The 144,179-nt window shown below is 33.5% G+C and overlaps 12 protein-coding genes and 1 long non-coding RNA gene across 24 annotated transcripts; 8 read left to right on the forward strand and 5 right to left on the reverse strand.

Annotated features, from left to right (window-relative positions):
* Positions 1-216: 216 nt before the first annotated feature.
* Positions 217-2,250, reverse strand: LOC18607209 (uncharacterized). Its single transcript, XM_018114820.2, has one exon. It carries the CDS (start codon positions 2,248-2,250, stop codon positions 217-219), a length of 2,034 nt encoding a protein of 677 aa, XP_017970309.2.
* A 2,676-nt stretch (positions 2,251-4,926) lies between these two features.
* On the forward strand, positions 4,927-8,937 carry LOC148763903 (uncharacterized). Its single transcript, XM_088803273.1, has 2 exons — positions 4,927-5,578; positions 8,486-8,937. The coding sequence occupies exons 1-2, from the start codon at positions 5,219-5,221 to the stop codon at positions 8,792-8,794; spliced, it is 669 nt and encodes a 222-aa protein (XP_088659399.1). The 5' UTR covers positions 4,927-5,218; the 3' UTR covers positions 8,795-8,937.
* On the forward strand, positions 7,543-8,535 carry LOC148763904 (uncharacterized). Its single transcript, XM_088803229.1, has one exon. It carries the CDS (start codon positions 7,589-7,591, stop codon positions 8,381-8,383), a length of 795 nt encoding a protein of 264 aa, XP_088659355.1. The 5' UTR covers positions 7,543-7,588; the 3' UTR covers positions 8,384-8,535.
* Positions 8,938-11,453: 2,516 nt separating the features above from the next.
* On the reverse strand, positions 11,454-15,931 carry LOC18607214 (ATP phosphoribosyltransferase 2, chloroplastic-like). 3 transcript variants are annotated; one of them, XM_018115703.2, is made up of 11 exons: positions 15,389-15,931; positions 15,224-15,283; positions 15,021-15,134; positions 14,629-14,697; positions 14,437-14,544; positions 14,218-14,301; positions 13,165-13,266; positions 12,921-13,034; positions 12,753-12,833; positions 12,482-12,605; positions 11,454-11,862 (listed from the first exon to the last, which is right to left on the reverse strand). In XM_018115703.2, exons 1-11 carry the CDS (start codon positions 15,617-15,619, stop codon positions 11,852-11,854), a joined length of 1,098 nt encoding a protein of 365 aa, XP_017971192.2. In that variant the 5' UTR covers positions 15,620-15,931; the 3' UTR covers positions 11,454-11,851. The 3 variants fall into 3 exon arrangements, with proteins under 3 accessions (XP_017971192.2, XP_007041314.3, XP_007041316.3); XM_007041252.3 differs by having other exon boundaries at positions 12,486-12,605; positions 14,629-14,694; positions 15,389-15,929; XM_007041254.3 differs by having other exon boundaries at positions 12,486-12,605; positions 15,389-15,929.
* Positions 15,932-17,825: 1,894 nt separating this feature from the next.
* On the forward strand, positions 17,826-22,832 carry LOC18607215 (putative magnesium transporter NIPA4). Of its 2 annotated transcripts, none has more exons than XM_007041257.3 (9): positions 17,826-18,638; positions 19,432-19,488; positions 19,838-19,928; positions 20,009-20,169; positions 20,280-20,407; positions 20,510-20,647; positions 21,110-21,202; positions 21,707-21,812; positions 22,337-22,832. In XM_007041257.3, exons 1-9 carry the CDS (start codon positions 18,488-18,490, stop codon positions 22,444-22,446), a joined length of 1,035 nt encoding a protein of 344 aa, XP_007041319.1. In that variant the 5' UTR covers positions 17,826-18,487; the 3' UTR covers positions 22,447-22,832. The 2 variants fall into 2 exon arrangements, with proteins under 2 accessions (XP_007041319.1, XP_088659267.1); XM_088803141.1 differs by lacking the exon at positions 17,826-18,638 and adding an exon at positions 18,879-18,963.
* Positions 22,833-23,080: 248 nt separating this feature from the next.
* LOC18607217 (Cox19 family protein (CHCH motif)) lies at positions 23,081-24,371 on the reverse strand. Its single transcript, XM_007041266.3, has 2 exons — positions 24,213-24,371; positions 23,081-23,501 (listed from the first exon to the last, which is right to left on the reverse strand). Exons 1-2 carry the CDS (start codon positions 24,296-24,298, stop codon positions 23,396-23,398), a joined length of 192 nt encoding a protein of 63 aa, XP_007041328.1. The 5' UTR covers positions 24,299-24,371; the 3' UTR covers positions 23,081-23,395.
* A 132-nt stretch (positions 24,372-24,503) lies between these two features.
* LOC18607216 (etoposide-induced protein) lies at positions 24,504-28,270 on the forward strand. Of its 6 annotated transcripts, none has more exons than XR_001926828.2 (12): positions 24,504-24,725; positions 24,891-24,956; positions 25,092-25,242; positions 25,996-26,048; positions 26,408-26,542; positions 26,631-26,694; positions 26,899-26,984; positions 27,072-27,154; positions 27,315-27,391; positions 27,497-27,612; positions 27,817-27,937; positions 28,087-28,270. XR_001926828.2 is itself a non-coding variant. In XM_018116504.2 (11 exons), the coding sequence occupies exons 1-11, from the start codon at positions 24,604-24,606 to the stop codon at positions 27,881-27,883; spliced, it is 1,020 nt and encodes a 339-aa protein (XP_017971993.2). In that variant the 5' UTR covers positions 24,504-24,603; the 3' UTR covers positions 27,884-28,043. The 6 variants fall into 6 exon arrangements, 2 of the variants coding, with proteins under 2 accessions (XP_017971993.2, XP_088659268.1); XR_001926829.2 differs by having other exon boundaries at positions 28,109-28,270; XR_016024409.1 differs by having other exon boundaries at positions 27,516-27,612; positions 28,109-28,129.
* Positions 28,271-32,944: 4,674 nt separating this feature from the next.
* TCP8 (TCP family transcription factor) lies at positions 32,945-35,498 on the reverse strand. 2 transcript variants are annotated; one of them, XR_001926802.2, is made up of 2 exons: positions 33,433-35,497; positions 32,945-33,336 (listed from the first exon to the last, which is right to left on the reverse strand). XR_001926802.2 is itself a non-coding variant. In XM_007041267.3 (2 exons), the coding sequence occupies exon 1, from the start codon at positions 35,143-35,145 to the stop codon at positions 33,496-33,498; it is 1,650 nt and encodes a 549-aa protein (XP_007041329.3). In that variant the 5' UTR covers positions 35,146-35,498; the 3' UTR covers positions 32,945-33,336; positions 33,465-33,495. The 2 variants fall into 2 exon arrangements, 1 of the variants encoding a protein (XP_007041329.3); XM_007041267.3 differs by having other exon boundaries at positions 33,465-35,498.
* Positions 35,499-35,568: 70 nt separating this feature from the next.
* On the forward strand, positions 35,569-42,967 carry LOC148763905 (uncharacterized). 2 transcript variants are annotated; one of them, XR_016024657.1, is made up of 4 exons: positions 35,569-35,703; positions 36,083-36,222; positions 36,367-36,454; positions 42,811-42,967. It is a non-coding gene; the product is annotated as an uncharacterized LOC148763905 (long non-coding RNA). The 2 variants fall into 2 exon arrangements; XR_016024658.1 differs by lacking the exons at positions 35,569-35,703; positions 42,811-42,967 and adding an exon at positions 38,391-38,540 and having other exon boundaries at positions 36,030-36,222.
* A 1,641-nt stretch (positions 42,968-44,608) lies between these two features.
* LOC18607220 (Protein kinase superfamily protein) lies at positions 44,609-46,336 on the forward strand. The gene has a single exon (XM_007041269.3). It carries the CDS (start codon positions 44,669-44,671, stop codon positions 45,929-45,931), a length of 1,263 nt encoding a protein of 420 aa, XP_007041331.3. The 5' UTR covers positions 44,609-44,668; the 3' UTR covers positions 45,932-46,336.
* A 1,300-nt stretch (positions 46,337-47,636) lies between these two features.
* On the forward strand, positions 47,637-51,097 carry YY1 (zinc finger (C2H2 type) family protein). 2 transcript variants are annotated; one of them, XM_007041271.3, is made up of 7 exons: positions 47,645-47,893; positions 48,178-48,236; positions 48,651-48,701; positions 48,785-48,984; positions 49,291-49,380; positions 50,027-50,170; positions 50,279-51,097. In XM_007041271.3, exons 1-7 carry the CDS (start codon positions 47,808-47,810, stop codon positions 50,813-50,815), a joined length of 1,167 nt encoding a protein of 388 aa, XP_007041333.2. In that variant the 5' UTR covers positions 47,645-47,807; the 3' UTR covers positions 50,816-51,097. The 2 variants fall into 2 exon arrangements, with proteins under 2 accessions (XP_007041332.1, XP_007041333.2); XM_007041270.3 differs by lacking the exon at positions 48,651-48,701 and having other exon boundaries at positions 47,637-47,893.
* Positions 51,098-53,525: 2,428 nt separating this feature from the next.
* LOC148763906 (uncharacterized) lies at positions 53,526-54,029 on the forward strand. The gene has a single exon (XM_088803275.1). It carries the CDS (start codon positions 53,526-53,528, stop codon positions 54,027-54,029), a length of 504 nt encoding a protein of 167 aa, XP_088659401.1.
* A 471-nt stretch (positions 54,030-54,500) lies between these two features.
* On the reverse strand, positions 54,501-55,205 carry LOC18607224 (zinc-finger homeodomain protein 5-like). The gene has a single exon (XM_007041275.3). The coding sequence runs from the start codon at positions 55,203-55,205 to the stop codon at positions 54,501-54,503; it is 705 nt and encodes a 234-aa protein (XP_007041337.3).
* Positions 55,206-144,179: the final 88,974 nt, after the last annotated feature.

The following is a 144,179-nucleotide window of genomic DNA, read 5'->3' on the forward strand; positions in this document are numbered from 1 at the left end:
ATGCTTGACTGTTGGGGCTTCATTGGTGGCTACCGTATCTTCCTTTAGCTTGCAATACTGTTGAACACCTGTCTCATTTAGATTTGGGGCCAAAACATTAAAGAAAAGGGGTGGGGTTGGCCCGTACAGTCTGCAAAAGGCTTAAAGGACAAAATACTACTACTTGATAGAAAGTTTGTTCGTTTCATTAACTAGCAATATGTACACATTACATTTTTACATAATTTTGTGTATGACAAAACCGAATTTTCTTCGAATCACTTTTTTCCCGAATGAGTTAACAATATTTATCATCAGCCTAAGCCTTCGTGCAACCTCCGTTGCTTGCCTTCTTCCTGGGTAATTTATCACACATCTTAGTGCCGAACCCCGGTATTTAGCTTTAGCTCTCAGGAGGGGCAAAATCCTCCGGGTCTTGAAAGAAGGTTGCGCATGTGAAAATCTCTCTTTACATCTCATCACTATTGGCAATGGTTTGCAATCGCCCGGGAAGGTTTCTTCTGGCTTTTGTGCAAATCCTGTTAGCCGCTTCCACAGTATCTCTGGGCCTTGTCGCAGATAATTGACTGCTTCTTTGCCCTGTTCTACGATGATCTGTGTAATGCTAGCTTTTACTGAACTGTCTAGTTTTTCATGCTTACCGGTTTGATTCGATTTGAGTTTCGATATTGCGTCCGAGACCAATTCTTCTAACTCGGGATGTTTGGCACCAATCGTCTCGAGAGCAGTCAATGCTCCAGCTTCCATCAAAACACTGCCGTTGATGTCGTGCTTCGCGAGGTAGCAGATCAGAGCTAATCCATGATGCTGTGACTCTTTATCGCCATCAAGTAACTTCATTAAAAGTGGGACACCATTGAATTCAACTATCGATTGCGAATGCTCCATGCTAAGGGCATTCTCTGGACATGCATACTTTTGCAGAGCAATAGCAGCTTCCTTTGCTATTTCTTGGTCCGTACTGCCAAGCCGGGAAACCAGAGGACTGATTACCCAACTATCTTTTGCTGAAAAAGTTCTTGCCAATGAACCCATCGATTTGATAGCCGGAATTCTGAATTTTGTGCCATCAAATTGTTTAATCACTCTCAATAGCTGATCAACAACAGCCTTTGCAGCTGGAGAATTAGTCTTAAACGCCGAATGTCTGAATTCTTGATTTGATTCAGCAATAGATGTTATTTCCCTTATGATCATCAAGCAATTGTACCGTAATTCATCTTGTTCCGTTTCAACCAACTTAGCCAAGCAAAGCATTCCCTTTGTCTCCGTTAATGTCCTACAATTCGAAACACTCCCCTTAGCAAGCACCCATAAAGCCTTCGAACAACTGATTTTCAATTCTAGATTAAGTAAATTGGTTTTAGGACCATTTGCAGATGGCTCAGATGACAACAACGTTACCAGCCGCCATATTACATTCTCTCTAACCAAATCGTATTCCTTCACCTCTGGGTTATACTCTGCTATTTTGGCAATCAAATTCGCCGCCTGAATTTGATCCCTCGCCGGCGATGTTCTTGATAAACCATTTACAACTGTAGATATCATTTCCTTCATAATAATTCTCGTCCTTTCCTGCTCATTAGCTAAAAGACAAAGTGCGTTAGCAGCCGTGATCTGAGCTTCCAGAGAGGAGTTCTTTTTCAAAAGCTTTAGTAAAGGAGGTACTCCGCCTTCCTCAAAAATAATGTTTTTGTACTCGTCTTTTTCTTGAGCAAGTAAACCTAGACATATCGCAGCCTGGACGCGATCTTCTAATTGACGCCCCATTTCGACGGTGGCGATGCAAGACCAGACCAACAATGTATCCGACTCATTCTTGGTCGTTGGGCCTGTGACTCCGTTTTGGGGGTCATAGACGGTAACCAGCCATTCCATATCGCTGATAGAAGCATCCAAAAGGTGGGAGAGCCCGCGAAAACGGGTGGCATTACGGATGGTGAAGAGACTGCTGAGTAGGCTCCGGCACTTGCACTTGGATACAGTGGCCAGTGCGAGCTCAAAGTTATCCTTCACCTTGGCAACGATGCAGTTGATTGGGCGCAGGTAAATGGAAGTTTGAGCAGAGGTGATGAAGCGGATCAATGTCTTCAGCATTTGGGAGATTTGCTTCACTCGCTCCCTTACCTCACAGCATTCCTCCTGGAACGACTTGGCCTCTTCAACCTCTAAGCAAAGTCGCTCCTCCAAGAATATCAAATCAAAGAGTTCCTCCACCTGCTTTTTTGCCTCCCAGGGAAGCATCATTGTAGCTACAGTTCAGTTCAAAATGCCAAAGCACTCCTTGCATCGGAATCGTCATATTGTTCGAACTTGCAATATCGATTGTTTAAATTATCTGATAACGAACCGAACAAGAAAGAAAGAAATCGCGCGATACCCTCGCAGAACTGAAGAAAAGAACCATTTTGGCCCCCGATTTGACTTTCCTTTGCTCAGTTTATTACCCAACAAAATGGTTCAAACCATAACGTATTTGGAGTTTGTGAACAATCAAAAGCAACTTGGGCACTAAGAAATAAAAAAAAAAACGTGGTTCCTGCCATCATAATTCTTGACTTTGGACAGTTGCCACGTGGATCAACATGGTCCTAAAAAAGGACAGTGACAATCTAGAAACCGCGCGCTCTCGAGCTGTATCGTCATCCCCATCGCGAATGTCGTTTTCATTTAACCTTTGTGTCTTGAAATGGACATGGCAGCACTCTATTTTTACTCTATTTTTTATTGATTTGCAATCTAGGGGATGGTAAAATTAGGATCGTGCGGTTTGGGCTAAGAGAATCGAACGCACTGACAGGATTTTGAGGCGTGTTGCAAAACACCCAGTTTGGAATAAGAAAAAGAAAAACCGACAACAAATTAACATGGCTTCTGTCTGGCAGAAGAGGATCCAGATATCGGGACATCTTTTCGTTATACTTCGACGCCCCTCCAACAAACACCCACTAAGATTTAACTACTAATTAAGCTATCGTCCGCATTTCACAAGTTAAAAATGATATAAACATTTAAATAATCAATTTTACTTTAATATTTATTTGATGTAAGATTCATGATTTTTTATTGAGACTGTTGCAGTAGATCAAGAGAAACATTTTTGAAACTTACTGTTGTTTCAAATGCTATGATGTAAATGTGAGAACAGAAAAAGAGAAAGAGACAGGTGCGTTTCAATAACTTTAAAAGTTTAAAATAAAATATTTAAATGAGACATTTTCATTGAAATTAAGAAAAAAAATTTTATGTTTTGAATAATTAAATTTATATTTTTAATTTGATATATTCAAATATTTATTATGAAATATCAAAAATATTTAACTATTATAATTATTTTATATTTTTTAAATAGTTAATATAAAATTAATAATTAAGATTTTTAATTCAAATAAATTAACTATCACATAAAATTAAGATAATATAATAATATAATATAAACTTTAAATTAAAATAAAAAAGTATGCAAAGATTAGAACAATAATACTTAACTATTGAATGCTTATTGTAAATTGTAAATGAGGTTCACAATTTTATAAAAATAATAACATAATAAAATTTTTATATTTTTTTTGAATGAAAATTGAAGTTAAAAAAAAAGAGCAAATAAAGAAAGACGAATTCAAAAATGGATATTATAAATTAAAAAAGTTAATTTTATATATATAAATAAAATAATTGTTAAAAATTATTATTTGGTTAGAAATATAAAAAATAAGTGAGAAAAAAATAGTTATTGAAGATGATTTTATTTACAAGAAAGAAAAGAAAAGGGTTAAGGGTCAGATGCTTCGATACCATAAGCAAACATATAGTGAAAATGAGTTGAAGGGTATTTGATTTTGATTGGTATTTCACAACATATACAAGAGAGTTGCTATTGACAACATCACTTGACAGGGTACAAGATAAAAACAGAATTCATGGTTACTGAAATTTACATGACTAACATTCAAAATATATACAGTCACTCCCCAAGCTTACTCCAAATCCTCACACCTGCTTGGATGCATCAAAAAGGTAGCAGGGCATAGCCAATCTGCGCCCGCTGCATCTTGTTACCCCTCTATCTAAGCAAACCCATGGAGAAAGGAACAGCATCGAACTCAATTATTGACTCTGAATGAAATTCCCTGGACCGGTAAACTTTTGCAAAGCATGTGCTTATTGGAAAGCAGCGAGCCTAAAGTACCAATTACTCGAGTCTCGCGGAATGGGGAAATCCTCGCCAGCAAACCAAGGGAGTAGTGATGGCTAGAATTTGCAGTATAGTCACCAATATCAGATTCAGCAGCAGCTGTTATCTCCATTATAGTCGTCAAGCAGTGGTGATTTACAGCGTCAGTTTGCATGAAGAAAGTTAAAAGGAGCTACCCTTTTGGCTTGAACTCGCGACTTTATTGCTTCTTGAATTGAATATTGGAAGAATACTTTCGCTTTCCAATCGCACATTCCCACAACAATGAAAAGAGGCGCATAAGACAAGAAGTGGGCCTCTTTTCGCAACCATCGCGAGTTTAACTTCCTAGAACTGAACAAGATCTCCAAGTCTCGCTAGACACAACATGATTGGTCCATGTGTCGGACCAATTGTCTAATACTTTCCGATTTGCTAAATTCATGGGTTCTGTCGTTTTGTGATCCTCGAGATGTTTGGGGTACTACTTTCTAGATCACCGCTGCTGACAGGACTAAAATTCTCCAAAATTTTGCCGAATAGGAAATTTGCAAAACGTGCACATTAAGATATGTGATACAGTCAAGTCATGGTTGCTTATTGACTTCGGGTGGAAACGCGAGCCAAAATCAGAGACTTGAGCAAAATCGCGCTACTGCCTACTGATAAATCTTTTCCAGGATTTCTCTACTACTTTATACTCAGACTTCCGATCCTAGACAAGATAAACTAGATATCGCGCGATAGAACAGGAAAATTCGAGCGTTACCCCGCATGTATCTTCTCCCAGTTCAGACAATAAGAGTAAAAAAAAAAATCAGGGAAAACCTGAGAATCGGCTGTGACCGCACTATCTATTAAGCATTGGGACACCTTTTCTCTGAAAATCGCCAGATTCGGGTCTATTCATACAATCTGTTTAGGAGTGAAAGATCCTTTACGGAACCTGTTGGGACCATTTTCTTCTCCTTATTTAAAGCCACATCGTTTGTTTAGCCAAGACAGAAAAACCTTGAGCGAACTCTCTCTTCACTTTCATCGATGGCGATAGTCCTAAAGAATCTTAAGAAGACGGATATCGAGAAACGATTGACGATCCCAAGCAAGGCCCTCCGTTCTTTCCCTCCTCTAAGTGACAAGCATATGGTGGATTTTGCGGTTAGAGACGAGGAGAGTGGCCGTGTCTGGAAGTTTCGAATTTACACTCGTAAGAAGAACAACAACAAGTACCTGAAGCCGGTTCTTACCAAAGGATGGCGAGAGTTTGTTTGCAGCAAACAGCTGAGGATTGGTGATAGAGTTGCGTTTTACAAACAAGCTGGCGCTGTTAAGTATCGTGTCAAAGTGGAAAGACCACTTAAAATTTTTGGTGCTTCGGTATTTCCTTCCCAGGAGTCTGTGGTTTGTTAATGTAGCACAGAAGCTTGTCTAATTCGTATGGGTTCAACTGTTGTAGGATTTCTTGTAATTCTGATAAAAAATGCTTTGTAAATATACTGATTAGCAATAAATTTTGTTCTTGTTTAATCGGATCATATTCATGGGCTACTTCTTCTATCATTTTTGCCTATAAAAATAGAATTGAAAACAGAGCACAAACAGAGTAGTTTTATTTTCTGTAACTGGGAATCTCCTCAAGTTACTACTACCAATAATTCTCTTAGTTGCTAATCAAGATGGATTATTTAAAGGGTAGCTAGTATTTCCTCTGCTAAAAAGAATAGAAAGAGAGCTAAAAGCACTTGATTCTCCAATTTATGATCTTTAGCTCGTCCCTGGTCAGTGCAAAGAGAACTACATCTTACAATTTCAGAAGAAAGACAAGGAAGAAAAATGATGAAGATGAAGGAGGAGAACAACAGAGGATGAAACTTTGTCAAATTAGCCAATGATTCAGGGTTCAATAGATGTAGGCAATTTCATCATTTCTAGATAACAATCGAACATCATCACTGCATCAGTCTACTGGGGTTGAGACTTGGGAGACGATCGAAATAAAAACCGTCAGAGTGAGCAGGGAGCCATACCACACTCATTGATAGATCTCTATATTTCTACGTCACCAAATTTGGAGCAAGAGATTAAGATTGACCAATCCTTAATTTTGAAATATCCAGACTCAAATTCGATTAAAATTTAACTACTCGTACTATACTCATATTTGAATAAAAATAAATTACTTAATACTCAAATTGGATTATTAGTACTTACTAAAAAAATCTAAACTTAAACCCAAAATAAAGAATAAATTTTAATATATATTAATAAATATATATAATCATACTCATATACTAAATAAGACATCAAAATAGAAACCATCTGAGTAAGAGAGAGCAATACCACATTCATTGGTAGATTTCTTTATTTCCATGTTATCAAATTTGGGCAACAGAATAGACTGTTTTATTAATTTTAAAATATTTAAACTTGAATCTAATTAAAATTTAATTATTCATATTATATACAGGAATCCAAATAAAAATAAACACTTAATATTTGAATTCAATTATTAATACTTACTAAAAATCTAAACTTCAATTTGAAGTAAAAAATAAATTTTAAAAAGGTTTTATGTATATATTAATAAATATTTATAATCTAATTTGTATAATACATAATTAAATTTTATCCGAATTCGTGACCAATAATAATTTTACGACTCAAACACACGTAAAAGATGTAGGGGCCACCTCTTTCTGTTTTCTTGGAGTTCGTAAAACAAAAAGTGGATTAGAAAAATATTTTTCTTGTTTTCTCCGTGGGGCCAGGGCGGTCATCGTTACTGGTAGTTTTGAGTCGCACTACAAAATGAAAGAAAAACTGCTGGGTGGGCTGATAGTCGAGCAAGCAGCACTCCATCAGTCGACGGCCTTTATCTTTTCTAGAAGACCAATTAATCCTGCTTTAAACGGCTCGTTGAAATCGGGAGGCAACGGAAACAGAACCGACCGAGTGAGCACAAAAATCGAGCGATACCACATCCATGGGCAGATTTCTTTATTACCATGTTCATCAAATTTGGAGCAAGAGAGGAGCATGATTATGCGCTTTAAATTATAAAATAGAGAGTTGATTACGTGGTTCCGATTCGCCCCATATCACTATCAATGTACTGGCTTTTGCACGATAAAGAAGAAGAGAGCGACGCCTCGCGCCCATATCAGCGGAACCGTGCGATACTGATAGGACAATGCGAGCGAAAAAAACACAGTATCATGAAATCAATCTACCCTGTAAACTTGCGGTTGGTGTCTGCATTTGAACATTTTGGTTTTTAAGACAAAAAAGAATTGCGCGATCAGGACCACTAAATCTGATTCGCGCTATATCACAGTACCGATCCTTACCACAGTTTCTCTTTTATATATAGCCCTGTCAAGCTAGCTCTTCATTCCCATTTTGCCTTTCGCAATGGCAGTATTGTCCAAGGTTCTCACAAAGACAGATGTCCAGAAGAGATTGTCCGTTCGGACGGTGAATAAAAAATGTTTCCTGGATTTCGGAAACAAGCATAAGGTGGAGTTTAAGGTCGAAGACAAGAATGGCGACGTCTGGCCATTTGTTTGTTCTACAAGGAAGGGGCAAGATTATCCAAAGCCGGTTCTGAGTAAGGGATGGCTTCGGTTCGTCCGCCGGTGGAAGCTTGCGATTGGTGATAGAGTGGTACTTCACGAAATTCAGGGCAAAGCTGGTACGGGGCTTTACAGAATTGAAGTGATCAAGAGAGCAAAGCAGTCACCTGGGGTTCTTTCGCCTTCCATTCTGAACCATGACGGTGATAGATCCATGGGAAACATCGGCAAGGAGCCAACCGGAACCACCCACAGCACTGATCAAGCCATGGCATACAACCAGACGGACGGGCCTCGCGACCAAACTGTTTCCACTGTAACCTCCCACAGCACTGATCAAGCCATGGCATACAAGCAGACGGAAGGGCTCCGTGACCAACCCGTTTCCGCTGTAACCTTCCACAGCACTGATCAGGCCATGGCATACAACCAGACGGAAAGACTCAATGACCTACCCGTTACCGATAGGGTTGGTTCGACAATGGTAGAATTTATTTGTCTGAAGCCACGTGTGCAAGTTAAAGAACCCAAATTCATCGACTTCTTTGAGTTAGAGTCACAAGACCGAAAAGGAAAAGATATGGTTGAGAGTCCAAGTACGAGCTTGACAACTCGTTTCTTTGAGTTCCTTTGATTGGCTTTCACCTGCTATTCTCCTGTATCTTTTTGTGCTTAGTTAAAATTTGATACCGGAAATGTTTTGTTGTATACTATTTCCTCGAGGATGTAATGCAAATTACCAAGCAAGTCCCTCCGTTCTTTCCCTCCTCTAAGTGACGAGCATATGGTGGATTTTGCGGTTAGAGACGAGGAGAGTGGCCGTGTCTGGAAGTTTCGAATTTACACTCGTAAGAAGAAGAACAACAGCAAGTACCTGAAGCCGGTTCTTATCAAAGGATGGCGAGAGTTTGTTTGCAGCAAACAGCTGAGGGTTGGTGATAGAGTTGCGTTTTACAGTGCGGAAGAACAAGCTGGCGCTGTTAAGTATCGTGTCAAAGTGGAAAGGCCACTTAAAATTTTTGGTGCTTTGGTATTTCCTTCCTAGGAGTCTCTGTTTTGTTAATGTAGCAAAGAAGCTTGTCTATTTCGTATGGTTTCAACTGTTGTAGGGTTTCTTGTAATTCTGACAAAAAATGCTTTGTAAATATACTGATTAGTGATAAATTTTGTTCTTCTTTGATCGGATCATATTCATGGGGCTACTTCTTCTATCATTTTTGCCTATAAAAATAGAATTGAAAACAGAGCACAAACAGAGTAGTTTTATTTTCTGTAACCGGGTATCTCCTCAAGTTACTACTACCGATAATTCTTTTAGTCGCTAATCAAGATGGATTATTTAAAGGGTAGCTAGTATTTCCTCTGCCAAAAAGAATAGAAACAGAGCTAAAAGCACTTGATTCTCTAATTTATGATCTTTAGCTGGTCCCTGGTCAGTGCAAAGAGAACTACATCTTACAATTTCAGAAGAAAGACAAGGAAGAAAAATGATGAAGATGAAGGAGGAGGCCAACAGAGGATGAAACTTGGTCAAATTAGCCAATGATTCAGGGTTCAATAGATGTAGGCAATTTCATCATTTCTAGATAATAATCGAACATCATCACTGCATCAGTCTGCTGGGGTTGAGACTCGGGAGAGGATCGAAGCCATACCACATTCATTGATAGATCTCTATATTTCTATGTCATCAAATTTGGAGCAAGAGATTAAGATTGACGACTCCTTAATTTTGAAATATCCAAACTCAAATTCGATTAAAATTTAATTACTCGTACTATACTCAAATTTGAATAAAAATAAATTACTTAATAGTCAAATTGGATTATTAATATTTACTAAAAAATCTACACTTAAACCCCAAATAAAAATTAAATTTTAATAAATATTTATAATCATACTCATATACTAAAATATTAATTTTAAAATATTTAAACTCAAAACTAATTAAAATTTAATTATTCATATTATATATCCGAATCCAAATTAAAATAAGCACTTAATATTTGAATTCAATTATTAATACTTACAAAAGTCTAAACTTCAATTTGAAATAAAAAATAAATTTTAAAAAAGTTTTATGTACATATTAATAAATATTTATAATCTAATTTGTATAATAAATAATTAAATTTTATCCGAATTCGTGACCAATAATAATTTTACGACTCAAACACACGAAAAAGATAGAGTGGACCACCACTTTCAACTTACTTGGAGTTAGTAAAACAAAAAGTGGATTAGAAAAATATTTTTTTTTGTTTTCTCCACGGGGCCAGGGCGGCGGTCATTGTCACTCGTAGTTTTGACTCGCGCAAAATGAAAGAAAAACTGCAGAGTGGGCTGATAGTCGAGCAAGCATCACTCCATCAGTCGACGGCCTTTATCTTTTCTTGAAGCTCAATTAATCCTACTTTAAACGGCTCGTTGAGAATCGGTAGACGACCGAAACAGAACCGACCGAGTGGGCACAAAAATCGAGCGATACCACATCCAGTGGCACATTGCTCTGTTACTATGTTCATCAGATTTGGGAATAGAGATGAACAATGATTATGCCTTTAAATTATAAAATAAAGGGTTGATTACGTAGTACCCAGGGTGTTTCCTTATTGATATGGTACGTCACTTTCAACCCCATATCACTATCAATGTACTGCATTCACACTTTGAAGAAGAAGAGAGAAACGCCTCGCGCCATATCAGCAGAACCGAGCGATACTAGTGCGAGAGAGTCGACTGTAAACTTGTTGTTGGTGTCAGCATATTATCGCGCATATCTCCTGTTAGCGAGATCAGGAGAAAAAGAAATCTGATTCGTGCTAATACAATACCAACCATTGCCACATTGTCGTCTATAAATGGGCATTTCATTGTTACTCTGGCTAACATAGAAACTCTCATTTTTTGCCTTTAGCAATGGCAGTATTCTCTAAACTGCTTACAGAGACAGATGTCGAGAAGAGATTGTCTGTTCCGACACAGAATAAAAAATGTTTCCTAGATTTCGGAAACCAGCATTAGGTGTTGCTTAAGGTCGTAGACGAGAATGATAAGGTCTGGCGATTTGTTTGTTCTATAAGGAAGCAAGGTCATCCAAAGCAGGTTCTGAGTCAGGGATGGCTTCCGTTCGTCCGCCGGTGGAAGCTTGCGATTGGTGATAGAGTGTTACTTCACAAAATTCAGGACAAAGCAGGTAAGGGGCTCTACAGAATTGAAGTGATCGAGAGAGCAAAGCAGTCACCTGGGGTTCTTTCGCCTTCCATTCTGAACCATGACGGTGATAGTACCATGAGGAACTTCGGCAAGGAGCCAGCCGGTTCCACTGTAACCTCCCACAGCAATGATCAGGCCATGACATACAACCTGACGGAAAGACTCAATGACCTACCTATTACCGATGGGGTTGGTTCGAAGATGGTAGAATTTATTTGTCTGAAGCCACGTGCAAGTTAAAGAACCCAAATTCATCGACTTCTTCGAGTTAGAGTCACGACTGCAGAGGAAAAGATATAGTTGAGAGTCCAAGTACGAGTCTGACAACTCGTTTCTTTGAGTTCCTTTGATTGGCTTTCACCTGCTATTTTCCGGTATCTATTTGTGCTTAGTTAAAATTTGTTACTGGAAATGTTTTGTTGTATTCCTCAAGGATGCAATGAGAATTACCAAGCAGAGAGATTTCATCTGAAGAAAAGCTAACAGACTACATATAAATCCAGTGACTGCATTTCCATAAAACGAATCTCAAACTAGTAATGTTACAGATAACTTCCAGTAGTCATACACAATCAGAAGGAAAATGTGCTTTTCTATATCATCCTTATCATTACAATGGGGAAGAAAAAGAGCAGGTAAAAGAAACAAGGTACAGGAGAAAAAGAAAGCACAACACAAAACTTTGGAGGTCCTAACTCTCGCCAAAGTAGTTTTCAAACCACCTTGGAAACCTAAGTGCTCAAAAATTCTTCAGCATTGATATGAAATGCAAGTAAACCACCCATTCATCCACTGGAAGGACTAGAGGCCAAGCTTTGAAAGAAGTTCTCTCCATCTTGGCGTCTCTTCATCGAAAATGTAGGTCAACGGTGAAATTAGCACCCCACTACCTCCAACCTGCACCAGACAACATTCAAATTTACTAACCTGGAAGAGCAAAAATGAAATCCTTGTTCGTTAACTCCCACCCTTCTTTTGGGTTGGGGATGCTGTTATAGACAGGAAGGTTTTAGGGACAAGTATTTGGACACATAACCAAGTGTAACTATAAGCTTAATAAATAAAAAGGAATCTCTATGCACCTAAAAACCCATCAATTCTCCATAAACCAAACAAATTTTTCTTCCTGTAGAAAGAACTATGTATGCATTCATGGTGCTTATGCTGCCTAAAAATATAGCAGGCATGTTTGATCCACCTACAAACCCATCAATTCTTAATGAACGCATTAAGTAGTTCTTTTTCTTTATTTTGGGACAACGAATTATGCACATAACTAATCTAAAGAAGTACAGTTCATCTTTTCATTATGGCCATAAGCAGCCAGAAAATTTCTCAGAAGCAAGGAAATGCACAAGATGTAGTGGCATGGTCATTTGAATACAAATAAAAACTCAAATTTAAATCCCATAAACAAATAGTATTAGGAATGAACTAGTGCTGAAAACAAAGCAAGCACAAAGCCACAATTTCCATATTAAACAGGTAGCCTTTATTATATCTCATCATAACTTACTTACTGCTCTCAACTGTTGTACAGACTTGTAAAGAGCCTTCTTGGGCACACATATGACTGTGGCATAGCAGTCAGCGACTGCCTTTCCATCACGCTTGGAAAAAACTGGACTTACTGTGGGCCCCTGCAAATACAAACATGAATAATTTTTAAAAGCCTTCTCAAATGTAGCAATAGCATTATGAAGATCTTAACACAACTCAGATTAAAATTGGTATTGATTCCATCCTAAAAGCAACAATCCAGATAGCCAAATCATCTCAAAACTCACCTGCAACCCAGCTAATGATGGCTGGCTCAGTATTCGCTCAGCCACTTCCTCTGCGCTACTACCCCTCATATTTGCAGTTACCTGCCATAGAAAACACATATGAACCATAAGAATACAGGGAGGAAAAGGAAAAGACAACCACATGATTGGAATCATGAATATCTGCACCATGAACTGGCCAATTGCCCTCAAATGAGCCTCAAATCTTTCAAGAATCTCATGTGTTGTGTCCAGTGCACCTTTCCGCTGGATTAATGCTTTTCGGCTTGCAACTAGAACAGCCTGAAGAAAATTGAACTCTAGAGATCAGGCAAGATTTTCTAAAAGCAAATCATTTTCAAATAGCATACTCAAGACTACAAGATCATATCTTGAAAGTTGCATGAACAGGAAAAGACATAGATCTGCTTACTTGGCTTTCCAATACAACACCACCTTCAATTTCTTTCAAGTTGTTCTCCCTCAGTGTTGTCCCACTACTCACAAGGTCCAAAATTGCATCAGCTATTCCCATCTATATTAACAAGAAAGAGAACTGATTTCTATAAACATCACAAAGATAAACAGAAGCATTACATTTCCAGATAGCATCATCCTAATCTACAAATCCTAGCACTCCCTTTTAAATGTCACTTCCTTCAATAAGGCAACAAAATTTTGTTCAGTCAAATATCAACAGGTGAAAACATAAAGGAAAATACAGGGGAACATAGCAAGGTAAATTTCTACATAGTTAACTGAGCTATATCTGAAATCTCATCTGCTATTCATTTTTGACAAAGTGAGCAAGTTTCATCAACTTTAAGAACAGTGCAGAGATGCCTTTAGGGTCAACTACCCAACTAAAAAAGGGGTTTTTCCCCTTTGAATAACAATTCAATATGATGGAATTGTTAGTAAGGAAGCATTTTTTCAGCTACTCACCACCTGGTAAGCTTCTTTCTCTTCTTTCCCCTATTTAGCATCTTAGTTTCTATGCTTGCTAAGTCCCTTTTCATCTTTTTGGCAAATAGACAACCCTGCCCTTCAATCACTACGTTCTTTTTCTCAACTGGCCATTTCATTTGTACAAGCATAACTTAATCATCTAACCCTGGAAAGGTAAAAAACCATTTTTACCATAGTCATGCTCATCACCTATCAAATAATGCTTGCCTACGCAATTTAATCAAAATCACAAAAAGGAAAAGGATTAAAATCCAAAGGAGAGAGAGATCAGCATATATAGTTTATGCATCCAGGAAATAATCTTAAGTTCTTATGCAGTGAAATGATAACGAAGAAATTAGCCAAGATGTATGAGAATCTAAGTGTTGAAGTTTCTGCAAATTCAGTATTCTTCCTTCAGGAAGGCAAATATATGCATAATATTTATAGAACCGTAGAAGGATGAGTAACTCTCTCTTTCAATTTTAAATAATTACAAAGAGAAAACTAAATTGCAGGTACTCAGGTTAATTCTCACCGCAGGAGCTGCCTCTAAGGCCCCATCAGCAGTTGAAAATATCACATGCTTCAATCCGTTTTCTTTCATAAATTTAGGACCAAGCTGTACAGAAAGATGGAAAAGAAATTAAATTCCAATAGAAACATTCTCCAAATAAGCTAACCAAAACATATTGTACCAGAAATTAATTCCCAAAAGCAATATAATTTACAAAAATTAGTGAAGCGCATGTCATACATAAGTGAAGCCAGTTGCAACTCTTAGAGGTTTCTCAACAGTCCACTGGGGCATCCGGGCTAGCTCCTTCAGTGAATTGATATTCTCAAAGATCCCATACTTAGGAATCTGAAAAAACAAAATACAAATCATCACTGGCAGGGATATCAGGAAGATGAAGCTGGCTATTTACTTGAAACAAAGAACACTTACTGCAAGGGATAAATGGCAATCTCCATACTCGAGGGCATCATGAACAATGATAAGATCTTCATTACCCTGCTAAAAATTACTGAAACAATTAATTTTTCAATCTGCATTCATTTTTACAAGGTCTACTCTTTTCATTTATCGGCAGAAAAGGATAAGTGCATTATTAGAATAAACCCCATCACATCCAAGGTCAATTCTAGATAACTCAAACAATAACATATAAGAACTAGCTCTAAGCTGACATGGCAAAAATAATCTGCAAGCCTGGAATCTACATATTACAGAATCACTGCATAGAATTAGATATTTTGATTCTGCGTAACATTTTCATAATGACAGAGCACTGGAAAGGATGCCTTTAGTTAGATAGTATTCTATACTTTAATTCTTACCTGCCCATATTCACTGACAGTATCTAGCCCCACGATACCAAGATCTAAATCTCCAGATAACAATTTCCGGACAATGTCTTTGGGCCTCTGAAACCAGACTCCCAAATTGGAAAGCTGGGAAAAAAACAAAATAAAGTTTGAATACCAATCATACATAAACAATACACAGGTGCAAAGTACAATGCAAATTGTGGTACACAAACCTGCGGTATTTGGGCAACATATTGCCGGGGATTGACCTGTTTAACTGACAATTGACAATCCTTTTGCAGAAAATACAGAAGAATTGGAAGGGGTCAGAATATAGGATGTGATAAAGAATAATTGAAATTGCTAGAGGCAAAATTTTAAAACTGTGAAACCATCACCTTAAGTAGATCGAGAGTGTCGGCAGCCATGCGTCCTTTGCTAGGCAAGCCGAGACGAATCTCATCCCTTTCAGCGATTCTACTATCGAGTTTGCCATTAACGACTGCCGTTTGGGACTGCGACGAGCAACAAGAGATGAAGCTTCGTTTAGAGACAGATATGTACAGCGACGGACAAGGACCAGAGACTGAGAAGAGGCATTGTTGGAAATACGGCTGCAACGGAGACATTTCTATGGCTTCCAATGTAAAACCTTAGTTATCCGTTTCTCTCTCTACGAAAATTATTGCAAAAGACAAAAAGGCAAGTTCAAAGGCTGCTAAAGAGAGAAGAGAGGAAGGAAATGAGAGAGATATGAGAGGAAGAAAAAAAGGGAAGGAAAATAAAAGAAAGAGACAAAGTGGGAAGCCGCCGCTGATATAAGGACCGGCGACGGAAACGACGTAGTCGTCGGCGGTGAAAAACTAGATTTGACTTTTGAGGAATGGCGAGCGAAAGCTAGCGGCTAGAATTGGTGAGAGAAGAGAGGAAGGAAAGAGAAAATGATATCTTTTTAGAGATCAGTGAGAAAACTACGTCGTTTTGATAAAAAAAAAAGGAAAGAGAAAAGAAAGAAGGAAAAGAGCAAGGCAGGCCTGATCAACTTCCAAGCCCAGTTTAAATTGGACTTGGGCCCCTAAACTTGGGTCAAACCTATAATAATTGGAGTATATCTTAATCATTCTTTTATTTTTATATTATTTATTCAAACTTTAATTTTGTAGAATGATTAAAATAATGATATTATTTTATAAAATTAAATAATAATAACAATAAATGTATAAAAAATTTTAAATTTCGGGAGTAAATTAATTTTACTTCAAATCCCAAGGTATTCTTTTGTGATTATATTGCTGAATCTAACTATTTTGAAACAAACTTTTTTTATTAAATTCAAAAAAAAAATATTATTATTAAACATCATATAAAAAATAAAATTTTAAATTAATACATAAATTCAATTCCCGTTCAATTTGTATTGTCCCCAAATTTTTAAATCGAATTGTTTTTCATAATTTATTAACTCATACATACCAAAAAAATAACTAAATCGAAACCCAAAACCAAAATTAACATTTGAAATTTTGATAAGAAAAAGTTCAAGAATATATTTAAATTTAAATTAGAAAAAAAAACGAAAATCCAAGTTTACAGCACATGTTGTGATGTCACTTTACTTGACCATACCCAAAAAAATTAAAAAAAGAAAAGAATATCAAATCTGATCGGATCTGCTCCAACTATTCATCCATATTCTTTTTACTAAATTAATAAATTAACTTTACAAATATTTGACAAATGATTACCTAATAGTCAAATCCAATCATTGTAAAGGAACACTCCAAGGTTAAAATTTAAAATTTTTTATTATATAAATATAAGAACGAGAATGAAATTCAAAAAATTAAAAAAAGTTACTTATAAATTACAATTTATAATTCTTGTTTGTATACTAAAAAATTATGTAATATAAAAAACTCCACATAATATGATACAAAAATGATTTTTTTTTTTTTGTTTGAGTATTCGATTAAGTGGTTTTATATATTAAAATTAATTTTATTTTTTCAAATTAAATTTTTTATTGATTTATAAATTTTGTCAAAATAAACAAAAATGCCAATAAATATTTTGTAATTAAATATCTTACACTATTCGACTTGATTAAGTAATATTAAAGTATCTTATAATATGGTCTGAATAGTATCATTACTATCCGTCATGAATTTAAATAGTGGTCCATATTTACTATTTGAATATAATCATAAATAATAATTTTTACTATAAAATATTTTAATTTTTTTAAGTTTCAATTATAACTCTACTAGTAACTATTAATATTTGAAATGAATAACCTGCCATTCATAATTGAAAAAAAAAATATTTTAGATATTTATGTTTACTATTTTTCTATTATGTTTCACTGTTTTCTTTTTTCTTGAATCGGCCAACGTCGCTTAATTATGAAGATCGGGTTTAACTGTTGAATGTCAGATTTTGCACTCCTCGATCGAAGCCAAATTTGACACTCCGGCCATGGGAACGTCAAATGTAGGATGGAGAGAATTATTTTTTTATGAAGAGAAAAAAAATTAAAAATTATAATTTATATAATATGATAATTTTTAAAATAAATAAAAAATAAAATTATTTAAAAAATATTATCATATTATCAAATTAATAAATTAATAATTAGATTTTTATGTCAATATTATTTTAAGATGGACTGTTTTATTTATAGTTAAAACTTTAAAAAATAGGGTATTTCATTCTAATCTTTAATATTAAATTCAAATGGTAAAGATTAGAAACGAGAAAATAATGAAATGAAGTAATTAAGGTGGATAAGGGGGACAAATAAAAGAGAGGAGCGGTGACGATGCAAAAGATAAAGCGTAGCGGTCATAAATCAAACCAGAGTCGGAGGGGAGTCCTTGTTCTGGTAAAAACCCCAAACCCGCCACGCGCCCTTTCGCTCTCTCTCTCTCGCCCTCTCTTCCATTCCAAGAAACCTCTCCCTTCTTCGCAATCGCAGCTCTTCTCGTTCTCACCAACTCAGCAAACTCTCATCTATCTGACCCATCTATCAGCGCCGACTACCCCACACTTGTTCATTTCCCTCTTTGGAGTCGAGATCCACTCGCTTCTTCCCCAACTCACTCCGCTTCTACCGAGTCAAGATTCTTCCCTTGCTTACATTGTAAATATCCTTTTGTAGTTCTTTCTTTTTTGGTCTCATTTCTTTGTGCCGACTGATATTCCACCGTCGCTTTCTTTCTCTCTCTCTCTCTCTGGATATCATCGTTCTCGCTGCTATTTGTCTAATTGGCCAAGATCCGTTTACTCGTGATATTTTGACTCGGGTTCGGCTATAAACCGACTCCAAAATTTGGGTTAATTTGTGTTTTTCTTCGAGATCCATGAACTCGTCTTTGAGACTCAGTGTGAGTTCAGAGCAAATCAAGGATCGGGCCGAGTTGTAGTTGACGTAGAATAGAGGCATCCCCGTGAGAATTAGGGTTTTGAAAAGTTTTTTTTTTTAAGTGTAAGGTTAGAGTATGGCGGCTGCGCGGAGCTGGAGCGAAGGCATGTCCTCGGATAATGTTAAGGGCTTGGTTTTAGCGCTTTCTTCCAGTTTTTTTATTGGGGGAAGTTTCATTGTTAAGAAAAAGGGCTTGAAGAAAGCCGGTGCTTCTGGCATCAGGGCAGGTACTGCAATTGATCAAAGCTTGATATGATTTTTCTTTTTTACTCTTCTTCCTTTTTTGATGATTAGACTTGGGATTTTTGTTTCTTTTTTGCTTTAGTGGAAGATAGGACTAGATTTAAAATGATTTGCACTGTCTTCTGGATTACTGCAGTGTATTGGGATTATGTGAATAATATTTTACTAAATTTAGAATATGAAATTGAGTGAACTGTACATGTTGGAAATCAATTTGCACAGGGAATTTAATTCACCAATGCTGGCATTAATCGATTTGAGCTCTTGTCAATCTAGTGTGGAAATTGTTTTGAGGAAACTAATCTACAGGTTATTTTTTCTCATCATAACTTTTTTATGCATCCTTTGCACTTGGCTTGCTTGACATCTTTGATTTATAATTCTCTTAATTTATTTAGTAGAAATCTGTCCAAGTTTCTTTGATACGAAGCTATGCATAATCTGTGAAAAGTAAAAGTACAAAATGTCTTTATAGGATGCAACTGGAGAAAATGGTATGCTTGGATATTTCCAATTCCAGATGATTGTTGGTTTTGTGTGTATATTGTGTTGCTGTTGGATAAAAAGTTTTTCTGTTCATGACATGACTGTGACTATTGCACAAATTGTTGTGTTGCCTTGCAATTAGCACAATTTTTTTTATCTCAATTATCCATAGAGCTCTCGGGATGCATTTACTGTCATTTAGTGCTTGTTCATTTTCATTCTTTTTGAATTTTGTATTGTTCTTGTGTTCAAGTGGTGCCAATGACATTGGTTTAATTGGTATTGACACAGGAGTTGGAGGGTATTCTTACTTGCTTGAGCCACTTTGGTGGGCCGGCATGATAACAAGTAAGTTTTATGGATTTCTCTTTGATCATTAACTAAAAATCTTAAGGATTTTTCATTGAACCTCTTTCTTTATTTGCCTTTTCTCATTTTCTTATTTTCCAAATATCATTACCAAAAGATGATGTTATAAAAGCTACATTGCAGCTATTAAAAATGGTATGAGATTTTGTTAGTGTTTTATTGTGCATATTTAGAAAGATAATTTTCTTACTTTCATTCCATACATCTTAATGTTTAGGGACCAAACTGTGCAGTCTTTTTAAATATAGTTACTTGTTTGAGTTGCTCATTCTTCAGGATTCTATAAGAAAAAGTGGTTAATTCTAATTGGTAATTGGCTTTGCAACAGTGGTCGTGGGGGAAATTGCTAATTTTGCAGCTTATGCATTTGCACCAGCTATATTGGTCACTCCTCTTGGTGCTCTCAGCATCATTATCAGGCATGGAAATATGTAGCTCAAAATTCTGGTTTATCTTTTAGTGTTAATTGCAAATTTTTATTTTTTATTTTTTCTTGCAGTGCTGCACTTGCGCATATAATTTTACGGGAAAAGTTACATACTTTTGGAATTCTTGGTTGTGTTTTGTGTGTGGTGGGCTCTACAACAATTGTTTTGCATGCTCCCCCAGAACGTCAGATTGAATCTGTAACAGAAGTTTGGGATCTTGCTACAGAGCCAGGTTACATTTTATTAATAATAATGTTTTTAGCTCTGAACATTGTATCATGCTCTAAATGGTTGTGGTGCAATGAAGAAAATGATCTTAATTTCTCTTTGATCTTGTCGCAGGGTTTCTCTTTTACACAGCTTTGGTCTTAACAGCTGTCTTTATACTTATATTCCACATTGTTCCACAATATGGACAAACACACATTATGGTTTACATTGGAGTTTGCTCTCTTGTGGGTTCCATTTCGGTATGCATCAGTTTAAGGCTGTTGGTAACTTAATTCTGTTTGCATTTCCAATGATACTGCATTTTTTTACATATTTTTGTATCTAAGAGTGTTCTTTGACAGGTCATGAGTGTTAAAGCACTTGGTATAGCCTTGAAGTTAACCTTTTCGGGAATGAACCAGCTTATATACCCGCAAACATGGGCCTTTACTTTAGTTGTGGTTACTTGTGTGCTTACCCAAATGAATTATTTAAACAAGGTAATGGTTACCCCTTGTTTTTTCTCCCTTTTGTGTTCTCTCTCTCTCGATATCTACAGTTGCATTTTTCTTTTGAATAATTTTCAAGTGATCCTTCAAACTAAAGAAACAAGAGTGGAGTGTGCGGAATGGGCAGAGAAAAAAGAATGAAACTTTGTCATCTTACTTCAAAGTCGCTCCATCTCAAATTTTGAACAATTTATTGGAAGGGTATTTGGTATTTTCTATTTTTTGGAGACCACTAAGTTAACAAACACATTGGTCTCTAAATTCTATGCATATGGATATACTTGTTCATGGTGTTATTAATCATTAGGTTAAGTCAGTTGAAATTTTTCTATGTGTGCTTTACATAGTCTGAGAATTAATTGGCCCATTACCTTGATTTTGTGTTGCTTATTTTTTCTGATTTAAGAATTCTGTTTCACCCTCCGATTCTTGTTTTTGTCTTCATAATTGCAGGCGCTTGATACTTTCAACACAGCTGTTGTTTCTCCTATATACTATGTTATGTTCACATCACTTACCATTTTGGCTAGTGTAATCATGTTTAAGGTAATTTCCAGTCATTGATGGTGTCAGAATGGTTCAAAAGTCTTCTGAATTTGAACAGTCAAAAAATTTAACTTGATACCATCTATTGTTTTCCTTAGAAGCCTTTTTCAAACATTATCTTAATTCATTTGTCTACAATGTGCTATGAGTTGCTTAATCCTATATATGCTGTTTTCATTTAAAGGAAAAGGGAAATCTATGAGTAGAAGGGTGGATGGTTTGGTCATTCAAGATTTTGTAACTGACCCTTAAGTTGCAATTTCCCTTCTTCAATTTCATATGGTGACCCTGTGACTGTTACCATACGAAACTGAACTTCTATGTGGTTTTCTGGTGGTTTAGTTTGCTATTAACCCCTTTGAGCTGCTTCCCTTATCGTCTTTCTTCCTATATAAAAATTAAAAATTTGACCAATTTGCACAATGATTGCTTCCTAGTTTGCAATTTTCTTTATTTGGATTGACCTTGAAATTACATTATTGAAGTTTAATTTTCCGTTAGCAGGATTGGGATAGGCAGAATCCAACTCAGATTATAACAGAGATGTGTGGATTTGTGACTATCCTTTCAGGAACTTTTCTTCTTCACAAAACCAAGGATATGGTTGATGGTATGTTCTCATGAATCTTAAATTGTGAAATTATTCTCTCAATTAGCTGTTAATTTATTCTCTTGATCCTTCATAATGAGCAATGTCCATCTCTTGTTAGTACAGGAAGCATGTAGCAGCATTACATAGATGAAGCTTTTCTCTTTTTTTTTTCTTTTGAAAGGCAAAATTATATTGAGCATTGTCTCGTAAAAGAGACTTCGAATAGTAGAGCCACTTAAGGCTTAAAGCTACAAAAGGTCCTCCAGATGAGGACTGGCAAAACATCAGAAGTACTTGATGTGCCAATGGAAGAGAAAGGATAAATAAACCAACACAATAACCCCACAAACAATCCTTCAAAAGGTTTGCTCAACATGACAGTCAACCCTATAACCGTTTATAAAAGATCCTCAGGAGGTTCAAAATTTTCATCCCTTTGGTGAAGAACAAAGTAGGCATTGAAATTAGCTTTCATGATGTTAAGAAATATTTATTATGTTACTTTTGGCATTTTAAACATTTGATGAATGATGTTTAATCAGGTCCAAGTTTGACAGCATCTTTGTCCTTGCGGTCGTTAAAGCATGAAGAAGAGGATGGCTTTGGTGAAGGCATCCCTCTTAAACGGCAGGATTCATTGAGAATGCCTTAATTGAAATGTTAGGTCATCATGGCCATTCCTACAAAGCCCAAATAGCTTCTGGGGAGAAACCTCGTCGATGTCAACTTGTATTTTATGACCAACTTATTCCACCCTATTCATTTTTTGGAGGCTGTTAGAGGAGGTGAGATTTCCTGTGGCTCCTTTTTCCCTTCGCTTCATGATGAGACGATAGTTTACAGCTTTTTGCCTTGTATACGCTATCCGCCCCAGTTCATACAGGAAATATGGCCCACGTAATCTTGAGCATGGTGATTATACATAGTGTAATCTTTTGCTTTATTCTGCCAACAATTGGGTGGATTCTCACCATGTGAACTGGGAAAAACTCAAAAGGAATCAAATGCATGCATGTCTATCGCATTTTTCATTTGGTAGATCCACTGTTCTCCAGTCATTTGTTTGAAATGGCAGCTGAAACGCTGACAAAAGACATCCTCTCTCTCTCTCTCTCTCTCACTAAGCTTTATTATGAGAATTAATTTAGCAAAACTTAGAATGATTTCGGTTTAGTAGATTGCATGAAAAATTCGAGATAAGAGAATCATACATTTACCTAGAATATAAGAAGGAATATTACTCTCAATGAAGCGACAACCATTTGCAAAAAAGAAGACTGGACAAATCAAATACAATCATAATCTCTTTTGAAAGAAATTAAGGCATCTATCACACAGTTGTTAGACGAAAGCCATCGCTTGAATATCAAGGCCAGTTGCAAATATAGCGTGCCAGGATGCTGATGTAGATCAGTTTGGGAAAGTGAAGTGCCCCCTCCGGAACCTTAAACCTATTGTAGTCAATAGAAAATACCAATTTCCAAAGTAACAGGAACAGTCCTATGAACTATGACAATTGATTTTATGCAAGTTGCGTAAACAAAAGTCGAGCAAACAGATGAATCGAATAGGCATTCAGTGTGAGCAGAGGTCCATCAATATCACTTGGCTATTTGCTTTAGGAGAGCAGACACAGAAGCACAATGGGTGGAATCGTAATTGCATTTCTCGCAGCAAGATTGAAGCAGTTCGATCACTTTTCGGCACCTACATCATTTGAAAAGAAAGATAAAATCAGGATTGACAGAAAGTGAAATTATAGGTTGCCATCATAACACACATGCCAGGTTTTACAAACAAACTGATCCTGAGAGAAAATTACGCTTTGCTTCAGAAATTGATTCCAAGATCTATACAGGTGATAGAGAAAAGGTGTAAATAAGCTTACAAGCTGGAAAACTTGTATTAGGAAACAACACAGTTTAATAAAAGGGACCAACAGCTGCAGCACGACCAGGGAAAGAAATTGAAAACCAAAACAGATAGAAGATTAAAACGCAATAAAAAGCATAATGGGTCAAAGGAAGGTGAGGGTCAGGGCATATCTTTTTTTTACATTAGTGTGGTTCTGGTAACATTCTTCTCAGCATGCTTCAGAAGAAGACAGCCGCAAACAGAAATGAAACTTAAGAGTTTTCTTGTTCCCAAATGGGATCCAAAGCATCCATTTTTGAAAACAATTTTGCAGCAGCAAGCATCAAATGATACGATCATCTTCAACCAAAGATTATTCTTAATGAATTAATCAACAGAAGTTTCAAGTTCCTCTAGATAATCATGAAAATTCAAATAACAAAAAGAAAAAAAAGGGAGATGTTGCAAACAGAATCATACCCAATATTTAATCTATCTTCTAAATTTATTGGGAAATTCATAGGATGGAAAAAGAAAAGAAAAGGAAAAGAACCCAATCTTTACCTTTGAGGAAGGAAATTGTTCTTGGAAAGACAAGCTTGGATATCGCAAGCCTCTTTCTTGCAAGGCTCTTTGCTTGGCTTCGCCATACCTCTGTTTCTTTGTTCACGTAAGCTGAAGAATTTTGTAGAGAAGCGGCAGCCAAACCGGTTTAATGATGACTTCGAATTCGATTGTTCGACTTAAACCCAACTTCTACAGCTGCCAGGTAAGCCCACACGTGGACCAATGAGATTTAAGACTTTTGGCCTTTAAAAATTAAGAATAAAGTTAGCTTATTTATTGATTAAGCTCTCAAAAGTCTCAAGCAAGCCCCTTTCTGTCAAAATTTTGAGAGGGAGGCTGAAAGCGCTCTTCTTTCTCTCTCAGCCTATTATTCAAAAAAAAAAAAAAAATGGAAGATAGAAAGCTGTTAATAAAAATTTCGAGAACGAAATTAAAACAAGCATCGCTTTTATGGGCGGATGGTTTTAGAGAAGCTTGTTGTCTTCACAGAGTTCTCGTTCTTTGCCGCAGGTTGCTTTCCTCCTCAATTGCTTTCCTTTCACGCTTTGTATTTCCGCTAATTAATCGCATTTATTTACTTTTTCTATTAGTCCGAAATCTGGGTTATTGTTTATTTAAGCTTTTGAAGATGAAAAATTGTATCTTTAAATTTGTTTAAATGGTTTTTTTTGGTAGGTCGAGACAGCTCTTAATTAGAACCGGACAGTGTTTTCTTTTAAATGGCTTCATTTTCTTAGGAAGGTAATTTTTTTTCTTTTTCAATGCTTTATCAGAGAAATTGTGTTTTTCTATTTTCTGCAGAATATCTGATTGGTTGATGAATGGCATAGTTGAATTTATGTAAAGTATTTTCAACTCATGTTTTCTTTTTTCCAGTTTGTTTGTCCTAAACTCTGTTGTTATCCCAATACTACGATGGATATTGCCTGATCAACGCTCGCAGATCAGTTATGGAGGAACGTCTGCATTTGATGGTGTCTTAAATTTTTATTCCTTTTTACGTGGGTTACTCGTACAACTATTTTATGTAAGTGGTTACCGTTGATATAATTTAAACTGTTCCAATTTGATGGCTTTGAATTAGTTTTCCCATTAGTTTTAGTATCTATAAAGTCCTCTTTTTGGGCAGATATCTTCCAATGTGAATTTCAGTTTTCACTTTGCTATGGTTCTGTGTAAAGGAGGTTCTTTTACAGCCCTTTAGCATTCAGATAAACTGTTTGGTTTAATGGAATTGCGGTTGATTTGTGTTTGACGCAAATCCAAGTTGGTCACCACTCCTCTCCTGCAAATCCTCCTACTTTTGCAATTTATTCAGTCATTCTGATCAATCTGTCCTTTACCATGATAACATTCTATAATCATGACCATACTTTGCAACCAGAGGATTGTCATGGATAGTTTCACCTAGCCTGCAGTTGCTATTTCCTTATCCCCACCGCTAACCTTGGCTCTGGAACCGCTTGCTCTGATTCATTGCTACAACCAGCATAATCATGACAGCCCAATTCCCACAACTCACAATTATACCATTGACAACATTGCCCTTTCTCCATGTGCTGCTGCAGCTGCTGTTACTCTTGTGCCTTAATATAGACGCTAATTTTCACTCCCATAATGGCTGAGGCGATAACTTTTCTTGCAGCTGCACAGATATGATGTGTTGAAAGGGTTTTTAGAAATGAGACAATATTTCTTGTTTCTTGTGCTTTTTTGCCTTGTTATGAAAAGTTAACTTTCGCAAACCAGATATCTTAACTTGTTTAATTATCATCTGCAGGTATTTTGGTTCTATCCCTTGTACGTCTTCAGCTTTATTCTGAGCAATCTCTGGTACTTTTCCAACTCTGTCCTATTTTGATTTCTTTCTCCCTTGTGACATTTTAACCTGATTACTATAGATATTGGTTAAAACTATTTTGGTTAAATATCTTTCTCTTTGGAAGTTCATCATCCATATTCCTGCAACAGAAGACCTTTTTCTGTCCTATAATTAACTGTCAGATCCATGAGGACTTTCTTAGCCTGTAATATTTTAATTATCAGTTGAAAATTAAACTGAATGTTGAAGTTTCCAATTTGTTATGTGTTTATATTATTCAAGAATCTTATTTGAATTTTTTGTCTATTCTTTCAACTTTTTAGTTATGTTCTGATCTATCTCAGTTGAACTAAACAATGTCTTGATCCAGGTACAATGACATTGCTAAGCATGGTTTTGCTGCAATGGGAAGATCTGGACCTTCTGTGGTGGAATCCTCAAAACAGAAGAATGCATTGAACTCAGACAGCAAAATGCATGCAGCAAAGCCTGCTGGTCTCGGATGGTACTAATGACTGGGCAATTTTCTTAAGCAAACAATTATACCTTGCATAGATGTGTAAGTCTGCTTTTTATTCTATGTTTTCCTGCAGGATCATGATTGAAATAGGGGAGCAGGTATATTCGGTGCTTCTTTTGAGTTTCTTTTTCTTGGAGGTAAAATTCTTTTCTCTACATGGTAAATTTTGTTTTTTACTTGTTAAGTAGGTAATGATGAGTTCTTGTTGCACATTACTTTCTGTTTATAGAGGCATTTGCTAACAGCTAGTATGTTTCTGATTTCTTTTACCCTTTTCCTCTGTATGAAGTTGTCTAGGCATTTGGGATGACAGACTTACATCCTTCCAAATTTATGTGTAGGTTTATGCCACAGGATTTATACCCTATGTTGGAAAGGCACTCAATTTTCTACTTCTTTCTTGGATGTATGCCTATTACTGTTTCGAGTATGTGGTAAAACAAGTATTTGCTGTTTAACTTTTTGCACTTAGTATAATCTAGATAATAGCTAAATAACTTTTTGAACTTCTTAGGTACAAGTGGAACTTTTCTGAATGGGGTCTGGAGAAAAGGCTAGACTTCTTTGAAACTAATTGGGCATTCTTTGCGGGTTTTGGTAATTGCTTTTCACTTTAATTGATCGCTGCTTGTAAAATGTGATTTTTTCTGTAATTTACCTTTTTGCTGTTATGGAAGTGAAAATAACCCGAGTAGGGAACTCTTTGGTGAAACGGACAATTATATCGTGTTCAATATCACTGATGTTTTATTATCAGGAAGCCCTTGCGTTCTGGCTATTTTCTTCTTCTCACCTCTTGTGAGCTATGGTGTTATGGCCATACTCTTTCCCCTGGTATGTCTTGACCCCCGCCCCATGTTTAGTTTTTCTTTTAGTGATTATAAAATTTAATGTTTTCTTTCCTGAAAATTTGATGGTTTTAACATCCATGTCTTTCAGTTTGTTCTGACTGCAACAGGCACAGAGGCAGAGCAAGTTATTTCCACTCAAAAAGGAAAATGGAGTGGTGCAAAACTGGGGAGGCTTCCAGTATTTTATGCAGTCGACAATTTACTGTAAGCTGCCGGCTTTGATTACCCTTATCTTTTGCTCTTTGTTTCACCATAGAATTCATTTACAAATGAAATGAATTTCCACTTTCTCCTGAACATGGAAAGTACCATCATAGTTTAAAATGGAGAATTTTCGTTTTCATTTAAATTTTTTGATATAATCATGGGAGCCTGACACACTGCTTGTCTCGACTGATATTTCTATAGGAGGCGGGTCTTGTCCCTCTTGCCAGTGGAATCTCAAAAACAAGCACTAGACAACAAGTCACTTTAACAAATTCTGGCTTATGCTCTCACAAACTCTTGATAGAGAGTCCATTTCTGCAAGGTAGGCAGAAAAGTTCTTGGACCTTTTATCTCTTTTGGGATGCTCTTGCATGTACCGAACCTTTCATTGGAGCAAAAAGATTTCTTTCATTATTACCATCACCTAATTATGTTGTGTCTCTTAATCTTGTTACTCATCTAACGAAACAGGTATGAATGTTTTGACTGGCAGTTGCCCTGCTTTTCTTCACAACACTGCAATGGCTCAGCATCATATCATTTTTCTAGTATCTTTGTGTACATAAAAATATGCAAAAATGTGCATTCTGCTCCTTCCTAAGATTATCAAAAGCGTGTACAGTATTTGGTTTATAATAAACATTGAATTCTTCAATGTTCTTATTTTTTATGCATTGATAGTGAATATAAGACGAGTTATTATTCAATTTTTAAAAAATTAACTTGATAGGATGTGATGGTTATCATTAAGGTAACGTTTGGTACTTTACAATGTGATGTGATTGCAGAGAAGATAATATTGCAGTGTTTGGTATATAAGTAATGTAATGATTAAAATGCAGCGAAGATAATATTGCAGTGTTTGTTTTACAAGTACTTTACAGGATATGTAATGTTAATTTTCAAAACTACCCTTATATATTAAAATACAAGTTTAACATGTATTTTTTTATTGTTAATTTTTATATAATATCATTTTTAAATATATTTTTAATTAAATATTTTTTATTTTTTATTTTTTATTACAAGTATATATTTTATTTTTATTTTTAATATAATTTTTTATATTGTATATTTTATTTTAAAATTTTTCTTTAGAAGATAATATTTTAAATTGATACTAGAGACCGATTTAATGGTAGCAATCAAAGGCAAAAAAAAAAAAGATTGCACTACAAGAAGCAGGACTCAAACCCGAGACCAATAATGCAAGTGTCACTAAGCAATTAATCACACAACCAAGTAAACAAATTGTGATAGGGTGCAATCAAAAGTTGATAAAACGACTAGCAGAAACAACTAAATCTTTTTGCACTCTTTTCTTGCACCTTAAAATTTTAAAAAAAAATTGTAATGGTTTTCTACCATCAAGACTAATTTTACCTTAGACAAAATAAAAAAAAAATGGAAGATCAAATCTTTAAAAAAAAAGGTAAAAAAAGAGTAAAAATTCAAATTTAGAGTTAAAATGAGGTTTTTTGGGGTCAAAACGACAGCAGACTGCCTTCGACTATCTGTCAATGCATAGATATCGAAAAGTTATATGGATTCAAAAAAAAATCACCCCAATCGGACAACTGAGCACAAAGTTATGACCTTTTGAAGTTTAAATCACCTTGTGACCCAAAACAACCGAAACATTGTAACCTCTTTTAATTTAAACGTAGCGTCGGGTTTAGGCCCACCAACAGTCCTCATAAGAGCAAATGAACTAGAAGAATGAGGGGACTAAACCCCGAGAAACCAACCCAACTCCTACAAATTTTTCAAAAAAAAAAAAATCCAATCCAAAGACCCAACCTTAAAATAAGGCAGAAACAAAAACACAAGGCTCCTTTCTTGATAAACCAAGTTGGATTACAAGCCGTCCATTAGAACATATAACATTATTTACTAACTAGTCACGCAATGCCTTACTAACAAGTCACGCAATGCCTTAATAACAAGTCACACAATGCCTATCAACATGTTATGTAATGCCTTATCAGAAACTAATCACGCAATACCTTATCAAAAACTAGTCGCGCAATTCCCAAAGTAAGTCACGTAATGCCTTATCAAAAACTAATCACATAATACCTTATCAAAAACTAGTCACGCAATGACTTATCAAAACTAATCACGTAAATGTTTAAAGTTAATCACGCAATGCCTTATCAAAAATCATGCACAAATAAGATGGCCATGTCTTGACGGTATCATGGATTTGGCAATACTAGGTACAAGTTCTGTTTTCAGCATTTCTAATTGGATGGAAGTTCTAATTGGATAGAACTTGAAAACTGTTTGATTACCCATATTTTGTTGAGGGAATAAAAACCAAAAATTGCAACACAAAAACTTACAACCAAACACGCAGCATTTTATATCATCACAATTATCTGTGCTTGTTATTGAAGATTAGCCCAAAAATCCAACCTCTCTTGCATATCAAGGGCCAAATTGTTTCAGTGATAAACCCTAAAATATAAATATGAAGAAAATCTAAATTAATAAAAAAAAATCACTTTAAAGAATACAAGAAGAAGATAAAAAAAGAGAAAGAAAAAGAAAAATGGGAGATTTCAACCCACAATTTCAGATGATGAAGAAGCAGAACTAGAAAAAGGAGGAGCGACTTTAGCAAAATGGAGAAGAAGCAGCAGACCCTCAACCGAAAAAACAATGCTTTACTTCGAATTGTGAGTAATTTTTTTAAAAGATGATGGATAAAAATGTTCTTAAAGACATTGTAGAGTGCAATGTAATGTAATTACATTAGTTTTGGATTGCAATCACATTATATCCATTGGTTGCAATGTGATTGCATTGCAATCTTACATTGCAGTGGTCTGTTACAAAATAAATACTGTAATGTAATTTAATTAGACACATTACAGAGAATGTGATTTTACATCCCTTAAACCAAACGCAACCTAACTTGTAAGTTGTTATGCACTTTAGTCTATTGGATCAATTTTGTTTCACAAAAAATGTCTCATAATTTGAAGATAGTGTGAATATTTAAATACAAAATCATACTTTGAAATACAATCGATGTGAAATTCATAACTCGCATTGGACACCGTGGCATTCGAGGTAGAATTAAAACAAGTTACGTATATGGAATGTTTATAAAAATTAATTTTTTTAATTTTTTTACTTATTTAATGATATGATTTACATCAACTTGTAAAATTTTATCTATTTTGATTAGTTAAAATTTACAATTTTATTTCACAAAAATTACTTCACAACTTAAACATAATGCAAATACTTAAATACCAAATCTAGACAATCAATGGAAGATTCACGACACTCCTGGGTCTGATTCGAGTTAGAATTGAAACAAATTACTTATTTTTCTTCTTCCAATGGGAGAGACAAATGTAAAGCAACATGAACAGGCCACGCGCTCTGAGCTCTGCTCCCAGCCCCATCATCTTTTGTCTTTCTCCTTACCAAACCCTCACTTGCTGAACTAATGATTGGTACACGTGTAAGACATGAAGACCAAAAATTTCAATGCAAATGGGAAAACAAACAAAACGATCCCGACCGTCCATCCATCTCATCGTCCCCCATCTCCTTTCCCAAAACGGTAACTCTTGGCCCCGCACAATTAATTTTTTGGGTTTAAATAACTTTGAAAATTATTTAATTAGTACTACTTTAAACTTCTCGTTGCGAAATTTACGGCATAATGGAACCACCGGGCGGGAAAGATTTGTCAGCTGAATTTATTGAATATGCTTATCAGTACAAGGGCTTTTTAAAAAAAATTAAAATTAAAAGGGAAAGAATATGCTTAGTACAATTTTAGTACTTTTTTTTATTAACGTGTATAAAAAGTTGAAATTTGTCTGCCGTAAAGCGAGATTAGCGCATTAATGAACTAGATTGACTTCAAATATTATTAAATTTTAAATATTAAAAATTATCAAAATAATTGAATAAATCGTCTGTCTTAATTGATTAATGTCAAAATTGAAGAAAATCAATCCGAAGTATGGTCACATTGTAAACAGGTAATCTAAATTTGGGTTATTAGATTTTTAAATTGGTGGCTCTTTATAAACACAAAAAATGAATGGGAACAATTCAAGGGAATATAATTATAGTAACTTCAAAGATCATCTTCATTGATACCTCACATGTGAAAATTTCCAAGCATTATATATATTATCAATTGAAATTAAATTAGTCATGAAATTCATGATTATTTTTAAACTTTAATGATTATTAGTAGGGACATTCACATGGTTGTCAGGGGCACATTAATTTGCTGAGCTGAATGTAGTAATAAAGGTACAAAAATTCAGATTTAATGGTAAAAATACATATAATTTTGAGAATTTTTTTAATATTATTTTAGTTATAAAAAAAAAGAAAGAAAAATAAAGATGATGTGGAGAAAATGATTAAGCAATGAAAACGAGGAAGTCATCTGAAAGAACTGTGCAAGTCAAAACAAAAGTGATTCTTCTCGGTTTGCAAACAAAACCTGAAAAACAACTGTAGGGAAAGAACGTGGGAGAGTGGGTTTTGGAATTCGACAAGAACTCAGATGGATCAAAGCCATTGCAACCCAAACATCCTTCAGTTCCATGGCTTTTCACGTTTAGAACCATAATATAGTTCATTAGACATTGATTAATGATAGTAGTATTAAAGTATTAAAACAAGGACATTCTCATTTTGTTTCCAGGTTTTCTTGAATCTGCATTTGAGGTTTGAAGCACTTTGGTGCATTGGCAAGCAACATCCAAGAAGAATAAGCTTTATTCTTCCTGGAAATCAGGGAGACCACACCTGGAGAAAGTGGGGGCTGCTTAGTTTAAAAAGACAATGAAGCATGCCACCAGGGCAGAAAATGTATTGATGAGGGAGGGGAAAGCAACGGCATAAATATGCTTTCAGTGTGTAATAATAACATTAAATTAAGTACCCTTTTTTTTATGTTAGTATAAGCAAGTTGGAAAGGTCACTAAACGTGAATAAAAAAGAATGGCAACGATGTTGGATGGTAAAACCCAAACTGACATGCTTTCTGGATCTCTTTGAAACTTGAGAAGGAAAGGGGGAAGCAGACTCTTTATGGAATAGTTTAATCTTCTCTTCCCCAAGAAAAAGTTTTCTTCTCTCTCTCTCTCTCTGTCTCCATTGCTTTGAGAGAGTACTTTTTGAAGGAATAGCAATATAACATCGAGCAGGCTATCCACCCCCATTTATTAGAAATGATAAGCTAATGCCTTTCTGTTCATTTCTGCATTTTGCCAATGTGAAAGAGATAGATTCTTTGAAGAAAGGTAGGAAAGCAACAGGAAAACAAATCATGGCAAACTAATAATTATAGCAAAAATAGTTGAGTTTTTTTTTTTTCCCTCAATTCCCTTTGCTTGTTTTTTGTTTTCCAAATTCCTCATACAAACAAAGCAAATAATAGTAATAAACACAGTAATCAAACACAAACAAATATCCTCCTATACAAGCAACTCTCTCTCTCTCATTCCTGTTCCCTATCAGGTCCCCTTCGGACCACAACTGAAATTACAAACTCTCAAACTTCTCCAAATCGATCAACTCTAGCCAAGAAAAATTGGGAAAAAAATTTAAAATCAAATGGACAAACAAAGCTAACAAATGGGACCTAATCAGAACCTTTCTTTTATCTCCCCAGATGACAAATCCACTAACAAAGTTCATGCACTCAGCTCATCACAAACTTCCTGTTTTCCACATCTGCACAAACAAACCCAGCAATCTCTAGTTTCCTGCTTCCTATATAATCGAATGTATTTTCATAAAGAAGAAAAACAAAATTCAAAAGGCATTAACCTGTCAAATATGTGAATTAAAAGCCTACTAACCAACGCTTGTACATTTAATTCTCGGAATCCATCATTGAGAATTATTGGGGTCTTCATCTCCACTATCTGTACCTTGAGGCTGGTGTTGATGGTGTTCCAGTGGATTATTTTGCTCCGAATTAATGTTCGAACCACCTCTAGAATAGGCATTAAGAGCAGCCAACATGCCCAAATTAGACTCAGACATTCCTAAGCCAAGGTGCTGAGAAGGCTGTTGCTGCATTAACATCGAACCCAATTGCAAAGGGCTCGGCCTACCACCTTGGAATTCAACACTACCCGGAAGATTAAATCTTGGCACAAAATGCAAGGGTGCTTGTAATGTATTCCCACTTGCGGGACCTGGTGTTCCAAAAGGCCACATCTGGGGCTCAGATGGACCAGCCCCGGATGCACCCGTGGCCACTGACGGGCCACCGGCACCAGCAGTCACGGGCAGCATCCAAAATGTACTGCCTGCTCCACTGCTAGGAGCCGGTGCCACTGCCCACATGGCAGTGGCGGGCAGAATATTTGATGGTCGAAGTAGGCCCGAAGATCCAGCATCTTGTTGTGGTTTAGGCAATTGGCCTAAACCACTTTTAAAAGCCTTAATAGGGGATCCGTCTCCGCTTCCACCTCCGCCACCACTACCACTTTCACCTTGTTGCTGATTGTCATCCTTAAACAAGTCCTCTCTAAACCGTTTCCTCATATAATTCTCACTTGAATTTCCACTATCTCCACCAGCAGCTCCAGGTAAAGCTTCAGCTATTTGATCTGCTGTTAAAAGTTGCTGCTGTTGTTGCTGTTGCTGCTGCTGATGGTGAAAACCCAACAAAGCGCTTTGAGCAAACCCTTCTTCATAAGGGTGATGATGATGATGAGAAGCCAAAGCTAAAGCACCATGGAACGAGTGAGGAGCAGATTTTGAAGGTGGAGCTGAAAGCGTGGATCCGCTACTTCTTAACGAAACATTAAGAGTTGAAAAATTGGCTGGTATAGTACCAGTTCCTGTGGCTGCTATTATTGCTGGTTCTGCTTGTTGTAAAAGCCATTCAATTGTTTCCCCATCAGATTTGTGGCCTAATTCTCTTGTCAATTGAAAAACCCTAGCCGCACAAGTAGCTGGCATTCTGATTCGGCGGCCTCGACCATCGACTTTCGTGTGGCGGTCCTTGGTGGAGCGTTTCACAGGAGGGTTAGCTACGGTCGTCGTCGTCGTCGTTGTCGTAGATGAAAGTGGCAAGTTTGGCTGATTCTTCTTTGTGGAATCGACGTTGACAGAAGTAGATCTGGTGGCAATAGCGAGAGAGGCGTCAACGAGTTGAGGCGGGTTGGTTGTAGTGGTAGAAGCTGAAGAAGAAGAGGAGGAAGAAGAGGTGAGAGGCGGCGTTGTGGTTGTCGTAGTTGTTGAAGAAGCAGGATGAAGAAGCAGATGATGATGGTGGTGGGGGTGAGAGATGGAGCCCATATTAAAAGGGTTGCCTGCGGAAGGACCCGAAGATCTGGTGCCATCAAAAGGGACCACAAGTTGAGGAGAAGGGGACTGCTTTTGATGTTGGAGGTGGTGGTGGTGGTGATGATGAAGGTGGTGGTGGAGAGACTGATGATGGGGTTCTGTAGAATTGTTGCTACTGTTGTTGTTGTTGCTGTTGCTGTTGTTGCTTTGCTTGTTGCTTTGCAAATCTGTAAGTTCCATTTGGTGGGGTAATTCTTCCGGGTTTTTCAAAGGGGTTTGGATTTTTATTTTTATACTAAAATGTTTTTTGTTTTTTGGTTTCAAAGTCGATCCATCATCAACCTTATCTTTTCTCTTTGTTCGTCTTCTCTCTAAGTCATCTTTGTTTTCTCAACAGAAAGAAAGAGAGAGAAAGAGAGAAGATAGATATAGAGAGAACGAGAGTTAAATTTTTTTTGCAGAGTGGTCTGGACCTAAGTAGGACTAAGAGTTTGTGGGGTTCTTTTGGTTTCTGATTGACTGTTGTCTTCGCCTGAGCTGAGAGAGAGAGAGAGGTGCGCAGGCTAAGAGGCTGGCTTTGGATAGAAGCAGGTGGGGGACCTAGGTGAAGATGGGGGGGCGAAAAAAAGTTAGCCAAAGTCCACTCGTGGGGTCTCGTAAAAGGAATGTTAAAAATCGGCCCTTTGTTTTACAACAAAAACATACCCGCCCCTTCCCCCCTCTTCAGCTCTTCGGACAGGCTATGTCCACTCCCATGAGTTTCACAGTCAGGACTTCCCTTCTGATGTCTTTCAGAAGGTAAAACTCCCATCCTATCCTCAGCTTTCATCAAACAAAGCCTGTGTACTTTGTGGACAACATTGTCTTTTGCGTTTTCCAATCAGTTGTTCTTTCAGACAGAAATTGATGTGCCCAGATCATTGTCTGAAAATATACTTCAAAACTTTTACTACTTCTATATAAATACTTCCTGTAAACAAACAAAATCTCGTTTTCACCCCCCCTCAATCTCTCTCTCTCTGTTATATTTTTCCACTAACTAGTAACTACTGCTGATCATGTGCAGTAGAGCCCTCTTTTTGCAGATCAGCAGAAAAAATTGCAGGACACAAACCCTTTTTAGATTTTGGGGTATTTGAAATCCTGACGTTTGTTAATTTCCTTTGTTTCAATTAAGGTTTACAAACTACGAAGCGATGATGAGATTAGGGGAGTAGGGTGGGGGGGAAGAAGAAAAGAAAGAGAGAAATGGTGTTATGGTAAATAAGAGGGTGTTTGAGAGGGCAGGGCATGCAGATTTGCAGCTGGGCAGCGCAGGTAAGCATCAGATAAAGCATCTAATGCAGTAGGACAGCTCACCCCAACCCAACCCCACATTCTGTGTTTTTATTTTTTTTTTTCTAATTATTTATATATTTTATCTTTTTAATTTAGTAATAGTATCTTTTTCTTTTTGGATAGCTGTCCATATGGGCACCCTCTCTTTTGATAAGGTGGCAACTTATTCTTGTCAAAAAGTCCAAATTGCCTTCCTATGCTCTCTCTAAAGGTAAACATTAATCTATGTAATTCACTTCAATATTCTCATTTTCGATATTATTTTAATTGATTTTTCTATATCTAAAATTATAATCCAATCAACTGAATAATTCATCATTTAGAGATGGATGGCATCTTTTCCTATTGCTAAATTTTGAAGATCATATACAAAAAGAGTCAAATCAACTCAAGAATTCATTATTTAGAGATAAATAGAGTATTTTTCTATTACGATACTCTAGAGTTCATATAAAAAACAATCGAATTAATCGAATAATTCATTATTTAGAGACAAACGAAGTAATTTTCTTGCTACTAATACTTTTTCAAGATCATATAAAGGAATTCATGATTTTAAAATTAGGGCAAAATTTGGAGCTTGAGGGCACAATGTTTTTGACTTTGGTAAAGTACAGTTTTGTCCACTCATGATTAGGCCAAGGGCGGCAAAATTTTAAAAGAAAACTTCTTTTCCGGAGGAGGAGGTGCCCAAATCATTCTAACTTTCCTTATATTTCAAACAAACAAAAAAGAAACTATTATAATCTCACAAACAATAACCAGCCAGCCAGTACCCACCCGGACCCACTTTTTCTGTCCTTTATAAAGTCCCATTTTGAACAGATAATCATCTAATCTACTCATAAATAATTCCATTGATAACCATACAAATCCATCCCACATCTTCATCCCTATCATCTTATAACAATTTTTAATTCAACAAATAATTAACAATATCAAAAAAGATGAATGAGACTCCTTTTTTGCTCCTCTCCCCTCGTTCTAAAGTTGTAAAAATTAACCCATGTTTAGTTAAATTCTTCCTCCTAAGGTATAAGATTTGGATTTACATCAAACCATCAATAGTAACATAAATAATTAATAGAAACGACATCGGATAAGATATCTGTTAATTATGAAGTACTTTAACTTGAATGCTCAAGTTAGATTATTTATATTCAAATTATAATTGGATTTGGATAGTAGATATTTTATGACTATTGCTTGAATCTTATCTAAACTTGTTATGGGTAATGATTTTATTACTTAAATACTTTAATTTTATTTACTCGAATTAAATCATTATGAATGAATGGAGATATCGATGTAAATCTGGATGAGAATTGTTACATTAAATTTACTGTAGTGCCTGCCAGGCAAGGACAGTGGTCACAGTGGGAATTACTGTTCATACATCATACTCTCCCTGTTTGGTTCTCCATATATATATATATATATATATATATATATATAAAGGGATTCTTGATAAAGACCTCCCCCACCCTCCTTTTTATTTTATTTATTTTTTGCTAATTTTTTTCTTTTTCCTCTTCAATCTTTAAATTTTATTCCAACGAACCAAATTTAATTTTTAAAAATTTACATCACATCCCAAAATGATGTGGTGCCACAGTGCTGTCAGAAAACATTCAGCCCTTTATCTCTTAATTACCTCTCCACTTTGTCAACCTAATTTTTTACCATGAGCCTCCTCCTTCCTCCTCCCTCCTCCCTCCATCACTGACATTTTTTCAAGGCTGATCCTCATATCTTTCTGTTCCCATTAACTTTCCCCTTTCTGACGTTTTACCAGCCCACTTAATTTGCTCCTTTCCCTTCCCAACAAATGCTCCAAACTGTGAAAAATATTTTAATTGGGTAAAAGGCTGCAACTTAAATGAACATTTACCACCCCATGAATGTACAGTAAGAGAAAAAGCTGCAAGGGGTTTTTTCCCTGACTTTTTTTTACAGTAAATTTAGTGCCCTTTCCCTCCCCTTGAATGAATAACTGTAAAAAGTAAAATTGCAAGATTAAAAAAAAAAAAAAAGAAGCTTTGGGGAACGATGTTTGTATTTGGGTACATTCGTTTTTTACCCAATCAGTTGAAAAATATTTTAATACATCATTGTCACCATTGATGGAGCTTGTTGATGTACCTCAGCTAAACATGTGGATACATTTACGATCACACTGGACCAATTTGACCGGCTTCTCGAAAGAGATCAGTCCTATCCTAATCAATACCACAATGATTTGTTTTATTGAAAAAGGTTTTTTGTTTCTTTTTAATTTATGAAACAATAATTTGAAATCTCGTGTTTCTCATTTCATTGTTATATATTAAATGCTAATGGTTTTAATCACATTTTGTGTAGAATAGTAACAAATAAGATACTTTTAATTTTGAAACATCTGAATTTGAATTCAATTATTCATATCTTACTCAAATTCCATTTAAAATTAACAGTTAATATTCAAATCCAATTATTACTATTTATAAAAAAATTCAAATACTAACCTAAACTAAAAAACTAATTTATATTTTAACATTAGAAATTATTATTTTATGATCAAGTACGAGTAATGGATACTCTCTGATTACTATCTTGATTCTACTCAAACTCATGACAAGTAGTAGTTTTATTACCCAAATTCTATCCGAACTTGATTATGAAATATTTTAATCCTATTAATTAATGGGATATAGTAATGCAAATTATTCAATTATCAAGTATCCATTATCATTTCTAATTTGGTGCTTCTTTAGCTAGTTACACAATTTTTACTTTTCCCTATTCAAAAAAAAAATGAAGAGATGATTGAAATTATTGCAATTTGTTGTGTTGTTATACAATTACTTCATTCATATTTTCATATTACTCTATGATTTGGAGTGACCCGAAAGGCTATAATTATACATTAGAATTTTGGAATCAAATTAAGCAATTAAAGATGTGAAAGGCCAGATAGATGGATCTTATCATTTTGAATAGTTGTTTAAACAAATAAGCACATATCCCACATTTAGCCATGATCAACAATTGATTAGTATGCATTGGCCATTAGGGTTTTCCAATGTCACATTCGAATCTAATTTATTGGCCAAAGCTAGCCAAGATATTGAAGTGGACAATAACTAATTTCCCTTGCTTTTTTTTTTTATTCATTACCAAAACCATAGATACAGTGTGTCCTCATTTAGCAACCTGTTGGTGGCACTTTTGCCCCCTCTTTTACATCCACAAAAATGGAAAAATTGATTCTTATTAATGGAAAATATTGATATTATTTGAAATATTGTAATCTTTTTTTTTTTTGAGTATGGATATTTTATGAGTTGTATATTCATAATTAATGGTGGGAACTGATGAGATAGATGGTGGAAAAAAAAATAAAAAAAAGCACCCTAACCAAGACTTTTTCTTTTTAGGGTTGGTGCACTTGAACACAGCTTAAGACTAATGGAAACATGCATAATATTAAAGGTGTGTCTCGTGCAAGAGCCTTTATTGAAAGTGCTCATATTTAGCTTGCTTGCAGACATAGATATAAATTAAATGATTACAAATTATGTGTAAAATTAAATTTATCATCTAACACAATTAAAATTCTATAATACTTCTTATTTGATTCAATGATACGTATATATATTTTAAATTTTTTTATCGTATATATCATTTCATTATTTTTTAGCTATTAATTTTACATTTATATAAAGAAAAATCAAAATTTACATAGTATGATCACTTAGCATGAAAATAAATGCAATAATACAATTTTTGCTCAATCATTATCTTGCTGATATCTTTTGTCTAGATAAAATTAAAAAAATACTCTTAAATATACACAAATAAGTTAATTAAAAAAATGAAAATGTAAGTGAAATTTAGTTAAAAAATTGTAAAAACTAGTAGTAGTACTATATTGGATTATATATACCAAGGACAAAGTTAATTTTGAAAAATAAAAGGTAGGGTACTTTGATAGTTGAGGTAATGATTATACGGATTTAGCAACAAATTGACCGCACATGCAGGTCACGTGCGTTTTGACAGTCCCCCTGTCGCGGATTTGGTAAACTTTTGTTTGTTTGTTTGTTTGTAAATGTTAGTCTTTTCACTGTTTCCCCAATTTTCAAGTCGGGAAAAGGAAAGAAAATTAAAAAAAGAAAAAAAGAAAAGAAAATAAAAGAAAAAGGTGTTTGTTTCCCTTATCATTCACGGCGTGAACAGTGGGTCAATGACACGACGCGCTTTCGAAAGAGGCGAGTGACAGACACGGACAACAGCACCCCGATTATGAAGGGGCAGCAAGCGCACTGTCCCTGCGGTCTACGTTGGGTCCCACTCCTACATGTTTTCTTATCCGGAAATCCAAACAATTCCAAGTTGATTTGAAAGGAATTCCCCCGCGCCCCCCCTCCCTCTCCTTCCGACTTCCTTCGTTATCGTGGACAATTCAAACCTGTTTTATTTCGTGATGTTAATAGCTTAACGGAATGAATGCCGCTTGCCGATTCCCTTCCACCCCTCATTTTCGTCGTACTGTTCGGGGTTTGAAATATTTACCGACGAAGAGCAATGATTTAGACAGCGACGACGTTTAATTAGTTCACTCATTTTCCACTGTTAATAATGAACTTGTTAGAAATAAATAACTTCATATGATTATAGGATTTTATCCTTATTTTTAAATATTTAAAAATTATTGTTATTTTTATAATAATTAAAATTCAATTTTTAATTCTGATATATTTTATTTTTAAAATTTTAAATATATAATAGATATTTAATTTTTTAATATTAAAAATAAATTTATAGTATAAAAAGTAAAAGTATTAAGAGTTTAAAATTTAATAAAAAACTATTTTAAAACGTTTTAAATGAGAAAAATGTGAAAGATAGAGTATTATCTACCATAATTTATGATCGAGTTAGAATGCTCATGACCGTTTGTGCATGTGGGGAAAATAGAAACAAAGTAGAGACTTATAGCATGTTTGGTTGGGGGAATGACTAAGCCATTCCCCCTTTATTCCCAAGGAATTTTTATTTCTTTGTTTAGTTGGAAAATGATTCAAGGAATAGCCATTCCTATGGAATGGCTATTCTTCAAAATCCTTTAAAACCAAGGAATAGCTAATACCACCCTCCCCATGGTATTAGCTATTCCATGGTTGAGGAATAAATTTAAAAATTAATAAAGACAAAAATACCCCTTACAAATTTGAAAATTTACAACTTTATTAGTATAAAATATTATTTTTCTCTCTCTCCTCTTTCTCTCACTTGATTCCAATTTTTAATAAAATATTAATATTAAATTATAAATAAAATATTAATATTTAAATTATCAATTATTAATAAAATAAAGTATAAATTATTCCTATTTAAAAACAAAATAAATTAAAAATAAATAAACATAATATCATTTAAATTAGATAAACAATATTAATAATTAAATCATCAATTATTAATATTTAAATAAATTACCAATTATTAATATTTAAAAAATAAAATAAAAAATTAATCATAATAAAATTTAAATTAAATTAAATATTAATATTTAAATTATCTATTATTAATATTTTAAATAAATAATCAATTATTAATTTTCAAAAATAAAATAAAATAAAATAATTGATCATCATAATATTTAAATTAAATAAAATATTAATATTTTAAAAAATAAATAAATATTAATATTGAAATTATCAATTATTAATATTTTAAATAAATTATCAATTATGAATATTTTAAAAATAAATAAAATAAAAATTAATCATAATAATATTTAAATTAAATAAATGTTAATATTTAAATGATTTATTATTAATATTTTAATTAAATTCTAGATTATTAATATTTAAAAAATCTAATAAAAATAAAATGTCACATAAATAATAAAGGCTGTTTTTGTCTTTTTATTTTCTATTCCTTTCTTATTCCAAAATTATTGTTACCAACCAAACACTACAATAAGTCATAATAATTATTCCTGTTCTATTCCCTTTGTCATACCAAACTAAGTAATAACTATTATATTCTATTCCCACCTCATTCTATTCCCACATAATAACTATTCTATTCCATTCCTGTTTATTCCGCCAACCAAACGTACCATTAGAGATGTAAACGAGTAGGATACTCGTTTTTTTTTTTAATATCCAATTTTGAATTCATTTAATTAAAAAAGTACTTATCTATTTAAACTCAAATGAAATATTAAAACATTATTTAAAATAAAACCTTGATAATATAGCACTATCCTCTAATTACTCAAATTGGGTAAATATTAGATTAAATAACTCAAATAATAACTTAAATAACTAAAAATCATATAAAAATTTTATCTTATATTTATTAATTTAGTAAAAACGAAATTGATTAAAATGGTAAAAGTTGGGTTGAAGGTAAAGAGGATAAAAGTTTGAATTTCACAAATTAAAAAATTTTAAAATATTATATATATATATATAAATAATTGTTGGAAAAGGATCAAATTTAAACATAAATAGAATGCTTGAATTTTTAGAAAATGGTATTCATTTGAATGTTGGTTCTGGGCTTTAAAATTCTTAGGTCTTGAATCTTTATGCTTTGAACCAAGCCCTCACGAATCTTACATTGCAATTGGCCATTGGTGGGCTATGAAAGATGGGCCTCCAGGTGCAATCAACTGGAAGGGAGAGGAAGCAGCTGGGCTTCATCCAAACCATCTACAGGCTAATTAGGGATGGTAAAGGGTAGTATGTAAATGGCTATGTTTAACTGTTATTTTTTATTATTGAATTCGAGTCTGATATATTTGTAGTGAGTGTTGATATTATTTTAACTAAATAAATCGATTCAAAATTTAAAAGAATATTATTAATCGAATTCGGATGAGATTTGCATATTAAATTTTATAATCGAATTCAAATATAAATATTTTTAAATTAACAAATACCCTTTCGATAATCATATTTACAGGTTAAAAAATTTTATTCATAGTTGTCAAAATTTGAGTTGCATATCCTTTCCATTTCTATAGTTTAAAAAATTAGTTAGTGATCCCTAAACTTACAATGTTATAACGAAAAATTCATTTCGTTCGTAATTCTATTAATTCTATTACATTCATAAATCTTAAATTAATTTTGAGTTTTTGTCTTAATATTAAAAAAATTGATCTAATAAGTGATTTTTTAATTTATAAAAATAAAAAAGGCATGTGACTCAAATTTCGAAAATCATGGATGTAAGTTACTTTATATTTTAAAATAACATTTCTTCCAAATGTTAAATGATATGCACGTAGAGATAATGATAGATTCAAACCTAAGTTTTGTTTTGTTTTATTTTATTTTAAAAATAAAGAATTTGAAAATGAAAAAAATGTTATGGCTGTTGGATTACTTTTAAGTCAAATGATTAAACATGTAAACAAATATCAAGCAAATTGAAGTGGCTTTTCGATATCGTGTGTCCATATTACTGTGTATGTATATATCTTCTAGATTCCCTTCACTATCTAATAGTGATAATATTTTCCATTTTCTCAAAAGTCAATTGTTTCGGTTCGTACGTTAAGGTTAACATACAAATTAATTAAGTTGATCCTATTTGTCCACAAATAAATCATTTTTTTCAACTCAATCACGCTATCTTATTAATTCTTTTTATTTATGAGAGCTAATTAATTGTTAGTTGAACATACAAACATCTTACAATAATAAGAATTAAGCATCCTAAATATTGCTATAATAGATAAATTTAGACTTTAGAGTTTAATATTAATATCTAATATTTGGGTATATTTAAGCATGAAATGAGATAAGAATTAAAGTTTTTGAAATATTTTGAGTTAAATAAGTATTTATGATTAATGGATTAGTTAAAATAACATTTATTACTTTTTATATCACGTCATATTGATATAATATATTGACATATTATAATGGACAGTAACGTGATATATTGATATAATTATATAATAGTTTTACCATTCGATTCAACATCACAAAATCATAACGTGAATATAAAAAACATATAACTTATTTTGACAAGAATTAATTATAAAGATCCATTTGATATAAAATAAAAATATATAAACTTTGCTTGGTCGTAATAGAAAAATAAAAACTTATTTTGATTTTTTTAAATAACTTTAGAGCTTTTTAATTCATTTTATCTCTAATTTAAGAAATGGATGATGATGTTAGCATCGTTATCTAGTGATTTAGATTAAAATGGAAAAGAAAAAAGGAAGAGAGGGAGAGGAGAAAAAGAAAGGAGGGAGAGGGACCCCAGAACCAGATAATGGAGCAGCAACTCATCCCCTCCTCGTCAGACCACTCTCTTTTAACTAGGATCTCCTTTTACTTTTTCTTCGACTTCTTCATTCCCTTCTTACCTTTTTCTTCTCTCAATAATTCCTCCATTATAATTTTCCCTTTTCATGCCCCCCCAAAGCTCCTTTATTCTCTTCCTTCTACCCATCTGCTTTTTCTTTACATATTCGAGAATCAAACTTCGACCCCCAAGAAAATTATTTTCCCTCCAGCCGAACAGAACCGAACCCACACGCCTTTTGAGTATTCCCAGCTCAAGAAGAAGAGAAATGAAGGAGATGGACTGCGAGGAAATAGTGGAGTTTGATTATGAAGAAGTTGTGAAAGCGACCCAAGGTTTCTCTCCTTCGAGACTGATAGGGAAAGGCAGCCACGGAGCGGTCTACCAAGGCTTTCTTCAAGATAACAAGGTGGTAGCCGTGAAGAGGTCATCCATCAATGGCGTCGAGGCACGACTTGACAACTTGAAGAAGCTAGACAACGAAATATCTGTATTGTCGTCTTTACGTGAAAGTTCTCACATCATCAGCTTTCTCGGAGTCAGTCATGATTTGGCCAAGGACGACAAGCTTTTGGTGATGGAGTTGATGCCTAATGGTTCCTTGCATGATTTGTTGCATGTTGCTGCCACCCCACCCCCGTGGCCTAAACGTGTGGAGATCGCTATGCAAATCGCGAGGGCGGTCCAGTTCCTCCATGAAGGCAAGCCTTTGGTTATCCATAGAGATATTAAATCTGCAAATATTTTGTTTGATTCAAGTTGGACTGCAAAATTGGCTGATTTCGGACTGGCAGTCTTGCCAGATGACTCGCTGAGTCAGGCGACTCAACCAGCCGGTACCCTTGGGTACTTAGACCCTAGTTACACCGCCCCTGACAAACTGAGCACTAAGAACGACGTTTTCAGTCTGGGGGTTGTTTTCCTAGAAATCATTAGCGGTAGAAAAGTCATTGATGTCTCTAAAGCACCGGCTTCCATAGTTGAATGGGCAATTCCATTAGTAGAAAAGCAAAGACTAACGGGAATCTGCGACCCAAGGGTTCCATTTCCAACGTACATGGAAGGCGTGATAAGGAGAATATTGAGCGTGACATCACGTTGTTTGTCAGAGAACGAAGCCCGCCGACCTTCGATAGGAGAAATCGTCATGGCAATGGAGACTTGTTCCATTGAACGAGTCAGAACGAATTATATTACCGCTTGGACTAGCACCTTACAGAACTTGATTCTGATTACGAGGAGGCGGCGAAAATTGATGGGACAATGCAGGGCCGTCTGTGCAACAACCCAAGAAGGCGACGGTAACAGCGATGTTTCGAGAGGGAAAATGTTGCTGAAGGAGATATTGGCAGATGTTACGTTGAAATGAGTTTGGATTTGAGTTCGTGGAGGTAGCTGAGTCGAGTCCGATTATACATGGGGAGAGTGGCGGATGATGAGTCAAATAAGCTCGAGTGGGTCAATGCTTTGGGTTTGCCTTAGGTGGATCTATAATGCAGGTTTTAATCCAAAAAACATGCATTTCCAAACAGAAGATTCCCAAAAAGTTGGTGGGCAGAGAATATAACAAAGCTCTCTTTGATGCCCTGTCATTCCCCTTTGATGTCCATACTTCACTTTCTTTCTTTTTTTAATTAATTTTTTATATACTTCTTTTTGGGGCATTGGCATTTTGAAATTTGCATCTTTTGATTTTTATATGTACAGTTTTTTAACATTTTTTTATACCTAATTTCAACTTTTTTCGCATAATATGGTGTTATTTATTTCTCTCAATTATCACTCTGATTAAATTCCATTAAGTGGATTACCCTATCAATTTTATCTAATTACATGTTCAATTCAAAAGTTATCTTATTTATCTACATTTAAGCGTATTTTTATATTTTTATTGGATAAAATCAATGGTGTATTAATCCTTACAGCAACAAAATTTATACACTGATAAGAGTATTACATAGATCTAATACAACAGTCTTTGAAGTAATTAAAAATATTCGAATAAATTTTTATTTTTTTAATTACCTTTAATCAAACTATTTTACTTTTTATTTTAAGTTAAATAATGATTAACTAATTTCTATTAATCGTATTTTTTATTGAGTTAAATAATGATTAATTAATTTTTTTAGTCAAAATATTACTCGTTATTTTATAGCAAATGAATGTCACTTATCATTTTAAGTCAGATGATGATGATATGGCATACTAACATGTTATAATGTTATAATGAATGATGATGTGATATATTAATATATTATGATGATATAATCATGTGATATTTTTATCTTTCACGTTAATACCATATAAACATAAAATAATAAGTGATAATTAATCGATTGTTAGTCAGAAAAACCTATTTGGTACAAAATAGAAGTATAAAACTTGATTAAACGTAATAAAATAACAAAATTTTATTTAAATTTTTTTAAATAATTTACAAAAGTTTTCAAGTATTACTCTAAATTTATTTACTCCCTTTGAAAAATATCTGTCGGTGAATAGTCACTCTAAAGGTTACAGATGCTATAGTAACATACTAAAAAAAGGCATGAGAATCAATAAAGTGGAGCAAGGGACTTGGGATATGAACCTAATGCTCATTAAAATATGTTTAGCAGTGTCAGTGATTGATGTATTATATTCGTATAGTAAGATTACTTGATAGAGGAGATAAATCCTTTGGGCACCAAAGAGTTTGTGAAATAGGGCCAAATGCCAAAAAGACTTGGTGTTTTGTTTTCTTTTGATTTATCTATTCATAAAGAGGTAATAGTTTTATTCCATTTTTAATATTCACTGTCAATTCTACCTACTCTTATATAGTCAACTTACAAAAAGCAATTATATTTATTTTGGAAAAAAATTAAATAGATAAAAACCCATTTTATTTTTATTCAGAGAAAAGAAAAAAAAATAGAGATATAGTGATCGGTTGGGCGAGAAGTGAGCCCATTTTGACTTGAAATAGAAGAAATGGGCCACGATAGAGGCCCAAAAGAAAACCCCGCAAGATTGGGCCCAAGATGATCGGGTCCACTCCGGGTCAAGTTCAAGGAAGATTCAGAGACACAGGCGGAGACTGACTGCCTGGCTCGAAAGGCCGAGCCTTTTTCTTGTTGTCCCTCTTCTTCTTTCTCTCATGGAATCTAAACCCTAACCCTAACTTTTTTTTTTGATTCATAATTTGTAAATCCTCGACTAATTGCCATAGACAACCATCGATTGTCGTAAAGGGCAAGTAGATGGAGATGCAGTTCCCTCACAATCTGTTCGAGAGACGCCCTATTTTCAAATCCAGGGCACCCGCTGTTAAATGGTTCAAAGAATGGTAAAATTTGACCTCTTCTTTCGTTTGTTTGTTGCTTTCTCGAATCCATTCTTCCTTTGCCTTTCGGTGCTTATTTTATAACGAATTGAATGAACAATGAAATATTGATTTGAGAGTTCTTTTTAAGTATGGTGGGCGGAATTTGTTTTAATTTCTATCTTAGTAGCAAATGGATATCTTAACCTAGATTTTGGTATTGTTTAGTGCTCAACTTCTCCATCCCATGACCTTGTGATGCTTTGTGTTATAGACAACGTCGATGATCTGACCTAAATTTTGTTTAGGGTGCCTCAAGATGTTGTAGCAACGGGCGGAAAGTGCATGATTTTGAAGTGGGTAAACGGTGAGTTCTATGTTTCTTTCGATGGATAGTAATTCGTAATTATGGGTTGTGGCTTGACTTGTATTTTGCAATGTAATACTAAGACTATACATTGTCTATACATAGGCTTTAGATGCTGTATAACTTTAGAAAAGAAACAGGGAGATGATTTGGAAGGTTGTATCTTTATGGCTTTTGAGGTTGTATAGAGAAAAACCGAGTTGTTCTTTTTATACGACGTTGAAGTATGCTTGTGAGGGATTAAGTCCAATTTTTATCTGACAGTCTATTAGTTCGATAAAATACATCCATGTTCTTTTCAGAATGGCTTCTCTGGCCTTTTTTCTTGGACCCCTTCGCTGTGTTTTCATTACATTGTAGGTTTGAAAGATACCAGCTTGTTTATTTGTTCTTTGAATTCATTTTGACTAATAGATTTTGTGGATTGGTGTAAGGCCATAGAGGGTGGTGTGGAAGGATTATCTGGTAGGGGACTTTTGTTGTCATTTTCTTCTTTGTAGATTTGTCCTGCCTAAGCCTAAACTTCCTCACCCTACTGTTTTGTTTAGAGAACACCTTGAAGGCATTGAAAGAGAAGGAGAAAGAGCCTGAAGCACCAGAGCCTGAGCCTGAGCCTACCACAGAAGTTCTTTTCCTTTGCAGCTATGAAGGCTGTGGAAAGACCTTTATTGATGCTGGTGCTTTGAGAAAGCATTCTCACATTCATGGAGAGAGACAATATGTTTGTCACTGGGAGGGTTGTGGGAAGGTATCTTGTCTAAAACTTCCTACTTTTGATGCAAACAAGGAAACCTTCAGATTTGCTTTATGAGAAAATTTCTCTTAAGATTTATTGGAACATAGTGAAGCATTTCTCATATATCTTTGCTTGAGGCCTATGAACATGTTCAATTTTATTTGAATGTGTTTCATTGGTGGTTGTTGATGTGGTCTACTTTTTTGCTGATGACTATGGTTTTACATTGGTGGTTGTTGATGTGGTCTTCCTTTTTGCTGATGACTATGATTTTACATTGGTGATTGTTAATGTTCTATATTTTTGTTGATACTGCAGAAATTTTTGGATAGTTCAAAACTGAAAAGACACTTTCTCATTCACACTGGAGAAAGAGATTTTATATGCCCACATGAAGGCTGTGGTAAGGTGATAACTCTATCAGATGTTGAATCTTTTTGTTGTAGTTTACATGCTTATTCTATTACCCTGTTTTGGGTATATTCTCTTACAATTGTCATAATAGATTTCTTCTTTCTTTGTTGTTTTAATTGATGTCTCTATGCCTGAATAATTTTTTCTAACATAATTGTGTGTGTGTGACTTCCTCCTTATTGTACATTTGGGCTAGTTTTATTGGAGCCTCTATGCATTTTCACTTAAACAGAAAATGAAAACTATCTTTGATCAATGATTTGATAATTTTTTAATATATCGTAATCAAATTACTATTTGATTTCATTTTTCAAGGAAATTGCAGTTTGTATGACATGCCTAAATGGAGTTAGGAGCCTATATGTTCTCTAACAGTGTGAATATATGAACTGCTCTTATATAGCAGGACATGTAGGAATAGTGAAGCTTAATCTTAACTAGAAGAACTTGGTTAAATGCTAAGTGGAGCATTTGCAATTTTATAGTATAGTTTTTGCATTTTATCTGGTGCTAAGGTTTCCAGCAACTATTGTTTTTGCTTCAGAGGCTTCCATTAATTGTTTGTATGTGCATGGGCTTATATATTTTATATGCTTGCCCTTAATATGTGTTCTGACTGATTTAAATATGAGAACTACAGGCATTCTCCTTGGATTTCAACCTGAGGTCACACATGAAAACACATTCGCAAGAAAACTACCATATCTGTCCGTACCCAGACTGTGGAAAGAGATATGCTCATGAGTACAAGCTAAAGAACCACATTGCATCCCACCATGAAAAGGTCAGTAACATTGCTGTTAAATCCTGTTTTTTAGAGCATGACACATATGTCATTTTATTAACTGTGTGATACGGGATCTGATCTGAATTTTACCCTTGCATTTTATAGAACACGACAGCAGATGTGCCAAAATATGCCACACCTACGGAGAAGATAACTAAAACACCTAAGCCTAGTGGGGGTGCCTATGGCTCTGCATCATCTGATCGCCCTTATGTATGCCCTTATGAAGGTTGTGAGAAGGCTTACATACATGAATACAAACTAAAACTCCATCTAAGGAGAGAGCATCCTGGCCATATGTCAGATGAGAATGTCGAGAATGCCACACCTAATGCTGACAATGAGATGGACGAAGCCAGTGATCAAGATGCTTATGCTGGAAAGCGAGTCAATGGCAAAAGTCAGAAACAACAAAGCAGGGCCAAGCCAAATGTGAAGATGCCTCCTGCCAAGATTGCACGGCAAAAAGGCTCGAGTCCTGTGACTTTGCCTGTACCCAAAAAGCAATGGCCAGTCAAAGAAGAAGTATACGAGGAAGAGGATAGTGAAGAAACTGAGGAAGACCGTGAGAATGTAGAGGATGGATGGAGGTATGCGGATAACAATGAAGACGACGACGAAGAGACAGAATATGAAGACTAGAGCACACATACATATTACTGAATAAACATGGTGCTGGTTTTTTACCATCTCTTCCCTGTTGGTCCCTTTCGGTTAATAGGGCATTGTATGTATCTGAATGCTTGATTGTGGGGTAAGGGAACTATCTTCTTAGCTTTCATAGGACCGTTACCATGGATGCATTGCTTATGCCCTTTGTTCTGTTTGAGGGGTATGAGTTATTTGTATATTCTAATTTTTTTTCTTGATGATACATCCCGTTTATGAGTAATCAATCATCACAACAATGAGCTATTTTCTGTAGTTCATGATCACTATCATTTATTCCCAAAACTTAAAAGAAACCGAGGACTCAATCCTACCCTACAACTTTTTCCTTGCTACATAAGGAAGTTCAATAAATAGTTTTTAATAAAAGGACAACTGCAATCAAAAGGCTTATTTCAGTTTCTCTTATACTCGAAAGACATGCAAAAAAAGGAATTAAAGAAGGGAAAATAAGGGGTGTCAAACGTTATTCATTTGTTTCCTTTTTCCTTTTCATGGTGGTTGTGGCAGAAGGGGGAATGGGTTGGACAATTGATACCCTCAAGACACGTCTTGGCTAACCTGTCACTCTTCCAGCAAGAATCAAATCCAAACTGGCGATTCTTTTGATGCTTTTACCTAAACTTAAAAAGAGCCGTTTCACTTGCTTTAAACCTTATCACTCCCCCTCCTCGTCTCTCTCTATCCACTTTCCTCTTCTTTCTGTCATGGATGACGACAATGGAGCTGGTCATGAGCAGGGACAAGCTCAAGCCAATGCTGTAAGACGTCGGATCAACCGGCAAGCAGTAGGTGAACAAGGTGTCACCTACATGGAGTGCAGGCGCAACGTTTCTCTCCCTGCTGGTCGCTACTCCGTCGACGGCTGTAGTGAGTTTCTCAAAAGGGAAGCTGGTCGTGAAAACGCCATGCTTTGCGACACGTGTGGCTGCCACCGGAGCTTTCATCGCAAAGTGCTTCCCACCCTTTACCCGGAAGCCACACACTACCTCGTATTCAACGACATTCCTTCCGTTCGTCCAATGCCACAGTCGCTGCAGCCACCAATTCCTCTCGTGCCACAACCAGAACTGCCCCATGAACAAGTCGCTGAAAGTGAAAGTGAAGAAGAAGAAGAAGAAGAAGAAGAAGAAGAAGAAGAAGAAAGGTCAGGAACTGATGAAGAAAGTGAAGAAAGGTCAGAGTTAGACAGTGAAAGTGAGGTTGATGAGGTGGAAATGATCAATGGAGGCGAAAAGGACAGCAAGGAAGACTAAGAATCTTCTGGGGTTTTAATGTTGTCTTGTCAGCAGAAATTGGAGGGTTTGGAAGAATAAAGCAAGTACTAAAACTAGGGTTTCTTTGTATGCTTTTACTGATTTCTTGTTTGTTTTAGCCTTTTTTTTTTCCCATCTGTTCTGATCTTTTGCATCTCAACTGTATGTTTCAAGTTTGTGTTCAAATTTGAAGTTCTCATCTGATTAAAATTCTGAAAAGAAACATATCAACTTTCCCAGACCCCAAACACTATTTCACATAAAATTGAACTTAATCAGTTACAACTTGCCAATGTCCAGTAGGAGATTTTATGGGGTAATAGCTTAATTTGCTAATGCTCAATTTCTTGCAGTTTAACTATTCCGCACGGCATATATACAAGTTAGAGAAAATGAATAAAATTCAGCAAAAGCAGCAAAAAGGGCTAGAAATGCAATAATAAAAGACTTGAAATGGTAGAAAAAGTATAAATCAAACATATCAATAAATAACATAAAAAAATTGTTAACAATAGTTTAAAAAAATTATACCAATACGAAGAATGATATATTGAAAAATCGTTAAAAAGAATATATCAATACGAGAAATGATTACATAACGACAAAAAAAAGATACGTATAAGAAATCGATAAAAAATATTTTATACCAAACTTAATGGATAAGAGAAGATACATAATAGAAATCGACAAAATCGGCTTTATTAATTGACAAAAAATAGTTTTAGATCGATAGAAATCGACAAAACGAACTCCATTAATACATATGTAATAGAAATCGACAAACATAGCTCTATATTAATATAAATCGACAAAAAACAACTTTAAATTAATAGAAATCGACAAAATGAACTCCATGTTTATAGAATCGAAGAAGAAAAAGATAATATAAACAAAAAAATACATAATTACATGCATCGTGATGTAACATAATTAGAAAAAACAAAATTATAATAAAGGAAAGGCATTAATAAAAAAAGAAAAAGATAGGCAGTAATAAATATAGTTAAAAAATATAATTAGAAAACACAAACTTGGCAGAAAAGACTAATAAAGGGAAAGTGGGTGAAGAAGATTTAGGGCAGTGCATGCTTCCCATTCATTCAACACACTACTTGCACATGGTTTCATTCTCAATCTATTTTGGATTTCCCTGGAGGACAACATGATCATTTCTCTTTCTTGGGCATAAAGTTAAATCCAACCAAGAGCTTAACTATGGCAACTGCTTCTGTAATTAAGTAGCAGGAGGACAGAGGACACGTCATAGCTACGAACCTGTCAATCTTCTAGCAAAGAATCTACTTTAACTCAACACTAAAAAACTAATTTTCTTTGATGCTTATGGCCAAACTCAAAAACAGCCGTTTCATTTGCTAAAGCTGCTTATAATCAACTTCTCTGTCTTCTCACTCGATCGTCTCTCCATCATGGAAAAAGCAAGAAACAGTCCTGATCAGATCAACAATGTTGCAGATATCCAGGCTCGAGCCGGTTCTGGCCAAGGGATCAACCCCGGAAGTCATGTTGTTGAACAAGGAGCGACATACATGGAATGCAGGCGAAACTATGTAGCGTCCATCGGAGGCTACATCATAGACGGTTGTCCGAAGTTTGTCGAGGGAGGCCATGACGATGAAATCAAGGAAGCCTTGCTTTGTGCCACGTGCGGGTGCCACCGCAGCTTCCACAGGAAAGTAGTGCTGCCCCCGCCCCATCTCCGGGACACCAGATACAGCATTATGAACTACCTTCGATCCCTTCCTCTTGCAGCACTGCAACCTCGACCACCGACACCATGGCTGATGCAATCACCAATACTTCCCAATTGTGAACTAATTGAAGGTCAAGGGTCATCCACAAGCCCAGATGAGTCTGAATCTGACAGCGGGGACGAAATCAATCAGGCCTCGAAAATTAATAAGGCAGGATGACAGAAGGCAAGGATGGTGATTTTGGGTTGCAGTCATAGGAATAATCAAGAGTTAATAAGTCTTTCATTAGTTTCTTGTTTGTTTTACTAATCAGCTAGCCTTTTATCTTCTTGTTCTCTCTTTGTAGTTGTCGATGAACGTTATGTTCCTTTCTAAGGGCTTGTCTCTTCACTTCAAATCTCTGGGTTTTTTCTTTTCTCTTTTTCTTCTTTTGATTTCTATTAAAATGATTGTCATTGCTCATCATCAGGATGAAACTGTATGAAAATGAAATATGAGACCGAAAGACACGTTGCACAGCAAAACCTTTAAATTAAGTTCAAACATAACAACAACAAGAGCTTTCAACGCTCAAAGAAACCAAAGACAGCCAAAAGCAACATTTGACACAGATTGAGTGACATTACATAAGCGAACAGCGAAAGACAGACCCTGCAGAAAACAAACAGACAAGACGGCAAAACAAAAACCCTAATTTTGAGCAGCACTCATATTATTATTTTCAGCCACTGCATGAGCCCAAGCTTGCTCCTTTGATCTCATGGAATCCTTCCGGCGCCTGTTGTTGTTCAGCCAAACGACGAACACGCGCTTGGTGATTCCAACTTCCTCGCAGAACTGTTGTACCTCAGCATCATCGTGCTTCTGGGGCCTCCACCCTAACTTGTCAGCAAACCGCATCATTTTGGTCTTCTGCTCCATCGTAATCCTAGTTCTCTTTGCCCTCTTCTTCGTGTCTTTTGGTTCTTCTACCTCGGCTCCACTGAGTGTTTCAGACCCTGCATCAATATTCCTGTCCCTAGGGAATAGAGAAGTCTCACCAGTGAGTCCATTGTGGGATGCTAAAGGCAGGGGTGCCAGCAGTGGTTTTTGAGGAGGCATCGGTTGATGTGGAGGAGGCAGAGCAGCGTTGTTGAGGTTGTTAGGAGGCTCTTTGCGGTGGAAGCTGCGATGACAGCCGCATGCAGCACACATGAATGCATCGTCATTGCAACCGATGAACTCTCCACAACCATCAAAAGCATAGCGGCCAAAGGAAGCCGCATGGTTTCGCCTGCATTCTTTGTACCTGATTCGCTCCGTCTCTGGCACAAGGCTGGAGCATCGTTGAACTGAAATGGGTTCAACCTCTGAAGCCTCGATTTTGATCACATCCTTGCTTGCTTCTCCTGCCATTAGAGCGTGTGATCAGACAGTGTGAGAAATCAGAGAGAGAGAGAGAGAGAGAGAGAGAGAGAGAGAGAGAGAGAGAGAGAGAGAGGTGATAATCAGCACGGGTTGTGTGTTATCAGGCAAGTGAAACGGCTCTTAAATTTGGCGAGAATTGCATCATGGGAATCGCCAGTTGGAATGTGATTAAGCTAGATGAATGACAGGTTTGTAACTTGGAGTTCAGACGTGTCCCGAAATAAAGTAATGGTAATTAAGGGGTTTCGTTTCTGCGTTGGATCTATCTGCATTTTCTTCCTAAATACATCCCTTTAGTGTGATTATCACATGATTCTTCAATTTGAGGGTTCATCTCTGAGTTAAACGACAAACGAATCTATGTCCCACTTCCCATTCTGAGTTAAATTAAGAGCCATTCTTAAAATTTACTTTGTTTTCTTTCGCTAAGCCATGCAAATAAAAATTTGGTTGAATTCGAGGTTCAGCCATGGTAGATCCAAAGCCTCCTCAAACATCATTAACATCGAAATCTGGTTTCATTATGCTATGTCGGGTCCTGGAAATTATTCACAATTTAAGGTAATTAAATGAGAGAATTGGAAGTAGAAGAAACTTCTTCGGAGGTTAGCAGTGGTGGAACATGCCTACGACAAAGATTTCCTTCGACCCATACATCAATCTAAATTTTTTTTTTTGTTCCGCATACATCAATTTAAGTTTTCATGTAGATTACACGTACATGAATGCAGTAGCTATTAAAAAGAACGCAGATTATTTAAATATTTTCACATTTAATTACAAGATCAAGAATACAGTCTTTGTCGATGTATCTAACTTTTATAATTACATTTTATTTATAATGCTTTTAAAAAATTTATATAATGCAATTAAATTTATAAAAATATTGTTAAAAATTTACAAAAATTATTACTAAAGATATTTTAAATAATATATTTTAAAACCGTGCTGCTTTAAATCAAATTTGTTATAATGTCGAAATCTTGCAACTTTGTATACTTTGACCTAAAAGCCATTCTAGTCATTGCAATTGGTATTTACCTTTGATTAAAATTGCATGTATTGAGTTGTGATATCCTGTTTCCATGATATTATTAAAAAAAATTAATTGCTTAAGGTAGCAGTAGTAATTTTAATTTTCATACAAGGTAATGAATAGTGGTATAGGAGTAGAATTGGAGTTTTGCAATTCCTGGTTCTATCATATAAGAAGGTTTAACGATCAAATATGGTTTCTCAAGCATTGGGTTGCAGCTTCAAGAATGGGTAAATTACTGCAGAAAGGGTTTGATGAAATGATTCAAAGCAGCAAAAAATCCTTTCACGAACGTAGTAAACCCTGGAACATGACAAAAAACTATCTTTAGTACTCAAATTGACAGTTTGAACTGCCTTGTAAATTGAATTATAACATGCACCCCAAAGTTCTTTGACGATTGAAAGAGTAAATGAATAGCTAGAAACCCAATAGGTATCCATCACTGGCAGCGCCGAAAAGGAACGATATAGAAGTAGGGAAGTGATGTCCTTAACCATTTACAAAGTATTATGGGTTTGCTTGAGTGGGAATAAAGCAAGTCTCGGGTTGGAATTACTTCTGATTCACAAATCTAAAGGCCTAAAATCCTTAATTTCCAAGAAATTGGGCCTGGACAATGTGTGCTCTTCTGAGTAGAAATTTAAATTTGGAGAATTTTTTAAAACTGCTCTTTCATAAATTTTTTGAAAAGTAAAAATATATTTTTTTATAATTATACATATGAGAAGAGAAAAAAAAATTATAAAATAGCAACAAAATATTCTTGGTTTGACTAACTCATCAGTAATGATATTTGTCTTATTAAAAATATATTTGAAGGATGAATTTATAATTTTACGTATGAGACTTTTGATATAATTGAAGATATGTTTCACACTTTATGAAATTTTAATGTAAAGTGGTAATTGATTCAAACGATAACATATTCAAATCGTTTTTAATAATAAAAAAGTGAGATGAGATCCAAAGAGTACATTAATCTATATTCTATATATACGTCAATTATCTATCCCTAAATAGCATCAAATGCTTCTTTGATATATATATATGGCAGTGGATTTCTCCAAAAAAATGGGAGGATGATTTAGTTAAAACTAAGTCAACAGCAACCACAGCACCATCGGTTGGTTTCTCTTAGCGGCACTGGCTCTATCTCTTCATTGAATCTTCTTGATCGTCCTTTCTGTCTCTCATCTCTTTTCTCCAAGCTTCTGAAAATAACAAAATTAAAAACTAGCTCTTAATGCTACCAACGAAATGGTTTCAATCACTCTGAATTTCATTTGCATGTTCATTGAATCATCAGTTTGTTTCTGTAAAGGGGTGGGCTGCGTACCTTATCAAAGATTGCACTTGATCCACAGCACGCTCATCAGATCGTTGGGCTACCGCTCTCAAAGATAAATGCCATGCACCAGTCTCTTTTATTCTCAACAGTTTCTTGTTTAGTCTCCCACGTTTTTTGCACCAATCTACTAAAGTTTCCGGTGTAATGTTTTTGCAGAATGTTTTGCTTCTGCACTTTGCACGCGTATATGATATATGGCAAGTTGGAGAAGTAATCTAATTTGCCATCATACATATATACAAGAGAAACCAAACTTGGCATGCATAGAGAAGTGTAAGAGCAATTAACAATACAGAAGAAAATCAAACTTGGCCAAAAGCCTTAAGTCACATTTTTCCAATAAGAAACAAGGAAGGTTCACACATGTATTATACTATACCTAAGGCTAGAGCACATCAGCCCAAACATCCTTACCAAGTAATCTGATTTTCCTCTGCACTTCAATTCCGTATTCGACTCCACTAACATGCCCTTGTTCCAAGCGAACAGAGACTTTATCGCCGATTCTGAGGTTGTTGCTGCGAATAAATTCAAGCCAGCCTGAAGAAAATACAGGTTTAAGGTATCTTTTCTTTCGGATGGAGCAGCGAAATGTCCATAGACGATGGCTTTTGTCCTTAACCTTCAATTCAACCGAATGATTTCCTTTGAAACCTGGAAAATAAACCAAACTGTTAGTTGGGATAGCTAATCTTTTGTCAATATCGGTTTGAGTTAGTCTCTTGGTAAAGAGTTCCATTGTTTAAATGTTAGAACCAAGTTAGTCTCACTAGGTATATGGTCTTGCAATTTTATACTGGCTAGCAACCGGTCCCATGTGCAGAAATTCAATGTCGGGTCCCAGAGAAAATCAAGGAGTAATTCATTGAAGAATCTGATAGCTTGATTTTGACTAGTTTTACCAGGCATTACTAGCTTAAACTAATTACTATCAGTAATCTTATTTCTTTATCGGATGGAATCGGTCAAGGTTCTTAATAGTCTTTTTCCTCAATTCCTCAATGAAAGCAAGTCAGTGTAAAATTATTGATTTAATATAACCAAAGTTATATGAATCCATGTCAAGTCATGATGAATCTGTATAACATTATACATAAAACATCTCTGATCAATCGTTGCCGAATTTAACAAGAGAATTAACAAATACAATAACATCACGAAAACATCTTTCTCTGATACTCTTCCACAATTATATTTCTCAAAATTGCTACTCATCAGTTTATGAGATGAACGATTATATCCTAGCCAATGGATATAAGTCCTGTAACTTCAGATAAGACGTTTTGGTTTTGCTAGCTAAGAAAAATTAATTTGAGTGTGCACAGCATATGTCCAACAGAGATCATGCTGGTTGGCAGAGCTTCTGATTTCATCATGGTTTTCCCTGAGTTTTGCTGCGCCTTTATGACTTGATGTTTGTTCCAATTGAATCTTTGTGTCTCTCCTGCTGTTGGGTTTTTTTTTCTGTCCTTCCTGGGTGTGCTCTTGGTTGTTTTTTTGCAGGGTTGTCTCCTGTTGTTTTGTTCTTGTTTTCTGGCCAGGATTGATCTTTCTGTTGTGGTTTCTCATCCTTGGTTGGTTTGTTTTGTTGTTCCTGTGATGCTGCATCTGCTGTTTTCTGGTTGTTATTGTATAGGGATCCCTTCATTCCCTGTTTGTTTAATAAAATCTTTACCCTTCAAAAAAAAAAAAAAGGAGGTCATGCTGATGTAATCTGGGGGGCCATGTGATTCCTCTATAGGCTTTGACCTTCTTTTGATTAAATCACAAGCCTGTTTTTGTATTTATCTTACGAATGCAAGAAAAGCTCTTAAAAAAAACAAACCTACGAAAATGACTTACAAGTGGTCATGTCATTCGCTCTCATACCACATGCCAATCGTGCTCAGCGGAACAATTCTTAATTTAATCGTGACGAAAATCGCAATCCAAGCCCACAATCAATGGAGCCACCATGGTTTACCTTACATTATATGAAGGCGACTCTTGAGACAATTTCTTTCTACGCCCCAGAAAGCAGCAACAATCTGTGATCAGTACTTCTCAAGTAAAAACGTAGTTGTGTTATCTTCAAACAGAGAGGTATGAGAAAGTAATTAATTAACTAAAGACTAAAATTAGGTAGGATATCTCCGTAAAGAAGATTCAATGAACTATAAGGGTTCAAGGCTTGGAAAATGTTAGTCAAACGGGTTACTGTGTCCACAAATTCTAGACGTTCCAATTTTTTTTTCAAAAACGTGAAAAAAGTTTCATTAATATAACAAAGCTTTGAAAACAAGTGATGCTGAATTAAATATTTAACTGCACGTGCGGTAGACTTACGTTCAGCCTCAATAATACTCGACTTTCAGTTTAATTCCATTATTATATATAATTACATATATATATATATATATATATATATGACATGTATCTGCCAGTTTTTTTTTTGTAATTTTAAATTTGAAATGTAATATTCAAATTCAAATTTCTTAATAAAAATACATATGATAATTTTTGAATCAAATTTTCTGAGTGTTAACAAATTATTATAATGAAGCAAAGGTAGTGGGGAGACTTCCTTTTTTTTTTTTTTTTTTAATTCAATGGCTTGATGTTGATGTTGAGGGTGAATTGTTAGGTTAAGAATTTCCATGCGGATCCAGTCCGGCAGTCCCATCGAAATATTTGGATTTTGGCGTGAATTTCATCACGTGGGTTACGGGGAATGGGAACAGGAATGGCTACAGCCTTTGAGTTTGCCCACAAACTTTATCCCCCTAGAAAATTAGCAGCCATGTATTAGTCAAATACATGATAGCGGCAATTCACAAGCTATCAAATTTTGAACAAATATTAGTTTGAACACATGATATATACTTGTTGATTAGAAAATAAACATTTAGAGGGGATCATATTGATTAATAAGGTGATTGCATTTCATAAATAATGTTTATTTATTAGCAATACGAGAAAAATAATTTTACGATTTAATTAACCTGAATATACAGACACTCAAATATCATTATTAAGTAAACTCTAAATATCATTGGATGATTTTAAAAATTTATGCAAAATGTTATCAGAAGCTATCCAATCTGCATAAAAATTAAATTCACGATAAATATAACGGATATGACAATTTTAATTTTTGAAAAAAATCCCCTTACATGCATATTCGAATATATACCCTCTCTATTATATATTTATATGTGCATGTGTTTTCATGAATGTAAATTTCACCTAAATTAAACGATTGTATTTATTTTAGTGTAAATTGTACATAAAATAAAAATTAGGATATATATCCCCTGTTGTACCAACAAAAAGACAAAAAAAAGGCCTATTACTTTCACCACATTAAAAAGAAAGATTTAGCCAGTCAATTATTCACTTCACATAGCCAATATTCTGGACTGAAAAAGATGTATTGTTCATTGGAAATTAACTCTCCTTACAAAAAATAGAAAAATTAGTACAAGCAGAGATGTTGACATTGCCTAAGGCTGACCTTACATATTAGTTAATCATACAGAAGATTCTGTATCTGAAGAATTTGGTGGTTCAATTTAATAAAAATAATCCAAAACGTTTTTTTGACAAATTAAATTATCAATGAAGAGTTATCGTTTTCCATTGAAAAACAGGCCAAGATGTAACCACAAAGAAGACAAACAATTAATAATTGTTTCCAATTCAACAACATCCAAAATCAAACCTTTTGGAAAGCCAAAAGGTCAAATATTATGGTGGCTAAAGTTAATATTTGAATTAGAAGATCCATTTCATTTTTTAAAGGGATGCATGAATCTCCCATTTTCTTGGAAAAGGATATTTTGAATAAGTCTTCAATCTCAATCCAATTAACCCATCACATACCAGAACCTCTTTCAGTCTTTTTCATTTGTTCAACTCTTTATGCTTTTAATTAAAAAATTGTGATTTTTAATTAGTTAAGAATTCGGTCGAAATTATGATGGTCTTGAATTACTATCAAATTAAATTATAATTAGGTTAGATTATAATTCAGCCTTAATTTAATCGCCAGAAAAGCTTAGAGCCGTACCAAGAGAGTTGGTAGTGGTTATACTTATTCCTTTCATGTTATAACCCATATCAGAAATCAGGGATAATTTGTTTAACTATTGCTCTGATCCATTTTCAATAGTTTAATATCATAATAACATAATTTGGATGTTGAATCCCCCCTCAAAGTTGAGTGCTTTTTTTCTTTGTACAAAAAATAAAAAATCATAATTTCCATGCTATATTGCTTTCTTAATTGTTTTATTTGGGCTAAGGTCAAGGTACATATCAAAGCTTTGAATTTGTTTATCTCTAGGTTGGGAAGACTTGTTGATTTGGATTGGGTTAAGTTAACAATGTTTCTCTTGTCATTGCAACCCAACCCAACTGGTCTAATTTATATCCACCACCACATGGGCTTCTTCTTCAGCAAACCGAGCCCGATTATGAATGACTTTTTCATTGTCTATCAACATGTTTCTTCTTTTCCTTCATCCTAGTGGTGATTAGTCAATTTTTTTAGGCTTATTTTATGGTATTTCTGTGCCTTTCATCCGAAGCAATCACGATTGGAAAACATAATTTATTGTATATGGTAGCTTTGAAACTCCCATAGCTAGTCAAATTATTTTCTTGCTGATGTTTCTAATTGATGGTGATATTTCCTTATTTTAGTGTCTGATGATCAGAATTAATGAAGATGAACACATTTTTATATTTTATGTTCCTTTGGGTCCACTTCATAATGAGGTGATGATGATTGACTATTTGACTTTATTTGTCCGAATTTTTTTTTGTTAGTATGCCAAATTATATTAATATCTCAATTTGATAATGACAGAAAGATTTTGTCACATGAGACATTTATTTATGTTGATGAATCATTGCAGATATTAGTCTAAGTCTAACAGTTGAAGTACATATATTGTACGAGATCCAGATAGTCATATCAATTTTTATAAAATTTTTAATCTTTATTGAAGGCAAGGTTTAATTTACACGACAATTAAATGGTTTCTGATACTAGTCGATATTTTAAATTAATTGCAAATTAATTATGATAATTTAGGGTAATTTGTTAGTAAACTAGAGTGATATAGATCAATTTTGGAGGGGTGACTATTTCTCATAGTGAGATTTTGTTCAAATTTGTTGATCTTAATAACTAGTTTGTCATTTCAAATTTCTTACTTATTTGGTAGGAGACTTTTCATTGCATAATAATCTGGTTCGAGTATAACAAATCTGTACAACTACACAAGACTATTATGGTTCAAAAAACTACTGATGCTGGTTGGTACGTGGGGAAATAGTTTTGGTCTAAATAGAATGAAATAAAGTGTAAGGGAATTACATCTGAATATTTAGTTAATTGATTAATACATGATTTTTTTATTTAAAGAGTACGAATTCAAATCTTTTTTTTTTTTTAAAAAAGTTCAAGGGATTTATAAAATGAATGTCTTGAACGGTTGTTTTCTCCTTAGATGATCATTTTTTTTTAATTAAAGATTGAGGCTATGTGTTTTGATTGAATGCTTTATCACAAATGTCTTTTGTCCCAAGTGGAGTTGTTGAAAAAAGAATTCTGATGCTCACTTCTGAATTGATTATGAATGCTATGAACTCGTAAAAACCTGGATAAAATCTACAGAAACATAATCAATGATGAAACAGACTTGATAATACTAAACAGAACTAGTACTTATTTAGAAAATACAAAAAGCATTGTCTCGAAAAGGAAAGATACAAAAGCTGATAGATACTTAATTCCTAGCAAACCCTTACGTGAATAAGGAAAAAGCAAACAACTAGGACGTCTAAAACTGATGGTTTCTTGATTCCTAGAGGTTGGTCAGGTCGATCAAGCTGATCATGGCCTTACTTCAATTCTGAAGAAGTTCTCACCATCTTCTTGGGAAAGAGTGATCATAGAGTTGATTCTGGTAGCAGCAAAATCCGTCCACTGATTTCCGGAGATAGTATAGTTGCCTCCTTGACCCTTGCACTGAAAATCCCACCATCCTCCTAAACCGTCCGTAACCCTCAAAACCGTTGTACCAACCGGGAGTGCGTGGCCATGATACTTAAACCTTAACTTTCTTGTATGATTTGTTGCAAGATTGATTTCGAAGATGAGGGCCATTTCTGCTCAGAAGATTGTAATTTGAGTTGCACTTCTCAAGCTTGCAGTGTGTGATTCATCACTCCACCAAAGAGAGGTATATATATAGGAAGAAGCTGCTTAACTTACTCGAGTGAACAAATAAAAAAATCTGAATATAGTCGGCGAAAGTAGGCTGAAATCTTCCGACATTGTTTGAAATCGATCGATTGGTTTCATTCATGCAGATACATGTCTTAGCCTTTGTTAGTTATTGCAAGAAAGCTTAAAGGTTTTACCAACATATAATATCTGACATCATACACTAAGTCAAAGATCACAGGAGCAGCAGAAAGCAAGGTTGATGGTTGCGCGAGGTAAACTTTCTCATTGAAGTGGACAAACGAATTAGAAAGAAAATCCCAGGCATAAGATCAAGAAGGAAAAGGATGATCATCATGCTCGCGAGATGCCAACACCATTTGTTTCTAACATCGTGCTGCTCGCCTGCTTGCTTGAGACAGCCGTGAGTTTGGCTGAAGAAGAGGTTGAATTTTCGATTGAATTTTTATCTAATTAGAGCTAGCCAGCTGGCTATTTCATTTGTTATTGGGAACATGTTGAAAAATCAACAGAAGATCATACAACTACTTTCTTATTATCTTTCTTCTTGCTTGTAATTTGTTGATTTCTTTACGCATGATTTCTTCTCTTTCTTTTAGGAAAATTAAAGGTCAACGAGTTCTTAACTGAGTAAACTACTATCAAGTCCTTTACCTATTGATAAAACTCATTTTGATACTTTACTTTTCAATTCTTTCATTTAGATCATAAATATCTAGACTTGTCAATAGAGGCCAGCTCGGCCCAGCCCAACTTTAGCCTTTGTGGGCTGAAAAAATATGGGACGGGCTGGGCCAGTTTATTTTATATATGAGTTGTGAAATCCTCAACCCAGCTCATCTCTTGCTAGCCCATGGGCTAAGTTGGGTCAGTCTATTTTTTTTTAAATTTATTTTTATAATTTTAGTTAATAAATTTTCTATTAAAAAAATTATTTTATGATTTAATTCATAAATTAAAATTATTAATTTGATAAGTAAAAGTTAAACACATTAAAATATATAAAATAAGTAATATTATTGATAATTAAATTATTACTTTTATATAATTAAATATATAAAATTATTAATTTTTTTAACTCATAGGGTTGGCCCGTCCTAGCTCACCCCAATCTACTGATTTGGTGGGTTGGCCCAACTAGGCTTTGTTTAAATATGAGCTTAAATTTTCATGGTCCAACCCACCCCATATTAAATGAAAATGAGCTGACCCAATGGGTCAAGCTCATTTTGACAGGTATATAAATATCTTTAAATAATGTCTTACCATTAAACAATTCCATTAAAAAAAATGAAAATAATGTTGCGTGTCAAAAAAAAAAAATAGTTGTCCATATGAGCACTTTTCATCCATTTTAACCAAACATTTAAATGTAAAGATTATTCAATTGTAAAAATTTAGAAAAGGGTTATAGTTAAAACGATATAATTTAAAGATTAGGGATCACAATGAAAGATCACCATTGCATTTTATACTCTACATTTCTCCATGATAAATAGCCCTTGAATGTATGTTACTTTTAATAATTTCTTAATCTTGTTTTTTATGCGTAAATAACTAAAATATATATTCTTGTATTGAAAACTTATATGCCAGTTAAGATTACACAAATCTATATCTTTCATCATTGGATCATATAATGCCCTTAAATTTATCTAAAGAAAATCATAAATTTAGTGTTCAATCTACAAAAGTTATTATGTCTAACTCTAATGATCTAATCATATGCACTAAATTTGACTTGAAAGTGTTGCTCAATGAAATTTTCTTTTTTTTTTAAGTTTAAGCTCGCTTCATACAATTTCACAATTTTACAATTTAATAGTGATCTTCTTTTTTGCTCAATCAACGTATTTATTTATTTAACAAAAGTCCATTACATAAGAATAAGACAAAAATGACTTCTAAGACTTAAGTTAATTTTTCTTATTCGATCAATTTTAAATAGAATTTATATATTAATCATTAAATTAAATATTTAAATATTATATTTATTTTCAGCTGGCTTATGATAGCAGCCAATCTAATATTGCCAAAAACAGACCTGTCTGAAAGAATTTCTGTCTTTCTTGCTCTTTTTGATCATGATAGTACGTAGTACATCCTTTCTATTAAAGGAAGTGGGTCACCCTTGAATTGTTGATATCCAGAGCTGTTGAAAGGATTTCGCGACAAGTGACGGCTACAACTCATCAAAGTCTAATGGGGCCCTGTCGATCTGACGAATATTATATGGTCTTCTAGTAGAGCCTCCCGCGAGGTGATGCATGTGCTGGCTCTTTCACTGCATGAGTTCTCGTGTGAGTGACTTTGAACATAAGCCGCAAAATGATTTTTTTTTTCTCAGCCAAAATAAATTTTCATTAAAGTCACTGAGACTACAATGAATGTAAGCCAAAAGACCAATAAGTACAAGCATACGCAGGCAACAATTGGCAAGCTGTTGCGACAAAAAGACTAACAAGAAGCATCAAAAAGAGGAGAACATCAACATAGAGAGGGAGCTCAAAGCAATATAAAATAAGACTGACAGTGGAGCATAAAGAAAGATTGCAGCGTAAGAGTCATACAGCAGCTTACGGGTTCACCACCAAGCAGAGAAGGAAGCAGAAGCATCAACACCATACCTGGCTAAGGAGTCAGTGAATGAATTGCTTTCTCTAAAGACATGAGTGAAGGACACATTACCGACAAAAAGCAGCAGTGAGTCTATTTCGTTGAAGATGTGCCATTTATCCAAGATCTTCGTTCGACACAGTTAATCTGGGATAGAGCAACTCTTGAATCCGATTCAACAATTAAATGGGAAGAGGAGTAAGTGGAGACAGAAAAGAGACGAAGAGCATGCAAGATGGCCATCAATTCCGCATAATTGGAGTCACCCAAACCGAGTGGAGAAAAGAACAATCCTACCTACTACAAAACCGTCCAATTTGCACAAGACCCCACCGCAAAATGATTTTTGTTTCTTTGGTTTTGTTTTTTGCCTGTCGGTAAATAGAACATTTCAATTCATCACAATTTTATTTTTTAATCTTATTAAAACATGGAAAAATATATCCTTGCGCAGATATACATGCGACAAAGTTTTACCTTTGACTAAAATTGTATATATTGTATTGAATTGTGATATCCTATTTTCGTGATATTATTAAAAAAAAAATTAATTGCTTAAAGTAGTAGTAGTTGTTTTAATTTCAATGCTAAGTAATGAATAGTGGTTTAGGAGTAGAATTGTGAGTTCAGTAATTCTTGGGTTCTATCATATAAGAACACTGAACAATGAAATATGGTTCCTCAAGAGTTGGCTTGCAGCTTCATTAATGGGTAAATTACTGCAGAAAGGCTATATTATGGGCTATCTGAAATAGGAATGATGCCTGTCTTTAGAGGTACACTATGCGATGGTGAGCAACTCCTGAAACTTATTAAACTAAGAATTTCATGATGGATCATTGTGATTTTGGACGGCGTTGGACTGGATGCTCTTTGCGTCTTTGGGTTCTTTCTTGTTAGTTTTGTATAGTTGATCATTTGTTAGCTTTAGGATCATTGTGATTTTTCTTGTTTTTTCTGTTGCCCAAATTCTCTTGTTAGGGGCACCTTTTTCATGTGTATGAGCTGCAAATGTTTCTCTGTTGTACAGCTCTTTTCGACTTTGTACAGGGGTAACGCCTTCCAAAGCTTGCCTTCTGTGCCCAGAGGAGCCTTCCACTAGTACAGTGCTAGGCTCTTCTGTGGCATTCAAGCTCTTGGTTTAATAAAATTCATCTTTCGAAAAAAAAAAAAAAAAGAATTGCATGATGGATGAAAGTTAAATGGCCGGATGTAAGTGTTATAATATGCGACCTTGCTAGGCAACCAAATGAAGGAGTTGTCCCTAAAAATTTCACCTCCTAAGAAACAGAGCTCTTGGATTATCCCTGCTCATGGGAGCCTCAAAATCAACATTGACGTGACCTCTAGAGGTTGCCCGAGAGATTCCAGCATAAGAGGAATCCTAAGAAATGAACGTGGCGATGCTCTTATTCTCTTTTCCAAATCCATCGGAGTGTCAAACTCCACCAAGGCTGAGCTGCTGGCGGTGAAAGAAGCAACGATAATCTTTGCTGCGTTGAGGTGGTGCTCCTCTCGCACTCTCCTTCTTGAATGTGATAATTATAATATTGTTAAATGGATCTCAAATGCTCATGAGGTTGTTTAGAGATTGAGGAATTTAGTCATTCAAACTTGTACTGCTGGAGGCAAAATTAGCAGGTGGGAAATTTCGCACATCCCCCATTCCACTAATGAAGAGGCAAACTCACTGGCTAAAGAAGACGTTCTTAGAATCAGAGATGTGTTTTGGGTTGTTCATGCTGATTGAATCATCCAGTTATGTTAATGACTCGGCTGCTCCTTTTGCACTTTCACTGTAGGTTCTTTTCTGGTTCATTGCCTGTTGTCCTCTTTGGCTGCTTCCGTTGATTGAATTTGCTAAGTACAGGGGTAAAGGTTTCTTGTATTGATCAAATGTATAGTTTTTTTGTTTGCTGGTATGTGTTGCTTCACTGCTGCTTTATTTTTGTTTGGCTGCGACTTCGCTGGTCTGTTCAGGGATACACTTATCACCTTCTTTTAACATAGCAATATAATCAATCTCTTAGCCTCTCAAAAAAAAAAAAAATCTGCAGAAATGGTTAGATGAAATGATTGAAAGCAGCAAAAAAATTCTTCAGGTACGTAGCAAACCCTGGAACAGAGCAGAAGACTATCTTAAGGACTCAAATTGACAGTTTGAACTGCCTTGTAAACTCAACATGCACCCCAAAATTGTTTCACGATTGAAAGAGTAAATAAATAGCTAGAAACCCAATACGTCTCCATCAGTGGCAGGGGGGCAGGTTCGGATAGGAGCCATATGGAAGTAGAGAAGTGATGTACTTAACCATTTACAAAGTATTATGGGGTTGCTTCAGTAGAATTTGGATTGAGGCAGAAATCCATAAAATCAAGTCTTGGGTTAGAATTACTTCTGATTCACAAATCTAAAGGCCGAAAATGCTTGATTTCCTATAAATTGGACATTGACAATGTGTGCTCGTCTGAGTTGCGATGCCTCAATAGTCGGTTCAGTCTGTTTTTTATTGAAAGTTTAATTTTGGAGAATTTTTTAAAAGTAGTATTTCGTAATTTTTTTGTTGAAAGTAAAGATATTTTTTTATTATGTATATGAAAATAGAAAAAAATTATCGAATAGTAAAAAAATCTTTAATTCAAAAGATTCTTATTTTTATTAACTCGTCAGTAATGATATTTGTTTTGATGAAAATATATTTGAAAGATGAGTTTATAATTTTACATTTAAAACTCTCAATATGATTTAAGATATGTTTTATACGTTGTAAAATTTTAAAGTGAAAATTTATCAAAAAAATAATATACTTCAATTGTGTTTAATAATAAAAAAGTGAGATGAGATCCAAAGAGTACATTAATTTCATTCTACACATACGTTAATTGTCTATCCCTAAAAGGCATCAAATGTTTCTCGCGTATGTATATATATAAAAATATAAATGGCAGCGGATTTCTCCAAAAAAATGGGAGGATGATTTAATTAAAACTAAGTCAACAGCAACCACAGCGCCATCATTAAAGGTTGGTTGGTTTCTCTTAGTGGCATCGACTGATCTATCGCCTTCATTGAGTCTTCTTCATCCTCCCTTCTGTCTCACGTCTCTTTTCTCCAAGCTTCTGAGAATGACATAATTAAAGACTGTCTTAAATCTTAATGCCACAAGAGAAATGGTTTCGATCACTCTGAATTTCATTTGCATGTTCATTGAATCAGCAGTTTGTTTCTGCAAAGGTGTTAACTGCGTACCTTATCAAAGATTGCACTTGATCCTCAGCACGTTCATCGGATCGTTGGGCTACCGCTCTCAAAGATAAATGCCATGCACCAGTCTCTTTTATTCTCAACAGTTTCTTTTTTAGTCTCCCGCGTTTTTTGCATCAATCTACTAAAGTTTCTGCTGTAATGTTTTTGCAGAATGTTTTGCTTCTGCACTTTGCATGCGTATATGATATGTGGTGTGTTGGAGAAGTAATTTAATTTGCCATCATAATACATTAAGTTCAGAGTCTAGGATTGGCATGTATAGAGAAGTGTAAGAGCACTTAACAACACAAGAGAAAACCAAACTTGGCCAAAAGCCAGAGCAAGATGTACATAAATTATATATATAGTCACATCTTTCCACAAAGAGAAAGGGGTTTAACCTCTAATCCTAGTAGTACTTTAAACTACGAAAGAAAATTAAAAAAAAAGAAGAAAAACTACAGGGAAACAAGGAAGTTTCACACACATATACCATACCTAAGGCTAGAGCACATCAGCCCAAACATCCTTACCAAGTAATCTGATTTTCCTCTGCACTGCAATTCCATATTCCACTCCACTTACATGCCCTTGTTCCAAGCGAAAAGAGACTTTATCGCCAATTCTGAGGTTGTTGCTGCGAATAAATTCGAGCCAGCCTGAAGAAAATACAGGTTTGAGGTATCTTTTCTTTCGGATGGAGCAGTGAAAAGTCCATAGACGATGGCTTTTGTCCTTAACCTTCAATTCAACGGAATGATTTCCTCTGAAACCTGGAAAATAAACCAAACTGTTAGTTGGGATAGCTAATCTTTTGTTAGTATCGGTTTGAGTTAGTCTCTTGATAAAGACTTCCATTGTTTAAATGTTAAAACCAAGTTAGTCTTACTAGGTGTAACCTTGCAATTTATACTGCCTAGCAACCGGTCCCATGTGCAGAAAATTCAATATAGGGTCCCTGATTGCTTGATTTTTACTGTTTTTACTAGGCATTGCGCTTAAGCTTATTACTAGCAGTAATTTTTTTCCTTTATTTCATAGAATCAGGCAAGGATTTTAATGCTCTTTTCCTCAATTCCTCAATGAAAACAAGTCAGTGTAAAATTATTGACTTAATAAAATAAAATTGATATATATGAATCCATATCAAGTCATGATGAATCTGAATACATATCCTCTCTTTAGTGAGGTTGCATTTTTTTGAACAACCTCCGTGTTGGATTGGGTGTTTTGACACGGTGCCAGTTTGAATGTCTGGTACTTGGCTTTTGCTTTTCTAAATGGTCATATGGTAAAGGATTAGGTTGAATGTAAAGTGTTTTGGCAGTCAACATGTCAAGACACAAACACCCTGTTGCAAGAAAATTAAAATTCCAATAACATTATAATATACCGTCCAATTTAAATTGACATTAATCATATGTCTAATCAATCGATATCGAATTTAACAAAAGAACTAACAAATGTAATAACTTTACAAAATAAATGAAGGAAAGTATCTTTCTCTCCAATACTCTTCCACAATTATTTTTTTTAAAGTTGCTACTAATCAGTTTATGAGATGATGAATTATACACGATGGCCAATGGGTACAAGTCATGTAGCTTCAGGTAGACAATTTGGTTTTGCTAACTAAGAAAATGATTTGAGTGGCACATCATATGTTGGACAGAGAGCTGAGCTTTCCAAAAATCCAATCTTAAACTAAAAAAATCACTATCAAATGGTCATGTCATTGGGAAATTTGATTAATTAAATATTAAAATCAGGCAGGGTTGCGAATCCATATCTTTATAAAGAAGATGCAATCTACTGTAGGGGTTCACGGCTTGGAAAATGTACATTAGTCAAAAAAGTTGATGTGTGGTACATAAATCGTACACGTTCCCTTTTTTTTTTTAAAAAAAAAAGCATAAAAAAAGTTTTATTAATATAACAAATGTTGAATTGAGTCTCTAACTGTACGTGCAGGAGACTCGTGTTCAGCCTTACTGATAATACATAGACGTTCAGTTTAATTCCATTATTATATGACATGCATTTGTCAGCAATTTTTTTCTTAATAAAAATATATTTGTTAATTTTGAATTAAATTTTTGAGTGTTTACAAGTTATTATTTTAATATTAAATACATCTATTTAGGCACGTTGCACATGAACATGTACCTTGTAAGTCAATTTTTTACTTTGAATATGCTTCTCTTCTTTTTTAATTTTTGAGTTTCGGCTTTTTATTAGGTTCTTTATTTTAAGGAGATTTATAATTTTTTTATTATTTAAAGTGATCTTAATTAATTTCTGTGAAGATAATATTATTTAAAATTAGCCTATTTAGATTATTACCCATTGATCAAATTCTTATATTTGCTTTTTCTATCATTAGTAATGAACCTTTCAAAACAATAAAATCCAATAAAAGCAAATGCTCTGATTCATACGAATTCTCATTATAATGAAGCAAAGGGAGTTGGAGAGATTTCTACTCTTTCTTTATTCAACATCTTGATGTTGATGTTGAGGGTGAATTGTTAGGTTAAGAATTTTCATGCGGGTCCCGTCCCATTGAAATTGTTGTAGTGAGTTTCATCGCGTGGGTTATGGGAAATGGGAACAGGAATGGCTGCTGCCTTTGAGTTTGCCGACAAACAATATCCACCTAGATAATTAGCAGCCATGTATTTGTCAAAAACAATTTTGATGGTGTCAAAGCTATCCAATGGCCATTCAAAGAAAATAAAAAAACATAGGTATCCAATGGGGAGATATTTTAATTTTGTGGATTAAGTGTCAGAGTTAAAATCAATAACATATACTTGTTAATTAGAAAATGAATACTTAAAGGGGATAATATTAATTTATTGAGAAAGTGGACAGGTTTTATGTAAAATAAGGTTTATTTCTTTTTGATACAACAGAGTAAAAATATGTTTTGACTTTTAATTTGAACATACAAACACCGAGAATATCATTATTAAGTAGACTTCAAATGTTATTAAATGAATTTAAATATTTATATAAACTTAACAAAAAATATTTGAAATAAAAAACTGTTCAATCTGTAAAAAAATTAATTTCACGATGAGTATTACGAATATGATAATTTCACATTCTATAAACAATCCCCTTTAGGCATCTATTAATAAATACTTCCTATTATATATTTATATTTGACTGTCGATTCACTTAACATGTCCAATTTTCTTGATTAAAAAAAGGAGGTATTGTTCATTGAAAATGACTCTCCCTAGAAAAATGGAAAACTTATTATAGATGTTGTCATTGCCTACGCTTTATATGTTAGGAAATTATAATCAGTTAAGAAATATCGTTTTCCATAGAATAATAGGCCCAGATATAGCCATGAAGAAGGCTAGCAATAATTGTTTCCAATTCAGCTAACATCAAAATCAAAAGTTTATGGAAAACCAAAAGGTCAAATATTATGACGGCTGCGGTTAATTTTTGAATTAGAAGATCCGTTGGATTTCTTAAAGGGATGCACGCATGAATGAATGTCTCTTTTCTTTTAATCTCATTCTAATTAACCCATCACATCCCAAGAGTCTCTTTCAGGCTTTATTAAAAAATTGTGAGTTTTAATTTAGTTAAGAATTCAATCGAAAAGATTCCATTAGTTTTACAGTTGGTTTTTTTATAAATAAATAAAATAATATATTTATGTTAAAATAACATTTGGATTCATAATATCGTTTAATAAAATTAAAACACTGTCCCTAATAGGGTCATTAAGAAATATTGTAATCATCTTTAATTATTATCAAATAAAATTATAATTCAATAATATATTATAATTGTCCTTCGTATAGTTTGAAATAAAACTCTTTATTTATCACGAAAAAATAAATGATACTATAATTCCATTAATCAAACTAATATTTATTCAAAATTTACTTAAAAAATTAAAAATGCCATCATTTTCTTTATTTCTTCTTTTTTCCTCCTCCTATTTCATTTCATTTTTTTTTGTTTTAATCAATTTCTTTATCACTACTTTTTATTTGTTTCAAATTAATGGTAATTAATTTATTTTCCTCACAGATAATTTAATACATTCATATCAAAGTTAATATATAATTGAATTAACAATAAATTTAAAATATTTAATATGTAATTGAATTAGAATATAACTAAATTAAAATTTAATTTGATAGTAATTGAAGATGATTTTAAAGCTAATTTAATCTCACAAATAACTTAATCTCATAATTTTGCAATTAAAAAATCTTGACCTCAAAGATAACATCATTATTTTTTCAAAAGGGTGAGTGTATTTTCTACAAATCTTAAGGGAGTGTTTCTCTGTAATGACAATCCTAAGTCAAACGAGTTAGTATTACTCTCTGTTTTAAATTGAATATCCACTTTAACTTGACATGAAAAGTAAAAAGAATATTTGAATTTAGTGTATTTAACATTTCTCAAAAAAAATTATAACTTTGATAAATTGTAAATTTTAGAGTTAAAAACCACAAAAATATTAAGAATTAATATGAAATATGGAAAAAAATAGAAATTGCATATGTTAAAAAAGTGAATAAAATCTTAAAACGAACTAAAAAGGAGACATGGACATTTAGTTTAGTGCAAAACGAGCATTACGTTGGCAATGAGGTTTTGATATGCCTGTCAAATCCAAGAGCAAAAGTCTCCGTAGAACTCTTCTTTTTTAACGAGAATCAAAGAATTGGAAAGCTTTAAGAGCCTTACAAAGAGACTTGGTGGTGGTTATATATATTTTTTAAAGTGAATTTTATTTTTTCAACTCCGGCATGATAAGTCTTTAGCCTAATTAACCGAAGATTTTAGTAATATAACAACAAACCTGATGTGGATAAGATCATTATACAATTACAAAATTTCTCCCCAACAAGTCATCAGCAGCAAAGGGTCCTGAACAAAGCCCAAACAAAAGCTAATAATCCTTCTAAGGACATCAAAAAACTTACTTATTCCCCACTTGAAGTTGACTGCTCCTTTTCTCTGTGCAAAAAAAAAAGAAAAAATCATAATTTTCTTGTTATTTTGCTTAATTTATTGATTTGGGCTAAGGTCAGGTTGGAAAGAGGTATTGATTTGGATTGGTTTAAGGTAACAATCTTTCTGTTGTTATTGCAACCCAACCCAACTCGCCCAATTTATATCCACCATGACATGGGCTTCTTCCTTTCAGCAAGCTGAGCCCGATTATGACCTTGTCATAGTCTAATTTCAACATGTTTCTTCTTTTTCATTATCCTAAGGACGATCAGTCAAAAATTTTCTTTATCCTAAGCCCCAAACAGATTTTTGTTTCTTTGTTTTTTTATTTTTTTCCTGTCGAAAATAGTAAGTTTCAATTCACAACCCACCCACAATATCATTTCTTAACCTTATTGAAACATGGGAAAATGTAATCTTACACGGATATGCATGCGACAAAATTTTACCTCTGTTTAAAATTGTATGTATTGTATATAATTGTGATATCCTATTTCTGTGATATTATTTAAAAAAGAAGATTAACTGCTTAAAGTAGCAGTAGTAATTTTAATTTTACTACTGAATTATGAGTGTGCTGACACTGGTGCGATCCTCTCTCTCCCCATGGATTACTCACTCACTGCTCTGCTGTGTTTTTTTCCCTACTGTTTTCTTTCGAGTCTGCTGCACCTTGAAGAGTTCTATTTCTGTCAGACTTGATTTCCCTTGTGAATTATGCTTCTTTTGTTTTCCTGTATCTACTGCTTTCAGCCATGTAAACCTGGGCTGTTCCAGGGCTCTCTCTGCCATGAGCGGATTTGGCCTACCTTTCTTGTAATATTTTCATTTCAATATATATAAATATATATCTCTTTTTTGGCTGAGAAAAAAAAATTGAATTTTAATACTAAGTAATGAATAGTGGTTTAGGAGTACAATTGTGAGTTTTGCAATTCTTGGGTTCTATCTTATTAGAAGACTGAACAATGAAATATGGTTCCTCAAGCGTTGGCTTGCAGCTTCAGTAATGGGTAAATTACTGCAGAAAGGGTTAGATGAAATGATTAAGAGCAGCAAAAAAAGTCTTCAGGTACGTAGCAAACCCCTGCAACAAAACAGAAAACTCTCTTTAGTACTCAAATTGACAGTTTGAACTGCCTTGTAAATTGAACATGCACCCCAAAATCGTTTCACGATTGAAAGAGTAAATAAATAGCTAGAAACCCAATAGGTCTCCGTCAGTGGCAGGGGGGCAGGGTAGGAAAGGAGCAACATAGAAGTAGAGGAGTGATGTAGTTGACCATTTACAAAGTATTATATGGTTGCTTCGGTGGACTTTGGATTGAGGCAGAAATCCATAAAATCAAGTCTTGGGTTAAAATTACTTCTGCTCGAAAACTCTTGATTTCCAAGAAATTGGGCCTTGACAATGTGCGCTTGTCTAAGTTGAGATGCCCAACAGTCGGTACAATCTGTTTCTGACTAGAAGTACTATTTCATTAATTTTTTTTAAAGCAAAGATATATTTCTTATGAATATGTATATGAAAAAAGAAAATAAAATTATTGAATAGCAAAAAAATTTTTAATTCAAAATATTCTTGCTTTGATTAGCTCGTCAGCAATGATTTTTGTCTTGTTAAAAATATAAAAATGAGTTTATAATTTTACTTTTAACACTCTTAATATGATTTAAGATATGTTTTATACGTTATGAAATTTTAAAGTGAAAATTGATCCAAAAAATAATATATTCGAATCGTTTTCAATAATAAGAAAGTGAGATGTGAGATCCAAAGAGTTTATTAATCTATATTCTATGTATATGTCAATCATTTATCCCTAAATAGCATCAAATGTCTCCTATATATATATATATATATATATATATAATAATGGCAGTGGATTTCTCCAAAAAAAAAAATGGGAGGATGATTTAATTAAACTAAGTCAACAGCAACCACAACACCATCATGAAAAGTCAGTTGGTTTCACCTAGTGGCACCGACTCTATCGCTTTCATTGAGTCTTCTTCATCCTCCTCTCTGTCAGTCATCTCTTTTCTCCAAGTTTTTGAGAATGACATAATTAAAGACTGTCTTAACTGTTTATGCCACAAGAGAAATGGTTTCGATCACTCTGAACTTCATTTGCATGTTCATTGAATTATCAGTTTGTTTCTGCAAAGGGGTTGGCTGCGTACCTTATCAAAGATTGCACTTGATTCACAGCAGGTTCATCAGATCGTTGGGCTATGGCTTTCAAAATAAATGCCCTGCACCACTCTCTTTTATTCTCAAATTTTCTTGTTTAATCTCCCATGTTTTTGCACCAATCTACTAAAGTTTCTGCTGTAATGTTTTAGCAGAATGTTTTGCTTCTGCACTTTGCATGCGTATATGATATATGGTGTGTTGGAGAAGTAATTTAATTCGCCATCATAATACATTAAGTTCAGAGTCTAGGATTGGCATGCATAGACAAGAGTAAGAGCAATTAACAATACAAGAGAAACAAACCACAACCAGGGTGCTCTCTCTCTTCCCTCTAATGCTGCTGTTTGATTTCATAAATCTGTTCTGCTGTCCTTCTTGCTTGATGGTACCCTGTGATTTGTGAACCTGCTCAATATTTTGACCTTTGATAGCTGTATTTGCTTTGATTCTGGATATACTTCTGTATAGCTTTTGCCCCTGTTTTTTGGATATTGGGATCTCTTCCCTCTGCACCTATTGGTTAAGGGTGCTGTTTTTGTACAGCTGCTATGGTGGTTTTTTTATTCTCTTGACAAGGCCTTTTGGCCCCCTTGTCGTACTGTACAGCTTTCATTTAATCAATGAAATGATGCCTTCCAAAAAGAAAAAAAAAAAAACAGTACAAGAGAAACCAAACTTGGCCAAGAGCCCTAGCAAGATGTATATAAATTATTTATATATAGAATATAGTCACATTTTTCCACCAAAAGAAAAGGTCCTTAACCTCAAATCCTAGCATTACTCCAAACTACGAAAGAAAAGTAAAAAAAAGAATGGAAAAACTACAGAGAAACAAGAAAGTTTCACACAATTATACCATACCTAAGGCTAGAGCACATCAGCCCAAACATCCTTACCAAGTAATCTGATTTTCCTCTGCACTTCAATTCCGTATTCCACTCCACTAAGATGCCCTTGTTCCAAGCGAACAGAGACTTTATCGCCAATTCTGAGGTTGTTGTTGCGAATAAATTCGAGCCAGCCTGAAGAAAATACAGGTTTAAGGTATCTTTTCTTTCGGATGGAGCAGCGAAAAGTCCATAGCCGATGGCTTTTGTCCTTAACCTTCAATTCAACCGAATGATTTCCTCTGAAACCTGGAAAATAAACCAAACTGTTAGTAGGGATAGCTAATCTTTTGTCAATATCGGTTTGAGTTAGTCTCTTGATAAAGAGTTCCATTGTTTAAATGTTAAAACCAAGTTGGCCTCACTAGGAATAATCTTGCAGTTATATACTCGCCCGCAACCGGTCCCATGTGCAGAAAATTCAATGTAGGGTCCCTGATAGCTTTGATCTTTTACTGGTTTTAGTAGGCATTGCACTTAAACTAATTAGTAGCAGTAATTTTTTTTCTTTATTGCATAGAATCAGGCATGGTTATTAATACTCTTTTCCTCGGGTTCCTCAATTCCTCAATTAAAACAAGTCAGTGTAAAATTATTTACTTAATAAAATAAAATTGATATGAATCCATGTCAAGTCATGATGAATCTGAATACTAACACTGGGATTGCTGTGAAGACACCTGAACGTTATAAAAGACATCAATTGTGATGAGGTTAGAAACCCTACTTAAGTGAATAACAATCTTGACAAGATTAAAAAAACCCCATTAAAGTGAATAATGGTTTTTTTTTTTGCTAAGCGAATAATGATTAAAATCCCACTTTGGTTGGTCAAACAAAAAAATTAAAATCTCTTACCCTTTTAAAAAGAGTCTAGAGAAAATAAGCAGTTTTGTTTATTAAAGAAAATATTTTTTATTAATTCTCAGCTCAATGTGTTTAACAATTAACCCAAGAGAGCTTTATATAACTATTCTTAAGAAAGAGAGTCTTCTAACTTTCCCATGTGAGATTATTATAATTCCTAAATAAAAATAAATAAGAAATAATCTAGCCTAAACTTTCTTAGAATACAAGTAAAGTAAAAGATAACTAAAGAAAGATAATTATAGAAATAATCTTTCATAACTTAATTTGCAAGTAACCTAATAATATATTCATGTATCATTCTTCCTAGATTGGAGAAAAATCACCTTCAAGATCCATGTCTTCTTTGTCTTATTCATAGTAAGGAGAGAGATCAACTACATTGAAGGTAGAAGAAACTTCATAATCTCTAGAAAGTTCGATCTTATAAGTATTCTCATTAATACGTTCCAAGACTTGAAATGGTCCATAAACTCGAGGAGATAATTTTGCACGAGACCTAGGAAAACGTTTTTTCTTTAAGTGAATCCACACTAAGTCTCTTTTTTTAAAATTAGTTGGCTTTTTGTGCTAGTTGGTTTGCTTTTGGTATTTGCAGTTTGACGACTAATCTCATCTTGAACTTCTTCATAGAGCTTCGTAATTTGCTTAGCACGTTCTTCAGCATCAACACTAAACTCACAAGTAATTGGTAACGCAAGAAGGTCTAAAGGACTAAGAAGGCGTTTTCCGTACACTACTTTGAATGGACATCTTCTAGTGGTTTGGCTCACAGAATTATTGTAAGAGAATTTTGCTTGTGCTAACACAAGATCCCATTGTCGAATGTGTTTGCCCACAAAGCTTCTTAATAAGTTTCCCAAACTTTTGTTGACCACTTCTATTTGATAATCTGTTTGAGGGTGACTTGCTGAACTAAATTGAAAGTGAGTTCCCACTTTCCTCCAAAGAGTTCACCAGAAATGACTTAAGAACTTCACATTTTGATATGAAGTGATGGTTTTTGAAATTCCATGGAGACATACAATTTCTTTGAAATACAAATAAGCTATGTGAGAAGCATCATCTGTTTTATGACATGGCACAAAATGAGCCATTTTGAAAAATTTGTTGAAAACTACCATTACAGAGTCTTTTTGCCTTTGAGTTCTTAGCAAACCCAAAACACAATTCATACTTACATTTGCCTAAGAAGCTTCAGGAATGGGTAATCACTTATATGTACTAGTGTTTTGATTTCCAAGCTTGGTAGTGTGGCAAGTACGACACTTTTGAATATGTCGGATTACATCTCGTTCCAACTTGAGCTAATAAAATTTTTCCTTCACAAGAGCCAATGTTTTGTCTTTCCTAAAATTTCTAGCTAATCCTCCATTATAAGCTTCCCAAATAATAGATTGGTGTAGAGAACATTGAGGGATGCACAATTGGTTACCTTTGAAAAGATACCCTTATTGTTAGTGAAATTGTCGATAAGGATGTTGAGAATTGGACTTCCATATCTCACCAAATTTAGGATCTTTCTCATACAATTCTTTTACAACTTCAAAACTAATAACCTTTAATTGTAAGGTAGAGTGAAGAATAAGGCAACAACTTAGAGCATCAGCTGCCTTGTTTTGCACACTTGACTTGTGCTTGAGGAGAATTGGAAAAGCTTGAAGAAACTCACTCCAAGCTGCATGTCGACGATTAAAGCTTATGTTATAAGTTGAGGTGTTTGAGGGCTTCATGGTCATAATACAAGATGAATTCCTTTGGCGATAAATAGTGGATCCAATGGTCCAGGGATCGAATAACGACATAAACTTTTTATCATATGTTGAGTATTTCAACTTTGCATCATTGATTTTTTCACTAAAAAAGGCAATTGGTCGTCCCTCTTGAGATAGAACAGCACCAATACCTACATTGAAGGCATCACAATCAACTTCAAACACCAAATCAGAATTCAAAAGTGCAAGCACAAGAGCCTTAGTAATCCTTTCTTTCAATTCCTTAAAGCTATGTTGTGCTTTGGTACTCCATATAAAATTATCTTGCTTGAGGCATTCAATAAGTGAAGTAGCAATAGAATTAAAATTTTTGATGAAACGTTTGTAAAAAAAGGTTAATCATTAATGCTTCAAACGTCATAAAGTGACTTCAAAATTGGCCAGTTGATTATATCATCAACTTTGCTTTGGTCCACTTCAATTCCTTGGCTTAACACAACATATCCCAAGAAGATAACTTTATTTGTCAGAAGTTCGCACTTTTTTAAGTTAACAAAAAGCTTTTGCTCTTGAAGTACTTCAAAGATCTATTGTAACTGTTCAAAATGCTCATTCTGACTTCAACTATACACCCAAATATCATTAAAATAAATCACAATAAACTTTTCAATAAGAGGTCGAAATACTTGGTTCATTAGGCACATAAAGGTGCTGGGTGTATTAGAAAGGCCAAATGGCATAACTATCCATTTATATAACCTGTCACGAGTTTTAAATGTAGTTTTCCATTCATTTTTAGGTCGTATTCGAATTTGGTGATAATCACTACGCAGATCGATCTTGAAGAAAATAATAGCACCATGTAATTGATCTAACAAATTATCAAGTCTAGGAATGGAAAAACGATATTCGATGGTGATTTTGTTCACAACAAGACTATTAATGCACATACGCCATTTTTCATCTTTTTTTGGAACTAATAAAGTAGGAACAGCACAAAGGCTAACACTTTTTCTTACCATGCCTTTCTCCAAAAGTTGTTTGACCTAATGTTGTAACTCTTTATGCTCTTGTAGACTCATGCGATAAGCATGCTTGTTTGGAATTACAGAACAAGGAATGAGATTGATGGCATAGTGGATATCTCGCATTGGTAGTAGTCCGTGGGGTATCTCATCAGGTACAACATCACATAACTCCTCAATTATGGGCTTGACATCTTTGGGTAAGGATGAAGATACTTCATTCTCCTCACAAACTAATAAGAGGTATAAAAGGCTTGACTCACGATAAATTTTGTTTAGGCCAGACACAGAGATGAGTGCTTCATCTTCGTCTTGTCTCTTTGGCTAATCTTTAAGCTTTAATGGAGTCAACATAATTTTTACTTTATCCTTGATGAAGTGATAAGTATTCTTGTATCCATCATGGTGAGCTTGACGATCATATTTAGGGATGTCAATGGGTATCTTGTTACAAGGTACTCGCGGGTACTCGACCTGGTTATATAGGATTAGGGTACCCTATAATCGAGTTCGGGTAGTAATTTTACTACCCTTAGCGGGTTTAGGTACCACTGCTTAGGTACCCGATACCTCGAACCTGATTATATATATTTTAATTGTATATAATTAAAGACAAACACATATTATCAATTAAATTAATTCATAAAACTATAATTATTAATTAATTTGTAATATCTTTTAATACATATATTTTATATATTGTGTTAATTTATAAAGAATACATTTACTATTATATATACACTTTTAATAAATATACTTTAAATATAAATATGTTTACTTTCTAGTTTGTGTTAACATTACAGAAATTATAACTTATAAAATTATTGTTTATAATATATACTTTTGTGTATATAAACTTATAAAATATATATCTAAAAAGAAATTGTAAGATTAGAATAATTTTGGAATATAGTTATTTTTTTAATTTCATGGACAAACCCATATTGTTAATTAAACTTGTAATGTTTAAGTTGTTTGAATATTTGTTTTTAATTATTTAAGTTGATATTTGAGATATTTATTTTTGATTATTTAAATTTAAATTTTATTATTTATGTACTTTTATAAATTTAATTATTGGTGAATTATATGAAATATGGATCGAAATATTATTGTATATAGATACAGATTTGCGTTTGGGTAATTAGGTATCCATGAAGAGTATTTTAATAATTTTTTGACATATTCGAGTTTTTAAACGGGTTTGAGTAATTATCAGGTAGTGAGTATGTATTAAGGTTCGGGTTAAGATAGTATATTAAAAAAATATTTGGGCTAATTATCGGGTTCGAGAACTCTATTTTTTAATAGGGTTTAGGTTCGGGTACCTTAAAATTAACAGGTACCCTACCCGTTGACATCCCTAATCATATTGCCATGGGGGTCCCAACAACATATGGCATATGCCTATTAGGACAACATCACACCAGACTTCATCTTGATACTTATTTCTAATAGAGAATTGAACAGAACAACGTTTCGTTACCTTAACTTCATTTCCTTTTCTTAGCCATTGTAGCTTGTAAGGATGAGGATGTATTCAGTTGGAAGCTTCAACTTTTTCACCATGTAGTTGGCAATAATGTTCTCACAACTTTCACTATCAATAATGACATTGCAAACCTTCTCTTGGGATGCGCACCTTGTATAGAAGATGTTGTGGCGAAGCCAATTTTCATCTTCTGTCATCATAGCAGTGTTAAGGTTACGACAAACAACAAGAGCTTCTCCATGGTCAGCAAGAACTTCCTATGTCTCATCTTCATTGAATATTTTTGGTTCATCCTTTACTTCTTCCATGATAGGTTCTTTTAAAACTTCTTCTTCTACTAAGGAGATAATTCTTCAATTTAGACAATTAGAAGCAATATGCGCAAATCTTTGACATTTGAAACACTTCTTGTTGACATTAGAAGCATGAGTAGAAGCAATTTTTTTTATCATTATTGCTTGCGGTTTTGGAAGAGTTTACTTTTGGAGGCAAAATGGTTACCAGACTTTGTCTCCCACGGTTTAAGGTAGTTTTTTTTGTCTCGATGAACTCACTGAGCTTTTTCGTGATCGTTGTTTCTCAACCTTAATCTGATGCATCATTTAAGTTCCAATATGGTTGTAGTTGAACATCATCTACAATTTCAACATTGAGACCTCCAAGATAACAAGCTACAGTTTGCTCTTTAAGTTCTTAGACATCCCACTTCATATGAAGTTGCTCGAACTTCATTGTATATTTTTCGACCGATGTTGTTCTTTGTCTTAAGTTATGAAATTTAATAAAAAATTCTTGTCGATAGTGCTCAAGAAGGAACTTACGCTTGAGTTCTCGACGTATCTTATCTCATGTTTTGATCTTGTTACGACCTTCTCTTTCTCATTATCGTTTGAGATTTTTCAACCAAAAAAAGACGAGCTTCTTCAATTTAATTGCAACAAGCTTCACACATTTTTCATCAGGAACATCTTTGAGCTTGAAACCTCTTTCCACTGTGTAGAACCAGTCAAGAAAATTATCAAGGTGAAGCCTTCTTTCAAACTCAAGAATATGTATCTTGATTCTTAAATCTTTATTAGCAGTAATTCTCAGACAACGTATAGGTACTTCTTCATTAGAAGATGATTCATGATGGAAAGAATTGATATTATCTTCTTCATCATTGGAGCTACTGTTGTTGATTTGAGCAGTATTATGTCTTACGAGTTGTTCTTGTAATTCTTGAACTTGACTACGTAATTGCTCTACCTCGATCTTATGAACATCTCTTTGATGATTTTGGCGTCTTAACGGCATTTTATTGTATGGTGATAACAATGTGGAGATGCAAAAAAAAAAAAAAAAATGATGATAGAATTATAAAACAATAAAAGAGATAAAATTACCCGAACAAAGAGAGTCAAAACTCAATAACGAATTGCTCTGATACCAAATTGACGTTGGGGGCATTGTAAAGACACTTGGACGTTGTTAAAGACAACAATTGTGGTGAGGTTAGAAACCCCACTAAGGTGTAGACTAATCTTGATAAGATTAAAAAAACCCCACTAAGATGAATAATGACCAAAATCTCACTTTGATTGGCTAAACCAAAGATATTAAAATCTCTTACTCTTCTTAAAAGAGTTTATAGAAAATAAGCAATCCTGCTTATTACAGAAAATATTTTTTATTATTTTTTAACTCGATGTGTTTAATAATTAACTCAAGAGGGCTTTATATAACCATTTCTAAGGAAGAAAGTCTTCTAACTTTCTCATGCGAGATTATTATAATTTTTAAATAAAAATAAATAAGAAATAATCTAATCTAAACTTTCTTATAATACAAGTAAAGTAAAATATAACTAAAGAAAGATAATTATAGAAATAATCTTCCCTAACTTAATGTGCAAATAACTTAATAACATACTCCCATGTTCAGAAAATTCAATGTAAGGTTCCTGATAGCTTGATATTTACTGGTTTTACTAGGCATTGCACTTAAAACTAATTACTAGCAGTACTTTTTTTTTTCTTTATTTCATAGAATCAGGAAAGGTTATTAACACTCCTCTCCTCACGTTCCTCAACGAAAACAAGTCAATGTAAAATTATTGACTTAATAAAATAAAATTGATGTGAATCCATGTCAAGTCATGGTGAATCTGAATACATATCATCTCTTTAGTGAGGTTGCATTTTTTGAACAACCTCGGTATTGGATTGGGTGCTTTCACATTGTGTCGGTTTGAATATCGAGTGCTTGGCTTTTGCTTTCGTAAATGGTCAAATAGGGAAGGAGTAGGTTCAATGTAAAGTGTTTTGGTAGTCAACATGTAAAGACACAAACACCCCGTTACAAGAACATTATAATATACCGTCCTTTTCAAACTCAAATTGGCATTATGCATAAAGCATCTCCAATCAATCAATATCGAATTTAACAAGAGAATTAACGAACACAATAACTATACCAAAGAAATGAACGAAAGCATCTTTCTCCAATACTTATCCACAATTATATTTTTCAAAATTACTACTCAATCAGTTTATGTGATGATTAATTATACACCATGGCCAATGGATAGAAGTCATATGACTTCAGGTAGACAATTTGGTTTTCCTGGCTAAGAAAATTAATTTGAGTGGCAGAGCATATGTCCGACGTCATACAGCTGAGCTTTTCAAAAATCAAATCTTAAACAACAAATATCACTACCAAATGGTAATGTCAGTGGCCCTCGTCCCAAATGCCAACAGTGCTCACGGAAACAATTCTTACCTTAATTGTGGCGTATATCGTAATCCAAGCCCAGAGTCAATGGACCCACCTTGGCTTACTTTATATATGAAAGCGACTCCAAGTAGAAACCGTCGGGGATCAGTTCTCAAGTAAAAACGTAGTTGTGTCTTCTTCAATCAGAGAGGTATGAGAAATTAATTAATTAAAGACTAAAATCCGGCAGGGTTGCGGATTCACTGTACTGTATGTAGGGGTTCACGGCTTGGAAAATATATATATTAGTCAAACAAGTTGATGTGTCGTACACAAATCATAGACGTTCATTTTTTTTTGGAAAAACATAGAAAAAGTTTCGTTAATATAACAAAACTTTGGAAACAGGTGATGTTGAATTATGTCTCTAACTGTACGTGCAGGAGACTTATGTTCAACCTTACTGATAGTACACGTTCAGTTTAATTCCATTATTATACGACATGCATTTGTCAGCAATTTTTTTTTTTGAAAGTTTGAAACGTGACGTGACTTTCAAATCCGAATTTCTTAATAAAAATACATTTGTTAACAAGTTATTATTATAATAGTAAATACATTTATTTAGGCATGTTGCACACGAGCGTGTCCTTGTAAGCTAGTTCTTTACTTTAAATATGATTCTCTTTGTTTTTCATTTTTGGGTTTCGCCTTTTGATTAGGTTGTTTATTTTATCGAGATTCATAAATTTTTTGTTATTTAAAGTTGTCTTAATTAGTTTCTGTTAAGTTAAAATTATTTAAAATTATCTTATTTTTTAATATAAGAAAAAAAATTAACTTATTGCATCATCTTAGATCATGATATGCTTAAATAATTTGCAAATGGACAAAAAACAATACCTTCCGGAGGAAAATAAAAAATATGTAACACTAAGTCTAAGTTATCTATATATGTGACCATCCAATCAACATATTGATTTATTTCATGATATACAAGAAAAATTATAATATCTCAATTTAAATTATTCCCTGTTTATTGTATTCTTACATCTACTTTTTTTTATCATTAATAATGAACCTTTCAAAACAATAAAATCCAATAAAAGCTAATGCTATGATTTATACGAACTCTCACCATAATGAAGCAAAGGAGGTTGGGGAGATTTTTACTCTTCTTTATTCAACCTCTTGATGTTGAGGGTGAATTGTTCGGTTAAGAATTAATTTTCATGCGGGTCCAGTCCCGTTGAAATATTTGGAGTGAGTTTCATCGCGTGGGACCGGTTGCGAATTTTCTTTATCACTACATTTTATTTGTTTCAAATTAATGATAATTAATTTATTTTCATCACAGATAATTTAATACATTCACATCAAAGTTAATATATAATTGAATTAACAATAAATTTAAAATATTTAATATGTAATTGAATTAGAATACAACTAAATTAAAATTTAATTTGATAGTAATTGAAGATGATTTTAAAACTAATTAAATCTCACAATAACTTAATCTCATAATTTTGCAATTCAAAAAATCTGGACCTCAAAGATAACATCATTATCTTTTCCAAGGGTGAGTGTATTTTCTACAAACATTAAGGGAGTATTTCTCTGTAATGACAATTCTAAGTCAAACAAGTTAGCATTACTCTCTGTTTTAAATTGAATTTCCACTTTAACTTGACGTGAAAAGAAAGAATATTTGAATTTAGTGTATTTAATAGTTTTCAAAAACAAATTATAACTTTGATAAATTATAAATTTTAGAGTTAAAAACCAAAAAATATTAAGAATTAATAATGGAAAAAAATAAAAATTTCAAGTGTTAAAAAGGTGAATATAATTTTAAAACCAACTAAAAAAGAGATGGACATTTAGTTTAGAGCAAAACGAGTATCACGTTGGCAATGAGGTTTTGATATGCCTGTCAAATCCAAGAGAAAAAGTCTCAGTAGAAGTAGAACAGTTCTTTTTTAACTAGAATTAAAGAACTGAAAAGCTTTAAGAGCCATACAAAGAGAGTTGGCGGTGGTTATATATATACATATTCTTAAAGTGAATTTTATTCTTTGACCACCTTCAATGTTATAACAAGTCTTTTAACTTAATTGACAAAAAATTTTAATAACATACGAAACCTGATGTAAGCAAGATCACTGTATAATTACAAAATTTCTCTGCACAACAAGCCATCAGCAGCAAGGGTCCTGAACAAAGCCAAAACAAAAGCTAATAATCCGTCTATGGACATAAAAAACCTTACTTATTCCCCACGTGAAGTTGATTGCTCTTTTTCTTTGTGAAAAAGAAATTATAATTTTTGTTATGAAATATAACTTAAAAGAATAACTATAAAAGAAATATATGAGAAAGTATTTAGAGAAAAAGAAAGTATTTAGATTTTATTCAAGTGTATATTTACAAATAAAATGAGGGAGTTTATTTATAGATTAATAATTCCTTATATAGATATAATTTATAAGATGAAGATAATATTAAGGCATTAAATGGATTAAATCTTAATGTTGATCTAATCTAATTTATATCAAAATCTAGATATATATAACATAAATGGATATTCACAAAAATATTCATAACATTCCTCCTTGAATATCCATTGTACTAAGAATATACCTAATATATAACCTTACAAGGAAAAAACCTCATGAGAAAAAATCTGAATGAAGGAAAAAGAGTACATCATTCTTTTCAAGAATACGTTTTTGAAATACTACCTCATTAAAAACCTTATAAAAAAAATCCAATGGGAAAAATCTTGATGAAGGAAAATACTATAGTGCGTATTTTACTCTCATTGATGATTGCATTATTTTCGATATTTAAAACGATACCTTCCAATCTTTTGTACCAACTTTTCAAATATTATAGTAGGAAGTGCTTTAGTGAACAAATCTGCTAAATTGTTACTTGAACAAATTTGTTGAATACTAATATCACCATTTTCTTAGAGATCAATTTTAACGAAATATGTTTTACTCTATCGCCTTTAACGTATCCTTCATTTAGTTGTGCTATGCAAGTAATACTATCCTCATATAATATTGTTGGAATTTTCTTCTTAGTTGATAAGTCACATGTTTTTCGAATATATAGAGTTATAGATCTTAACCAGATACATTCACGACTTGTCTCATGAATTGCTAAAATTTTTGCAAGGTTAGAGGAAGTAGCAAATATAGTTTGTTTTACATAACACTATGAAATAGTCATACCTCTACATGTAAATAAGTAACTTGTTTGGCATCAAGTTTTGTATGAATCAGATAAATATCATGCATATGCATAACCAATTAAATCTTATTTTAATGCATTTGAATAATATAAACTCATATTCATTGTTCCTCGGAGATATTGAAGAATATATTTAATTTCATTCCAAAGTCTTTGTGTTGGAGAAGAACTATATCTTACTAATAAATTTATAGTAAATAATATATTAGGTTGTGTATTACTAGCAAAATAGATTAATACTCCAATTGCACTAAGATATGGTATTTCAGGATCAAGAAATTCTTTATAATTCTCACGTGGTCGAAAACAGTCTTTTTCATATCTAGTGACCTTACAACCATTGGTGAACTCAATGGATGTGCTTTGTCTATATAAAATCGTTTTAGCACTTTTGGAATATAATTTGATTGATGAATAAAAATTTCATTTGTTAAGTGTTTAATCTGAAGACTCATACAAAAATTTGTTTTTCGCAAGGTCTTTCATATCAAATTCTTTCTTTAAGTAATCTATGGTTTTTGATAACTTTTTAGAAGTTTCAAAAAGTTCAGTCATCAACATAAACAGTAATTATGACAAATTCAGATCCGAATCTTTTTATAAAAACACATAGGCATATAAGATTATTTTTATAATCTTTTTTCAATAAATATTCACTAAGACGATTATACCACATGCATCCCAAATGCTTTAATCTGTATAAAGATTTATTTAATTTAATTGAATAAATTTTTATCGAGAATTCAAATTTTGTGTTTTAAGCAACTTAAATCCTGTAGCGATTTTCATATGGATATCGTTATCAAGTAAGCCATATAAATAGGTTGTAGTTACATTTATTAGACGTATTTTAATTTTCTCATTTATTGCTAGACTAATTAATATTATAATTGTATCCACCACAAAATATATATCTCTTCATACTTAATACTAGGTTTTTGGGTAAAACCTTGTGCGACAAGCCATGTTTTATATCTCATGATCTCATTTTTATCATTTCATATTCGCACAAATTCTCATTTATATCCCATTGGTTTTACATCATTTGGTGTATTGACTACAGGTTCAAAAACTTCACGTTTCGCAAGTGAATTTAATTCCACCTTGATTGCATCTTTCCACATTGACCAATTATTTTTATTTCTACATTCTTCAATAGATGTAGGTTCAAGATCCTCATTTTCTTTCATAATATTGAGCATTGTATTATATACAAAATATCATTGACGTTTATTTACCAGTTCTATCTTTTTCCATTATGACATAATTTGTTGAGATTTTTTTATTTTTAATGATATTAGGTACCTGAATTTCTTCTAGAATTTTTATCAATTATGTCAAGGGTCTTTTCTAGAGTTTCTGTTTTTTCTTTCTAACTATCTTGAATATTTGCTCATTTTCTTTTTTTTTGAGGATTTTATATTTAGAACCAATTGGTCTCCATGCTTCTGGCGTGCCTTATCCTATAGGGACATTAATTCTAATAAGAGCTTTTGCAGTTAGCATATGAGATTTAGTTATTCTCTTTAGGTCAGTAAATACGTTTGGCAATTGAAATTTATATTTTACAAATGAATTATATTTTAAACTTCAAGTTCACATTGATTTATATGAGAATCAAAACTAAATAATAATAATACATTCTAAGATATTTCCTTTTCCAGCTGCTTATTTTCTCTCTTAAGTGTTGGAAAACTTATTTCATAAAAATGACAATCGGTAAATCTTATTGTGAATAAATCTCCTGTCGATGGTTCTAGATATTTAATTATAGATAAAGATTCATATTCAACATATATTCCTAAGCTCCTTTGAGGATCCATCTTTACACGTTGTGATGGAGTAATTGAGACATATACAGCACATTCAAAAATTTTTAGATAGGAAATATTTGATTCCTAATCATAAACCAATTGTATAGAGGAAAATTTATCATAACTTGTTGACTTCATGCATACAAGTGCTGTTGCATCCAAAATGGCATGCTCTCAAATAGAAATTAGGAGTTTAGATTTCATAAGTAATGGCATTACAATCAGTTGGAAATGTTTAATAAATGATTATGCTAGATCGTTTTGTGTATGAATATAAGTAATAAATTGTTCAATAGTTATTTCAATTGATATGTAATATTCATTAGAAACTTGAGATGTAAATTTACCGACATTGTAAAGACGAATAGCCTTGATTATATAATCAGGAAAATGTGCTTACAAACGAATGATTGTAAATACCAAATTGCAAGCTACTAATAAGTACATATATGACCATTTAGTTGATGCATCGATTAAAATTGTAAACTATCTAAATGGTCCACATGTTGGATGTGTGAATCCACATATATCACTTTAAATATGTTTAAAAAAATATAGGGGATTTGGTTCCTATTTTAGTTAGTAATGACCTTATAATTAATTTGCCTTCAAGCAAACAACATATGATAATTCATTAGATTGAAAATTTTTTTGGCTTTTCAATGGATGATTGCATGTATTTTCAATAATTTTTCGCATCATTATTGATTTGAGATGGCCAAATCAGTTATCCCAAACATTAAAATCATTAGTAAACTTCTAATTTACTATAGTATAAGTTTCAATCATTCTAATATTTGTATAGTATAATCCATATAACAAAATGGGTAATTTTTTTTCAACACACATTTCTTACTCGAAATAATAGATATAATGTAGAGGTATTAAGTGTTTCTTTCATTCGTTGTCTCAATATGATATCCATTTAGATGGATATCTTTAAAACTTAATAAATTTCTTTAAGACTAATTAGTAAAAAATAATGCATATTCTATTGTGAACTTTGTTCCTTTGGATAGTAAAATATTGACTTTTCCTGAGCCTTCAATTAATTTTGTACCACCATATATTGCATTGACATTAGTTTCATCTATTGTCAAGTGGGATAATTATTTTTTATCTTTAAATATAGTGTATGTTGTAGCAATGTCTGTTAAACATATATTTATATCATGGATCTTGAATCCAATAAGATGAATATTCATATTTTTTAATAAAAAAAAGATATATACAATAAGAAACTTACAAGTTAATATAAAATAACATTAAATATAGAATTAAAATACATAATAAGAACATATCATTTAAATATAATAAGAACATATAAAAACATATTTATAATAGAGTTATACTAAAATATATCAATAAATTATTAAAAAATATTATTTTTGACATTTCCATTACCAAGCAAATGACCAACTCCTATTTTAGGATAAACAAGAAAATCAATAATGTCTTGATGTATTATATCAATTTGGCTATGGTTAAAATTATCATATTTTAGCTTTTAATGATGCTTGATAATATTCAAGACGTTTAATAGGTATGTGACCAATAGCTTTTCATACTACATCGATACTGAGACATTTTCTAAATTCCTTTTATTTTGTCCACTTTAATCTTTTTATTGTATCTCTTCACTATTCATCCACTCCTTGGTGGGTTGAAACTATATATCTATCCCTTGATGAGTTAAAACTATCCATCCATCCTTTGGTGGGTTAAAATTATTCATCCACTTCTGGTGGATTAGAAATTTTTATCCACTTTTAGTGGGTAAAATTATGCATCCACTTCTAGTGGATAAAATGTATTCTTAGAATTAGAATAGTCATTATGTAAATTATAATGGTGACCACTTCCATATCTATGATCATAATTATTAAATGATATCACATTCACTCTAGAAAATGAACAGATATTCATGATTTTTTATTAGTAGCTCGTTTGTCGCATTCATTTCAGAGAATGGACATTCATGATTTTTCATTAATAGTTATATAACAACAAAGTCACTTTTCAATTAAGGGAAAAAATATAATATATAATACATGATAACAAGATTCATATTAAGGTTAATTTTTAAAGAATAAAAACATGAAAGGTATATCAAGTCACTTACCTGATTTTTAAAAAAAATCAAAAACTAACCATTGAAATTATTTTGAAGCGAGAGGATGAAAACAAAATAATACCAATGCTTACTTGATTTGTTAAAATCAAAAATCAAAACCCAATCATTGAAATCTTTTTGAAGCTTAAAGATTATGTAAACAAAATAATACAAAAACGTAAGAGATTAGAGAATCGTGCTAATAACGTGTTATGAAATATAACTTGAAAAACAATTATAAAAGAAAGTGTTTAGAGAAAAAGAAAGTACTTAGAGGGAGTAAAAAGATCTTATTCAAGTATGTATTTATAAAAGTAGTAAGATGGTCTATTTATAGACTAAAAATTCTTTTTTCAGATATAATTTATAAGATGAAGATAATACTAAGAGATTAGATGGATTAAATCTTAATATTGATCTAATCTAATTTACATTCAAATTTAGATATACATAACATAAATAGTTATTTACAAAAATATTCATAACAAGTTTCATGTTGTTTTGTTTTATTTTTTTATTGATTTGGGCTAAGGTCCGGTTGGAAAGAATTATTGATTTGGCTTGGTTTAAGTTAACAATCTGTCTGTTGTTATTGCAACCCAACCCAACTCGGCCAATTTATATCCATCGTTACATGGGCTTCTTCCTTTCAGCAAACTGAGCCCGATTATGACCTTTTCATGATCTAATTTCAACATGTTTCTTCTTTTTCTTTATCCTAAGGATGATTAGTCAAAAATTTTTTTTCGGTTTATTTATGGTGTTTGTGTGTCTTTCATCCGAAGCAAGCATGATTGGAAAACATAATTTATTGTATGACATTGAATTGTAAATAAGAACGCTATTATTCGCAGTTAAATATGCAAGCTTTGAAACTTCCATAGCTAGTCAAATTGTTCTCTTGTTGGTGTTTCTAATTAATGGTGGTATTTCCTTATTTTAGTCTATGATGATCAGAATGAAGATGAAGACATTTTTATAATTTATGTTTCTTTGGTTCCACTTCATTATAAGGTGATGACGATTGACTATTAATTTGACTTTATTTGTCCGAATCACATATAAGAAATAGACTTGTTTTTGTTAGTCTTTATTATGCCAAATTAATATCTCAATTATATATGATAATGACACAAAAATTTTGATTGCTGCTGATGTTAGGTGCGTATTTTGATTGCTGCTGATGTTAGGTGCGTACATGGGGAGATAATTTTGATCTAAATGGATTTATGAGTAAAGTACAGAGGATTTTCTCCTTAGATGATGATTTGTTTCAAAGATTGAGGTTATTTCTTCTGATTGAAAGGATTCTTGGTAGTATGAGGATCCTAGCCTGGAATGCAAGGAGACTGTCAATGGTTGAGATATGTTTGCCTAGGTGGTTGGTGACCAGTGCCCTGTAATGCTCAGTTCTGAACTGATTATGAATAACGTGAACTCTTAAAACCTGAATAAATACTACAGAAACATAATGAATGTTGATTCACAGTTGATAATAGTAAACAGAACTAGTTCTTAAGCTTTTTCTCAGAAGAGAAAGAAAAGAGAAAGAATGATACAGAAGCAGATAGATACTTAGTTCCTAGCACAACCTTTACATAAATAATTAGACAGACTCGTGCCACTTTATGTTGCGGCTTTATTCTTAAGTTAATAAAGAAAAAGAAAACGAACTAAGACGTCTAAAACCCATGGTTTCTTGATTTCGAGAGGTTGATCAAGCTGATCACTGCCTTACTTCAATTCTGTAGAAGTTCTCACCATCTTCTTTGTAGAGAGTGATCATAGCGTTGATTCTGGCAGCAGCAAAATCCGTCCACTGATTCCCGGAGAGGGTATAGCTGCCTCCTTGACCCTCGCATTGAAAAGTCCACCATTCTGAGCCGTCCGTAACGCTCAAATTACCACTCAGGAGTGCGTGGCCATGATACCGGAACCTAAACTTTCTTGTATGGTTTCTTGCAAGATTGGTCTCAAAGATCCTGGCCATTTCTGCTTCGCAAAACTTAGCCCTTGGAAGATTGTAATTTGAGTTGCACTTCTCAAGTTTTCAGTGTGTGATTCATCCCTCCACCAAAGAGAGGTTTATATAGAACGAAGCTGCTTAACTTACTCGAGTGAACAAATAAAATAAAATCTGAATATAATTGACGAGAGAAGGCTGAAATCTTCCGACATTGTTTGCAATCCATCGATTGGTTTCATTCATGCAGATACATTAATTTCTTAGCCTTTGTTAGTTATTGCAAGAAAGCTTAACGATTTTACTATTAATATCTGGCATGATCAGAAAACCAGGTCAAAAAACAGAAGCGTCAGCAACCAAAGGTTGATGATTGCGCGAGGTTAGCTTTTTCATTCCGGAAAGCAAGAAAAGTTTAGAAGTTGACAAACGAATGAGAAAGAAAATCCCTGACATAAGATCAAGAAGGATAAGGATGATCATCATGCTCGCGAGATGCCAAACACCATTTGTTTCTAATATCGTGCCGCTCGCCTGCTTGCTTGAGACAGCGTGAGTTTGGCTGAAGAAGAGATAGAACGTTCGATTGAATTTTTATCTCATTAGAGCTAGTCAGCTGACAATTTAATTTGTCGTCGGGAACATGTTGAAAAATCAACACAAGGTCACACAACTACTTGAACTACTACTAAGTCCTTTACCTTTTGATAAACTTATTTTGATACCTAAGTTTTCAATTGTTTCATTTAGATCCTAAATATCTTTAAATAATATTTTACTATTAAATAATTCTGTTAAAAATATTAAAATAATGCCCACGTGTCAAAAAGGTAGTTGTCTATGTGAGCACTTTTCATCCATTTTAACCAAACATTCAAATGTAAAGATTATTCAATTGTATAAAATTAAAAAATGGTTAGAGTTAAAATGATATAATTAAAAGATTAGGGATCAAAATGAAGGATCACCAATGCATTTTATAATCTACATTTCTCCATGATAAATGAAGGGTTTAGTTGCTTTTAATGATTTCTTCATCTTGTTTTTTATGCATACATAACTACAATATATATTCTTGGCTTAAAATCTTTATGCCAAATAAGATTATACAAATCCTAAATCTTTCATTATTGGATTGTATAATACCTTTAAATTTATCTAAAGAAAATCATAAATGTAGTCTTCAATCTACAAAAGTTATTATATCTAACTCTAACGATCTAATCATATGCACTAAATTTGACTTGAAAGTGTTACTTAATGCAATTTTCTTATTTCTTGACTCTAGGCTTGTTTTATACAACTTCACAATTTAATAGTGATTTTTTTCTCAATCAAGGTATTTATTTAATAAATGTCCATTACATAAGAATAAGACAAAAATGAATTGAAAACTTAAGTTGATTTCTTTCTTATTCGACCAATTTTAAACAAGACTTATTTATTAATCATTAAGTCAAATATTCGAATATTATATTTACTTTTAGCTGGCTTGTGATAGCAGCGAATCTAATATTGCCAAAAACAGGCGTGTCTCAAAGAATTTCTGTCTTTCTAGCTCTGTTTGATTATGATTTATGATAGTAGCACATCCTTTCTATTAAAGGAAGTGGGTCACCCTTGAATTGTTTATTTCCAGATCTGTTGAAAGGATTTTGCGACAAGTGAAGGCTACAACTCACCAAAGTCTAAGGGATCCCTGTCGATCTGACGAATACTATATGGCGTTCTAGTAGAGCTGCCCGCGAGGTGATGCATGTGCTGGCTCTTTCACTCCATGAGTTCTCGAGTGCGTGGCTTTGAACATAAGCCGCAAACAGATTTTTGTTTCTTTGCTTTTTATTTTTGGCCTGTCGAAAATAGAAAGTTCCAATTCAGGAACCCACCCACAATTTCATTTCTTAATCTTATCGAAACATGGAAAAATGTAACCTTGCACAGATATGCATAGGGCAAAGTTTTAGCTCTGACTAAAATTGTACGTATTGTATTGAATTGTGATATTTTATTTCCGTAATATTATTAAAAAAAGATTAATTACTTAAAGTAGTAGTAATAATTTTAAATTTAATACTAAGTAATGAATAGTGGTTTAGGAGTAGAATTGTGAGTTTTGCAATTCTTGGGTTCTATCATATAAGAAGACTGAACAATGAAATATGGTCCCTCAAGCGTTGGCTTGCAGCTTCAGTAAAGGGTAAATTACTGCAGAAGGGGTTCGATGAAATGATTGAGAGCAGCAAAAAAAAATCTTCAGGTACGTAGCAAACCCTGGAACAGAACAGAACAGAAAACTATCTTTAGTACACTAATTGACAGTTTGAACTGCCTTATAAATTGAACGTGCACCCCAAAATTGTTTCACGATTGAAAGAGTAAATAAATAGCTAGAAACCCAATAGGTATCCATTAGTGGCAGAGGGGCAAGGTCGGAAAGGAACAATATAGAAGTAGAGAAGTGATGTTGCTTAACCATTTAAAAAGTATTATGGGGTTGCTTCAGTGGAATTTGGATCGAGGCGAAATCCATAAAATCAAGTCTTGAGTTAGAATTACTTCTGATTCACAATTCTAAAGGCGGAAAACACTTAATTTCCAAGAAATTGGGCCTTGAAAATGTGTGCTCGTCTGAGTTGCCTTGTCTCAACAGTCGGTTCAGTTTGTTTTTGACTAAAAGTTTAATTTCGGAGAATTCCTCAAAAGATTCTTGCTTTGATTAACTCGCCCACAATGATCTTTATCTTGTTGAATTTATCTTGTTGAAATATGCTTAAAGGATGAATTTATATTTTTGCATTTGAAACTTTTAATATGATTTAAGATATGTTTCATACGTCATGAAATTTTAAAATTAAAATTGATTCAAAAAATAACATACTAGAATCGTTTTAAAGACTGTCTTAACTCTTTTTTTTTTTTTAAAGTTGGTGTTTTATTGATAGAAGAGCTAAAATGCCATATTGAGTCTTGAACTTTATCTGGTAAAAGACTCCTTTTGGCATGAAAGCTAAATACAGAACTTGGAACTGTGACTATAACCCAATCAAAACGACTCAACTCCAGATGCAATCATCCTCAGAACAAAAAGAAGCAGCCCCTAACCAAAAAGAGTTAAGCTGCACCCAAGGAAACATTTGAACCAACCTACCCAAAAGACCAGTAAAAACCGAAAGAAAAAAGAACATCCATATCCAAATCAGGATCCCAGAAAATCCCTGTCATCCTCAGCAGTTGGCACACAGAACGAACCCAAAAAACTTAGAAGAGACACGAGCTTCGGCCTGCTTTATCAGATGACCCTCCACATTTTCATGAAGCTCTCGTACAGGAGGAAAACCCCTGCTGCCCTTGCATTCTCATCAAACAGACTGGATTCTCATCAAAGACTGTCTTAACTCTTAATGCCACAAGAGAAATGGGTTCGATCACTCTGAATTTCATCTGCATGTTCATTGAATCATCAGTTTGTTTCTGCAAAGGGGTTGGCTGGGCACCTTATCAGAGATTGCACTTGATCCATAGCACGTTCATCAGATCGTTGGGCTATCGCTCTCAAAACAAATGCCATGCACCACTCCCTTTTATTCTCAACGGTTTCTAGTTTAGTCTCCCATGTTTTGGCACCAATCTACTAAAGTCTCTGCTGTAATGTTTTTGCTGAATGTTTTGCTTCTGCACTTTGCTTGCGTATATGATATATGGTATGTTGAAGAAGTAATTTAATTTGCTATCATAATACATTAAGTTCAGAGTCTAGGATTGGCGTGCATAGACAAGTGCAAGAGCAATTAACAATACAAGAGAAGCAAACCAAAATCAGGATGCTCTCTCTCTTCCCTCTAATGCTGCTGTTTGATTTCATAAATCTGTTCTGCTGTCCTTCTTGCTCAATGGTACCCTGTGATTTGTGAACCTGCTCAATATTTTGACCTTTGATAGCTGTATTTGCTTTGATTCTGGATATACTTCTGTATAGCTACTGTCCCTGTTTTTTGGCTATTGGGACCTTTTCCTCCTGCACCCATCTGTTAAGGGTGCTGTTTTTGTACAGCGGCTATGGTGGCATTTTTATTCTCTTGACACGGCCTTTTGGCCCCCTTGTCTTATTGTACAGCTTTCATTTAATCAATTGAATGATGCCTTCCAAAACAAAAAAAAAAAAAAAAAACAATACAAGAGAAACCAAACTTGGCCAAGAGCCCTAGCAAGATGTACATAAATTATTTATACATAGAATATAGTCACATTTTTCCACCAAAGGAAAAGGTGCTTAACCTCAAATCCTAGTAGTACTCCAAACTACGAAAGAAAAGTTAAAAAAAAAAAGGAAGGGAAAAACTACAGAGAAACAACGAAGTTTCACACACATATACCATACCTAAGGCTAGAGCACATCAGCCCAAACATCCTTACCAAGTAATCTGATTTTCCTCTGCACTTCAATTCCGTATTCCACTCCAGTAACATGCCCTTGTTCCAAGCGAAAAGAGACTTTATCGCCAATTCTGAGGCTGTTGCTGAAAGTAAATTCGGGCCAGCCTGAAGAAAATACAGGTTTAAGGTATCTTTTCTTTCGGATGGAGCAGCGAAATCTCCATAGACGATGGCTTTTGTCCTTAACCTTCAATTCAACGGAATGATTTCCTCTGAAACCTGGAAAATAAACCAAACTGTTAGTTGGGATAGCTAATCTTTTGTTAATATCGGTTTGAGTTAGTCTCTTGGTAAAGAGTTCCATTGTTTAAATGTTCAAACCAAGTTAGTCTCACCAGGTATAATCTTGCAGTTTTATACTGGCTTAGCAACCGGTCTCATGTGCAGAAAATTCAATGTAGGGTCCCTGATAGCTTGATTTTTACTGGTTTTACTAGGCATTGCGCTTAAACTAATTACTAGCAGTACTTTTTTTTTCTTTATTGCATAGAATCAGGCAAGGTTTTTAATACTGTTGTCCTCGGGTCCCCCAATTCCTCAACGAAAACAAGTCAGTGTAAAATTATTGACTTAATAAAATAAAATTGATATATATGAATCCATATCAAGTCATGATGAACCTCTGTGGGTGTTTTGAAATGGGGCCAATTTGAACGTCTGGTACTTGGCTTTTGCTTTTGTAAATGGGCATATGGGAAGGAGTAGGTTGAATGTAAAGTGTTTTGGTAATGAAAATGTCAAGAAACAAACACCCTGTTACAAGAAAATTAAAATCCCAAAACCATTATAATATACCATCTTTTTCCAAGTTTAAATTGACATTATATGTATCTTTAATCAATTGATATCGAATTTAACAAGAGAATTAAGAAACGTAATAACTTTAAAAAAAATTGAAAGAAAACATCTTTTTTCAATAGTCTTTTACAATTATATTTTTTGAAATTGCTACTCATCAGTTTATGAGATGATCAATTATACACAATGACCAACGGATACAAGTCATGTGGCTCCAGGTAGACAACTTGGTTTTGCTAGCTAAGATAATTAATTTGAGTCAAATCAAATCTTAAACTACAAAAATCACTATCAAATGGTCATGTCATTGGCCCTCATACCAAATGCCAACAGTGCTCAGGGGAAAAATTCTTACCTTAATCTGGCGTATATCATTATCCAAGCCCAAGCCCAGAATCAATGGAGCCACCTTGGTTTACTTTATATATATATATACACACATGAAAGCGACTCTAAGTAGAAACCATCCGCGATCGGTTCTCAAGTAAACACGTAGATGTGTTTTCCTCAATCAGAGAGGTATGAGAAATTAATTAATTAATTAAAAACTAAAATCAGGCCGGATTGCTAATCCTTATCTTCATAAAGAAGATTCAATGTACTACAGGGGTTCACGGCTTGGAAAATACTTGTCAAACAAGTTGAAGTGTACTACACAAATAGTAGACGTTCATTCTTCTTTTTTTTTTTAAAAAAAAAAGCATAAAAAAAGTTTCATTAATGAAACACATGATGTTGAATTAAGTCTTATGGTCGGCCTTACTGATAGTAGACGTTCAGTTTTAATTCCATTATTATATTACATGCATTTGTTAGCAATTTTTTTTTTTTAAATTTGAAACGTGACTTTCAAATCTTAATTTCTTAATGAAAATACATTTATTAGTCTTTAAATCAAATTTTCGAGTGTTAATAAATTATTATTATAATATAAAATTTATCTATTTAGGCACATTGCACATACGCATATCCTTGTAAGCTTGTTCTTTACTTTGAATATGCTTCTCTTTGTTTTTTATTATTGGGTTTCGACTTTTGATTAGATTGTTTATTTTATTGAGATTTACAAAATTTTTATTATTTAAAGTTATCTTAATTAATTTCTGTTAAGTTAATATTATTTAAAGTTGTCCTATTTAAATTAGTACCCGTTTATCTTATTTGATATTTGCTTTTTCTATCATTAATAATGAAATCCTTCTTACCTTTCAAAACAAAAAAATCCAATAAAAGCAAATGCTCTGATTCATACGAATTCTCATCTTAATGAAGCAAAGGGAGTTGGGGAGATATCTGCTCTTTCTTTAGTCAACATGAGTGAATCATTTGGTTAAAAATTTCCATGCGGGCCCAGTCCCACTGAAAAATTTGGATTTTGGAATGAGTTTCATCACATGGGTTGTGGGAAATGGGAACAGGAACGGCTGCTGCCTTTGAGTTTGCCTACAAACTTTATCCACCTAGAAAATTAGCAGCCATGTATTTGTCAAATACAATTCTGATAGTGTGAATTCACTGACTATAACATATATAGCTATCCAATGGCCATTCAAAAAATAAAAAAAACATAGCTACCCAATGGGGAGATACTCTAATTTTGTGAATTACGAGTCAAAGTTAAAATCAATAACATGTACTTGTTAATTAGAAAATGAATACTTAAAGGGGATCATATTAATTTATTGAGAAAGTGGACTGGTTGTATATAAAAATAATGTTTATTTCTTTTTGGTTTGAACATACAAACACAGAGATAGATGTTTCCAATTCAGCTACATCAAAATCAAAAGCTTTTGGAAAACCGACAGGTCAAATATTATGATGCCTGCGGTTAATTTTGAATTAGAAGATCCATTGGATTTCTTATAGGGATGCAAGTTTGTAAAGGATGCATGAATGTCTCTTTTCTTTGAAAAAAATAAAATCTTTTGAATGAGTCTCTAATCTCAATCTAATTAACCCATCACATCCCAAGAGTCTCTTTCAGTCCTTTTTTTTATGTTCTTGATTTTTTTAATTAAAAAATTGTGAGTTTCAATTTTGTTAAGAATTCAGTCCAAACGATTCCATTAGTTTTACAATAATTTTTTAGAAAAAAAACAAAACAACATACGTATATCAAAAGAACACGTAAAAATGAACTTTTCATAAAATCACTTAATAAAATTAAAAAATTGTTTCTAAGATCTCTGAGAAGTGTTGTAATCATCTATAATTATTATCAAATTAAATTATAATTTAATTATATATTATAATTGTCATTCATATTGAAAATAAACTTACCTGTTTAGTTTGGAAAAAAACCTTTATTTATCTTGAAAAAGTAACATACTAGAATTCTCTTCCAAAAAAAAAAACGATACTAGAATTCCATTAATCAAACTAATATTTATTCAAAATTTACTTAAAATACTAAAAATGTGATCATTTTGTTTATTTCTTTTTTCCCCCCTCCAATTTTATTTTTTTGTTTTAATCAATTTCTTTATCACTAAATTTTATTTTCTTTTCAAATTAATGGTAATTAATTATTTTCATCACAGATAATTTGATACATTTATATCAAAGTTAATATATAATTAAATTACTAATAAGTTTAAAATATTTAATATGTAATTGAATTAGAATATAACTAAATTAAAATTTAATTTGATAGTAATTGAAGATGATTTTAAAACTAATTAAATCTCACAAATAACTTAATCTCATAAATGTGCAATTAAAAAAATCTCGGTCTCAAAGATAACATCATTATTTTTTCTTTGTGCAAAGCAAATCATAATTTCAATATTATTTTGCTTTCTTAATTTTATGATTTGGGCTAAGGTCAGGTTGGGAAAAATTATTGATTTGGATTGGTTTAAGTTAACAAATCTTTCTGTTGTTATTGCAACCCAACCCAACTCGTCCAATTTATATCCACCATCACATGGGCTTCTTCCTTATTTTAGTCTATGATGATCAGAATAAAGATGTCTTATATTTTATGTCTCTTTGGGTCCACTTCATTATAAGGTGATGATGATTGACTATTTGACTTTATTTGTCCGAATCACATATAAAAATACACTTAATAATTGACAGTGTATTTGTTTTTGTTACTCTTTATTATGCCAAATTAGTATCCTCAATTAAGATTGAGGTTATGTCTTCTGATTGAAAGGATTCTTGGTAGTATGAGGATCCTAGCTTGGAATGTAAGGAGACTGTCAATGGTTGAGATATGTTTGCCTAGGTGGTTGGTGAACAGTGCCCTGTAATTCTCAGTTCTGAATTGATTAAGAATCCTATGAACTCGTAAAAACCTCAATAAATTCTACAGAGACATAATCAGTGTTGATACACAATTGATAATACTAAACAGAACTAGTACTTAAGCTTTTTCTCAGAAGAGAAAGAAAACAAAAAGAAAGATACAGAAGCAGATAGATATTTAGTTCCTTCCTAGCACAACCTTTACATAAATAATTACACAGACTCGTGCCACTTGATGTTGCAGCTTTATTCTTAAGTTAATAAAGAAAAAGCAAACGAACTAAGATGTCTAAAACCCATGGTTTCTTGATTTCTAGAGGTTGATCAAGCTGATCACTGCCTTACTTCAATTCTGTAGAAGTTCTCACCATCTTCTTTGTAAAGAGTGATCATAGCGTTGATTCTGGCAGCAGCAAAATCCGTCCACTGATTCCCGGAGAGGGTATAGCTGCCTCCTTGACCCTCGCATTGAAAAACCCACCATTCTGAGCCGTCCGTAACGCTCAAATTACCACTCAGGAGTGCGTGGCCATGATACCGGAACCTCAACTTTCTTGTATGATTTCTTACAAGATTGGTCTCCAAGATCCTGGCCATTTCTGCTTCACAAAACTGCCCTTGAAAGATTGTAATTTGTGTTGCACTTCTCAAGCTTTCAGTCTGTGATTCATCCCTCCACCAAAGAGAGGTTTATATAGAACGAAGCTGCTTAACTTACTCAAGCGAACAAAGAAAATAAATCTGAATATAATTGGCGAGAGAAGCCTGAAATCTTCCGACATTGTTTGAAATGGATCGATTGGTTTCATTCATGCAGATACATTTCTTAGCCTTTGTTAGTTATTGCAAGAAAGCTTGACGATTTTACTAACATATAATATCTGGCATGATCAGAAACCAAGGTCAAATTAGAACAGCAGCGTCAGCAAGCAAAGGTTGATGATTGCGCGATGTCAGCATTTTCATTCCAAAAAAAGAAAAGTTTTGAACTGGACAAACAAATGAAAAAGAAAATCCCAACATAAGATCAATAAGGATAAGGATCATCATGCTCGCGAGATGCGTAGAGGCCTAAGACCATTTGTATCTAGTAATGCTCGCTCGCCAGCTTGCTTGAGACAGCATGAGTTTGGCTGAAGACGATCCATTCTTTTTGAGTTAGAGGTTGAATTTTCGATGAATTTTTTTCTCATTAGAGCTGACCAGCTGGCAATTTCATTTGTTGAAAAATCAACACAAGGTCATACTACTACTTGCTTGCAATTTGTTGATTTCTTTATGCATGGTTTCTGCTCTTTCTTTTAAAAAAATAAAACGTAGTGAATTACTATTAAGTCCTTTACCTATTGAGAAAACTCATTTCAATACCGAATTTTTCAATTGTTTCATTTAGATCCTAAATATGTTTAAATAATGTCTTACTATTAAATAAAATGAAAGACCACCAATGCATTTTATAATCTACATTTCTCCATCATAAATTGCCCTTAAATGTATGTTAATTATTTTTAATAATTTCATCTTCTTTTTAATGCATATATAACTAAAATATATGTTCTTGTCTTAAAAACTCATATGTCAAATAAGATTATACAAAATCCTACGTCTTTCATCATTGGATCAAGTAATACCTTTAACTTTATCTAAAGAAAATTATAAATTTAGTAGTCAATTTACAAAAGTTATTATGTCTAACTCTAATGATCTAATCATATGCACTTAATCTGACTTGAAAATGTTACTCAATACAATTTTCCCATTTCTTGAGTCTAGACTCTCTTTATGTAATTGCTATAGTTTAATATTGATTTTAATTTGTCAAAACTACTACTAGTTGGAACTTTTCATACAAAAACATAAATATAGTAATGCTAAATTTGTAGTCAACCAATATAAACATATAAATATCAATTAATTTGCTTTCTTTAAAGCTTTTTGCGTTGTCAAAGGTCTCATGCATGCAGTTATGGTCAAACAATATAACCGGCAATACATTAATTAATTCGGATAGCATGATCGTGCAGTGCTTGCTTCAAATATTCGGTAAACAGACAATACTTTTATATATATATATATATATATATATATATATATATATATATATATATATATATACATAAGAATAGGACAAAAAAAATAAGGAAAATTCAACACTTATGATGATTTCTTTTTTTATTTGTAAGAAGGGAAGATATTCTAACCCATAATAAAATGTATCAATTATTAAATTAAATATTTAAATGTTATATTCACTTTGACTCGTTTATTTTATTAATTTTATATTATATAGACATAAATAGCCAATCCAATTCTTTTTTTATTATACTAGTTATTCAAGCTTTCTATTAAAGGAAGTGGGTCACGCTGGAATTGTTTATAGTTGTTGAAAAGATTTTGCGACAGTGAAGGATATGACTTGCGACAAATTTATTATTATTTTTTATTATTATTTGCCTGTCAAAAATAGAAAGTTCCAATCCACAGCCCGCCGACAATTTTATTTCTCAATTTTATCGAAACGTGGAAAAATATAACATGCAGAATTCTTTAACTTATTGATATTATTTAAATATTTTTCATTTAATTTGGCAGCTTATAATGGAACGCAAATATAAAATAGAAAAAAATTAATAGACAACATATGATGAAACTATATTACAACAAAAAAACTGAAAACATGAAAAAAAAGAGATAAATTGACAGAAGTAATATCATCTCACTACTAGGACTAGATTATTAATGCAGCAAGATTATTCTTTTTTTCTCAATTAAAAGTTGATTTTATTAAAGTAAGAGATCATTAACATATATAAATCATTAATTAAAGCATAAATGTCACATTTGACCATGATAATTTCATAGATGCCATAAAAACATAATCACCTCAATATCTAAATTATAAATAGAGGAGTCTTGCGAGGATTATACAATAGTAAAAACAACCATAAAAACCATCCTCTATTAAAACTTATGACCAACAATTATAAAAGAGACAGAATTGAATAATACATCAAAATCGACCTAAAAGTAAAATTATAGTCCCAACACCAGAATTTCAAGCCGATGGCAGATCAATACTGAGCAGGATTATTCTTATAATTTAATTAGAAACCGAACCGGTAAACTTCTATATCTAAAGGGCTAGCAGCACTAATCTCTAGCGCACTAAAATTTGGTAATCGGCATCCGAGCCTTGATATGTGTAAAGTGTTACGGTAACACCAGTGCTGTAGCGGCCAATAAATTTCTTCCATTTTTTTCCACGAATAACAGGTGTTTCTCTACCTGAAACCTGGTACTCGAAGACCAGCACCTCTTCACTGTTTCCATCCATAACGCGCAAATTTGTGTTCACTGTGGGAAGGAGATGTGCGCCATTGCTAATCTTCAATCCCTCGTCCTTATCCTGTCTGGTAAGGTACCTCTCCATGATTCTGGCCATGGCTGCAAGCTGAAATGTTTTCGCAAACTTAAATTGTTATCAGAGAAGATGAGTTTGAAAGAAGTCTGAGCACTAAGATCTTTTTGGTGGACAAGATAGGGGGGCAAGGCTCTGTTTATATAGAGAAGGAGCTCTGAGCTTGCCCCTTATAATGGTTTCCAAATTAAATTAATTTAGTCAAACGATAGAAGTATATGAATTCTCAATCGATCGCGCTGTTATTAGGACAAAACGGTTGCGTGCATATGATTACATTTCGGCTTATCCAAATCGAAAGAAATGCGTGCATAAAGAAATAGATTTCATATTTCAACATTCTCCATAAGAAATGTTGGATGAGAAAGGGGAGCAGATGAGTCTAGAAACCCTCATTCGTGCGTCAAATGCTAGATATGGGGCTCATGACAGTCTCGAGCAGTCGTACTAAAGTTTCTTTTGCATGAGCATGTGCGGTGTGCGGCGGCTCGCACGATTGTTTCTCGCTATCTTAAGAGCTACGAGAGAAAACTTGAGCTTGAGTGTTTGACTACAGGGGTAGCAAATTTCTCTAGAACTAGATCAAATTTTGCTACTCAACAAGTTTTTTTTCTTTCACGGCCAGAGACTAGCCAGCTCATCGCAGCTTGCTCTGCTATATTTTCTGCGAGTTAATATTAAAATATCAGTACTTTTTGGGACGGCCACAGGCCAATCAGTTAATCAGTTCGAAATGGATTGCCTAGTGTGTCGTATTGAGGTAGCTCTGGATATCAATGAACTAGAACTTTAATATGGATTGAACGATTTATCTCTCGATGGAAGAATTGTTAAAGAAACTCACAAATTTGGCTTGAGTTCGAGTGGGGGGTTAAGGAGGGCTGTAGATTTTTTTTTTTTTTGAAAAGCATAATTTGTATATCCAGTGAGCCAAGAGTTACAGCTCTGCTGTTACAAGTCTTAATTCTACCTAAATTGATAGAATTAATATAAAAGCTCAAGATTAAGATTTAGACATCTTAAATTAAAGGTTCTTGATATGATTTAATTATATTTTAATGAATGGACAAGGTTCAAGTTTTAACTTTTCTCATCCCATAATTTTTTAGGAATGAATATGAATGTTAATTGATGTTATCTCACATCGATTAAGTTTAGAAATTCTCGTGATCTTATATTCAAATTGGTGTTCTCCACTTGTTATCAATTGGTTTTAATTAAATCAAATACTTAACATGATAGTAAAATTTAAGAAATCATAATCCTTAACATCATATTACCTTTGATTAAAATTATTTTCATTTTTTAATATATTTTTCTCAAATTGATTTATATTTCATACTTTGAGATGATTAATCAGCACCAACTTTATTCTAATTTTTCATTCAATAATTTCCAACAACTAAAAAGTTATTGATACTTTCAATTTTAAGTCTGAATTATTTGAAAATAGCATAAGAGGATAATATATGTACTCTTGATTCAAATTGTAGTTAATTTTAAGCTCAATGATATAAACTATGAAGCACAACATGCTCTTAATTCATAAGCAACAGTGACTGTATGATGAAAACTAGTGAAAACTAATTCACAAATATTCATATTAAATTCTATAATAGTACATAGAAATGACATGGAAAATACAAGCGCATACATAAAGCAACACCCTATTATACAAACTTTACTAACAAATTTATCGAGTCCCTAGCTGAACTAAGATCAAGTAATAATAAAAGAGTGATAATTTCTGTCTAAAAGCCTCTGATCACTTCGATTTTGTACTCTGCTTCAGAGCTCCACCCGTCATTGTTGGAAATGGCGACCCTATCACCCACTCGAACGCGATTGTTCCGAACGAAGTGCACCCAATGACCTGACAAGACCCGTTTGTTCCTCGACTTAACCTTGTATTTGAATGTCCATAACGACCCTTGTTCGTCTTTGACCGTCATTGCACCACCACCAGCCGCAGAGGGGAATGGCTCAGCATCGAATTTCTTAGTAATCGTCAGTTGGTTGATGTCATCTCCATCAATCGTCTTTTCGAAAATTGCCATAGCTGCTTGTTACAAATCCTTGGACAAACTTAGCTTTGATAATTAAGTTTGTTGAATTTGAGAACTTGTGTTTTTTTGGGATAGAAGCTACAGCACAAGAAGTACCCCATTTATGCAGGCAGAACTGAGACACTAGCTCGAATTAAAAAAATACTAACAAATTATCTTCTCAAGCAACATTCTCTCACAATCTCAGTTGAATTCCAAAGGTTTCGTGCTACCACTCCGTTGCTACTTGCGCGAGGTTTGATATATAAAATATAATGATGTTTGAAAAATGATAAGCTGAAGAAAATCACAGAGAAAAAGTGTTTACTTGTAATCAAACATGTTTGATTGTAGCTGTTCATGTGATAGTTTCACTAGTTTATTATAAATGGCTACCATAAGAAGGTGCGCAACCTTTTCTTTTCTATCTTACAGCTCATGGACGCAAGCCATTACCCTCGCGTGATTTAGAAATGGTGATAGGCAGCCTTGTGCTGCTTCTCGGGTTTGTATTATTGCTCTGTTTTGCTCCTGTCATCGACTTGTTGTGAGGTGTTGCTTCTGTTTTTTTTTTTTAAAGATGTTCATTGTTGAACACATTAATAAAATGGTGACTTAACGAAAATAATAATAATAATTATGAGAATTCGGTCTACTCAATTTGAAATTTTTTATTACTTGAATTGAATCGGTTTTGACGTGTTATTTCAATTGAAATCGATTAATACATATTTCCATTTGTAATTAGAATTTGCAAAAAAAAAAAAAAAGCAAATTAAGCAGCTGTGAACTTATCTAGTAACTTCAACATATCTTGAATAATTTATCAATGATGGCAAGGACTTGTAATCTTATAATTATGAGTTGGTTTATTCTGTTAACTTGGAATTCTAATTTGACTGCTTCAACTTTCGTTTTCAATTTGTTTGATTATTATAATAAACATTATTCAAAGTTCTAAGATGATTATGATTTATTTAATCAAATACTTAATATGATAGTAAAATTTAAGAAATCAGAGTCCTTAACATCATATTACCTTTGATTAAAATTATTTTCATATTTTTATTTTATTTTTCTCAAATTGATTTATATTTCATACTTTGAGATGATTAATCAGCACCAACTTTATTCAATTTTTTCATTCAATAAATTTTCAATTTTAAGTCTGAATTATTTGCAAATTATTATTATATTATTTACTGATAATGAAAAGTGCTTAATTCCTACTGTTAAAAGGGTCTTTTTCCTTGGTTTAGAAATAAAACGTAAAAATCTGACCTTTGTTGCTTGCGACAATGGTATGATGTTATGAGTCTCGCGTCATAACTTCTGTCCTGCTTAAAGATAAAGAAAACATTCGGCCCTACAACTGTGAAACTTAACATCTCCAATTGCAGCTATAATCTAACATTTTCAAAGTCAAAATGTGGACCTCTCACTATTTTATTTTTATATTTACTTGCTAACATAGTATATATCTCGAGATTTGTTTGGGATTTTTTTAGGCATTTTTAAGAATGCATTTAATTATTAATTTAATATATTCAAAATTTTATTTTCAGAGTATTCTTCACAAAAAAAAAAAAAAAAAATCAAACTCTGATAAACGAAACTATATTTGTTTACAAAAAAAATCAAACTCTGATCAACAAAACTAAAATTGTGTGAATTTTGAACTCTTGTTTTAAACAAATGGTACACAATTAAAATTTTCAAGAATAAAATATTTCCTTGATAGGATTTTTTTCTATTCCAAAAAGAAGAAATGTTTAGAAGTGGACAAACGGATGAGAAAGAAAATCCCAAACATAAGACCAATAGTTCAACATTTTCTGGTACTAATTAAAAATAAGGATAAGGATGATCATCATGCTCGCGAGATGCCAAGACTATTTGGTTTTCTACTCGTGCTCGCCTGCTTGCTTGAGACAGCCGTGAGTTTGGCTAAATAAGAGGTGTAGAACTTTCCATTGAATTTTTATCTCATTAGAACCGGCAGTTCATTTATTATTGGGAACATGTTGAAAAATCAACAACTACATTTTTCTTATCTTTCTTTTTTTTTTCTTGAATTACTATTAAGTCCTTTACCTTAAAATGTAAAGATTAAAATGTAACCAAACATTTTATACTCTAACCAAACATTCAAATGTAAAGATTATTCAATTGTAAAAATTATTTAGAAAAGGGTTATAGTTAAAATGATATAATTAAAAAATTAGGGATAAAAATGAAAGCATTTTATACTCTACATTTCCCCGTGATAAATTGGCCTTTAATGTAGGTTAATTATTTTTATTAATTTCATCTTTATTTTAATGCATATATAACTAAAATTTATGTTCTTGTCTTAACAAAGCCCATATCTCAAAAGAAAATGGACAACCGGCGATGGCTTGAGAGTCTATTCTCTGTGTACGTCAAGAACTTGAGTAAGAGACTAACATGGACGGCGATCAAGGGCGCTTTTGAAGAGTATGGTAGGGTTGTTGATGTTTACATTTCGAAGAGGGCTAGTCAGGATAGAAACAGAAGGACCAATTTCGCTTTTGTGCGATACCGGTAGAGACAGGAGATGGAGAAGGCACTGCAATGGGGGAACCATCAGTGGATAGATGGGAGGAGGATAGTTGTGAAGAGAGCAGTACCCTTAAGGGACCCAAGCAACAACGAGAAAAGTAGACAAAGGTCTCAAGGTGTGTAGGGAAAGAGGATCCTGGACGGTAGGACATACAAGGAAGTTGTTTTGGGAAAAACCAGCAATGTTGGGGGTGAAATGAACCGAATGAAGAAGGGAGACAACAGTAGAGTGGTGAGTGCACAGGATAACGTGACTCCGGATCAAAAGCCAGTTAACGCCCATAACAGTCAAAGACAACAAGCTCAGTAAGGGAGTAGGAAGCTTACGATTAACACAGTTATCCCGGATTAAGAAATGCTATGGGTTAAAAGTAGTGCCATCGGTAGATTACGCCAAAAGGTCAGTTGTGAGACTATTCAGTCAAAGCTCCTAGAAGAAGGCATATCTACACAAGTTAGGGTGCTAGAAGGGCTAGTAACCTTGGTAACTTTGATGACTATGATATGATGACCACACTTATAGAGAACTACTGGGAAGCTTTTGAAAGGTGGTTTGAAGGCCTCACACCAACAGACAGAGTTGAAAAAATAGACATATGCATGTGACTAAGACTCGAAGAGGTACCAATTCAACTGTGGTACCTCAACACCTTCAAGGCGGTGGTAGAGTGTTGAGGAGGGTTCAAGGGAGTTAATAAAAGCACATACAAAAGAGAAAGACTGGATCAAGCTTTTGTACTGGTGTCAGTTAAAAACAAGCTATTAATTTCTAACCGTGTGACTATTGAAGTAGGAGGGAAGATGCACACCATCTATGTAAGCATTGCGAGTGGTGAAGGTGTGGATGACAGAGTTGTGTACTCAAATGGTAAGGAAACTGTCCAGGAGGGCAGTGAGCCAGCCCATGGGAAAGTGCAACATGGATGAAAGCACAACTGAGCTAGTACATCGGCAGCACAGCAAAGTAAGAAGCAAACCGAAGCAATGAACAACATAGGGAAGAGAGATGGAGGTGCGGATTCCAAAAAAATGTCAGTTGAGTTCAAATTAAAAGAGAACCTAGGATGTGACAGAAGCAGCAGGCTAGAAAGCTTATCATTTCCGCAACCAAACGGAAAGAATGGGGTGCAAAGACGGCAAGAACAAGGAAAAAATCTGAAAAAGGATAGAGAGGACAGGAACATGGAAGCTGAAAAAGTTGGTGAAGAAAAAGTTACAAATGAAATAGCAATAGAGCAGAAAAGCGAAAACATTGTAGGAAGAGGACAGAGAAGAAAATCCTGGTAAGGGGAAATGTCAAAGCTTTATAGTTTAAAAGAAAGGAGAAAGACAAGGGAGCTGGTATCCGAAAGACTGATAGACAATCAGGAGAAAAAGGCAGTTTAGTCTTCAAATCAAGGAGTGGGGCCACAAAAGAAGGAAATGGTAGAGGTCAATATTGAAATTGATTAGGCCAAAGAACCAGGTATTTTTGAGAAACTAGGGCTTTTTTTATATCGACTCGAAAAGAATTTTGGTGAGAGAAGCCCAACTGTTAACAATGAGCTGATAGAAAGCCCGCAAACACCAAAAAGGTATAGAAGCCCAAGATTAGCTAAAGTAGCAGATTTCATAAAGAATGAAGGAAAGTCTGCAAGATAAGAGGAAAGAACCCCTCAAACAAGTGTCCTCATGACTGTGGATGAGAAAGTGGAAAAACAATAAGGCAATGAATCGATAGGGGAAGGACGGGATGGAACCAAGAAAGGAAAAAAAGGAAAGTCTCAAAAGAACCAAGAGGAAGAGGAGCATGTCACGGGAAATGATGAGAATAAGTTGGGGATAAATAAATTAAATAAGATGATAGGTGACGGGATTAGGGAAAGAATGGCAAGTGGGGAAGAGGTCAAAGATTTTACTGCAAATGGAAATGAGTGGTTAGCTAGCAATCCGAGAAGGAGCAGTAGAGAAAGATGTAGTTGTAGAAAATACTCACTAGAGCAAGAAAATAGTCTAAGAAGTTCACGAAAATGGAAAGGCAGAGTAAAGAAAACCCAACTAGCCACGAAAGCTAGATCTAACTCTTCAAAGTCCAGTAAGACAAAAGATAGAATGAGTGGGATAAGGGAGATGTTAGAGGAGGAAGAGGGAATTAGGGATATGGAGTAGGAAGCCCTTGATTTAAGTCAAATAGAGGAATTATATTATAGACATCGTCAACCGACTTTTTAGAGCAAGGTTGAGAAAATCTGGGAAATGTCTAGAAATTTGGGTCTGACTTTTCAAGAGGACAAAGAAACAGTTCTGCAAAAAATAACAGAGATGGAGAGCTTGGATAGGGGCGAATGAGTGATAGGGATAATGGTTGAACATTAATTGGGGCAGGTTAGTGCTCTTTTCTCTGTGTTTGTTGGTTTTTCTATTAATGAAGCTAATTACTTGGAATGTTAGAGGTCTGGAAAGTAGAGAAAAGAAAAGAGTGGTTAGGTAGTTAGTTGGAAAAGAAAAACTAGATATGGTGTTCATCCAAGAAACAAAGCTAGAAAAGCTAAAAGGAAATGTGATTAAAGCAATTTGGGGTAGTGAGCAATGCATGGTTAAGTTCGTCCAGTCAATAGGAGCTTCAGGAGGGCTCTTGAGTATTTGGGAAGCTGACTTTTTTGACCTTGAGTTCTGCTTTGAATCTCGCCATTTTATCTTGCTTGTAGGAGGCATCAAGAGCTTGAATTTAAAATGTGGATTGGGGAACATTTATGCTCTTAATCCAGGAAGTGAAAGACGAGATCTTTGGAATGAGCTTCAAGGGTTAATGAACTCGGTTGGGGTTCCTTGGTGTTTAAGAGGAGATTTTAATGTTACACTTAACTTGGGAGAATGAATTGGCAAGAGTGAAAACTGCAGTGAAATGGATCAATTCAAGAATTTTGTCGAAGAGATGGGGCTGATGGACTTACCAATGCAAGGTGGGAGATTCACTTATAGAAACTTTAGAGAAGAAGAGGCCTTTAGTAGACTGGATAGGTTCTTAGTATCAGGGGAGTTGGTCGACAAAGTTGGACAGATTATTCAAAAAAGACTACCTGCTTCACTGTCTGATCATAATCCAATCCTTTTAGGGGAAGTTGCTATGGACTGGGGACCTAAACCTTTTAAATTCTTTAACCATTGGTTGGAGGAGAAGTCCTTTAGCTCTATGTTCTTGAAAGTGTGGGAAGAAACATAAACTACAAGGAGCGGTAGTAGAGGTATTTGGGGAAGGCTAAAAGGAGTCAAACAGACCATCAAGACTTGGAAACAAAAGGAATTAAGAGAGTCACAGAGAAGAATCAGTGAGATCGAAAGAGAAATTCAGGAGGCAAACGAAGAAGTGATTAGGGGAGGGTGTAGGGAACATAGATGGAAGGAGGTTATAGCAAACAAAAAGGAGGAATTGTGGAGGATGCACAGAATTATAAAAAGAGAATGGCACCAAAAATCAAGAATAAAATGGTATCTTGAGAGGGATAGGAACGCTAGGTTCTTTCACACAGTAGCTTTATGCGGGAAGAGATCTAATTTTATCCCAAGCTTAAAAGTGGAAGGTAGGGTTTGCTAGTAACCGTAAGAAATTAAAGACAAAATAGCTAAGTACTTTGAAATGATTTATAAGAAGGAGAAAGTTGCAAAGGTGAGGGAACTGTATGGTAAGTTTAAGGTTCTTAATGAAGCAAAAGCAAAGGAGCTGGAAAGAGCATTGATAGAGAAAGAGGTGTGGGAGGCTATAGAGTCATGTGATGAGAATAAGGCTTCTAGGCCTGATGGTTTCAATTTAAATTTTTTTAAAAAGCAATGGCATGTGATTAAAGGAGAGGTAATGAACTTTATTGATAATTTTTTTTTCAGACAGGACTCATTGAGGGGTGCGTCAATGTAACTTTCATCACTCTTGTTTCGAAATGTAGCTCACCTGAGAGCATCAGGGATTATAAGCCCATTAGCTTGGTTGGCAGCATCTACAAAATCATTGCAAAAGTGTTGGCTAATAGCATATGATACAGTGAGTTGGAGTTTTCTTGACTTCATTCTAAGCAAAATGGGGTTTGGGGAGAGATGAAAAGGGTGGATTAAAGCGTGCATTTCCACTGCTAGGATATTTGTGTTGGTTAATGGAGTCCCATCGTGACAATTCAAGATGAAAAATGGTTTAAGGCAAGGATGTCCCTTATCACCATTTATATTCAATTGTGTTGCTGAGGCGTTTAGTGTATTGATGAGTAATGCAGTGAGATTGCAACTTTGTAAAGGAATTGAGGTTGGAGAAAGGGGGCTGGTTATCTCTCACTTGCAGTTTACAGATGATACGGTTATTATGTGTAGATCGGAGTGGGAACTAGGTCATAACATCAAAAAGATCTTGTTGAGTTTCCAATTAATTTCAGGGTTGAGGATAAATTTTCAAAAGAGCAGTCTGATTAGAGTAAGAACAGAGGAAAAGTTAGTGGCTGAATAGGCAAGTAAGATTAGATGCAAAGTGGAGAAACGACTCGCGAGGTACTTAGGCCTACCTTTGGGAGTTAAAATTAATTCAAAAGAAATTTGGAAACTGGTGGTGGAGAAATTTGAGGCCAGACTTGCAGGATGGAAAGGCAAAATGCTCTCAATTGGAGGTAAGGTAACACTTATCAAATCTATGCTTGCTAGTCTTCCTAACTTTTACATGTCTCTTTTTCAAATGCCGGTAAGGGTACGACAAAACTAGAAAGAATACAAAGAAGATTTCTTTGGAGTGGGACCCAAGATGCTAAAAAAATCCACTATGTTGATTGGAGCTCCATTTGTACTTATAAGGAGTTTGGGGGGTTAGGGTGGGTCAACCTTCAACTTAAAAATAAGGCACTGCTTAATAAGTGGATATGGAGGTCTGGCAATGAGAAGGACAACCTTTGGAAGAGGGTTTTGGTAGAGAAAGAGGGAGACGATCATGGTGATCTTATTTCTGGATGAAAAAATACATGCAAACAATCTTATGTTTGAGGAAACATTATAAAGCCCATAACGTTTGAAGACGAGCAACACAGAACTCTGAGGGAGGGAATTGGCTTCATTTTAGGAAAAGGCAAAAATGTACGCTTTTGGACGGAGGAATGGATAAAACGGAGGATTGTGAAAGAAGATTTTTCGAGGATTTTTGCAGTTGCTACTAACAAAGAGGGCAGAGTGAAAGAGTTTGGCGTTTGGGTTGATGGCTCATGGCAGTGGAGGATTGAATTGAGACGCATGTTATTTGGGTGGGAGAATGAGCAGTGAGAGAACTTCTTGGAAGTCATAACGGAGAACCCAGTGATAAATGGGTACGATTATAAGGCGATTTGGAAAAAAAGTATGAGTGGGGAGTATTCGGTGAGCTCATTTTGTAGAACAATGGTATATAAGGAAAGAACACCAGATGACATCTGGAAAAAGGTATGGTATGGAGCAGCTCCATTGAAAGTTGAAATCTTCTATGGGAGGGTAATCAAGGGCAGGGTAGCAGTGAAAGCGAAACTGATGAAGAGAGGGTTATTAAGAAAAGACTTAGCTCTTTGTATGCTGTGTCGAGAGAGGGAGGAAACAGTTGATCATCTCTTCTTTAAATGCAAAGAAAGTTGGAAAATATGGACTAAATGAGGGCGAAAATGGGGTATACAATGGGCAGCACACTCTAAGGTGTATTTCTTCTTCCTTGGTTGGAGTGAGCTGATCAAATCTGGGGATAAGAGAACCTGAAATCTAGCTTTTTCGCCATTATCTGGACTATTTAGTTAATGAGAAATGAAATAGTCTTCCAAGGTAAGGTTTGAGATGGAGAACAATGTTTAGACTTTGTAATAACTAGAGTCGCATAGTGGGCAAAGGCTAAATGGCCAGAATAATGCCATTAAACAGTTGAATCATCTAGGAACTTTGGTCTTGATAAAGCTAGAACTAGAGATTAGAACAAGAAAGAAAAAATGAAGTGGCAACTGCTAGATAAGGGGTTCCTCAAATTTAACGTTGATGGTGTGGTAAGGGGTACGTCGGGGCAAGCAGTTGTAGGAGGGGTCCTAATGGATGAAGGAGGGGCTATTAAAGTGATGTTCTCGAAATCTATTGGAACAGCAGATGCACACACAACTGAGATTCTAGCAATTAGAAAGGCCTTTAAGATCTTTGGTGTTTCTAAATGGGTGATGAGTCACTCGTTAATGGTGGAGAGTGATTCAAGTAATGCAGTGAGTTGGTTCCACAACCCCAAAAAAGCACCATGGAATTTAAGAAGGGAGTTGTTGATTCTGGAAGGGATTAAAAGAAGAATTGGTGAGTTCAAGGTCATTAAAATCAGTAAGGAAAGTAACAATATGGTCGATGAGCTAGCAAAGTCAGGAGTTATGAGGGAAGAAGAGATACTGGTTTGCTATGAATAAAGTAGTTGGAAAGGAAGGAGGAGTCGGCTTTTTCTTTGGTAGAGTAGAGGAGATTTTTCACTTAGAGCCAGTTTTGGGAAAAAAAGGCCTATCATTTGGAGCCAGGTACTAGGAGAGTTTTCCAGTTTTAGTAATGGATCCCATGGAATAGTGTGGTGTAAAAGCTGGAGAGAAAAGAAAAAAAAAAGGAAAAAGAGCTTGGAAAAAAGATAATACAGTGGTAAACATAATAAAGAAAAAAAAAGAAAAAGAAAGAAAAAAAAGAGGAAGGAAGAGAGAAGAGAGGAAAAATGGAAAGAGAAGGAAAGGATAAAGATGCAAAACAAAATAAAATAAACAAGTAAAAAGAGAGAGAAAAGAAGAAGTTACAATTGGCTCAAGGTAAAGTTAAAAGGGTCCCTTCTTTTCTCAAACGTTTAGGGGCGAAGGAAGGTGAGGGTTGAGTTCATTGTGGGAGTGTCTATGGGTAGGGATAGGTGAGTGGTTTTTTGAGGTTGATTTCCCCATTCTTGGGTTTGTGCGTGTCTGTGTGTCATGGAGGGTTCTTTCAAGGTCTTGAAAGAAGAATAGAGTTTTTTGATTTGTTGTTATGGGGAAATGGGGAGAGAAGGATCAGGAGAGATGTTACTGCTTTGGAGTTAGTGTTTTCATATTTTGATTATATCTAGGTGGGATTAGTTAGCTATTGGAATTTGTTTTGATTTTAGTCTTAGGTTTCTAGAGAGGGAGATTAAGAGTAGGGTAGACGTTTTAAGGTTTTTAAACACTGTGTCAACAAAAAGATAGAGGGATAGGGTTAGGAAAATCTGTTATGACCAAATCGAAGGAAAGAAAGTGGAAAAAGGAAAGGAAAAAGAGGAAAAAAGAAAGAAGAGGAAAATAAGTGAAAAAAAAGGAAAAGAAACGAGAAAAAGTTCATCAAAAGAGACGTGGGATGGATGGGGATATATGAGAACGTATCTTTGTCTGTACCAATCTCATAAAGTGACTGTGTTTCTAATGCTATTTGTGTTTACTGATGGATTCAAGCTGGTTCATTTTGAGTAGCCTAAGACAAGGGTTGGGCCATCAAGCATGGTGGTTCCCCTACTTGAGTCTCATGGTTTGCTTTGGATGGTGTGCTTTGAGTTTTTTGGGGATTTAATCTAGGATGCTGCACTTCAAAGAAGCTGTGAGAGGCAACTGTTATCAAGAATAGTGAGCTGGAGAGATTTTTGATGATCAAAGTCTAATAGGATGGCTGAGAAATGAAGAGCTGGAGTTTGGTAACTGATGTATGCAGGTATGTGAGTTTGATAAATGAATGAAAGAAGCAGAGACTGTGGTTCCTAATTGGTTGGTGTGCTGGTTTTGCTGAGAAGTTTTCCACTAGAAAGGGGGGCCAATGTTTTTTGCCTTGCCATCTTGGTTTGGTGAAAAAAAAGGAAAAGAGCTTAGGTGATCAGAGATCCCTTATTCAGTTGAATTGGACCAGAAATGTGGTGGAGGAACTTTGGAGGATTGCAAGAAATCAGGTCCATGGATGTTTATGGGATGCAGAAGGGCAGAATATCAAGGAATTAAGAGGGTTGTCTGCTGTTGTAGGCTTGGTGGTGTGGCTTATGTGCTGCCTACCATGATAGACTCGTGGGGATTCAACTGGAATAATTTCTATATTTGAATAGGGAATGTTTTGGTTTGGGTCATAGACGTCTATCTTTAGTCTTCACTCTGCTTGAATTTTGCTATATTTTGATTTTGAGTACGGGTTTTTGTCTCAGAATAGTACATGTATGTGAGAACGTGTGAGTTGAAATACAGATAAGTTCTCTACGAGATGCTGCTACTTTTGTAATTGTACAGAACAAGATATTTCCAAGATACTGTTACCCTAATAGGAGTTTCCAAGTTTGAGACTCCTCATAGCATTACAGCTTTTATAGAATAAAATTCATTTTTCAAAAAAAAAAAAAAAACCCATATCTCAAATAAAACTACACAAATTCAATATTTTCCATCGTTGGACCATATAACCATTAATTGTTATCTAAAGAAAATAATAAATTTAATGTTCAATTTACAAAAATTATTCTGTCTAATTCTAATGATTTAATCCCCTGCATTAAAAATTTGACTTGAAAGTGTTACTCAATGCAATTTTTTGAGTTTAGACTCTCTTTATGCAATTGCTAGAGTTCAATATTGATTTTGATTTGGAAAAAACTACTACTACTTGAAATTTTTCATACAAAAATATAAAAATAGTAATATTAAATTTGTACTCAACCTATTTAAACATATAAATATCAATTAATTTGCTTTCTTTATTATATGAAATAATGAATAACAAGACCTTAGCTTCGTTTAGAGGGCATTGATGATGATGACCTCTTCTGCTTTAAGAGTAAGGTCACCCGAAAGAGTTTACAGCTTTCTTGCTTTGGTCAAAGGTTTCTTGCATGCAGATATTGTATAAAACCGACAATACATTAATTACTCTAAAACGAGACTAATAATACTATGTGGCTTTCTAGTGAAGCTGCTCGCAAGGTGCTGCATGTGCTGGCTTTTTCACTACATGACTTGTCGTGTGAGTCTGAACATAAGCCGTAAGCCGCAAACTGATTTATTATTTCTTTTTGTTTTTTATTTTGTGCCTGTCCAAAATAGAAAGTTCCAATTCACGACAATTTCAGTTCTTAATCTTATTGAGAAGTGGCGCATTGACAAGATTGTTCTCTTTTTCCCCTTTCATACTTTTATTACAAATAATTTTAAATGCTTAAAATTGATACAACATTGAATGATAATTTTATAAATTTCAATGGTAGGATAATTCCAAAAATTAACTTAATTCATATGAAACATGATATGATAATTATAGTTTGACTAGATTAATGTCATTAATCCAGCAAGATTATTCTAATAACTGAATTAGAAATGTGAGGAGCAAACTTCTATGTCCAAAGGACCACCAGCACTAATCTCTATCTCACTTCATTGACGTAGTGGATATCATCACGAGCCCTTCATACTCTGAAAGGATTATGGTAGCACCACCCTTGTAGCCTCGAATATATTGCCTCCATTTTTGTCCACAAATAACAAGCGTTTCTCTACTTGAAACCTGGTAGTGGAAGTCTAGCACTTTTCCATTCTTTCCATCCATAATGCGCAAATTTGTGTTCACTGTGTGAAACAGTTAATATTTCAGAATAAAATATATGATTGTTCACTCTTCTTCACCTCAAATCTATACAAGGCTTATATACAAGTTCTGCTGACAAGCATTCTGCTGATATATACAAGTTCTGTTGATAAACATATTCAAATATAAAGAAGTTAAAATATGAAGCTATTTAACTTATTTAGATTATGTCACTTATCTAGGACAACAAGGTATTGGCCTAAAATTTCTAAGTTCCTCCCAAACTTCATTAAGTTCTGTAAAATATTCATCTACAGATCGTGTCCCTTGTGATATATTTGAGAGTGTAAATTGTAAATTACATACCCATGCATCATCTGACTGGGAGAATCTTCTTTTCAATGTGTCCCAAATTTCTGATGCAGACTTCATGTAAAAGATTGTCAAAGCAATGGGAGGGGAAATATATTCTAGCAACCAAGCAACAATCAAATTATTGCATCTTGTCCATGGCACATATAAATCATCATCCTTAGCTGGTTTGGTATGGTACCATCAATAAAACTAGATTTATTCCTGATGAATAGAGCCAATTGAAAGGACCAGCTCCAAGGCACATAATTGGTTGAAGTTAGTTTTGGATTTATCACTACTGATCCATGATGATCAGAGTGATGAAGAAAGTAAAGTAAAAATGAGTCTATAGAAGGTGAGTTTACTAATTTCGAGACAGAAGAGTTTTCCATCTCTTAGACAAAGGAAGGCTCTGATACTATGTGAAAAGGTTAAAATTTCAAAATCAAATATCTGATTGTTCACTCTTCTTCACCTCAAATCTATACAAGGTTTATATACAAGTTCCGCTGACAAGCATTTTGCTGATATATACAAGTTCTGTTGATAAACATTTTCAAATATAAAGAGGTTAAAATATGAAGCTATCTAACTTATTTAGATTATGTCACTTATCTAGGACAATGACTTATCTAGATTATGTACAAGATTTCCTTCAACTAAACTTTAAGCCCTCCTCCTTGTCCTTCCTGGTAAGGCACTTATCAAAGAACCCCGCCGTGGCTGCAAGCTAAAATGTGTAAGTAGAGAAAGAGCTCTGTGAAGATGAGTTGAAAGAACTTTGGGAACTAAGATTTTTTCGATGGAGAAAATAAGAGTGCAAGGCCTTATTATATAGAAAAAGAACTCTCAGCTTTTGCACTTATATTTGTTTGATCGCACTATTATTATGACAAAACGATTGCATGCATTTGCTTAATTTTAGGCTTATCCGAATCAAAAAGAAATGTGTGCATAAAGAATTAGGTATCATCTTTCAACATTTTCTAAAAGAAATGTCGGATGACAAGGGGAGAGATTAGTATAGAAAGCCTCATTCGCGCGTCAAATGCTTGATTTGGGTCATAATAATGTGTATGGCCGTCATAACTCAAGGTTAAATATGGCGATATCTGTGGCTTATGACATTAATTTGGAGGAGCCGTGCTACACTTTCTTTTGCTTGTGCGTGTGCGTTGTGCCCTGCTCGCACGATCCATCTCGTTATCTTAAGATCAGCCACAAGAGAAAAATTTGAGCTTGAGTGTTTGACTACAGAGCAAATTTAAGTAGAACTTGATCTAATTTCAGTAGAATCCTATGAACTCGCAAAACCTGAATAAATTCTACAGAAACATAACCAATGTTGATACACAGTTGATAATACTAAATAGAACTAGTACTTAAGCTTTTTCTTAGAAGAGAAAGAAAACAGAAAGAAAGATATAGAGGCAGATAGATACTTAGTTCCTAGCACAACCTTTACATAAATAATTACACAGACTCGTGCCACTTGATGTTGCGGCTTTATTCTTAAGTTAATAAAGAAAAGCCAAACGAACTAGGACTTCTAAAACCCATGGTTTCTTGATTTCTGGAGGTTGATCAAGCTGATCACTGCCTTACTTCAATTCTGTAGAAGTTCTCACCATCTTCTTTGTAAAGAGTGATCATAGCGTTGATTCTGGCAGCAGCAAAATCCGTCCACTGATTCCCGGAGAGGGTATAGCTGCCTCCTTGACCCTCGCATTGAAAAACCCACCATTCTGACCCGTCCGTAACGCTCAAATTACCACTTAGGAGTGCGTGGCCATGATAGCGGAACCTCAACTTTCTTGTATGATTTCTTGCAAGATTGGTCTCCAAGATCCTGGCCATTTCTGCTTCACAAAACTTATCCCTTGGAAGATTGTAATTTGAGTTGCACTTCTCAAGCTTTCAGTGTGTGATTCATCCCTCCACCAAAGAGAGGTTTATATAGAACGAAGCTGCTTAACTTACTCGAGCGAACAAAGAAAAAAAAATCTGAATACAACTGGCGAGGGAAGGCTGAAATCTTCCGACGTTGTTTGAAATGAATCGTTTGGTTTCATTCATGAAGATACAGTTCTTAACCTTTGTTAGTTATTGCAAGAAAGCTTAACGATTTTACTAACATATAATAGCTGGCATGATCAGAAAACCAGGTCAAATTAGAACAGAAACGTCAGCAAACAAAGATTGATTATTGCGCGATGTCAGCATTTTCATTCCAAAACGAGAAGTTTTGAACTGGACAAACGAATGAGAAAGAAAATCCCAGACATAAGAACAATAAGGATAAGGATCATCATGCTCGCGAGAGGCCTAAGACCATTTGTATCTAATGCTGCTCGCTCGCCAGCTTGCTTGAGACAGCATGAGTTTGGCTGAAGACGATCGATTCTTTTTGGGTTAGAGGTTGAATTTTCGATTGAACTTTTTTCTCATTGGAGCTGACCAGCTGGCAATTTTATTTGTTGAAAAATCAACACAAGGTCATACTACTAAGTGCTTGCAATTTGTTGATTTCTTTATGCATGGTTTCTTCTTTTTCTTTTAGAAAAATAAAAGGAATTGAATTACTATTAAGTCCTTTACCTGTTGAGAAAACTCATTTCGATATCAAATTTTTCAATTGTTTCATTTAGATCCTAGATATGTTTAAATAATGTCTTACTATTAAATAAAATGAAAGACCACCAATGCATTATATAATCTACATTTCTCCATCATAAATTGCCCTTGAATGTATGCTAATTATTTTTAATAATTTCATCTTCTTTTTAATGCATGTATAACCAAAATATATGTTCTTGTCCTAAAATCTTATATGTCAAATAAGATTATACAAATCCTATTTCTTTCATCATTGGATTGTGTAACACCTTTAACTTTGTCTAAAGAAAATTATAAATTTAGCGGTTAATTTACAAAAATTATTATGTCTAACTCTAATGATCTAATCATATGCACTTAATTTGACTTAAAAGTGTTACTCAATGCAATTTTTTCATTTTTTTGAGTCTAGACTCTCTTTATGCAATTGCTATAGTTTAATATTGATTTTGATTTGTCAAAACTACTACTGGTTGGAATTTTTCATACAGAAGCATAAAAATAGTAATACTAAATTTGTACTCAACCTATGTAAACATATAAATATCAATTAATTTGCTTTCTTTAAAGCTTTTTGCATTGTTAAATGTCTCATGCATGCAGTTATTGTCAAACAATATAATTAACCGACAATACATTAATTAATTTGGATAGCATGATCGCACAGTGCTTGCTTCAATTATTTGGTAAATAGATAACACTTGGATATACACATAAGAATAGGACAAAAAAAATAAAAGAAAATTCAACACTTATATTGATTTCTTTTTTTATTTTTAAGAAGGGAAGATATTCTAACCCATAATAAAATGTATCAATTATTAAATTAAATATTTGAATATTATATTCACTTTGACTCGTTTATTTTATTAATTTTAAATTATATAGACATAAATAGCCAATCCAATTCTTTTTTTTATTATACTAGTTGTTCAAGCTTTCTATTAAAGGAAGTGGGTCACGCTTGAATTGTTTATTTCCAGAGTTGTTGAAAAGATTTTGCGACAGTGACGGATACGACTTACGACAAATTTATTATTATTATTTTTTATTATTTGCTTGTCAAAAATAGAAAGTTCCAATCCACAGGCCCCCCACAATTTTATTTCTCAATTTTATTGAAATATGGGAAAAATATAACGTGCAGAATTCTTTAATTTATTGATATTATTTAAATATTTTTCATTTAATTTGGCAGCTTATAATGGAACGCAAATATAAAATAGGAAAAAATTAATAGACAACATATGATGAAACTATATTACAAAAAAAATACTGATAACGTTAAAAAAGAAGATAAATTGACAGAAGTAACATCATCACACTATTAGGACTAAATCACGAATCCAGTAAGATTATTGTTTTTTTCTCAATCAAAAGTTGATTTTATTAAAGTAAGAGATCATTAACATATATAAATCATTAATTAAAGCGTGAATGTCACATTTGATCATGATAATTTCATCAATGCCATAAAAACATAATCACCTCAATATCTAAATTATAAATAAAAAAGTCTTGCGAAGATTATGCAATAGTAAAAACAACCATAAAAACCATCCTCTATTAAAAATTATGACCAATAATTATAAAAGAGACAGAATTGAATAATACCTCCTAATCGACCTAAAAGTAAAATTATAGTCCCAACACCAGAATTTCAAGCCGATGGCAGATCAAAACTGAGCAGGATTATTCTTATAAACTTAATTAGAAACCGAACCCGCAAACTTCTAAAGGGCTAGCAGCACTAATCTCTAGCGCACTAAAATTTGGCAATCGGCATCAGAGCCTTGATATGTGTAAAGTGTTACGGTAACACCAGTGCTGTAGCGGCCAATAAATTTCTTCCATTTTTTTCCACGAATAACAGGTGTTTCTCTAACTGAAACCTGGTACTCGAAGACCAGCACTTCTTCACTGTTTCCATTCATAACGCGCAAATTTGTGTTCACTGTGGGAAGGAGATGTGCGCCGCTGCTAATCTTCAAGCCCTCGTCCTTATCCTGTCTGGTAAGGTACCTTTCCAAGATTCTGGCCATGGCTGCAAGCTGAAATGTTTTCGCAAACTTAGATTGTTATCAGAGAAGATGAGTTTGAAAGAAGTCTAAGCACTAAGATCTTTTTGGTGGACAAGATAGGGGGGGGGGACAGGCTCTGTTTATATAGAGCAAGAGCTCTGAGCTTGCTCCTTATACTGGTTTCCAACTTCAATTAATTTAGTCAAACGATAGAAGTATATGAATTCTCAATTGATCGCGCTGTTATTAGGACAGAACGGTTGCGTGCATATGATTACTTTTCGGCTTATCCAAATCGAAAGAAATGCGTGCATAAAGAATAGATTTCATATTTTAACATTTTCCATAAGACATGTTGGATGAGAAAGGGGAGCAGATGAGTCTAGAAACCCTCATTCGTGCGTCAAATGCTAGATTTGGGGCTCATGACAGTCTCGAGCAGTCGTACTACACTTTCTTTTGCATGAGCATGTGCGCTGTGCGGCGGCTCGCACGATTGTTTCTCGCTATCTAAAGAGCTACGAGAGAAAACTTGAGCTTGAGTGTTTTGACTGCAGGGTAGCAAATTGCTCTAGAACTAGATCAAAATTTGCTACTCAACAAGTATTTTTTCTTTCTCGGCCAGAGACTAGCCAGCTCATAGCAACTTGCTTTGCTATATTTTCTGCGAGTTGGTATTAAAATATCAGTACTTTTTGGGACGGCCACAGGCCAGTCAGCTAATCAGTTCGAAATGGATTGCCTTGTCGTATTGAGGTAGCTCTGGATATTAATGAACTAGAACTTTAATATGGATTGAACGATTTATCTCTCCATGGAAGAATTGTTAAAGAAGCTCACCAATATGGCTTGAGTTCAACTGGTGGGATAAGGAGGGCTGTATTTTTTTTTTTTGAAAAGCGTAATTTGTATATTCAGTGAGCCAAGAGTTACAGCACTGCTGTTACAAGTCTTAATTCTACCTAAATTGAGAGAATGAAGATAAAAGCTTAAAGATTAAGATTTAGACTTCTTAAATTAAAGATTCTAGATATAGAATGGATAGGGTTCAAATTTTAACTTTTCTTATCTCATAATTTTTTAAAAATGTATATGATTATTAATTGATGTTATCTTACGTTGATTAAGTTTAGAAATTATATCCCATTATTTCCACTTATTATCAATTGGTTTTAATTAAATTGATTACTTAACATGATAGTAAAATTTAAGAAATCATAGTCCCTAACATCACATTACCTTTGATTAAAATTATTTACATGTTTTTATTTTATTTTTCTCAAACTGATTTATATTTCATTCTTTGAGATGATTAATCAACACCAACTTTATTCATTTTTCTTTCAATAATTCCCAACAACTAAAAAGCTATTGATGCTTTCAATTTTAAGTTTGAACTATTTGCAAATAGCATAAAAGGATAATATATATACTCTTGATTCAAATTGTAGTTAATTTTGAGCTCAATGATATAAACTATGAAGCACAGCATACTCTTAATTCACAAGCAACAGTGATTGTATGATGAAAACTAGTGAAAACTAATTCACAAATATTACTATTAAATTCTACAATAGTACATAGAAATGACATGGAAAATACAAGCACGTACATAAAGCAACACCCTATTATACAAACTTTACTAACAAATTTATTGAGTCCATAGCTGAACTAAGATCAAGTAATTATAAAAGAGTGATAATTTCTGTCTAAAAGCCTCTGATCACTTCGATTTTGTACTCTGCTTCAGAGCTCCATCCGTCATTGTTGGAAATGGCGACCCTATCACCCACTCGAACGCAATTGTTCCGAACGAAGTGCACCCAATGACCGGACAAGACCCGTTTGTTCCTCGACTTAACTTTGTATTTGAATGTCCATAACGACCCTTGCTCGTCTTTGACCGTCATTTTACCACCGCCTGCCGCAGAGGGGAATGGCTCAGCATCGAATTTCTTGGTAATCGTCAGTTGGTTGATGTCATCTCCATCAACCGTCTTTTCCAAAATTGCCATTGCTGCTTGTTAGAAATCCTTGGACAAACTTAGCTTTGATAATTAAGGTTGTTGAATTTGAGAACTTTTGTTTTCTGGGATAGAAGCTACAGCACAACAAGTACCCCATTTATACAGGCAGAACTAAGACACTTGCTCGAATTAAAAAACTACTAACAAATTATCTTCTCAAGCTACATTATCTGTCAATCTCAGTTGAATTCCAATGGTTTCGTGCTACCACTCTGTTGCTACTTGCGCGAGGTTTGATATGTAAAATATAATAAGGTTTGAAAAATGATAAGCTGAAGAAAATCACAGAGAAAAAGTGTTTACTTGTAATCAAACATGTTTGATTGTAGCTGTTCATGCGATATTTTCACTAGTTTATTATAAATGGCTACCAGAAGAAGGTGCGCGACCTTTCTTTTCTATCTTACAGCTCATGGACGCAAGCCATTACCCTCGCGTGATTTAGAAATGGTGATAGGCAGCTTTTGTGCTGCTTCTCGTGTTTGTATTATTGCTCTGTTTTGCTCTTGTCATCGACTTGTTGTGAGGTGCTGCTTCTGTTTTTTTTTTTTTTTCAAACATGTTCATTGTTGAACACATTAATAAAATGGTGACTTAACAAAAATAATAATAATAATTTTGAGAATTCGGTCTACTCAATTTGAAATTTTTTATTACTCGAATTGAATCGGTTTTGACATGTTATTTCAATTGAAATCGATTGATACATGTTTCTATTTGTAATTAGAATTTGCAAAAATATAAGCAAATTAAGCAGCTGTGAACTTATCTGGTAACTTCAACATATCTTGAATAATTTATCAATGATGGCAAGGACTTGTAATCTTATAATTATGAGTTGGTTTATTCTATTAACTTGGAATTCTAATTTGACTGCTTCAACTTTCGTTTTCAATTTGTTTGACTATTATAATAAACATTATTCAAAGTTCTAAGATGATTATGATTTTTTTTTTTGAAAAGTGGAGTTTATTAGTCATTAACCGGTATACCATTGAGAGTCTCGTACTGAAGCTGCAGAGACTCTTATTGGTATGAAATGAAAACCGGCTTGGCAACAAAAGCCAGAAACAAAAGGTCCACCACTGCTTACATAAACCAGCAATATGCCCTCATCAATCAGTAACTTCACAAAATATACTCGATCCTGCTTAAGATCAAAAACAAACAGCAGGAAACAAGAGGCTATACAACAAAGAAATGATTTCTAAAGATCAACCTCAAATACTTATTTAATCAAATACTTAACATGATAGTAAAATTTACGAAATCATAGTCCTTAACATCATATTACCTTTGATTAAAATTATTTTCATATTTTTATTTTATTTTTCTCAAATTGATTTATATTTCATATTTTGAGATGATTAATCAGCACCAACTTTATTCGAATTTTTCATTCAATAATTTTTCAATTTTAAGTCTGGATTATTTTCAAATTATTATTATATTATTTACTAATAATGAAAAGTGCTTAGTTCCTGCTGTTAAAAGGGTCTTTTTCCTTGGTTTAGAAACAAAACGTAAAAATCTGACCTTTGCTGCTTGCGACAATGGTATGATGTTATGAGTCTCGCGTCATAACTTCTGTCCTGCTTAAAGGACAAAGAAAACATTCGGCCCTACAACTGTGAAACTTAACATCTCCAACTGCGGCTATAATCTAACATTTTCAAAGTCAAGATGTGGACCTCTCACTATTTTATGTTTATATTTACTTAACATAGTATATATCTCGAGATTTGTTTGGTATTTTTTTTACCGTTTTTAAGAATGCATTTAACTATCAATTTAATGAAGTCAAAATTTTATTTTCAGAGTATTCCTCACAAAAAAATCAAACACTGATCGACAAGAAAACCAAATTATTTTTATCTCCATTTGTTTAAAATATTAAAAATTGATCAATGTGTACAAAAGTTTAAATTTTTAACATTAATACTGTTTTCATTGACTAATTTAATATATGTCACATGTCTTTGAATGGTAGCAGATAGCGTACTATGAGTTCAAAAATTTTAATTAATTTTATGTGATTTAAGGTTTAATAGAATTTCATATGTATTTTAAAATTATTATATTATTTATTACTTATGTATTAGTAACGAAAAGTGCTTAATTCCTACTGTTAAAGGGTCTTTTTCTTTTTTTGAAAGATTAAAGGGTCCTTTTCCTTGTTTTAGAAATAAAACTTAAAAGTCTGACCTATGTTGCTTGCGACAATGGTATGATGTTATGAGTCTCGCGTCATAACTTTTGTCCTGCTTAAAGACAAAGAAAAAATTCGGCCCTACAACTATGGAACTTAACATCTCCAATTGCGGCTGTAATCTAACATTTTCAAAGTCAAAATGTGGACCTCTCACTATTTTATTTTTATATTTACTTGCTATTTTATTTTTATATATCTCGAGATTTGTTTGAGATTTTTTGTTACCGTTTTTAAGTTAACAACCAATTTAATGTATTCAAAATTTTATTTTCAAAGTATTCCTCACAAAAAAATCAAACTCTGATCAACAAAACTATTTTTTGTTTACAACAGATATCAATTTGTGTGAGTTTTAAACTCTTATTTTAAATAAATGATGCACGACTGAAATTTTGAAGAATAAAATATTTCCTTGATATATTACTTTTTTTTTAATTTTGCAATAACCAAGTATCAGAATCAGGTTGTTTTTTATATATATTATGGAGTAAAATAAAATAGCTTACACCATTCTAGGTCAAGTTATGCCTATTTAAACCTTGGAATCAATTACCATGAAATTGGCATCAAATTACTCTCTTATTGGTGTTTCAAATTAATGGTGATATGTTGCTATTTTAGTCTATGATAAGCATGAAGATGAACATATTTACAATAACATGCTGATGATTGACTATTTGACTTTATTTGTTGGAACACGTTTGTAAAATTCTTCTCATAAAATTTTTAATCTTTATTAAAAGCAAGATTCAATTTAGGCTAGAATTAAATAGTTTTAGATACTAGTGGACATCTTAAAGTTTATTACGAAATAATTCTGATAGTTCAGGATAATTTTTTTGTACACTAGTAATTCTCCTTGGATGATGAATTTTTTTCAAAGACTGAGGTTATGTGTTCTAATTGAATGTTTTATCACCAATAATTTTTTGTCCCAGCCTGAGTTGTTGAAAAAAGAATTCTGTGGAGGGATTCACTTTGGTTGAGAATGATTGCCTAGGTGGTTGGTGACCATTACCCTCTGATGCTCAGTTCTGAAGTGATTATTGGGGACCAAGTCCTTTTTGTGTGTTCTGCTTTGTTCGTGTCTTAGATGCAGCACGTGGAGTTTGGAAAGAGTGATGACAAGTTTTTCTTTCGGAGAAGCTCCTGGTCTTTCAAGTCTGGGTGTAGTTTGGTGCTTGATCATGGAATACTGCTACTCAGGAGGGGCGTTATTTGACAGATCAACTGGTGTTTGACTGACAGAGAACAGTTAATGAAAGCATATCCGGGTTTAGGCATTGCCTCTTGTGTTCTGTTTTGATGAGGGGCAGGGTAGACCAGTTAAGATTTTAATCCTGTGTAAGGTCTAATGCCTATATTTTAATCCTGTTGGTGAGGTATGCTTGTTTTTAATCTGCTAAACTTTTACCTTTTTGAGGGATCTTGTTGGATTGATACAGAAACATGCATTCAGATTAATTAAAGGTTCAAGAAAAGAAAGAATGCTATGAACTCGTAAAACCCCTGAATAAATTCTACAGAAACATAATCAATGTTGAAACATAGTTGATAGTACTAAACACAACTAGCACTTATTTAGAAAATACAAAAGCATTTTCTCAAAACAGAAGCAGATGGATATTTAAATTCCCAGCACACCCTTACGCGAATAAACAAAAAGCAAACAAGCTGGGACCTTCAGAATCGATACGGTTTCTTGATGTCTAGAGGTTGGTCAAGCTGATCACCACCTTACTTCAATTCTGTAGGAGTTGTCAGTACCATCCTCTTTGGAAAGAGTGATGGTAGAGTCGATTCTGGCTTTAGCAAAAGTTGTCCACTGATTTACATGAAAGTAGAAAGATTAGGATCAAAATGAATACATTTTATGCTCTACATTTCTTCGTGATAAATTGCCAATGAATGTATGTTAATTATTTTTACTAGTTTCATCACTATTTTAATGTACATAAAATTAAAATTTATGTTCTTATTTTAAAAACTCATATCTCAAATACGATTACACAAATTCAATATTTTTCACCATTGGATCATATAACTGTTAACTTTTATCCAAAGAAAATCATCAATTTAATGTTCAATTTACAAAGGTTATTATGTCTAACTCTAATGATCTAATCCTATGCACTAAAAGATTGACTTGAAAGTGTTACTCAAAGCAATTTTCCAATTTCTTGAGTCTAGACTCTATTTATGCAATTGCTAGTGTTCAATATTGATTTTGATTTGAAAAAACTACCACTACTTGAAAATTTTCATACAAAAATATGAAAATAGGAATACTAAATTTGTACTCAACCTATTTAAACATATAAGCGTCAATTAATTTGCTTTATTTATTTTATGAAATAATGAATAACAATACCTCGGCTTCGTTTAGAAGGCATTGATGATGATGACCTCGTCAGATAAAACCAACCCTTTGAGAGTAGGGTCACCCAAAAGAGTTTACAGCTTTCTTGCAATGGTCAAAGGTTTCATACATGCAGATATTGTTAAACAATAAAACCGACAATAAATTTATTACTCTAAAACGTGACTAACAACACCATGTGGCTTTCTAGTAGAGCCGCCCGCGAGGTGCTGCATGTGCTGGCTCTTTCACTCCATTGCTTGTCGAGTGAGTTTGAGCATAAGCCGCAAACTGATTTATTATTTCTTTTTGTTTTTTATTTTATTTATGCCTGTCCGAAATAGAAAGTTCCAATTCACAACACTTTCAGTTCTTAATCTTATTGGAAAGTGGCGCATTGACAAGATTGTTCTCTTTGGCACTTATCGTTGTTTGATCGCGTTATTATTCTGATAAAACGATTGCCTACGTTTAGGCTTATCCGAATCTAAAAGAAATGTGTGCAGAAAGAATCAAGTATCATCTTTCAACAATTTCTAGAAGAAATGTTGGATGACAAGGGCAGAGATTAGTGTAGAAAGCCTCATTCGTGCGTCAAATGTTTGATTTGAATCATAATAATGCGTATGGCCGTCATAACTCAAGGTTAAAATTTGACGATATCTGTGGCTTATGACATTAATCTGGAGGAGCCGTAGTACACTTTCTTTTGCTTGTGCATGTGCTTTGTGCCCTGCTCGGACGATTCATCTCGTTATCTTAAGATCAGGTACAAGAGAAAAATTTGAGCTCAAGTGTTTGACTACAGAGCAAATTTCAGTAGAACTTGATCAAATTTGCTGCCCAACAAGTTTTTTCTTTTGTCGGCCAGAGACTAGCCAGCTATTAGCAACTTGCTTTTCTATATTTTCTGCGAGTTAGTATTAAAATATCATTACTTTTTTGGCCGGCCAGAGGCTCAGTTCGAAGTGGATTGCCTTAGTGTTTCGCCTTGAGGTAGCTATGGATATTAATGAACTAGCAAGTAATGGACCGAACTATTTATCCCTCAACGAAAGAATTATTAAAGAAATTTACCAATTTGGCCTGAGTTCAAAGTGGTGGGGTAAGGAGGGCCGTAGATAAAGGTTTAAAGCTTTAAGATTTAGACTTGTTAAATTATAGGTTAGTCAAAATATCCAATTAATTCATGTATTCATGCATTTTATTTAATGTAATCTCTATATTCAAAATTAAAGTAATTTAATTTTTTTATTTTGAAATTATTTTGATCTAGTCTCTTTCTTAACAGTATCTAATTTTAAAAATTAAAAGAGATAATCTCAATGTTAACGTAATGTTGACGTGACATATTTTAATGACATTTGTCACATTTGTATGTCAATCACAACTTCCTGCAACATGCAACATACTCTTAATTTATAACAAGTAAATTTTAAATTTGAATTATTTACAAATAACATAAAAAGATAATATATATATATATACTCATTATTCAAATTGTAGCTCATTTTGAGCTCAATGATATAAACTATGAAGCACAACATACTCTTGACTCATGTTAATCCCGATTGAAAAATACATATATCATACAAGTAATAGTACTGATTGTACAATGAAAACTAATATAAAACCAATTCACATATATTAATATTAAATGCTAAATAGTACATAGAAATGACATGGAAAATACATAAAGCCCTATTACACAAACTTTGCTAACAAATTATTGAGTCCATAGCTGAACTAAGATCTATTAATTCTAAAAGAGTGATAATTCTTGTCTAAGAGCCTCTACTGATCACTTCGATTTTGTACTCTACGGATCACTTCGACTTTGTACTCTGCTGCTTCAGAGCTCCACCCGTCATTTTTGTCAATGGCGACCGTATCACCCACTCGTACACTATTGTTCTGAACGAACTGCATCCAATGACCTGACAAGACCCGTTCGTTAGTCGATTTGACCTTGTATTTGAACGTCCATAACGCCCCTGGTTCGTCTCTGACTCTCATTTTACCGCCATGTGCTGCAGAGGGGAATGGTTCTCCATCAAAATTCTTAGTAATCGTCAGTTGTTTCATATCACCTTCAACAATCATCTTTGAGACAATTGCCATGGCTGCTTGTTACAAATCCTTGGACAAACTTAGCTTCGATAATTAAGGTTGTTGAATTTGAGAACTTTGGTTTTTTTGGGATAGAACCGCAAGTACTCTATTTATATAGGCAGAACTGATACACTTACTCGAATAAAAAATACCAACACATTATCTTGTCAAGCAACAGTCTCTGACAAACTGGGTTGCATTCGAAAGGTTTCGTGCTAGAACTCTGCTGTCATCTGTTAAGAACTGTCTACTTCCATTGAGGTTTAATAGCGCGAGGTTTGATGTATACATTTAATAATGTTTAAAAAATGATAAAAGCTGAAGAAAATCAAGAGAAAAAGTGTTTACACATAAAATCAAACATGTTTGACTAATAAATGGCTGGCAAGACGAGGTGCGCGACCTTTTCTTTTCAATCTTTCAGCTCATATTGTATTTGAAATAAAACTTTGATTAGGCTCATGGACGCAAGCAAGCAATTATCCTCACGTTTCTTCAATAATTGAAGGTAAACATTTGGTCAATTTGAGTTTGAAAATCTTAATTAATTGAGTTTGATCTATTCTGTTTGATTTTTTCAATTGATTGGACAACGATAAACTTATAAATAATTTGAATAATTTAGCACTCAATGATAAAGAGTTGAAATTTTATAATTAGGAGTTGGTTCATTATGTTAACTTGGGATTCTATATTGACCACTCCTTTGAAGTTTGAAGCTCCAACTTTCATTTTCAATTTGAAAACATAACAATTTCGATTATTATAATAAACATTATTCAAAGTTCTAAGATGATTTGATTTATTCGATTTATTTCTTTTAGTTGTTGCTTATCTCCATTTATTTTAAAGTATTGAGAAATTGATCAATGGCTACTAAAGTTTCAATAATTAATATATTAATAATGTTTCTTTGGCTAATTCAATACATTTATCAAAGGTCTACAAGTGATAAAAGACAACGTAATCTGAGTTTAAAAATAAATAGTATTAAAATTTTAATTAATTTTTAACTTGCTTTTCAAAAAGAATAATTAGTTTTTATGTGATTTAAGGTTTAATGGATTTTCATATGCATTTTAAAATTCTTATTATATTATTTATAATATTGAAAAGTATTCGTTCATAGATATCTTATCAGGTTCGTTGGTTTACGAATAAAGAAAGTAAGAAGCTGACGATCGTTGCTTACGACAATGGCTTGAAGTCATGAGTATCGCGTCATAACTTTTTGTCCTAAGTCCAACACTTTAAGGTACAAGAAAAAGACAAACAAAAAGATTTGGCGGCTCATATCTTTGGAGTTATTATTATATTATTAGTTAGTTAGGATTTGTATAGATCTAATGATCTCTACAGATGATTTTAAAGACACACTCTCACATTGATTTAATTCTTTCAAAATTTTATAAATTTTTCATTTAATATTTGTTTGTTAAGTTTTCAATTAAAACGTCTTATGATGTATAAATAATTATTTTTAATAATATCAAAATCAAATCGCATAGTCCGATTCATACAGTCTTGTTTAAAAATAAAAGATTTGGTTAATTGAATTTTATTTATATGTAGTTACACAAATTCTTTTGCTTTAAACTAATGTGTGCAATATCCTCCTCTACCAATATAGTGGCCGAACCCAGGCATAGGCCTGCATAACGATTGGGATATTATTGGGGCCCAAGATAGTAGTCTTAGGCCTAGACCCAAGAAAGGTACAAGCCCAATGGGTTGATCTGAATTTGGTTCAGGAGTTCGGTCAATACCCGGCCCAACATTTGCTTTTCATCATCTAGATTTCTTCAATTTTGTTATCATTTTATTTCAAAAATATTAAGAAAATAATACATGTATTTTTACTTACAACGTTCATTTTTGAATAGCACTTAAACATATTTAATTTAAAATCGATTGGTAATAGATGGATAGGTTCAATTAAAATTTATTTGCACGAGAAGAAATTCATAGAGAAAAATTGTGTCCTTAAAATCAAATATGTTTGAAGTTAAGTTTAAAATGATTCCTGCTATTCACTACTTCTTTTTACTAATTTATTATAATTGGTTACCCAAAAAGAGGTTAGAGTAGCAAGCCAATTAGCATTGTTTTTTAGTAATCAAGGATTTCGCCTTCAATTATTTTGGATATTGAAATCAATTAATATTTTTATCTCACTAATACTTAAAATTTTTTATTAAAAAGAGAAAAATATCAACCAAATTGATGGACAATGAACAGATTTAGTGAACTTAAAAACAGTTTGAATAATATATCAATCATGATAAAGACTTGTTAATTTTATAATTGTGACTGGGTTCATGCTATTCGTTTGGAATGTCAATTTGCTCGCTGATCTTTTGAAGTTTGAAATTTCAACTTTCTTTTTCAATTTGAAAATGCCACTGTTTGATTACTATAATAAACATTAGTTTTCAAAGGTTGGAGATAATTATGAATTATTTAATCTATTTTTTAATTTTTTTTTGAAAGGCAATCTATTTTCTTTAATTGGTGCTTGTAATACAAAGTTGTTCTTCGACTAATTAATTACATTTGACATGAGTATTACGTCAATTATTTTTGTCATACTTAAAGCTTGAACGTCACATTATAAAAGAATGATAGGATGACATTTAAATAGTTCTTAAATTATTTAAAAATTTTAAATAAATTTTTATTTTTTATTACATTTATTGAATTACTTGTATTTTTATTTTGAATCAAATAAGTTTTTATATTTTTATTTTGAAACAAATAAATTATTATGATTAATAATTAATTTTTTTTGAATGACGAAATATTTATTAATGAAGAATAGAGTCACACAAAGGAAAGTATGGACTTTATTGAGAAAACACAATACAAACAAGACGAGGAAATCGAGCTGCTTAGAAACAAAAGAAAATAACAAAGCCAAAAACACAAAACAACCTTCAGAAAAACAAAGCAGGAGAAGGCATGAAAATCAATCAAAAAACGTAAAGAAAATAAACATTCTATGTTACATGATATTGATATAACATAATGATATATTGAAATGAATAATGGCATGATATACTAATGTGATATATTGATATGATTATATAATATTTTTCACTTATACAATAGTTTACACAATAGTGTCATGTAAGCATAAATTATAAAGTAACATTTTGAATAATAATAATTAATTATATTAATTATAAAAATTTATTTGATAAAAATATAAATATAAAATTTAATTGAATACAATAAAAAATAAAATTTTATTTAATTTTTTTTATAATTTACAAGGTTTTTCGAACATCATGTTAAAATCGTATTACTTTAACTTAACGGGTCTGAGGATAACACCGCTTAAAGAAGACAACAACAACACAAGCAGCATACGGTTAGGTGATGAAAAGCCTAGTAATAATAGCACAATAGTCATCTAATTTATTAATCACTGCAGTTGCTCTACGTCAACCCAAATAGCATGACCGAACAAGGGGAACATGTTTCTCTCAACTTTGATTCTGTACTGAGCTCCACTACCTTGGTCCTCCTTCTTGTAGAAATGAATCCTATCATTGATTCCAAGACCTTTCGTACGAACAAACTGGAGCCAGCCCGAAGATAGATAAGGTTTTGGATGTTCACGTGTCGAAAAGCTAGTTGTCCATATGAACACTTTTCATCCGTTCTAACCAAACATTCAAATGTAAAAATTATTCAATTGTAAAGATTATTTAGAAAAGGGATATAGTTAAAATGATATACTTAAAAAATTAGGGATCAAAATGAATGCATTTTATACTCTACACTTCCCCATGATAAATTGCCCTTGAATGTATGTTAATTATTTTTATTAATTTCATCTTTATTTAATGCATATATAACTAAAATTTATGTTCTTGTCTTAAAAACACAGATTTCAAATAAGACTACACAAATTCAATTTTTTTCATCATTGGATCATAATCTAAAAAAATCATAAATTTAATGTTCAATTTACAAAAGTTATTATGTCTAACTTTAATGATCTAATCCCATGCATTAAAAATTTGACTTGAAAGTGTTACTCAAAGCAATTTTCCAATTTCTTGAGTCTAGACTTTATCTATGCAATTACTAGAGTTCAATATTGATTTTGATTTGAAAAAAACTACTACTACTTGAAATTTTTCATACAAAAATATAAAAATAGTAATACTAAATTTGTACTCAACCTAATTAAACATATAAATATCAATTAATTTGCTTTATTTGTTTTATGAAATAATGAATAACAATACCTTAGCTTTGTTTAGAAGGCATTGATGAAGAAATAAATAAAACAAGCCCTTTGAGACTAAAACCGAATTTACAGCTTTCTTGCATTGGTCAAAGGTTTCATGCATGCAGATATTGACAAACAATAAAACCAACAATATATTAATTAGTCTAAAACGTGACTAATAATGCTATATGGATTTCGAGTAGAGCGGCCCACGAGGTGCTGTGCTGGCTCTTTCACTCCATATGACTTATCCGAACCAAAAAGAAATGTGTGCATAAAGAATTAGGTATCATCTTTCAACATTTTTTGGAAGAAATGTTGGACGACGAGGGGAGAGATTAGTGTAGAAAGCCTCATTCGTGCGTCAAATGCTTGATTTGGGTCATAAAAATGTATATGGCCGTCATAACTCAAGGTTAAATATGGCGATATCTGTGGCTTATGACATTAATCTGGAGGAGCCGTGCTACACTTTCTTTTGCTTGTGCATGTGCGTTGTGCCCTGCTCGCACAATCCATCTCGTTATCTTAAGATCAACTACGAGAGAAAAATTTGAGCTCGAGTGTTTGACTACAGAGCAAATTTCAGTAGAACTTGATCAAATTTCAGTAGAATTCTATGAACTCGTAAAACCTGAATAAATTCTACAGAAACATAACCAATGTTGATACACAGTTGATAATACTAAATAGAACTAGCACTTAAGCTTTTTCTCAGAAGAGAACGAAAACAGAAAGAAGGATATAGAAGCAGATAGATACTTAGTTCCTAGCACAACCTTTACATAAATAATTACACAGACTCGTGCCACTTGATGTTGTGGCTTTATTCTTAAGTTAATAAAGAAAAGCCAAACGAACTAGGACTTCTAAAACCCATGGTTTCTTGATTTCTGGAGGTTGATCAAGCTGATCACTGCCTTACTTCAATTCTATAGAAGTTCTCACCATCTTCTTTGTAAAGAGTGAACATAGCGTTGATTCTGGCAGCAGCAAAATCCGTCCACTGATTCCCGGAGAGGGTATAGCTGCCTCCTTGACCCTCGCATTGAAAAACCCACCATTCTGACCCGTCCGTAACGCTCAAATTACCACTTAGGAGTGCGTGGCCATGATAACGGAACCTCAACTTTCTTGTATGATTTCTTGCAAGATTGGTCTCCAAGATCCTGGCCATTTCTGCTTCACAAAACTTAGCCCTTGGAAGATTGTAATTTGAGTTGCACTTCTCAAGCTTTCAGTGTGTGATTCATCCCTACTCCAAAGAGAGGTTTATATAGAACAAAGCTGCTTAACTTACTCGAGCGAACAAAGAAAAAAAAAATCTGAATACAATTGGCGAGAGAAGGCTGAAATCTTCCGACATTGTTTGAAATGAATCGTTTGGTTTCATTCATGCAGATACATTAATTAACCTTTGTTAGTTATTGCAAGAACGCTTAACGATTCTACTAACATATAATAGCTGGCATGATCAGAAAACCAGGTCAAATTAGATCAGAAACGTCAGCAAACAAAGGTTGATTATTGCGCGATGTCAGCATTTTCATTCCAAAACGAGAAGTTTTGAACTGGACAGACGAATGAGAAAGAAAATCCCAGACATAAGACCATCATGCTCGCGAGAGGCCTAAGACCATTTGCATCTAATGGTGCACGCTCGCCAGCTTGCTTGAGACAGCATGAGTTTGGCTGAAGACGATCGATTCTTTTTGGGTTAGAGGTTGAATTTTCGATTGAACTTTTTTCTCATTGGAGCTGACCAGCTGGCAATTTCATTTGTTGAAAAATCAGCACAAGGTCATACTACTACGTGCTTGCAATTTGTTGATTTCTTTATGCATGGTTTCTTCTTTTTCTTTTAGAAAAATAAAGGGTACTATCAAGTCCTTTACCTATTGAGAAAACTCATTTCGATACTGAATTTTTCAATTGTTTCATTTAGATCTTAAATATGTTTAAATAATGTCTTACCATTAAATAAAATGAAAGACCACCAATGCATTTTATAATCTACATTTCTCCGTCACAAATTGCCCTTGAATGTATGCTAATTATTTTTAATAATTTCATCTTCTTTTTAATGCATGTATAATCAAAATATATGTTCTTGTCCTAAAAACTTAGACAAATCCTATGTATTTCATCATTGAATCATGTAATACTTTTAACTTCATCTAAAGAAAATTATAAATTTTGTGGTCCATTTACAAAAGTTATTATGTCTAACTCTAATGATCTAATCATATGCACTTGATTTGACTTGAAAGTATTATTCAACGCAATTTTTCCATTTCTTGAGTCCAGACTCTCTTTATGCAATTGCTATAGTTTAATATTGATTTTGATTTGTCAAAACTACTACTAGTTGGAATTTTTCATACAGAAGCATAAAAATAGTAATAATAAATTTTTACTCAACCTATATAAACATATAAATATCAATTAATGGTGACATGTTGCTATTTTAGTCTATGATAAGCATGAAGATGAACATATTTACAGTAACATGATGATGATGGACTATTTGATTTTATTTGTTGGAACACGTTTATAAAATTCTTCTCATAAAATTTTTAATCTATATTGAAAGCAAGATTCAATTTACGCTACAATTAAATAGTTTTAAATACTAGTGGACATCTTAAAGCTTATTACGAAATAATTTTGATAGTTCAAAATAATTTTTTTGTACTCTAGTAATTCTCCTTAGATGATGAATTTTTTTCAAATATTGAGATTATGTGTTCTGATTGAATGTTTTATCACCAATATTTTTTATCCCAACCTGAGTTGTTGAAAAAAGAATTCTGTGGAGGGATTCACTAGTAATACTAAATTTGTACTCAACCTATTTAAACATATAAGCATCAATTAATTTGCTTAATTTATTTTATGAAATAATGAATAACAATACCTTAGCTTCGTTTGGAAGGCATTGATGATGACGACCTCATCAGATAAAACCAGCCCTTTGAGAGTAGGGTCACCCAAAAGAGTTTACAGCTTTCTTGCATTGGTCAAAGGTTTCGTACATGCAGATGTTGTCAAACTGTAAAACCGACAATACATTAATTACTCTAAAACGTGACCAATAATACCATATGGCTTTCTAGTAGCGCCGCCCGCGAGGTGCTGCATGTGCTGGCTCTTTAACTCCATGACTTGTCGAGTGAGATTGAACATAAGCCGCAAACTGATTTATTATTTTTTTTTGTTTTTGATTTTATATATGCCTGTCCAAAATAGAAAGTTCCAATTCACAACAATTTCAATTCTTAAACTTATTGAAAAGTGGTGCATTGACAAGATTGTTCACTTTTGCACTTATCATTATTTGATCGCGCTATTATTATGACAAAACCATTGCGTGTCTCTACTTAAGTTTAGGATTATCCGAATCGAAAGGATATGTGTGCAGAAAGAATCAGGTATCATCTTTCAACAATTTTCAGAAGAAATGTTGGATGACAAGGGGAGAGATTAGTGTAGAAAGCCTCATTCGCACGTCAAATGCTTGATTTGGGTCATCATAATGTGTATGGCCATCATAACTCAAGGTTAAAATTTGATGATATCTGTGGCTTATAACATTAATCTGGAGGGGCCGTGCGACACTTTTTTTTGCTTGTGCATGTGCTTTGTGCCCTGCTCAAACGATTCATCTCGTTATCTTAAGATCAGGTAAAAGAGAAAAATTTGAGCTCGAGTGTTTGACTACAGAGCAAATTTTAATAGAACTTGATCAAATTTGCTGCCCAACAAGTTTTTTCTTTTGTCGGCCAGAGACCAGCCAGCTCTTAGCAACTTGCTTTTCTATATTTTCTACGAGTTACTATTAAAATATCATTACTTTTGCCCGGCCAGAGGCTCAGTTCGAAATGGATTGCCTTAGTGTTTCGCGTTGAGGTAGCTCTGGATATTAATGAACTAGCAAGCAATGGACCGAACTGTTTATCCCTGATCAATGGAAGAATTATTAAAGAAATTTACCAATTTGGCCTGAGTTCAAAGTGGGGGGTAAGGAGTGCCATAGATAAAGGTTTAAAGCTTTAAGATTTAGACTTCTTAAATTAAAGGCTGGTCAAAATATCCGATTAATTCATGTATTCATGTATTTTATTTAATTTAGTCTGTGTTCAAAATTAAAATAATTAATTCTTTGATTTGAAAAATTACTTTGATCTAATCACCTCTCTAACGATATCTAATTTTACTATTAAAAGAGATGACGTTAATGTTAACGTAATGTTGACATGACACATTTTGATGACATTTGTCACGTTAGCATGTTAGTCACAACTTCTTGCGACATGCAACATACTCTTAATTTACAATAAGTAAATTTTAAATCTGAATTATCTACAGATAACATAAGAAGATAATATATATATATATATATATATATATATATACTCTTGATTCAAATTGTAGCTCATTTTGAACTTAGTGATATAAACTATGAAGCACAATAGACTCTTGATTCATGTTAATCCAGATTGAAAAATACATATATCATACAAGTAACAGTACTGATTGTATGACGAAAACTAATATAAAACCAATTCACATATATTAATATTAAATGCTAAATAGTACACAGAAATGACATGGAAAATACATAAATCCCTATTACACAAACTTTGCTAACAAATTATTGAGTCCATAGCTGAACTAAGATCTATTAATTCTAAAAGAGTGATAATTCTTGTCTAAGAGCCTCTACTGATCACTTCGATTTTGTACTCTGCTGCTCCAGAGCTCCACCTGTCATTGTTGTCAATGGCGACCGTATCACCCACTCGTACGCTATTGTTCTGAACGAATTGCTCCCAAGGACCTGACAAGACCCGTTTGTTAGTCGATTTAACCTTGTATGTGAACCTCCATAACGTCCGTTGTTCGTCTATGACTCTCATTTTACCGCCATGTGCTGCAGAGGGGAATGGTTCTCCATCAAAATTCTTAGTAATCGTCAGTTGTTTCATATCACCTTCATCAATCATCTTTGAGACAATTGCCATGGCTGCTTGTTACAAATCCTTGGACAAACTTAGCTTCGATAATTAAGGTTGTTGAATTTGAGAACTTGGGTTTTTTTGGGACAGAACAGCAAGTACTCCATTTATATAGGCAGAACTGATACACTTACTCGAATAAAAAATACCAACACATTATCTTGTCAAGCAACATTCTCTGACAAACTGGGTTGCATTCGAAAGGTTTCGTGCTAGAACTCTGCTGTCATCTGTTAAGAACTGTCTACTTCCATTGAGGTTTAATAGCGCGAGGTTTGATGTATACATTTAATAATGTTTAAAAAATGATAAAAGCTGAAGAAAATCAAGAGAAAAAGTGTTTGACGAATAAATGGCTGGCAAGAAGAGGTGCGCGACCTTTTCTTTTCAATCTTTCAGCTCATATTGTATTTGAAATAAAACTTTGATTA

The sequence above is a fragment of the Theobroma cacao genome, chromosome 2, assembly GCF_053813885.1.
Source record: "Theobroma cacao isolate CCN51 chromosome 2, ASM5381388v1, whole genome shotgun sequence".
Taxonomy (NCBI): Eukaryota; Viridiplantae; Streptophyta; class Magnoliopsida; order Malvales; family Malvaceae; genus Theobroma; species Theobroma cacao.

Coding starts and splice junctions, on each gene's coding strand:
- LOC148763906 (XM_088803275.1), top strand. CDS start 53,526: ATGGAAAAAGCAAGAAACAGTCCTGATCAGATCAACAATGTTGCAGAT.
- LOC18607217 (XM_007041266.3), bottom strand. CDS start 24,298: ATGGCGAAGCCAAGCAAAGAGCCTTGCAAGAAAGAGGCTTGCGATATC. Junction 23,502..24,212: donor AACAATTTCCTTCCTCAAAG/GTAAAGATTGGG, acceptor CAAATGATGTAG/GTGCCGAAAAGTGATCGAAC.
- LOC148763904 (XM_088803229.1), top strand. CDS start 7,589: ATGGCAGTATTGTCCAAGGTTCTCACAAAGACAGATGTCCAGAAGAGA.
- LOC18607215 (XM_007041257.3), top strand. CDS start 18,488: ATGGCGGCTGCGCGGAGCTGGAGCGAAGGCATGTCCTCGGATAATGTT. Junction 20,408..20,509: donor CTCTTGTGGGTTCCATTTCG/GTATGCATCAGT, acceptor GTTCTTTGACAG/GTCATGAGTGTTAAAGCACT. Junction 21,203..21,706: donor CTAGTGTAATCATGTTTAAG/GTAATTTCCAGT, acceptor TTCCGTTAGCAG/GATTGGGATAGGCAGAATCC.
- LOC18607220 (XM_007041269.3), top strand. CDS start 44,669: ATGCCCCCCCAAAGCTCCTTTATTCTCTTCCTTCTACCCATCTGCTTT.
- LOC18607209 (XM_018114820.2), bottom strand. CDS start 2,250: ATGATGCTTCCCTGGGAGGCAAAAAAGCAGGTGGAGGAACTCTTTGAT.
- YY1 (XM_007041271.3), top strand. CDS start 47,808: ATGGAGATGCAGTTCCCTCACAATCTGTTCGAGAGACGCCCTATTTTC. Junction 48,237..48,650: donor GATTTTGAAGTGGGTAAACG/GTGAGTTCTATG, acceptor TTTGACTAATAG/ATTTTGTGGATTGGTGTAAG. Junction 48,985..49,290: donor ACTGGGAGGGTTGTGGGAAG/GTATCTTGTCTA, acceptor TTGATACTGCAG/AAATTTTTGGATAGTTCAAA.
- TCP8 (XM_007041267.3), bottom strand. CDS start 35,145: ATGGAACTTACAGATTTGCAAAGCAACAAGCAAAGCAACAACAGCAAC.
- LOC18607214 (XM_007041254.3), bottom strand. CDS start 15,619: ATGTCTCCGTTGCAGCCGTATTTCCAACAATGCCTCTTCTCAGTCTCT. Junction 15,135..15,223: donor ATGTTGCCCAAATACCGCAG/GTTTGTGTACCA, acceptor TTTTTTTCCCAG/CTTTCCAATTTGGGAGTCTG. Junction 13,267..14,217: donor CCTTAGAGGCAGCTCCTGCG/GTGAGAATTAAC, acceptor TTGTTAATATAG/ATGGGAATAGCTGATGCAAT.
- LOC18607224 (XM_007041275.3), bottom strand. CDS start 55,205: ATGGCAGGAGAAGCAAGCAAGGATGTGATCAAAATCGAGGCTTCAGAG.
- LOC148763903 (XM_088803273.1), top strand. CDS start 5,219: ATGGCGATAGTCCTAAAGAATCTTAAGAAGACGGATATCGAGAAACGA. Junction 5,579..8,485: donor TTCCTTCCCAGGAGTCTGTG/GTTTGTTAATGT, acceptor ATGTAATGCAAA/TTACCAAGCAAGTCCCTCCG.
- LOC18607216 (XM_018116504.2), top strand. CDS start 24,604: ATGGAAGATAGAAAGCTGTTAATAAAAATTTCGAGAACGAAATTAAAA. Junction 26,543..26,630: donor AAGCCTGCTGGTCTCGGATG/GTACTAATGACT, acceptor GTTTTCCTGCAG/GATCATGATTGAAATAGGGG. Junction 26,695..26,898: donor TGAGTTTCTTTTTCTTGGAG/GTAAAATTCTTT, acceptor ATTTATGTGTAG/GTTTATGCCACAGGATTTAT.